This window comes from Syngnathus leptorhynchus, chromosome 9 (assembly GCF_054491065.1).
Source record: "Syngnathus leptorhynchus isolate UIUO chromosome 9, UIUO_Slep, whole genome shotgun sequence".
Classification (NCBI taxonomy): domain Eukaryota; kingdom Metazoa; phylum Chordata; class Actinopteri; order Syngnathiformes; family Syngnathidae; genus Syngnathus; species Syngnathus leptorhynchus.
The window spans coordinates 1,516,882-1,661,060 of record NC_141203.1 but is presented as its reverse complement, the minus strand read 5'-3'; the positions used below and the strand labels follow the sequence as shown (position 1 = coordinate 1,661,060).

At 44.0% G+C, this 144,179-nt stretch overlaps 2 protein-coding genes across 3 annotated transcripts; both read right to left on the bottom strand.

Annotated features, from left to right (window-relative positions):
• Positions 1–78,862: 78,862 nt before the first annotated feature.
• Positions 78,863–120,053, bottom strand: efnb2a (ephrin-B2a). The gene is made up of 5 exons (XM_085920046.1): positions 119,294–120,053; positions 102,003–102,286; positions 84,525–84,617; positions 83,534–83,644; positions 78,863–82,329 (listed from the first exon to the last, which is right to left on the bottom strand). The coding sequence occupies exons 1-5, from the start codon at positions 119,404–119,406 to the stop codon at positions 81,923–81,925; spliced, it is 1,008 nt and encodes a 335-aa protein (XP_085776172.1). The 5' UTR covers positions 119,407–120,053; the 3' UTR covers positions 78,863–81,922.
• A 4,337-nt stretch (positions 120,054–124,390) lies between these two features.
• Positions 124,391–130,967, bottom strand: LOC147050580 (arginine and glutamate-rich protein 1-B-like). 2 transcript variants are annotated; one of them, XM_085920719.1, is made up of 5 exons: positions 130,378–130,967; positions 129,015–129,240; positions 126,936–127,027; positions 126,416–126,499; positions 124,391–125,782 (listed from the first exon to the last, which is right to left on the bottom strand). In XM_085920719.1, the coding sequence occupies exons 1-5, from the start codon at positions 130,701–130,703 to the stop codon at positions 125,725–125,727; spliced, it is 786 nt and encodes a 261-aa protein (XP_085776845.1). In that variant the 5' UTR covers positions 130,704–130,967; the 3' UTR covers positions 124,391–125,724. The 2 variants fall into 2 exon arrangements, with proteins under 2 accessions (XP_085776845.1, XP_085776844.1); XM_085920718.1 differs by lacking the exon at positions 126,936–127,027 and having other exon boundaries at positions 130,378–130,958.
• Positions 130,968–144,179: the final 13,212 nt, after the last annotated feature.

Here is a 144,179-nt window from a genome sequence, read left to right as displayed (position 1 = left end):
ATCAAATTCCTCGTCCTTTGTCAGCAACGCTGTGCGAGCGCCCTGACGTTAGCCTCATCGTTATTCCACAGATCTAGTATATAACTATAAAAACGTGGGTTTGGTAAACGGCTCTTTATTTAACAAAACAAGAGTTCAACGAGGCAACAACTACTGAACTGTAACGATAAAAACACGAAATAAAATATATCAAATAACTATAACAAATAGTTCACCGCCACACGGCCCCAAGCACCGGTGTCGACTTCCAGGTGTGCGGCGGCGTGGACTTCCATCCCCGGAGGTGGCATTTCCAGCCACGGAGGTGGACGAGAGCTCCATAGAATAGGACTGGACGTGCGTAAAAGCCATGTCCGAGCCCCATCCACCATCCCCAGACAGCCACCCAGTCGAGCGCCGGCCCCCAACTTCCATCCACTGAGGTGAAAGAGAGCTCCATAGAGTAGGACCTGGCGTGCGTAAAAGCCATGTCCGAGCCCCATCCGCCGTCCCCGGACAGCCACCCGGCCGAGCGCCAGCCTCCGACTTCCATCCACGGAGGTGAAAGGGAGCTCTATAGAGTAGGACCGCGTGTGCATAAAAGCCATGTCCGAACCCCATCCACCGTCCCCGAACAGCCACCCAGCTGAGTGCCGGCCCCCGACTTCCATCCACAGAGGCGAAAGAGAGCTTCGTCGAGTAGGACCGGGCGTGCGTAAAAGCCATAATAGTTATTCAAACCTTCTGTGTCACTCCAAATTATTAAATCCTTCAAACTCTTCGTCCTCCGTGTCACAAACAAAACCGCTAATGATGCCGGTAGTACGTGGGGCCTTTCGTCATCTTCGTCATCCCGTGATCGAATCTTTGTCTTTATGTAAACAACCGCCGCGTCGCTTCACGTCACTTTAACTTCAAATTACAGCAATCCCTTGCAACATCGCGGTTCGTTTATTGCGGTTTCCCTTTTTTTTTTTTTTTTTGGGGAAATTTTTGAAAAGAAATTCACATATAAGTCGCTCCTCAGTGTAAGTTGCCCCCCCCCAAACTAAGAAGAAAAAAAACGCGACTTACAGTCAAAAAATTACAGTAGTTCATATCTCGCTATATGGGCCTGTGGAATAATTTGAACTGCAACTGACGATGAGTCCGACGTCAGCAGCGCGACGCACACGTGGGGTTGTTTACACAAAGGACGAACAATTTGATGGCTTTAATAATTTGGAGTGACACAGATGGTTTGATAAACATGTTCTTTATATTATAGTTATTTGAATCACTGTTAATGTTACGTCAGGCCCATTCTCAGCTCGTTAGGGTTTATGTCCTGTTAGCATACTGTACTATATAAACACAAAGCGTAATTACCCATGGCCACAGTCCAGAAATAATGTCCCAAAGAACGATATGAATGAAAGGATGGCAACTATTTATAAATAGCTCTCTTTTACACGGTGTTTATCGTGTAAACTCTTCAGCGTGAGCAACTGTCGTGAACGACAAAAAAGTCGTGTAGTCTGAGAAGGTAACGCTGATACAAAACAAGTCATGTGATTTGAGTCCCCAATCTCTGCTTGCATTCCTTCTGTAATGTGTTTCTGGGAGCAGACGCCTTGCTATTGTAGCTACCCTTCATTTGGGTATATGTAAACCGTTTTTTCCTGTCTCATTTAGTTCTGAAACTGCGCGCACACACACACACACACACAAACACACACTATTATTTGGGTCTAGCAAAAGGCCGAACTAGGTAAGGCCATGTGTTTGTACTGCATGTAAATGTAAGAGACAAATATGACCCATCAGCACAAAACATTACACTTGGGTCAAAAAAAGCCCTTCATAACCTTGTTTCTGTTGAGGAATTAATGATGGCTTTATGATTATTTTTGAAATGTAAATCCCATTTTCTTTACACTTTGTAAATCTCATTTTCTTTACACTTCGGTTGCAGATGCTGACTCCAATTTCCTCCCATTGTATGTTATGTTTTCAAGACACATTGGTTTTCTGTCTTGACACTTTGATGTCTTTCATGGTCTACCATCATGCTTCCTTTTCATAACTTTCCCATGGTACAGATTTTAGACACAGCTGACTATGAAGAACCAACATCTTGGAGCATTGAGTGAATTAACTTTTTGAATTTGCTAATCCTCTCATTTTTTTTCAATTGACATCTCTCATGTTGGAGCCATGATTAATGTGAGACCATTTGTGGCAATGTCTTTCCAAGGTGTGATCACTCCCATTGAATTGCAGACTAATGAGCAGATCTAATCGAATGGAGTCATTAATTTGGGAAGTCAAAATTTACATTTTGATATTTGTTTGCCGTCAGAATTGAGTGATTCCACAATTTCCCCCCCCGATTGGTCTAAATAAGTAACATTACGACCACATTTTTTTTCTTCATTTCTTTGAGTCTTTTAGGCCAGAAAGTTTTCATTTGGAATGACTGGTTTTGCAATCTGCTTCTTTCCTACAAAATCATCCATCCATCCATCCATCCATCCATCCATCCATCTTCTTCCGCTTATCCAGGGTCGGGTCGCGGGGGCAGCATCTTTGGGAGGGACTCCCAGACCTCCCTCTCCCCAGCCACTTTATCCAGCTCATCCCGGGGGATCCCAAGGCGTTCCCAGGCCAGCCGAGAGACAGTCTCTCCAGCGCGTCCTGGGTCGTCCCCGGGGTCTCCTACCGGTGGGACATGCCCGGAACACCTCCCCAGGGAGGCGTCCAGGAGGCATCCTGATGAGATGCCCGAGCCACCTCATCTGGCTCCTCTCAACGTGGATGAGCAGCGGCTCTACTCCGAGTCTCTCCCGGATGACCGAGCTTCTCACCCTATCTCTAAGGGAGAGCCCGGACACCCTGCGGAGGGAACTCATTTCGGCCGCTTGTATCCTGGATCTCGTTCTTTCGGTCACGACCCATAGCTCGTGACCATAGGTGAGGGCAGGAGCGTAGATCGACCGGTAAATTGAGAGCTTTGCCTTTTGGCTCAGCTCTTTCTTCACCAGGACGGACCGGTACATTACTGCCGACGCTGCACCGATCCGCCTGTCGATCTCGCGCTCCATCCTACCCTCACTCGTGAACAAGACCCCAAGATACTTGAACTCCTCCGCTTGGGGCAGGATCTCATCCCCGATCCGGAGAGGGCATTCCACCCTTTTCCTCTAAGCCGTCCGTAAGTCATTCTCCATGGCTTTGCCAAACTCCTCCCACACCCGGGTTTTTGCCTCAGCAACCGCCGTGTTCCGGTAGACCATCTGGTACCTGTCGACTGCCTCCGTAGTCCCACAGGCCAGAACAGCCCGATAGGACTCCTTCAGCTGGACGGCATCCCTTACCGCCGGTGTCCACCAGCGGGTTTTGGGATTGCCACCACGATGGGCACCGACCACCTTACGGCCACAGCTCCTGTCAGTTGCCTCAACAATGGAGGCATGGAACATGGTCCACTCGGACTCAATGTCTCCCGCCTCCTCTGGTATGTGGGAAAAGCTCTGCCGGAGGTGGGAGTTGGAGCTCTTCCTGACAGGGGATTCTGCCAGACGTTCCCAGCAGATCCTCACAGTACGTTTGGGCCTGCCAGGTCAAACCGGCATCTTCCCCCACCATCGGAGTCAACCCACCACCAGGTGGTGATCAGTTGACAGCTCCGCCCCGTTCTTCACCCGAGTGTCCAAAACATCCCTCTCGAGAGGGATCTTACTGGAACCCAAACTGTGTGTGGAGGCAAGTCCGACTATGTCTAGTTGGAACTTTTCTGCCCGAGCTGTCGGGCTCCTTTCCAGCCAGAGAGGTGACATTCCATGTCCCAAGAGCCAGCTTCTGCAGCCAGGGATCGGACCGCCAAGGTCCCTGCATTTGGCTGCCGCCCAGTTTACATTGTACCCGATCCCTTTAGCCCCTCCCACAGGTGGTGAACCCATGGGAAGGGTTTCCTTTTCGGGCTGTGCCCGGCCGGGCCCCATGGATGAAGGCCCGGCCACCAGATGCTTGCCTTTGAGCCCCACCTCCAGGCCTGGCTCCAGAGGGGGCCCCGGTGACCCTCGTCCGGGCGAGGGAAATCTGAGTCCATATATATTTTTCATCATAAGGGTTTTTTTGAGCCGTGTTTAGTCTGGCCCCTTACCTAGGATCCTTTTGCCATGGGCTACCAGGGGCATGAAGCCCCAGACAACATGGCTCCTAGGATCTCCTAGGGGGACACGCAAACCCCTCAACCACGGTAAGGTGACGACTTACGGACTCACCATAACATGAAAACAAAAAACACCAACTGAGAAGCCTTACATAGTACGTGTGTTACAATCATCGGTTAGCTTTTAGACACACCATGTTGCTTGAAACTGCGAAAAAGTGAAATTGAACGCTTTAGCCACAGGGTAAGGGTATGTGTTCTTGTATTTGGCATACTAATCAAGAACTTGAACTATTGTGTGAGAGAACTCCCAAGCCACATTCATTATTTAGAACAGTATGCTTACCAGATCACTTTTTGTTTGACGCTGAAGCAAGAGGAGAAGACCAACCCTACATCACTTCAAAATACAACTCTATGTAAAAGTTGTGCTGCATAATTTACAGTTGGCTGTGAGATTACATAAAACTGTAAATGAAAATCAGCGGATAGATGTGATTTGGATGCTGTTTCCAGTGAAGCTTTTTTGAAAAAGAAACTTACTATTCTTTAGTTGTTCAGTCAGTTGTCTGATCTCAGGACAAAGAAACAATTCCTCCAGCCTGAATCCAAATCATTCTGATGATTTTACTGTAAAATATTTCAGGATTTACAACAGTTCCTGTCCTGTAGTGTGCAGTTTAACTTTTTTTTGGTCATCATGGTGGTAAATCTATTGACTGTTTATGTAAATACCACACCTCAGATCACATGATTTAGCCATTGTAATTGTTTATTCAAATAACCTTTGCAACTGGGTGGGTATAAGGAGTGCAAGTAGTGAGAGTAGCAATAAGGAAAAAATTGCCAAAACATAGACCCCAGAGCAGACACGATGAAAATAAATCAGCAATCAAACAAAACTAAATTAACCAAAAGTCGCGTACACAAGGGAACGCATGCTAACAAAGGAAACACGGTAGTACTCACAGTAAATTCAACAAAAACACATCAATAGCTCATGGCACAAGATACATTATCAAACTGCAACAAATAGAGAAGCTCTAACTCGGCACTAGGGTGACCAAACGTCCTCTTTTGCCCGGAGATGTCTACTTTTTTACACGCTGTCCAGCTGCCTGGGGAATTTTTATATATTCATGAAAATTTCCAGCTTTAATTGTTTTTCACTGGGCCAATTAGCATGTGTTTAATTTGTTCAACAAATGAGAGGCGGAGTGCAATATGTTGCGACCGACGTGTGGGACATAAACACTTGCAGGGAAAAACCCAGAAGAGAACTTAAGTAGCTAGTGTTTAGTGCCAAAATGGTATGGGATGTAGTCTGAGTTCAATAAGCAAGCAATATGACATCCTGTTAATTTCTCAGGTTCACTGCTGTGGTTGAAGATGTCGCCATTTACCAGTTAAACAAACCAAATACAACTGCAGTCAGTTTGCCTCTGTCTACGTTCCAGAGCTGAGAACAATAACGCGCACGAAAAAGTTATGTGCGTAAAATTTACATGCATATTTCGGTGTCTAATAATAAAGGTGCCGGTCAAAGATTTCAAAGCTCATGTGGACACATTAAAACACCAAAAGGTTGTATGAGAACAAAGTTCTAATGCAAAATTGACAGGGTTCTTTAATTGTTTGAACAGTAAACAGAGGGTGGAGAAGAAAACGATTACGGAGAAGAAAACTAAAGGCTGATATGACTGTTTTATTTCTCTGTTATTTTAATACCCTTGTGAAACTGCCGTTGTATTATGTACATTATTACATTGAAAAGATAGAAAGATGTTTTCTAAAAATAAATTTCCTACAAAAGAGTTCATATTTAGATGTGTCATGTTTATTTATCCAAGAAATGTATTATGTTTTGTAGTTCTATTTTCTACCCCTACAGAGGAGGCATACTTTACACCAGGGCTCCATAATATTTTGAAAAATATATATTCATTGTGATAATGACACATGAAATGCAGTAAATGTGCAATAATTTCATATGGGTTTGTATGCTTTATTAATCCAATTTTGACCAATCATATACAATCTTAAATGCGCATCTCTGTTTAGTAGAAGAGTATCCAGGGTTATTAATAACACTAAATAACTTAATCAGATAGGAATACATGAAGCCTTCTTATTTTCCAGCATGAAAAATATTCTTTTGTTTTGTTTCTTTTGTTTCAAATTTCTTTTGTTGGAAGATAAAGATGTCATTTCTTATGCAACATCAACATAGTTTTGGCATGTTTTCTCCCGAATATACAGTACTTTAGATGTTCTAGAGTTCAGAAAACTTCAAGTCTCATTTCATATCTCGAGGCCAAGCCAAGTGTCATCTTTTTGGGAAATCCAAATATGATCACCCCACTGTAACTCATTGATGATTACCAAATCACTACATGGAAACCAGTGCCTTCCTGTGACGCAAGCTGATCTTAAATAAATACACAGCTCTACTAATGGAGAACAGGTGTGGGGCCAGAGACTCCACCCACTAATGAACACCATGGAGACTGGGAAAAGACAAAACAGCCGTAAATGAAGATTCAGTACAAATCCAGCAAGAGAATATTTCAAAGTTGTTATGTTAGGGAACATTTGATTTTGAATTGTCAGTCTAAATTAGTGTCAGATGTTACATTTGAGTACCTATGTCCATTATTATTTGTTTTATTTATTTAGTAGATTTTTTCAAATCATTTTTTATTCCTGATTCATTTTCTATAGAAAAATGCCATTATGATCCAGTTCCATTATTGTCTCAGTAACTTAAATAGTGAAAATAAAATAAAATATGGTATCTGCACCTGGATACACTTCTTTAACATGTCTCCACCATGGAAACTGGGAAAAGACAAAACAGTTGTAAATGAAGATTCAGTTCAAATCCAGAAAGAGAATATTTCAAAGTTGTTATGTCAGGGAACATTTGATTTTGAATTGTCAGTCTAAATTAGTGTCAGATGTTACATTTGAGTACCTATGTCCATTATTATTTGTTTTATTTATTTAGTAGATTTTTTCAAATCAATTTTTATTCCTGATTCATTTTCTATAGAAAAAGGACATTATGATCCAGTTCCATTATTGTCTCAGTAACTTAAATCGTGAAAATAAAATAAAATATGGTATCTGCACCTGCATACACTTCTTTAACATGTCCTCCTGACTGTGCACTGACATTCACTCTGTCAAATGTTTGCTGTGAAAAATGTAAATAGATTTTTTTTATTTGTTTGCCTAACAACACATTTTACACAGCACTGTATATTCAATTGAAATTAAATTTAATTCAATTAAAAATGGTCACGAACAACAGAGCTATGACAGAACAGTCAGCTTTTACAAGTTAAAGACCCAGTAAAAAAGAATTCAGAGATTTTTATCTACGTTAACAGCTGAAAACGTGCAAAGACTGAGAACTAAGTGGTGGGTTATTCAGTGGATTGAGGAGGTATGGGTGGTACTGGATTTCACTGCTTACAATATTGCAGACATACTGCAGAGGTAAAATCAGCAACTTCACTGTGATTTACGCTGTCGTTTGTTTGTGAATGTATGTTGAGTGGTGAAAACTCTTCAGTACAAGAAACCCATTCAGTTAAGAGTATTCTTCTGGTTCAAAAACAGTTGTTACCAATAAACTGGCAGAATGTCAGTTTAACACAATACTGTTAAATCGAGTCCCATGCTGTCATTAATTGCTGATACGTCACCATTAAAATAATGATGGTCGTTACACCATTGTTTTCACAAAGTAGCACTCACTATATACTACTGTAACCTATGGACAATCAGTCTACCATTAATGATTTTGGAATCTGGGAGAAAACTGAGGAACCCGGAGAAAACCCACGCAGGCATGGGGATAAACTCCAAACTCCACACAGGAGGGATGGAACCAAACCCTGCAGCTCTGGACTGTGAGACGGACATACTAACCAGTTCTCCATTGTGCCATCAATTTTTTTTAGACATCCTAGTCTGGCAGAGTTGTACTTAAGAACAAGCTATTCTCTATAATTTTATGACATCTCTATTCACTTTACAGAGACTTAAAGTAACCCAAAAATGCAGCTGCAGCTGAATGAACTGATAGGAGCATTATTTTCTAACCTAGCGCAGACATGCAGTAGTTTGGCTAAAGACTGAATTGAAGCCCGTCTGTTTGATTAGGCCTTCACATTTAGTAATTAACATATAACATATAATGTATGATAATATAATATATAACATATACCGTATTGTTGTTTACAATTATATGGGCCTGTGGAATATTTTTACTGCAACTGACGACGATTGTCGTTCGACGTCAGCGGCGCGCCGCACACGTGGCGTTGTTTACATAAAGGACGAGAAATTCGATCACTGGATTTAATGATTTGGAGTGACACAGATGGTTTGATAATATTGTTGTTTATATGATAGTTATATGATATATACTTTATATATCGTTATATGGGCCTGTGTAATTATTTGAACTGCAACTGACAACAAGGCCAACGTCAGCGGCGCACCACACACGCGGTGTTGTTTACAGAAAGGACGACGAATTCGATCAATGGATTTAATGATTTGGAGTGACACAGATGGTTTGATAAATGTGTTATGTTATAGATATTTGGATAACTGTTTATCATTCCTCAGGCCCGTTCTCAGCTTTTTGTTTATGTCACGTTAGCATACCGTATCATTTAACCTGTTGTTGCTCGTTCATGTCTGTTCTTGGTGTTGGATTTTGTCGAATAAATTTCCCCCAAAATGCGACGTATACTCCGGAGCGACTTATATGTTTTATTTTTCACTTTATTGTACATTTTATGGCTGATGCGACGTATATTCCGGAGAGACTTTTAGTCCGAAAAATACGGCAGTACTCTACATCTTGGTGAATAATTTAATGTTTCATTTCAATTACATTTGTATATTCTTTCTTGTTATGTATAAACTTATGTATAAACATAATAAACATTTGACCTGAATTTGAACCTCATATGAGACGACGTGCTCTATTTGTGCCCCTGGCATTTCATACAGTTTTATGTATTGACATCATTTAGTCCATTTATTTGGTCCATGGCCGTATTCTGTCAAAACAAACTACTTCCATTAACCTTTGTACTCAGTCACAAAAATGTGCTAATAATCATGGTAACTACTTCATGCAAGGATTTTTCAATTTAGGGCATTTAGTCAAGAGCACACACGCACACATACACACGAGGCAGAGAGGTCAGTTGTACAAGGGGAGCAAAAGAATGAGGAAGTTGTGAGAAACTTGCTTTACCATCTGTTTTTGTGCTGTCAAAAGAAAACAAGGGAAGCAACTGAAGCATTATTTGTGGCTATTTAAGGGATGTTTTTACAGGCTTAGTTTGTTTATTTCTTTTTTCAGGTGTATTTGACAGGAAATCTTGAGAGTTGTCAACACAGTTTATTCATTGAACATAAAAAAAAAACAGCCTCACCATTGCCACTGCTGCAATTATCTTAGCAATGCGTACAACAATAAAACCTATTAACGTCTGAAAAACATCAAACCTAAAAGGTGCAAATCAGTATGAATTCTTGCCAAATGTACCCTTTTTTGTCATTGTAGTCTGTAGCATGGTGGTGAATCTGGCAAAGCTCTCGTCATCCTGCTCCAGGAAACCCATTGCACAACTGCAGACCCGCACTTCACTCTCGCGATTCTAAGCAAGAAGCACGGCCTTGCTACATTTGTCCATGAAAAGCTAAATTGGACCCTTGTCGATTAATCTTGCATTGACTCGTCAACTGAGTGGCTTTGTGTTGACATTAATGGTGTCAAAATTGTCAACATTTACAAGCCACCGCTGTCGCGACTAATATCAGCAGCCAGCCAGTGTTCCCCCATCCCTGTTTCTTCTCTGGCAACTTCAACTGCCAGCACATGGATTGGGATTACCAGCCCAGATGGAGAATGCTTGGTTGACTGGGCAACTAAGAGCAACCTTGTGTTGCTGCATAACCCTAAGGATGCTCCTAGCTTCCTCTCAGGTTGCTGGAACACCGGAACCAACCCTGACTTGGCTCTTGCGAGCAATGGTCCTAACATCTGGTAACTGGATAGACGTGTTTTAGAAAAGTTCCTCAGGTCCCAAAATCGACCCTCACTTATCATGGCCTTAAGAACCGTGGTCCCAACACCAAGTGAGCCTACAAGCGCTGGAACTTCTGCAAGTATACAACTACGTATACAAACTCGACAAAAACAGGTTTGCCCAGAACCTTCCACCTCCTGAAACTAGCCATGTTGATGAAGCATACAAGGACTTTTGTGATGTCACCTACGCAGCAGCTAAAGAAGCATTTTCACGCGATTGTTGAAACAACTACAGGCTGTGCTGAGATGCAGAGTGCGAAGACTTCTACCAGGCTTTTCTACGGACGCCACAGTGCATCAGACACAGCTATCTTTTCTCTACATGCTCGACTGGAACAAAAGCGGAAAGAATGCTGGTCCGAGGCGGTTAATTCCATCGACTTTACGCACTCTAGCCGACGGGCATAGCACACCATCAACAACCTCACGGGCAAATCCAGGAAATCACAGCGTATTTGCCATCTTTGCCTACTCCATTGCCTCGCAACTGGTAAAGAATGGGGTATACAAAACAGAAGATTGCGATGCAGACTACCTCATGAACAAAGAAGTGGCTGAACTCTGGAAAATCTCGATGCCCCCTGGTCAAACAATCTCTGGGGACTTCACATCAGAGGAATTTGCCAATGCTGTCCGTCAACTAAAACCTGGAAAAGCCCCGGGGCCTAATTCCATCTGTCTGGAGCTGATTACACATGCTGGAGTTGTTCTGAAGTCTTGGTCAAACAAGTTCCTATCTTCCTGCCTGCATACACTCAAGCTTCCAGAAATCTGGAGGAAAGTGTCTGTGGTTGCTATCCCAAAGCCATTGAAGCCATTAGGATCCTAAGAGCTACAGACCTATCTCTCTTTTGTGTATCCCCTTTAAGATCCTGGAGAGACATATCTACAACCACAATGAACCTAACATCGATCCATTGCTTCCCCATGAGCAAGCTGAATTTCGATGTGGGAGTGCCACCGCAGATAAAGTCACTCTGTTGAGTCAAGTAATTGAGGACAGCCATTCGGCAAAAGAAAAAGCAGCCGCTATGTTTGTGGCACTTACCGCAGCCTAAGACACAATCTGGCATTGCGGCCTTACCTCCAAGCTTTTGTGCCTACTGCCCAACAGGCACATGGTCTCTATGATCATGGAACTAGTTCGGAACCACAGCTTTACCCTTACCACTGGAAATGGCACAAAGAGCAGACTTCGACGAGTCCGAAATGGCGTACCACGGAAATCAGTCCTGGCCCCTGTACTTTTCAATATCTACACTTACGACCTACCAGTAACAACTGCCAACAAATTTGCATATGTTGATGACTTGGCACTCATGCACGCCGCAGAAAACTGGGGTTAGAGGGAACTCTCACACAGGACATGTCGACTATATCAGATTATCTCCAGAAATGGAAGCTAAAGCTCAGTACCACAAGGAGGCAAAACGTGAGCTTAACGTACACATCAATGGATGTTCTCTACCTTCCTCTGCCGAGCCTACATACCTTGGCATTCAACTCGACAGAGCACTCACGTACTGCTGTCACCTAGAGTCACTGCGTAAAAAGCTCACAACACATGTCAGGCTCCTGCCTTGGCTGGTTCAAACTGGGGAGCTGATGGTAAGACAGCCACTCTGGCCGTGGTCCATTCTTCCCCTGAGTATTGCACACCTGCTTGGTGTTGTAGTGCTCACACCCGTCTAATAGACAAGCCAATAAACGTGCTTGTCATGCAACGTAAACACTGTGCTTAGTGACAGGTTGCCTTTGCCCCACACCAACAGACGGACTGTACATACTTGCAGACATCCAACTGTCTGGGCTCCGCCGTAAGAGAGCCACACTGTCTCTGGCCCGCCGGGCACAGGAGCCCGGTCACCTTCTGCACCATCGTCTTCTCTCTCCAACACCTAGAGGACACCGACAACTCAAGTCGAGACACCCATTCGTCCCTGATGCACTGGAGCTGCTGAATGAAGCTGACCAATCAGACAGCAATGGAACAACTTGGGCAGACAGCAAATGGAACACGGAATGGAAAGAAAGCACTTCCCGACTTTGTGGATTGGTTGCAGAGGCCAGCACAACACCACCAGGAATATGATTCCCCAGACCAGCTTGGGTAAGGCTGAACCGCCTTCGAACTGGTGTTGATCTCTTCCACTCAACCATGCACAAATGGGGTTTGGCGCATACTGCGGCATGCGAGTGTGACACAGAGGAACGGGATACTTGAGTTAATAGGAATAGGAATGTCAAAGTCAAAAAGTCAAAGTCAAAGTCAGCTTTATTGTCAATTTCTTCACGTTAAGACACACAAAGAGATCGGAATTACGTTTCCCACCGTCCCACGGTGACTAGACACAACACATACAAGCAAATAGCACAAAAGAGTAAAAACGAATAGACAAGAGCGATGAATGTAATGTAATGTAATGTAAGTAATAAGCAAATAAGCCAAATAAATAAACAATAAATAAATAAATAAATAAATAAATAAATAAATAAATAAATAGATAAATAAATAGATAAATAAATAGATAAATAAGAGGAGCTAAATGGAGCAAGCGTGCATACAGCAGACAGCCAGAATAAAGCGCAAAAGAACAGGACGTCATGCAGCCGAGGGTGGAAGGGGGAGAGAATTCAGGGTCCTGACAGCTTGGAGTACGAAGCTGTTGGCGAGTCTGGTAGTGCGGGAGCGCAGGCATCTGTACCTCTTTGTGTTTGTGTTCTGTCTATACTTTTGCTAAAGAAATCATTTTGTATATAGATAACCTGCTGGTGTAATATATGTTTATGTTAAATATAACAGAAAATATTGGGAGTAGCGCTCTATACGTTTTTTTCATACTTCTCCCAATCCCTTTGAACCTCTAAACAGCTTTGATTTGATAGCTGATTTTCTTTTCTTTCTTTCAAAATTTTGACCTTTTTTGTCACAGACACGTCTCAAAGGGCTTTGCATGCCCACATTTGACAAATATTAACGACGTCCCCTGACCATAAACCCCATAAACCAGAGGAAAATCTAAAAAAAAACCTAACTTGGGAAAAATGCGAAACCTTCAGAAGAGGCAGCAGATGGGAGGATCACCCTTTCAGGATGACCAGGCTGCAATGGATGGTGAGTAGGCAGCATTTAACGCACAATATTGACAAAACAATATGAAATTATGTAGTGTAGACGTCCATCTAATCAGATAAAGCGTAAGAGAAAGTCAAGTCATCATGGCAATTGAAGAAAACCAATGCTGAAGCTTAACAAAGTAAACAAATTCAGTGAGAAATTGACTCAGATAGTGATATTTCAAACATTTTCATTGCCTCCAAATACTTTTGTGGTGTGTTTAGAGTTTTATCATTGTGAGACAGAGTCACTAAAAAAGAAAGACTGCAGCTGCTGCAAGCACCTTTAATTGCTCTTCATTTGCACTCGCAGTTTGCTCCCTCTTAACGTCCTACTCACAAAGGATTTTGCACTAATGACATACCAGCGCAAACGCGCCCACAGAAAAAGCTGAGTGCCGTTTGCGCCTGTTTTTATCCAGATTGCACACAAGGCAAAGTATGAATGCAGGCTTGCAGTTAGGAGGAGACTCTTTCACTCATTTCAAATCACCACTCGAAAAACATACTTTTAAAGTCCCAAAGTCAAGTTAAAGTCCCAATGATCATCGTCACACACACATCTGGGTGTGGTGAAATTTGTCCTTTGCATTTAACCCATCCCCATGTGATTTTGATCCAACCCCTGGGGGAGAGGGGAGCAGTGAGCAGCAGCGGATCTAACCCCCCAATTCCAACCCTTACTGCTGAGTGCCAAGCAGGGAGGAATGGGTTCCTTTTTTTTTTTATAGTCTTTGGTATGACCCGGCCGGGGTTTGAACCCACAACCTTCCAGTCTCAGGGCGGACACTCTTCTACTAGGCCACTTTTGTAAAGCTGGCTACCTAACCTATCACTTAGATCTCTCGCTCTCTCTCTCTCTCTCTCTAATTATTGTTTTGTTTGTGGTTGTACGATTTTTTTATTATTACTATTATTATTATTGGTCAAACTGCCTTCTTTAATGGCATGAAATTATCAGGTCGACAGTTTGGGGGAGGGGGGCACGTAATTTCAGACAACATGCTTTGTCCTCGCGTGGATAACACGGATGATTGATGGATGGATGTCTTGCATATCGGACTCGATGCGTTCCCTTACATTGCTTTGGTAACGAGAAGGGGCTTCCACTGACTAGCAGCACTTTTACACCTTCTTCCCATAGGGGTTATTTGCGCACCCAAAACTGTGTGTTATTAGAGCTGGTGTGGGTGAATTAGAGGTTTGTCAATGAGGCTCATTTGCATCGAGGTGCGCAATTTCTCAGACAATTACCACATTTAAACACGCTGAAATACCACCGGCTCACTGAGACGCATTCTGCCTGGCATTGTAGTTCGTGACGCATTTCATCATCTGCGCGTGCTTTGTGAATTAGATGCTGTGTTTTTGCTCCATTTTCCTGTTTGCGCCATGCAAACGTGACGCAATCTTTTAATAAATCTGCCTTTGTGTGTTTTCTTGTGCAGGACGTCCTATCTGCTTATATCTATGCATAAGTATCTTTGCATCGCTGCTCCTGGTTGGGGGGAATAAGGGCAGAAAAGGTTTCTCTAGACTCCCAAAAATCATTTAAAAGCAGTGATTTGACGCCGACCCAAAATAAAAGCCATCGATTTCCGAGAGCTAAACTGTTGCTATAGTTTTGAGCCACAAATGTGCCAATCTCTTGCTAACTTTAAAAAGTGATGATAATCACACCTACCTTTTTTAAACCCTTTATCATAAGCAAAACTTGAGAAAACAGATACAGTGGAGCCTCGGTTTTCGAACGTCCCGGTTCTCGAACAATTCGGTATTTGAACAAAATATTCGATATTTTTTTGCTTCGGATGTCGGACGAAATTCGGTTGTCGAACCTCGCGAGATGAGCCGAGAGGACCCAACTGACTTTGTTCGTTATTACATTCTCGCTACTCTGAGGATTGCATCAACTCTAATCATGCCTCCAAATGAAGCAAGTGGGAGCAGTAAAACCATCCTAAAACACAAAGACGCTCCTCAAGCAATGCGACAGTGAGCCCCCGGCGCGCTGCGGGCGGTTGCGCGATCGGACCAAATTAAGCTTCCTGCGCACTGAGGTCCAATAAAAATTTGGAAAGTCCATGAGGATTTTAAAAATATTTTCTAAATTTTAGCGACCGCTCTGTCACAATAATGCGACCAGCGCGGTGCAGTTGCGCGCTCGGCTGCGCGCTACGGTTGCGCGTTCGCCGGTGCGCTGCAGTTGCGCGATCGGACATAATTAAGCTCCCTGCGCACTGAGGTCCACTTAAATTATGAAAAGTACATCAGGACTTTATAAATATTTTCTAAATTTCAGCGACGGCTCTGTCACAATAATGCGACCAGCGCGGTGCAGTTGCGCCGTCGGTGACGCACTACGGTTGCGCGTTTGGCGGTGCGCTGCAGTTGCGCGATCGGACAAAATTAAACTTCCTGCGCAAATGAAAAAAAATGACCTTTTTTTTTTTTTTTTTTGCTTGGAACGGATTTTTAAAAAGTCCATTATTTGTTATGGGAAAACATATTTCGGAATTCAAACGATTCACTTCTCGAACAGCCTTCTGGAACGGATTGTGTTTGAAAACCGAGGCTCCACTGTATTTGAGAAATATAAAAAAACAAAACAAAAAAACACTTGTCGACACTATTTTCCGATACGTTGTGAGGACAAAAAGAGTCTGTTTATGTGCCCTATTATCTTTTGGCCATTCCAACAACTGTTGGCCGACGTGAGCAATGCATCGTCACACAGCACCAAGGCATTTCGCCGAAAATTTTTTCAACAATAGCAAAGAGCCGTGAACAATCAACAATGCTGTACAATGACTGACTGGACACGATTTGAAATGATGTAATCCCCGGGGAATACCAGAGATTGTTGAACATGTGCATTTATGCATTTTTTAAGCGCATTGCTATGGGTCTAATTAAGAACCTGGGTCATTTACGTCAATTAAAATAAAAGTATACTTAAAATAGTTTTAGCCGTTAAAATATAGTTGGTCAAATTTACTTCATTGAGCTTTAATCTCTCGTCAAACATGGTACAATGACCATTGATTGAAGAACAGGTTTGGCTACCACAAATTTTTTGACGTCTGCTAATTCATAATAAAAGATGCAACAAACTATGTACATAAAGTAAAAGAATAGATACAGAGAATGTTAGGAAAGGTTCCTTCTGGGCTAACAACAAAACAATGCATGACACCTTTTTCCCTGCCATTTTATACTGTTTCGTTAACCTGCCACCACCTTCCTCCACCCCTCCAATAACTCACCCCCATGAGCTTTTTATGGTAAATGACTGGGTGAACCTTAAAATGATCAGCCTGCTGTGTTCCCACCGTCCACCTAGATGATTATTAGGGTCAAAAGTCAAAGCTAAATGTTCTCAGACTATGCGGGCAGTCTTGCAGTTGTAGTAGTTAAAGGTAGTTGAAATAGTTCAGGGTGCTGTGGCAACTATTCCTGAAGTACAACTCACTATGCAGGACAGAAAACACAGACACAGAGTTTGACTTTCATTTAATCAAGTTCAGACTTCTTCAAGTGTAATCATTTGACTGTAACATGGCTATAATTTTGCTTGCGGTTAATACAAAACTGTGTAGATCATTGCATGACAGCACAATTGTTGCTTTTTTAACAAGGTTAAATCAACTTCGAACAAAACTCAAAAATTCTAGACGTTGTACAGCCAATAATCGTTCCATGTGTCCCTCATTGATTTTGCCTGTTGGCATTAAAGAGGGAAAAAAAATCTGAGCTCTCAGGCACTCCAGGTCTATCCCAAAAGCTGTTACAAGTCAACAACTCTGACTGCATTTTTAACTGATTCTCCTAAAGAGCAGTGTGTGTGTGTGTGTGTGTGTGTGCGTGCGTGCGTGCGTGTGTGTGTGTGTGTGTGCGTGCGTGCGCGTGTGTCAATTGAATTTGCCCCTGTGGTGAGCATTCCTTACTCTCTGTTAGCATTCAGCTCACATAGGTCACAACAGGCTTTTGTGCTTAAGTAGGCCTAGTGTTACTGCAGTACAGTAATGTGTGTGTGTGTGTGTGTGTGTGTGTGTGTGTGTGTGTGTGTGTGTGTGTGTGTGTGTGTGTGTGTGTGTGTGTGTGTGTGTGTGTGTGTGTATGTGTGTGTTGTGTGTGTATCCACGGCCCACCCATCTGTGATGTCAACTGGAACCATGCAAAGGGTCCCTGTCTCCAAGTCCACTTCAATGTCAATTATTAAATATTAATTAGCTCAGTGGACAAGTAGTTAGCACATCAACATCACCATTGTGAAGTTGGGGATTTGAATCCAGGCTCCAGTCTTCCTTAGTGGAGCTCAGTGTCTGATAGATCCCCAGGGACGCTGAGCCTCCGATGGGTGGGATAAAGCCCAGCATTTATTTAATGACGGTCCAGTTCCCCGCAGTGGGATAATCCCCTTTACGCATCCTCACCAAGGCAGTAGACATATTTTATTAGACATTTTATATTAGACATATATTAGATATTTATTTAGATAGATTTATTTAGATATTAGTGCAGAATTTTGAATCCCGACTGTGACTCTGGCATTGAAGTAAGACTCTACCTCTGCCCAAGTCCAGCCCTCAAGAGCTCCCATCCAGCCTGTTATAGACTGCATCACACTTGATTAAAATCATCAGGACTGTTATCAGGCTTTTGCAAACCTTGTTGAGAGGATGTGTTGGAGAAGGGTTACACCTAAAACACGTTGAATAAGGGCTCCAATGGATAAACTGTGATCGCCCCCTCAAGTAACTCCCACCACGATATGAATTGAGGCCATATTCCTCATTAGTTATTTAATTATTTCTCCAAAATGAATGGATAGCATAGAAAATAACTATAAATGCAGAACCTGGCTTTTGTGTTCTTGTAGACAGACACACGGATAGACACACAGACAGACGGACACACAGACAGACGGACACACAGATAGACACAGACTGAAACGCACACACAGACGAACACAGACAGACATACACGCGGGCAGGCGGGTGGGCAGACAGACAGACAGACCGACAGATAGATACTTTATTGATCCCTGGGGGGGGGGGGGGATCCAGTCGCCAGGAGTTAAATACAAATTGGATTCGGTTGAAGTTGGGAAATTGTGTAAAATTTAAATAAAAACAAAACACAATGATTTGCAAATCTTTTTCAACCTATATTCAATTGAATACACTACAAAGACAACATATTTTATGCTCAAACTCATAAACTTTATTTTATTTTTCAAATAATAATTAACTTAGAATATCATGGCTGCAACATGTGCAGTAGAAGTTGGGAAAGGGCATGTTTATCACTTTGTTACATCACCTTTCCTTTTAATAACACTCAATAAACGTTTTGGAAGAGAGGAAAGTAATTCTCTTAGCTTCTCATATGGAATTCTTTCCCATTCTTGCTTGATGAACCGCTTCAGTTGTTCAACAGTTCGGGGTCTTCCCTGTCGTATTTGACGCTTCATAATGCGCCACACATTTTCAATGGGAGATAGGTCTGGACTCCAAGAGGGCCAGGGGAGGACCTGGACTCTTTTACTTCAGAGCCACGCTGTTGTAACACGTGCAGAATATGGCTTGGCATTATCTTGCTGAAATAAGCAGTGGCGTCCATGGAAAAGACGTCGCTTGGATGGCCTCATATGTTGCTCCAAAATCTATGTACTTTTCAGCATTTATGTTGCCTTCATAGAAATGTAAGTCACCCATGCCATGGGAACTAATGCACCACCATACCATCACAGATGCTGGCTTTTGAACTTTACGTTTATAACAGCCCGGATGGTCCGTTTCCTCTTTGGTCCGGAGGACACGACGTCCAGTGTTTCCAAAAACTATTTGAAAAGTGGACTCATCAGACCACAAAACACTTTTCCATTGTGCATCAGTCCATTTTACATGAGCTTTACTGACAGTGGTTTTCTGACGTTTTCCTGAGCCCATTTGGTGATATCCTTTTGCACACTTATGTCGGGTTTTGAGGCAGTGCCGTCTGAGGGATCGAAGGTCACGGTCATTCAGTCTTGTTTTCCGGCCGTGGCGCTTACATGCAGTGATGTCACCTGATTCTCTGAAATTTTTGATGATATTATGGACCGTAGATGTTGAAATCCCTAAATTCCTTGCAATTTTGCTTTGAGAAATGTTGTTCTTAAACTGTTCAACTATTTTCTCACACAGTTGTGGACAAAGTGGTGAACCTCGCCCCATCCTTGCTTGTGAATGACTGAGCATGTTTGGGGGGCTCCTTTTATACCCAATGATGGTACCCACCTGTTCCCAATTTGCCTGATCACATGTGGGATGTTCCAATTAGGTGTTTGGTGAGCTTTTCTCAGCTTTCTCAGTATTTTTTGCCACCTTTCCCGACTTCTACTGGACGTGTTGCAGCCATGAAACTATAAGTTACCGTATTTTTCGGACTAAAAGTCGCTCCGGAGTATAAGTCGCACCAGTCATAAAATACACAATAAAGTGATAAAAAATTATATAAGTCGCACTGGAATATAGGTCGCACTTTTGGGGGAAATTTATTCGACAAAATCCAACACCAAGAACAAACATGAACGAGACATTAAATCCATCGATCGTCCTTTATGTAAACAATGCCGCGTACGCGCCGCGTATACGAGCCACGTATACGCCGCTGACGTCGGACTCGTCGTGAGTTGCAGTTCTAATTATTCCACAGACCCATATAACGATGTATAAAGTATATATCAAATAACTATCATATAACAACAATATTATCAAACCATCTGTGTCACTCCAAATCATTAAATCCATCGATCAAATTCCTCGTCCTTCATGTCAACAACGCAGCGCGTGCGTCGCACAGACCTAGTATATAACTATATTGCAGCGTTAACAAAGTACCAGGAAAGATGTGGGTTTGGTAAACGGCTCTTTATTTAACAAAACAAGAGTTCAACGAGCCAACAACTACTGAACTTTAATGATAAAACATATACAAGTTGCTACACGAAATAAAATATATCAAATAACTATAACATAAATAACAAGTTTTTCAAACCTTGTGTCACTCCAAATCATTAAATCCTTCAAACGTGGGGCCCTTCGTCATCTTCGTCATCCCGTGATCGAATCCTTTGTCCTTTATGTAAACAACCACCACGCCGCGCCGCCGCTGATGTCACTTGCAGTTCAAATTACAGCAATCTCTTGCTACATCACGGTTCGTGTATCGCTGTTTCACTACATTACAGAATTTGGAATTTTGAAAATTTGTGTAAAAATTACATATAAGTCGCTCCTGAGTATAAGTCCCCCCCCAGCCAACCTATGAAAAAAACTGCGACTTATAGTCCGAAAAATACGGTAAGAAATGCGTTTCTTCCGCAGGGTGTGCGGGCTTTCCCTTAGAGATAAGGTGAGAAGCTTGGTCATCCGGGAGAGACTCGGAGTATGGCTGCTGCTCCCCCACGTAGAGAGGAGGCAGATGAGGTGGCTCGGGCATCTCAGCAGGACGCCTCCCTGGGGAGGTGTTCCGGGCATGTCCTACTGTGGACGACCCAGGACCCGCTGGAGAAACTATGTCTCTCAGCTGTCCTGGGAACGCCTTGGGATCCCCCGGGATGAGCTGGAAGAGGTGGCTGGGGAGAGGGAAGTCTGGGAGTCCCCGGATAAGCGGAAGAAGATGGATGGATGGATGGATGGATGGATGGATGGATGGATGGATATTATCAAACCATCTGTGTCACTCCAAATCATTAAATCATTCGATCAAATTGCTCATTCTTTATGTCAACAACGCCGTGCGTGCGCTCCAGAGATCTAGTATATAACTATATTGTAGCGTTAACAAAGTACCAGGAAAGATGTGGGTTTATATAACAACAATATTATCAAACCATCTGTGTCACTCCAAATCATTAAATCCATCGATCAAATTCCCAGTTCTTTATGTCAACAACGCTGCATGTGCGCTGCAGAGATCTAGTATATAACTATATTGTAGCGTTAACAAAGTACCAGGAAAGACGTAGGTTTATATAACAATATTATCAAACCATCTGTGTCACTCCAAATCATTAAATCCATCAATCAAATCCCTCGTTCTTTATGTCAACAACACCGCGCGTGTGCTGCAGAGATCTAGTATATAACGATATTGTAGTGTTAACAAAGTACCAGGAAAGACGTGGGTTTGGTAAACAGCTCTTTATTTAACAAAACAAGAGTTCAACAAGCCAACAACTACTGAACTTTCAGCCACTGAGCTGGAAGAGAGCTCCATAAATAGGAGCGGGCGTGCATAAAAGTGATGTCCGAGCCCCATCTACCGTCCCCGGACAGCCACCCGGCCGAGCGCCAGCCCCCGACTTCCATCCACGGAGGTGAAAGAGAGCTCCCGTCCAGAAGGACCGGGCGTGTGGAAAAGCCATAATAGTTTTTCAAAAATTCTGTGTCACTGCAAATCATTAAATCCTTCAAACTCTTCGTCCTCTGTGTCACTTACAAACAAAACCGCAAATTATGCCGGTAGTACGTGGGGCCCTTAGTCATCTTCGTCATCCCGTGATCGAATCCTTTGCCTTTTATGTAAACAACTGCCGCGCAGCACGGGTGACGTCCCTTGCAGTTCAAATGACAGTAATCCCTTGCGGTTAGTTTATCGCGGTTTCACTACATCGCGGATTTTTGAATTTTGAAAATTGGGAAAAAAATCACATACAAGTCGCTCCTGAGTATAAGTCGCCCCCCACCCAAACTATGACAAAAACCGTGACTTATAGTCTGAAAATTACGGTATGTATGTATGTATGTAATGTACGTGTATGTACGTATGTATGGATGAATGTATTTATTTGTAAATTATTTTTAAACAAGCCAGATATGTGTGTAAATTTGGAACAATACAGATTTTGGTTCAAAGGCGATATTTAAACAAGAATCACTATTTGTACAAAGCAATATGCTGCCTTGCAGTGATACTGTCATGTTCTAAGTTTGTTTGGTTCAGTCATTTGTCCTTTGCCATGTGCAGTATGTTTTATGCCATCAATGTCACGCCTTGTCTACTCGTAAAGTCTGTTTATGCTAGTGTTTATTTTCATAAGTTTGTGTTTATTTATGCCAGTACCCTGTTTCGTCTCTTGTTCCAGTTATTAAATTACTCTTATCCTGCAATCCTGCCCCTCAACCCTGCCTCACAGTCTGACATATACAGTGAACAAGTATATCGATCAATGAAATTTTATTTCTATTGCCCTCCTTATACATGATTTGCAACCCAAAGTACTTTCTATGTATTAATTATAAGCTCTGTCACACACAAACAGGTTAAAAAATGGTCCTGTAATGACCTCAGATACATACTTATACACATACTAAAAACAATATCATAAAGACCTCAGAAACCTGATATGTGGACCTCTTTAACTTCTATCACTCAATATGAACAAACTGTTGTCATTACCATCCTTTCTTTCAAAGTGAGCGGGTATACTTTCCAGCTCGGAAACATTTTAGCTGGTCAGAGACAAGACCACTGTAACAGCCAGTTGCTTGCATAATTATTCTGTCATAATTTAAGCAACTCACACTTTTTTTTCCTACCTTGGAATAGGCGATCTCCACTTACTGGGGGACTGACCAGGAAGCTAACATGCATCGGCTCAAGAGGCAGTAGCGTGTACCACTGTCACACACACTCCACATAGCACCATTACGTCTGAATTTCAGGTCACGAGTAAAAGCTACAACAGCCCAAAAGAAAGCCGCCAGATGATGAATCCCTACGATGACAGAAGGCTAATATTCCGTGAATCTTTCATCAAGGTCTATTCCAGAGAGGATTAGCATGCCACAGGATTTGTAATGTGGAGCCTGAGTCATTATCTTCCGACTACACTACTTCACCCTTGACCACTATGGAGGAGCAGGGAAACACAGGTAAAAGCATGTAATTACCATTATGGGGAACAACAATAGAGCCAAAAAGAAAAAAAAGAAAGCAACGTGAGAGGATAATGTCAGGTGTATGTTAGTATTAATTGAAAAAGGAAAAAAAATATTAGACCACAAAGAACACAGTAGTCATTCTTCCTTGTATGTCTGTGTTCTGGTTTGATTTTAATTTATCTAACATTGCTATTGTAAATTGAAGAAACTCTTCTCCCTGCACCCATTGCTCTTCCTCTTCCTCGTCCAGACATTACAGTGTTTGTCTTTTTCTGTATGTTTCCCAAAAAAATAAAATAAAAAATCACTCCTCAAAGTCCTCCTTTTACATAATCCCTGCCACTGAGTCTCAGCCACACTGGAATCAGCCGTGACTGGCCCAATTTAATTTATCAGCTGTGTCAATTACACAATTACACGCGTTCAATTATTAGATTATTATCACCTTAGATATATCGCTTTTGAACTAATATAGTATTAGCAGAAGCAGAGTTTTTTTTTATACTGTAGCTATGGTTTGGAATATAGTTTTGCAATTGTGGGATGTTGTGTGTTAACATTCGCAAATAATACAAAAACAATCCATAGTTTTTTGGGGCATATAACATGTCTGTTAAGGAAATGTTTGACTGCATAGTGTGTCGAAATGACATGAAATGTGTGAATGGTATGGCCACAAAATATCGATGCATTGCTTAATGTGTTTAGAGTTTTGAAAATGTGACAGCTGTTTGGACAAATGCTTGTTCACGACTGAAAAAAACCTCTTAGTCAAAACAATTCAAGGTAAACTCACTTAATGATGTATGCAAATGAGGCAACACTTTCCAAGGTGGCCTTATAACAATCACACTTTTCATCGGGAGCTATGCAGAGGGTAAAGAGAGAAGTCAAAGAAAAAAAAATAACCCAAAATGTGAAGCACAAAGTTAATGATGTTACACTGATTCAAGTGCACAATTGAACGTTCAAGCAATATTTGTGGGAACATTTTGTTCATAAACCGATTTATGCAATAAGAACTATTGGTGCTCTGGGTCAAACGGTACCTTAAATGTGCCATTTTTCTGACTTCACTGGTTTGGTGGTATATCTGTAGTTGCCCATATATATATGTATATATATATATATATATATATATATATATATATATATATATATATATATATATATATATATATATATATATATATACTGCTCAAAAAAATTAAAGGAACACTTTGAAAACACATCAGATTTCAATGGTGACAAAAAAAGTTGGGTATCTATACTGATATGGACAGTTTTATGTCTCAGGAACAAAAGGATGCCACATCTTTTGATGGAAATAAAAGTTCTCAGCCTACAGAGGGCTCAGTATATATACACCCCAAAAATCAAAGTGAAAAAATTATGTGGCAGGCTCATCGATTTTGCCTAAATTCAATTTCTGCAATTCAAAACTCTTTTCAATATCTTGTGTAGCCCGCACATGCTTGTATGCATGCTTGACAACGTCGCGGGATGCTCCTAATGAGACGACGAATGGTGTCTTGTGGGATGTCCTCCCACATCTGTCTAAGGGCATCAGTGAGCTCCAGCAAAATCTAACGAGCAACCTGGCGGCGTCTGATGGACCGAAACATTATGTCCCAAAGGTGTTCTATCCGGTTTAGATCAGGTGATAGTGAGGGTCATTCAATTGTGTCAATTCCTTCATCCTCCAGATACTGTCTGCATACTCTTGCCACATGAGGCCGGGAATGTCGTGGATCAGGAGGAACCCAGGACCTACTGCACCAGCGTAGGGTCTCACCATGGGTGCAAGGATTTCAACCCGATACCTAATGGCAGTCAGACTGCCGTTCTCTAGCCTCTAGAGGTCTGTTCGTCCCTCCATAGAAATGCCTCCCCAGACCATCACTGACCCACCACCGAACCGGTCATGCTGAATGATGTTGCAGGCAGCATAGCGCTCTCCTTGGCTTCTCCAGCGCATCCTGGGTCGTCCCCGGGGTCTCCTACCGGTGGGACATGCCCGGAATACTTCCCCAGGGAGGCGTGCAGGAGGCATCCTGATGAGATGCCCGAGTCACGTTATCTGGTTCCTCTCAACGTGGAGGAGCAGGGGCTCTACTCTGAGTCTCTCCCGGATGACTGAGATCCTCACCCTATCTCTAAGGGAGAGTCCGAACACCCTGCGGAGGAAACGCATTTCGGCTGCTTGTATCCTGGATCTCGTTCTTTGGGTTACGACCCATAGCTCGTGACCATAGGTGAGGGTAGGACTGCCGACGCTGCACCAATCCACCTGTCGATCTCGCGCTCCATCCTGCTCTCACTCGTGAACAAGACCCCAAGATACTTGAACTCCTCCACTTGGGACAGGATCTCATCACCGATCCGGAGAGGGCTTTCCAACCTTTTCCGACCGAGGACGATGGACTCGGATTTGGAGGTGCTGACCCTCATCCCGACCGCTTCACACTCGGCTGCGAACTGCTCCAGTGAGAGCTGGAGATCACGGCCTGAAGAAGCCAACAGCATCACGTCATATGCAAAAAGCAGAGACGCGATGAACTTTAATTTTGTCCGATCGCGCAACTGCAGCGCACCGCCGAACGCGGAACCGTTGCGTGTCACCGTCCGCTCAACTGCACCGCGCTGGTCGCATTATTGTGACAGAGCCGTCGCTGAAATTTAGAAAATATTTTTAAAGTCCTGATGTACTTTAAAATATAAGTAGACCTCAGTGTGCAGGGAGCTTAATTTTGTCCGATTGCGCAACTGCAGCGCACCGCCGAACGCGCAACCGTAGCGCGCCACCGATCGCGCAACCGTAGCGCGCCACCGATCGCGCAACTGCACCGCAGTGGTCGCATTATTGTGACAGAGCGGTCGCTAAAATTTAGAAAGTATTTTAAAAGTCCTAATGGACTTTCCAAAATTTAAATGGACCTCAGTGCGCAGGGAGCTTAATTGGGTCCGATCGCGCAACCGCAGCGCGCCGGCCGGGCGCTCACTGTCGCAAGGCTTGAGGAGCGTCTTTGTGTTTTACGATGGCTTTACTGCTCCCACTTGCTTCATTTGGAGGCATGATTAGAGTTGATACAATCCTCAGAGTGACAAGAATGTAATAACGAATGGAGTCAGTTGGCATGCGGGTCCTCTCGGCTCATCTCGCAAGGTTCGACAACCGAATTTCGTCTGACATCCGAAGCAAAAACTCTGGAATTGTTTGTTCGTTGTTTGTTGATCTATCTATCTGTATATATACATAGATATATAGATATAGATATATATAGGTCATAGGTGACTCCATTACCTGAAATATCACGCTTAAAAATCCAGCCACGGTAACGTGTATTCCTGGGGGCAGACCACCCAACATAGAAGCTAATCTCGCAATAGGCCTGGTCAAGAACGTAGTTCCAACAACACTAGCTACTCGGACATCGTGATACACGTCGGCACTGATGATGTTAAGATGATGCAATCAGATGTCACAAAGAAAAACATAGCGAAGACTTGTGATCTTGCAAGAAAGATGAGTCGGCATCTCTCTGGCCCCCTGCCTGGGAGAGGCACTGATGAGAGGTTTAGTGGATTAGTCTCCCTTAATTGAGAGATGGCTGGGTTCTGTAAAAAGCAGGGACTGTATTTTATAGATAACTGGTCCTCCTTCTGGGGCCGCCCCGACCTGCTGAGGTAAGACGGCCTTCATCCTAACCGTGAAGGTGCTTTCACTCTTTCTAGGAATATAGATTACTGTTTGAGCCATTCATGACAGGTCACTTTAGAGCTGGCCGAGGCACAGGTGACTAGACCACCTGTTATGATGGGTTTGGTTTTTGTTAAGTTAAAGTTAACTAGCGCTAGGCTAGACTTCCAGCATGCACATAGCTTCTTGTGTAGACTAGAGCGTCACAGTTTGAATAGTGCTACAATACACGTGAACACATTTTCTGCTGAGGTAGTAGACAAATCACTCCACCCCGGTATCGCTGATGAAACGGTGCCTGTTTCAGATAATATTACATGTATCAAATTCCTACGGTTATATCGTCCCACCGCGCTAATAAATATTTGAGAGGTGATGTCAGGCCTAGAGAACACAATCTTACAAAGTCAGTCCACTTTATTGTCAATTTCTTCACGTTAAGACACACAAAGAGATCTAAATTACATTCCCCACCGTCCCACGGTGACTAGACACAGTACACAACACTTACAACCAAATAGCACAGAGTAAAAACGAACAGACAAGAGCAACGAATAAGTAATGAGCAAATAACCCAAATAAATAAACAATAAATAAATAAATAGACAGATAAGAGCAGCAAAATGGAGCAAGCGTGCTAATAGCAGACAGCCAGATCATAGCGCAAAAGAACAGGACGTTATGCAGCAGAGGGTGGAGGGGGGAGGGAATTCAGGATCCGGACAGCTTGGAGCACAAAGCTGTCCCTGAGTCTGGTGGTGCGGGAGCGCAGGCATCTGTATCTCTTCCTAGAGGGCAGCAGTACAAACAAAGAGTGAGCGGGGTGACTCTCATCACACACAATCGCAGCCGCTTTGCGGGTGAGACGGGAGGCGTAAACTTCCTTCAGGGAGGGGAGTGGAGCCCCGATGATTTTACTCGCAGTGGGCACTATGCGCTGCAGGGCCTTCATGTTGTACTCAGAGCAGCCACCACCCCACACAGCGATGCAGCTGGAGAGGACGCTCTCAATGGTGCCACGGTAGAATGTGGTCATAACGGCGGGAGGAGCATTTGCCCGCCTGAGTTTCCGCAGAAAGTACAGGCGGCGCTGGGCCTTCTTCGCCAGCGACGCAGTGTTGGTGGTCCAGGAGAGGTCCTCACTGATGTGCACCCCCAGGAATCTGGTGCTACTCACTCTCTCCACCACAGCTCCGTCGACGGTCAGCGGCAGGTGGTGGGTGTGACCCTTCCGGAAGTCAATGATAATCTCCTTGGTCTTGTTGACGTTCAGGAGAAGGTTGTTGTCCCTGCACCAAGCGGCCAAAAGGTCGACCTCCGATCTGTAGTGAGTCTCGTCGCCACCGGTGATCAGACCCACCACAGTCGTGTCGTCGGCATATTTCAGCACGCGGTTGCCGCCGTAGGTCGCAGCGCAGTCATGCGTCAGCAGGGTGAAGAGCAGCGGACTGAGCACGCAGCCTTGAGGGGCCCCCGTGCTCAGCGTGATGTTGCCGGAGACACTGTCGCCCACACGCACTACTTGAGGCCTCTGACAGAGGAAGTCCAGTAGCCAGTTGCAAAGGGAGGTACTGAGGCCCATCTTGACAAGTTTGCAAATTAGACGCTGTGGAACAATGGTGTTGAATGCAGAACTGAAGTCCACAAACAGCAATCTCACATACGAGTCCCTGTTCTCCAGGTGGGTGAGGGCAGAGTGGAGGGCAGAGCAGATGGCATCCTCAGATGATCGATTGGGTCGGAAGGCAAACTGGAAGGGGTCCACGATGGGGGGAAGAACAGATCTGACGTGCGCCAAGACAAGCCTCTCAAAGCACTTCATGACGATGGGGGTCAGTGCCACAGGGCGGTAGTCATTGAAGCAGGAGGGAGCAGGATTTTTTGGCACAGGTATGATGGTGGCAGCCTTGAAACAAGACGGGACGACGGCCTGCCACAGGGAAATGTTAAAGATGTCCGTGAAGACATCCATCAGCTCCTCAGCGCAGTCCTTCAGCGCCCGTCCCGGGATGTTGTCCGGGCCCGCCGCCTTACGGGTGTTGATAGCAGCAAGCGTCTTCCTCACGCTAACGGCAGAGAGGCACAGAGGCTGCTCGTCCGGATGGGGAGGGGTCTTCAGCGGGCAAGTGTCGTTCTGAGCGTCAAAGCGAGCAAAGAAGCGGTTCAGTTCGTTGAGCAGAGGAACGTCGCCCTCACAGCTCTGCGGCGCGGGCTTGTAGTCCGTGATTGTCTGTATGCCTCGCCACAGGCTCCGAGCATCCCTGCTGTCTTCGAAGTGAGCAGTAATCTTGGAAGAGAACGCCTTTTTCGCATCCTTGATGCCCCGGGACAGTTTCGCCCTTGCTGATCGCACGCTCGCTGTATCCCCAGCCCTGTAGGCTTTGTCTCTGGCCCTCAGGAGCCCAAGGACAGCCCCTGCCATGGCTTCCAGTTAGCCCGAGTGACGACATACTTTGTGAGGGTCACATCATCAATGCACTTAGCGATGTAAGAGGTCACAGAGTCAGCATACTCCTCAATGTCCGTCCGATTGTCGCAAGTGGCTGCCTGCTTAAACATTTCCCAGTCTGTAGTGCCAAAGCAGTCCCGAAGAGCATCAGAGGCCCCCCCTCAGGCCACACCCTAACACGTTTGCGAACCGGCCTAGAAGTTCTCACTCTCCAGCTTCCTCCCCAGCTCTGTAGGCTTTGTCTCCGGCCCTCAGCAGCCTGAGGACAGCCCCTGTCAGCCAAGGCTTCCAGTTAGCCCGAGTGACGATGTACTGTATTTTGTGTGGGTCACATCATCAATGCACTTTGTGATATAAGAGGTAACAGAGTCAGTATACTCCTCTATGTCCGTCTGATTGTTGCAAGTGGCTGCCTGCTTAAACATTTCCCAGTTTGTTGTGTCAAAGCAGTCTCGAAGAGCATTAGAGCCTCCCTCAGGCCACACTCTTACCCGCTTGCGAACCGCCCTGGATGCTTTCACTCTTTGTCTGTACGCGGGGGTAAGCAGAACGGTGACGTGGTCAGAAAGTCCGATGTTGGGGAGGGGGGTGGCCTTGAAAGCTCCTTTATGTGCAGTGTAGACCAAGTCCAGGAAGCTGCCACCACGCGTTGGAAAAGTAACATGCTGGTGAAGCTTTGGAAAGACAGACTTCAGGTCAGCATGATTAAAATCACCAGCGAAGATGATGAGACCGTCAGGGTGCGCCGTCTGCTGATCACTGACAGCCCGATACAGTTCATTAAGGGCCGGGATCCTGTCACTTCCAACGTTGGAAGGCGGGATGTAGACTGCGACAGGCAGAATCGCAGCAAACTCCCTTGGTAGGTAAAAAGGACGGCACTTAACGATCACAAACTCCGCCAGTGGCGAGCAGTGCCTGCATACCACTACAGATTCCCGGCACCATTCGTCGCGGATGTAGACACAGATACCTCTTCCACGCGATTTCCCTCCTTCTTCAATTGCCCGGTCCGCTCGAAAGCACGCCAGCCGCTCCAGTTGCACAGCAGAGTCCGGAATGTTGACATTCAGCCAAGTTTCAGTGAACACGCAGCAGTTGCTCACTGCCCGGTTCGTGGATCTCAGCAGACGAATGTAATCCATCTTGTTGTCCAGCGACCGGACATTCGCCAGAAGAATGGAAGGCACGGCCGGGCGAGTTGGGTTAGCCTGGCCCGGACTCCTCCGCGCTTTCCCCTCTTCTGCCTCCTCGCACACCGCTTCCGACGCTGCTTGTCCGGGGAAGGAGTAGCAGATGAGTCTGGCGATGATTCAGGCCGGAGCAGTCCCAGTGACTTTAATGTCCCCGTATCAAAGTCCGAAACGCCGCAAAACTCGCTTTCGCCGATGTCGAGCAGAACCTGCCTGCTGTACTTGTAGCGTAACATGGTACGATCAGACAAACACATAAAACTGTCTGACAAACACTCATTTGATGAACAAAACACCGATCGGTTGGGACGGAGAGAGGCCGCTGCGTGTGCACGCGCCGCCATCTTGAAAAGTTCGATCGTTGATCGACTTTGTAGTCGTGTCATTTGCGGATTTGCGGCCGCATGTTTTGGACACTCGGGTGAAGAGAGGGGCGGAGCTGTGAACTGATCACCACCTGGTTGTGAGTAGGCTCCGTTGGTGGGGGAAGATTTGCTCACTGCTCTGTGAGGGTCTGCTGGGAACGTATGGCAGAATCCCCTGTCAGGAAGAGCTTCAACCTCCGGCAGAGCTCCCACGTCCATGTTCCGCGCCTCCATTGTTGAGGCAGCCGACCGGAGCTGTGGCCGCAAGGTTGTTGGTGCCTGTCGTGGTGGCAATCCCCGAACCCGCTGGTGGACACCGGCGGTAACGGATGCCGTCAAGCTGAAGAATGAGTCCTTTAGGGCCGTTTTGGCCTGCGGGACTCCGGAGGCAGCTGACAGGTACCGTATGGCCAAGCGGAACGCGGCTTCGGCGGTTGCTGAGGCACAAACCCGGGCGTGTGAGGAGTTTGGCGAGGCCATGGAGAATGAGTTCTGGACGGCTTCGAGGAAATTCTGGTCCAACATCTGGCGTCTCAGGAGGGGGAAGCAGTGCACAGTCAACACTGTTTACAGTGGAGATGGCGTGCTGCTGACCTTGACTCGGGACGTCGTGAGTCGGTGGGGAAAATACTTCGAAGACCTCCTCAATTCCACCTACACGCCTTCCATTGTGGAAGCAGGGCCTGGAGACTCTGAGGCGGACTCTCCAATCTCTGGGGTCGAAGTCACTGAGGTAGTTAAAAAACTCCTCTGTGGCAAGGCCCCGGGGTGGATGAGATCAGCCCGGAGTTCTTAAAGGCTCTGGATGTTGTGGGGCTGTCATGGCTGACACGCCTCTACAGCATTGCGTGGACATCGGGGACGGTGCCTCTGGATTGGCAGACTGGTGAGGTGGTTACCCTCTTTAAGTAGGGGGACCGGAGGGTGTGTTCAAATTACAGGGGAATCACACTCCTCAGCCTCCCTGGTAAGGTGTATTCAGGGGTGCTGGGGAGGAGGATCCGTCGGGAGGTCGAGCCTCGGATTCAGGAGGAGCCGTGTGGCTTTCGTCCTGGCCATGGAACAGTGGACCAGCTCTACACCCTCGGCAGGATCCTCGAGGGTGCATGGGAGTTCGCCCAACATGTGTTCTGTGGACTTGGAGAAGGCGTTCGACCGTGTCCCTCGGGAGGTTCTGTGGAGGGTCCTTTGGGAGTACGGGGTGCCGAGCCAACCGATAAGGGCAGTTCGGTCCCTGTATCACAGATGCCAGAGTTTGGTCCGCATTTCTGGCAGTAAGTCGGATTAGTTCCCAGTGAGGGTTGGACTCCACCAAGGCTGCCCTTTGTCACAGATTCTGTTCATAATTTTTATGGACAGAATTTTTAGGCGCAGCTGCCTGAGGCGTTGAGGGGGTCCAGTTTGGGGACCACAACATCTCGTCACTGCTTTTTGCGCTTATCTTAGCAAAAACTCGTTATTTTTCGCAAGTCTTTAATCTCAATAAAAACAATCCTAAATACCTATTTGATACAGTGACAAAGCTAACACTACGCCAGCCGACCCCTGATAGCTCCTTTCACTCAGCTGACGAGTTCATGAAATTTTTCGCTCGAAAGATTGAATCCATTAGGGATGAGATCAAGATGACCATTCCGATCGCTCAGTCGAGACCGTCGATTACCGGCGCTGACGATCATGCAATAACCCTCTCAAATTTTAAAAGCGTGTCCCTTGAAAGGCTTACACAATTGGTTAATGCGGCTAAACAAACAACATGTTTACTCGACCCGCTTCCAGCCAGACTATTTAAAGAATTATTTCAAATTTTAGGACCGTCCGTCTTAAATATAATTAATCTGTCTGTCTCCTCTGGGATAGTGCCAACAGCCTTTAAAACCGCTATCATTAAACCGCTACTTAAGCAACCAAATCTTGACCCGGACTGTCTCAGTAATTATAGGCCAGTTTCAAATCTCCCATTCATAGCAAAACTTCTTGAAAAAGTAGTAGCGCAGCAGCTTATTGATTACATGGTCGCCAATAATCGATATGACTCGTATGTGAGATTGCTGTTTGTGGACTTCAGTTCTGCATTCAACACCATTGTACCACAGCATCTCATCTGCAAACTAGACAAACTGGGTCTCAGTACCTTCCTCTGCAACTGGCTTCTGGACTTCCTCTGTCAGAGGCCTCAGGTTGTTCATGTTGGCGACACTATCTCCGGCAGCATCACGCTGAGCACGGGGGCCCCCAAGGCCGGGTGCTCAGTCCACTGCTCTTCACCCTGCTAACGCATGACTGCACTGCAACCTACAGCGGCAGCCGCATGCTGAAGTTTGCTGACGACACGACTCTGGTGGGTCTCATCACCAAGGGCGACGAGACTCATTACAGGTCGGAGGTCGACCTTCTGGCCACGTGGTCCAGGGACAACAACCTCCTGTTGCACATCAGCAAGACCAAAGAGATTGTTGTTGACTTCCGGAAGGGTCACGCCCAACACCTGCCACTGACCATCCATGGTGGAGAGAGTGAGCAGCACCAGATTCCTGGCGGTTATTAGGATACGGATTTTAGCTATTGATCTGACTCCAAATTGCGATCAACACTTAACACGAGTTGCTATGTCCCAATCCACACACTGCGCACCTAACAATTTTGCGAGTTTGTTCTGTCAAAGAGAAGACCAGTCGATCAATCAGACCAAATTTACCAATTGTTTATTCCTGAAAAAGCGAACTAAAACAGGTCTGGGTCCCGGGTCCCTCACACTAAAACTTGTGCGTTTTTGTGACCACCAAAAACCGACACATTCTTCCGGGTTGCCCAGTTTTAAAGAAACACAATATGAATATTAAAACATGCAGAACGTTGTGTGATGATTGGTCAATGGCCATCTCCTCCCCGTCTAGGTGTTATTGCTGTAGTCAAGCGGTTGGGTTTTTCCCCGCGAAGCCCGACCACCTGGACGTGTTGTTGTTCTTTGTTTTCGTTTCTCACCAACCTTGAGGTGTTATCGTCCGGTACTCCCTTCATCCGGTACTCCCTGTAGGGGCCTGTTCCACAACACTTCAAAGAAAACAAGTTCATGCAGTTTGCCTGCACATTCTTCGCCACCCACCAATCCACACGAGCACTCCAATACTAGATATGATTATAAGTTTAACACAACCTTAAAAAATATGTTTGCAAACTGCTGAAAGCACATTTCCCTTTAGGGTACACATCAGTGACCTCTCCTGGACTACCAACACTGCATCACTGGCGAAGAAAGCTCAGCGCCGCCTGTACTTCCTGCGGAAACTCAGGCGAGCAGGTGCTCCACCAGCCATCATGACCACATTCTACCGTGGCACCATTGAGAGCGTCCTCTCCAGTTGTATCACCGTGTGGGGTGGTAGCTGCACCGAATATAACATGAAGGCCCTGCAGCGCATAGTGAAGACAGCTGGTAGGATTATTGGTGCTTTACTTCCCTCCCTGAAGGACATTTACACCTCCCGTCTCACCCGCAAGGCTACCACGATTGTGTGTGATGTGAGTCACCCCGCTCATAATTTGTTTGATCTGCTGCCCTCTGGGAAGAGGTACAGGAGCCTGCGCTCCCGCACCACCAGACTCACCAACAGCTTCATACTCCAGGCTGTTACGATCCTGAAGTCTCTCCCCCCTCCGCCCTCGGCTGCATAACGTCCTGACCTTTTGGGCCACGTTGGCTGCCTTGCACTACTCTCGCGCTATATTCTGTCTGCTGTATGCACACTTGCTCCAATTTTGCTCCTCTTATTTATTTATATTTATTCGTCGCTCTTGTTTATTCATTGTATGTGCCTTCTTGATTTTACTTTTTGTGTTGTTGTTTTGGATGTTTTGTTATTTGTCTTGTCACCGTGGGATAGTGGGTAACGCAATTTTGATCTCTTTGTGTGTCTTGGCATGTGAAGTAATTGACAATAAAGCTGACTTTGACTTTGAGGTCTAACTTTGGATTCTTAACTACTTTGTTAAGACAGGACAAGTTTGTTTAATTATTACAGGTTACATTCCAACATAATCATAGGATCAAACTAATCTATCAACCCTCACAAAAAGGTTCAGAGAATCTGGTGAAATAACTGCACGTAAGCGCCACGGCCAGAAACCAAGACTGAATGACCGTGACCTTCAATGCCTTAAAAACCGACATGAGTGTGGAAAGGATATTACCAAATGGGCTCAGGAAAACGTCAGAAAACCACTGTCAGTAAATACAGTTCGTCACTACATCAGTAAGTGCGGGTTAAAACTCTACCATGCAAAGCAATAGCCTTTTATGAACAACATCCAGAAACGCCGCCGGGTTCTCTGGGCCCGAGCTCATGTAAAATGGACTGATGCACAATGGAAAAGTGTTTTGTGGTCTGATGAGTCCACTTTTCAAATTGTTTATGGAAACACTGGACGTCGTGTCCTCTGGACCAAAGAGGAAGCAGACCATCCGGACTGTTATCAACGCAAAGTTCAAAAGCCAGCATCTGTGATGGTATGGGGGTGCATTAGTTCCCATGGCATGGGTGACTTACATTTCTGTGAAGGCAACATAAATTCTGAAAAGTACATACAGATTTTGGAGCAACATACGCTGCCATCCAAGCGACATCTTTTTCATGGTCGCCGCTGCTTATTTCAGCAAGATAATGCCAACCCACATTCTGCACCTGTTACAACAGTGTGGCTTGAAGTAAAAAAGTTCAGATTCTCCCCTGGCCCCCTTGCAGTCTAGACCTGTCTCCCATTGAAAATGTGTGGCGCATTATGAAGCGTCAAATACGACAGGGAAGACCCCGGACTGTTGAACAACTGAAGCGGTTCATCAAGCAAGAATGAGAAAGAATTCCACATGAGAAGCTAAGAGAATTAGTCTCCTCTCTTCCAAAATGTTTATTGAGTGTTATCAAAAGGAAAGGTGGTGTAACGAAGTGGTAAACATGCCCTTTCCCAACTTCTACTGCACGTGTTGCAGCCATGAAAGTCTAAGTTAATTATTATTTGAAATTAAAATAAAGTTTGTGTTTGAGCATTAAATGTGTTCTCTTTGTAGTGTATTCAATTGAATATAGGTTGATAAGGATTTTCAAATCAATGTATTTCGTTTTTATTTATATTTTACACAATTTCCCAACTTCAACCGAATCCAGTTTGTACATTTTTTAAGCTTCTTCCTTCGGCTGCTTCCGTTAGGGGTTGCCACCGTAGAACTCACTCTGTCCTCTGTATCTTCCTTTGTCACACCAACCACCTCTTTAAACTTCTTTTTTGGCCTCCCTCTTTGACCTCCCTCTTGAAGAAGAGAAGAAGAAGAGAAGATCCTCTTGCCTGTTGGCTCCATCTTCAGCATCCTTCTCCCTATATCACCTGGGACCCTCCTCAGCACACATCCAAACCAACTCAATCTCGCCTCTCTGATTTTGTCTCCAAATGTTGTCCCACCTGAGCTGTCACTCTAAAGTGCATTTTTTAATATTTGTTTGTTATGATGTTTTAGTTTTTATGATGTATCAGCTTTAACGTTGCCAGAGGCACAGGCATCATTTCTATAATAGTCATGTTCTCATCATGTATTGCACGGACCAATACATTTAATTCATGAAGTTACAAGGAACTTAATCCTTTTGATACCTTTATTTAACCATCTCAAGAAAAAGTATTCTGCGCACAAGTTAAGCATATTTGCAAAATCACCGGCGGATTCAGGACATGTGCGTACCATCCGATTATTAGAAGATTTGTATCGTTGGAAAGTTTGCTAAGAAATAGAACTTCAACATCTGATGATCCATTTTTTATTACTTTTTAAATATGAAAATAAAAACATAGAAAAATAAATTATGAAGCGATCAATAAACAAACATCTCAATATACTCAGATTCAGTACAGAAGCACATCTTAAGACTTGGACGGAACCAGGGTGAACGTAAAAAGGGTCACTTTTAGTCAATTTTTTTTTTTACTTTAGTGAAGGTTCTGTTAAAATTATGTTAAAATTATTAAATCATTATTAAATTATTACAATTTTGTTAAAACTATTAGAATTATGATTATTTATCGTTTAAACAAGCCTCAGTCCAGCAGATGAGATGTTTCTTTGGGCCTTCTTAATACTCCACCCCTCTCCCAAACATATGCAGATCAAGATGGCAACTTTCCCTGTTAGAACATCCAGAAATAGCTCACCCTTTGGGCTGTTAGTTCCAGTCCAATGACTGATAGTAGCTGGGGACTTTTTTCCCATTCTTTGAACTTCTCAACATCAGTAGTATGGCATCATATGACCTAGATTGCAAAAGTTATTCTTGAACGTCACCAAGTCAAGTTTCTCTTGCTTATAAATATATTTTCTTCAAATTATCCTCTTCCAGCATTTTATTTAGAACTATTGGAATAGTGACATTTAGATTGATGAAAAAGCATCCAAAGCAATGCAATCAAATGGAAATAGTCTATAAATAACATTAGCTCCATATCAAAACCTAAAGTCATACTCTAAAAAACCAATGCAATCATGATTTTTTGGGGGGGTATTGTTTTTTGTTCTTTGCTGGCTGTATAATTGGGCAATGAATTCTAAATAATATTTTATTACTTTTATGATATTGCCTGGCTATCAATCTATTACAAATGTTTCTGAACTGCCCTAAGAGCTCACTTGTTTTATGCCTCCCTCTCCAACTTTGCACAAATGACACCCTTTTCTGTTGAGCAAAATGCATTTAATATTCTACTATTAATAAGTAAATGCATTAAATCTTCGACCTTAGAATTTTCAAAACTTCTCCATTCTTTCTTTAATACCATAACCCCTTTCCAACAACATTAGGCTTTATATGAGACATTCATTGTTGCATGTGCATTATCTTGGATTAATTGTTTACATTGATGGACATTCTGTACATAAATTGAAAACAGTGATTGTAGTGAGGGACATAATGTGAAAAATTAGTCATCCATGAGTCATAAAGTATATCTATCTGCCTTCCTATAATCATTCCTTAGCTACCTCTACAATGAGAACTGCATACAAACAGTGGAATTATTTTCTAGTTGTTAGAATTGATCAATTCCTCCTCTTACACTTCACCTGTATTTGTCTTATAGTATAGCCCGACATTTGGAAAAACATTCAAAAGACTGATCAAGTTGATTATCACTAAATCAAAGCATGAATTAGTCAAGTCAAGTTTATTTGTATAGCCCTAAATCACAAGCAGCCTCAAAGGGCTTCACATAAACAAACAATTGACAATTATTCTCAAAGCAAGGGCAAGGAAAAAAAAAAACCCTACCAGGGGAAAAATGAGAAACCTTGAGAAGGGACCACAGATGGAAGGATCCCCCTTACAGGATCACCAGGCTACAATGGATGCAAAGAGGGCACATAAAACACATCATATGGAAATCAAAAAGTGGATGTCCAGGCCAAAGCGAAGAGCTGTCGGAGGAGCCCTCGATCGTCCTGGCAGTGTCTTCGAAGAGGGTAATCTGCTGCAGTTCCCTCATCCTGAATTCGTCCACGAGAATCTAGATAGCCGCTGTCAGCTTGGGTGTCACCTAACCACCTCCCCAGCCGATAGGGGTGGGGGAAGTGGGGTTGGGGAGAGGGAGCAAAAACAAACTCTAGCCGAATCGGACACTACAGGTTAATTAAAGGCCAGCTCATAGAAATATGTCTTTAAACGTGTCCTAAATGTTTCTACGGAGGTAGCAGTTCTAATATCCATTGGTAGGGGATTCCAGAGCTCTGGAGCCCGAATAGAAAATGCTCTAGCCCCTGCAGACATTTTCTTGGCCCTCGGTGTCACTAAAAGACTAGCGTTTTGTGAACGAATGTTACGAGACGGAACATAAGGAGCAACTAGGTCGACGAGATATGAAGGCGCTAAGCCATGCAATGATTTATAGGTTAATAGAAGAACCTTGAGGTCACATCTTAAATGGACCGGGAGCCAGTGTAAGTTGGCTAATATTGGGGTATTGTGATAAAATTTTCTTCTCCGTGAGAGCAGCCTAGCAGCAGCATGTTGCACTCATTGTAGACTTTTGATGCTGGATTGGAAAGACCAGAGAATAATGCATTACAGTAGTCCAGGCGCGACGTGATAAACGCATGTATCATAACTTCTGCATCACCGGTCGAGAGGATTGGGCGAATCTTAGCAATATTACGAAGGTGAAAAAACGCAATTCTGGTTATATTCTTAATGTGCTTTTGAAAGGAGAGCGTTTGTTCAAATATTACCCCGAGATTAGTTACAGTATCACTCTGAGTGATAGTACGGTTATCTATAGTTATAGTGGTTTCCTTAAATAAATGTTGATAACGAGCTGAACCAATTATCAACATCTCAGTTTTATCTGGGTTCAGACGAAGGAAGTTGAGAGACATCCATTGCTTGATCTCTGCGAGGCACGCCTCAATATTACAACAGTCCCGCGGATCTGTCATTGATAACGGCATATATAATTGGGTGTCATCCGCGTAACATTGAAAACTAATATTATATTTACGTATTATGTCCCCAAGCGGAATCATATAAATATTAAATAGAATTGGTCCTGGTACTGATCCCTGTGGGACACCACACATAACCTTATAGAGCTTAGAGGACGTATTGCCATGGACCACTCGGTGTGTCCTGTCTGATAGATATGAGTGAAACCAGCATAGTGCCGACCCTGAAATACCAACACAACCTTTAAGACGCTCTAATAAAATATTGAAGTCTACAGTGTCGAAGGCAGCACTAAGATCGAGTAGTAACAATACCAATAAAGTGTTTGAATCCATAGCTATGAGATCATTAGTCACTTCAGCAAGTGCTGTTTCAGTGGAATGATTGGCTCTAAAACCAGACTGAAAAGATTCAAAATCGATTATTAGCGACCATGTCATCAATAAGCTGCTGCGCTACTACTTTTTCAAGAAGTTTTGCTATGAATGGGAGATTTGAAACTGGCCTATAATTACTGAGACAGTCCAGGTCAAGATTTGGTCGCTAACATAAGTAGCGGTTTAATGATAGCAGTTTTAAAGGCTGTTGGCACTATCCCAGAGGAGACAGACAGATTAATTATATTTAAAACGGACGGCCCTAAAATTTGAAGTAATTCTTTATATAGTTTGGCTGGAAGCGGGTCGAGTAAACATGTTGTTTGTTTCGCCGCACTAATTGTGTAAGCCTTTCAAGGGACACGCTTTTAACATTTGAAAGGGTTATTGCATGATCGTCGGCGGTCTCGACTGAGCGATCGGAATGGTCATCTTGATCTCATCCTTAATGGATTCAATATTTTGAGCGAAGAATTTCATAAACTCGTCAGCTGAGTGAAAGGAGCTATCGGGGGTCGGCTGGCGTAGTGTTAGTTTTGCCACTGTATCAAATAGGTATTCAGGATTGTTTTTATTGAGATTAATGACTTGCGAAAAATAACGAGTTTTTGCTAAGATAAGCGCATCTTTATATTTCAGGAGGCTGTCGCGCCAAGCCTGATGGAAAACCTCAAGTTTGGTTAAACGCCATTTGCGTTCATGCTTTCTACATAATTGCTAAAGCGTACGTGTTTTATCCGTGAACCACGGAGTAGGCAATCTACGGGCGAGTTTTCAGACATAGCGTCGCCACAGAGTCGATGGCATTTAACAATGCAGCATTGAATTCATTTGTAAGATTATCAATAAGAGCTGGTAAATGGGGGGAATACGGCAGTTGCTGGTAGCAGTTGCTCAGATCGCGCAGTCGCAGTCATGGAGTTAATGTTACGACTGCTATAATTCTGATTGCTCTCTTGTCTTTGACTAAGCACTAAAATTTCAAATTTTATGAAGTAATGATCAGACAAAACAGTAGTGTATGGCAGTACTGTTATATTTGAGGTTGCCAGTCCTCGGGATAATACCAGATCTAAGGTATTTCCATTTTTATGTGTTGCTGCCTGTACGGCTTGCGTAAAACCAAACGTATCAGTTAGAGTCTGAAATACCGAAGTAAGTGACTCTGACGGTAAATTCATGTGGATATTAAAACCGCCCATGATTATTATATTATCCGCATTTGTCACTAGATCAGCCATGAATTCTGAAAATTCATTCAGGAATCCAGAGTAACGTGGGCGGTAAATAACAGCAAGATAAAATAGTAGTTGTATGCAAACATTGCTCGCCACTGGCGGAGTTTGTCATCATTAAGTGCCGTCCTTTTTACATGCCAAGGAAAATTACTGCGATTCTGCTAGTCGCAGTATACATCCCGCCTTCCAACATTGACAGCGACAGGATCACGGCTCTTAGTGAACTGTACCAGGCTGTCAGTAAACAACAGACGGCGCACCTTGACGGTTTCACAATCTTCGGTGGGGATTTTAATCATGCAGACCTAAAGTCTGTTTTTCCAAAGCTTCACCAGTATGTTAATTTTCCAACATGTAGTGGCAGCTTCCTGGACCTGGTCTACACTACACATAAAGGATTTTTCAAAGCCAACCCCCTCCCCCACATTAGACTTTCTGACCATATCACTCTTATGCTTATGCTCGCATACAGACAAAGAGTGAAAGCATCCAGGCCGGTTCGCAAGCGGGTAAGAGTGTGGCCTGAGGGAGGCTCTAATGCTCTTCGAGACTGCTTTGACACAACAGACTGGGAAATGTTTAAGCAGGCAGCCACTTGCAACAATCAGACGGACATAGAGGAGTATACTGACTCTGTTACCTCTTATATCACAAAGTGCATTGATGATGTGACCCACACAAAATACAGTACATCGTCACTCGGGCTAACTGGAAGCCTTGGCTGACAGGGGCTGTCCTCAGGCTGCTGAGGGCCGGAGACAAAGCCTACAGAGCTGGGGGGGAAGGTGGCTTGAGAACAGCGAGAGCCAAGCTGTCCCAGAGCATCAAGGAAGCGAAAAAGGCATTCTCTTGCAGGATTACCGCCCACTTCAAAGACAGCAGGAACGCACGAAGCCTATGGCAAGGCATTCAGACCATCACGGACTACAAGCCCGTGCCGCAGAGCTGTGAGGGCAGCATCCCTCTTCTTTGCTCGCTTCGACGCTCAGAACAGCACTTGCCTGCTGAAGAGCCCTCTCCCTCCACACGAGCAACCCCTGTGCCTCTCTCCCGATAGCGTGAGGAGGACGCTTGCTGCTATGAGCATCCCAGGCCGAGCGCTGAAGGACTGCACTGAGGAGCTTATGGGTGTCTTCATGAACATCTTAAACATTTCCCTGCAGCAGGCCATCGTCCCATCATGTTTCAAGGATGCCACTATCATACCTGTGCCGAAGAAACCTGCTCCGTCCTGCTTGACTACCGCCTCGTGGCACTAACTCCCATCATCATGAAGTGCTTTGAGCGGCTTGTCATGACACATATCAGGTCCGTTCTCCCCCGCACCCTTGACCCCTTCCAGGTTGCATACCGAGCCAAACGGTCCTCTGTGGATGCAATCTGCTCTGCCCTCCACTCACTCTCACCCACTTGGCAAAAAGAGACTTGTATGTGAGATTGCTGTTTGTGGACAGCAAATTGTTTGTTGTTCAGTTCTGCATTCAACACCATTGTACCACAGCGACTCATCTGCAAACTCGACAAACTGGGTCTCAGTACCTTCCTCTGCAACTGGCTACTGGACTTCCTCTGTCAGAGGCCTCAGGTTGTACGTGTTGGCAACAATATCTCAAGCAGTATCACGCTGAGCACAGGGGACCCCCAAGGCTGCGTGCTCAGTCCGCTGCTCTTCACCCTGCTGACGCATGACTGCACCGCAACCTACAGCAACAACCGTGTAGTGAAATTTGCTGATGACACGACTCTGGTGGGTCTCATCACCAAGGGCGACGAGACTCAATACAGGTCGGAGGTCGACCTTCTGGCCACATGGTGCAGGGACAACCTCCTGCTGAATGTCAGCAAGCCAAAGGAGAATGTTGTTGAGTTCCGGAAGGGGCACACCAAACATCTGCCACTGACCATTGACGGTGCTGTAAGGAGAGAGTGAGCAGCACCAGATTCCTGGGCGTGCACATCAGTGAAGACCTTTCCTGGACCACCAACACTGCATCACTGGCGAAGAAAGCTCAGCGCCACTTATACTTCCAGCGGTAACTCAGGCGAGCAGGTGCTCCACCAGCCATCATGACCACATTCTACCGTGGCACCATTGAGAGCATCCTCTCCAGTTGTATCGCTGTGAGGGGTGGAAGCTGCACTGAATACAACATGAAGGCCCTGCAGCACATAGTGAACACAGCCGGTAGGATTGTTGGTGCTTCCCTCCCCTCCGTGAAGGACATTTACACCTCCCATCTCACCCGCAAAGTGACCACGATTGTGTGTGATGTGAGTCACCCCGCTCACACTTTGTTTGATATGCTGCCCTCTGGGAAGAGGTACAGAAGCCTGCGCTCCCGCACCACCAAACTCACCAACAGCTTCATACTTCAGCCTGTTAGGATCCTGAACTCTCTCCTTCCTCCACCCTCGGCTGCATAACGTCCTGACCTTTTGGGCCACGTTGGCTGCCTTGCACTACTCTCGCGCTATATTCTGTCTGCTGTATGCACACTTGCTCCAATTTTGCTCCTCTATTTATTTATTTATTTATTTATTTATTTATTTATTTATTCATCGCTCTTGTTTGTTCATTGTATGTGCCTTTTTTTTTTACTTTCCGTGTTGTTTTCTTGGATGTTTTGTACTGTAATTTTCGGACAATAAGTCGTGTTTTTTTTCTTCATAGTTTGGCTGGGGGGGCGACTTATCCTGATCCTTCGGTCTGCAGTAAGATCTCCAGCGGGGACTTGGTCAGAGGATTCGACGTGGCCACAAGCCAGTTTTCTCCTTGTGGCCACAGCCACGTTGAATCATCTGACCAAGTGTTGTGTATTTCGCTCGCAGATTCCCTCCACGCATCACTGCCAAGATCCACCCCGTCAGGCTGAAATCCCGCTCTTTGTCCTGGCTCAGACCCTCCCGCTGTACCTCCACCGCATCTCCTCCAATAAACACTCCTCACTCATTTTGGACTTCTGAGTTGGTTTTCTGCTTGTGGGTCGAACCAATCGGTAAAACGATGACAGAACACTCAGGCCAATCAGACCCAGCAGAGCCACTAAGACGGACCATCACAGAACAGCAACGTCAACTCCAGTCCCACGAGTCCGCTCTCCAAGCCCTCGTTGAGCAGCAGCAATGAACCAGTCGTCACCTGGAAGAAGTGGCAAGACTGCTGCAAAGCACCCGGGTCAGAGAAAACCCCCTCACCGCTGGCTGCGCCGCCAGCTGGCGCCACGAGCACCTCAGTCTCACAGCAGAGTCTGCGCCTCGGCGAGGTTAGTTCCCCTCATCCGGAGAAGTTCTCCGGAGAGGATGGTAGCTGCGGGGGTTTCCTCCTGCAATGTGCACTAGTTTTTAACCGGTCTCCCCAGTCTTTTTTCCACGACGGAGCTAAGATTTTCTGACTGCAGGCATTTTGGCTGTTCTTACGAAGACTTCTTGAAAGAATTTAAGCAGACCTTTTCGATCGATCTTTCACAATTGCCCAGAGAATACCATGACCTAAGACAAGTTTTCAACAAGAGCAAGGCTTCATACTTACCGCCACATCGGCCCTATGGTTTCGCCATAGAGCTTCTTCCCGGAGCCCCACTACCATCCAGTAGACTCTGCAATATCTCACGCACCAAAAGACAAGCTATGGAGACATACATCAATGAATCACTAGCCGCTGGCATCATTCGTCCTCCCTCCTCACCCATGGGGGCAGGTTTCTTCTTTGTGGGCAAAAAGGATAAGCCTCTCCGCCCTTGCATCAACTACCGTGGCCTCAACCTCATCACCGTCAAGAACAGGTATCCTCCCCTCATTTCATCAGCATTCAAACCTGTCCAGGAGTCCACCGTCTTCACCAAGCTTGATCTCAGAAATGCATATCACCTGGTCAGGATATGCCAGGGTGATGAGTGGAAGACCGCTTTCAAGACCCTGCTTCAAGTACCTCGTCATGCCCTTTGGACTTTGCAACGCCCCCACAGTGTTTCAAGCACTAGTCAACGACGTACTCCGGGACTTTCCCAACATATTCATCTTTGTTTACCTTGATGACATCCTCATCTATTCACGGAACCTCTCCGAACATCGCCGTCATGTCCGCCTGGTGCTGCAGCGTCTCCTGGAGAATCGCCTATTTGTCAAGGCTGAGAAGTGCTAGTTCCACAAACAGTCCATGACGTTCTTGGGATTCATTCTCGAGGGAGGTCAAGTTCGCCCTGACCCTGACAAGATCAAGGCCGTCCTGGACTGGCGTGTTCCAGAGAACCACAACCAGGTCCAACGCTTCCTCGGGTTTGCCAACTTTTACCGGCGATTCAGCCGCAATTAGTCAGACAGCCGCTCTCCTAGCAGGCTTGACCTCAACCAAGACAACTTTCACCTGGACTCGGGAAGCCAACGCCGCGTTCATCGCTCTAAAGGAGAAGTTCTCACAGGCACCAATCCTCATCTATCCGGATCCCTGCAACCAGTTTACACTGGAGGTTGACGCTTCCAACACAAGAGTAGGGGCTATCTTGTCGCAACGCTCGGACACTGACGGAAGGCTTCACCCCTGTGCATTCTTCTCCCGACATTTAACTCCAGCAGAGAGGAACTATGACGTAGGGGCCTGAGAGCTTCTGGTCATCAAGCTTGCGCTTGAGGAGTGGCGCCATTAGTTAGAGGGCACAGAACAATCCGTATTACGTAGTTTGGACAGACCATAAGAATTTGTCGTATCTGCAGTCCGCCAAACGCCTGAATTCTCGACAGTCCCGTTGGTCCTTGTTCTACTCTCGTTTTAATTTGTCCATCTCTTATCGCCCAGGCTCCCAGAACACCAAAGCAGACGCCTTGTCCGGACAATTCGCTCCCGGCGAGTCAGTGGTGGAACCGGCTCCCATCCTTCCCCCCAGTTGCACCATAGGCTCCCTCTCCTGGGATGTCGAGGGGCTCGTTTGTTTTATTCTTCGACAGCTACGGTATACAACTATCACATGCCAGAGAAAAGTAAGAAAAAAGTTATTTGAAGGGATTAAACAAATTGTCATCTCTGCACTAATTAATTTATGGATGTCATTTCTGTTTCTGTGTATCTCAGAGATTCAGAAAATAGTTGTGGAGACTTTGGCTTCAATCCTTGAGGAACTAAAAAAAAGAACTGATTGCAAAAGATGACTGTGGAACACCGAATGGGCAATTCGCCATTCGCTCAATGGAAATCTTCACTATCAAGGACAGAGAATTAAAACAAAGGCACATACAATGGTGATTGGTAAATAAGAATGATAAAGCTTCGAAGCAGTGTTTGTGAAAATTTTTGATGTTATGGTCTCTCTTTTACTCATGACATGTTACAAAAAAAATTGTAGGGGGTGGGTCTTTTTGCTTTCAATTGTGATGTAATCCTCTTTTAATTCATATCTTAATATCAGTTCAAAATTCGTAATATACAGATTGGAAAGCTGTGTCGGGTTGGAGGCAAGGATCTGCGGACCTGCACTAACAAAATCATCATGGACAGGTTTGAATACACATTCAAGATTAAGATATATACCATATGTCAGAATCGACAACAGTGGACAGTTACAATGTGGCGGTGCATTTTTTTTTTTCTGTTGCAGACTCTTCGCGATTGAACTAATGGCTTTAATATGCATGGTGGTGGCCCTCGTGGCAAAAAGGCCTTCAGAAAGACAGCCTTCTACGATATCGTTACATGTAAATTAAAAAAATTAACTGTTCACTTGTTATTTGAGGATCATTCCATGTTAGTGCGACTGACCAGTGACGTGCGGGAGGCACTGACGTCACCCCCCCCAACCCCCCCGGCAAAATTTGTCTGACACCTAAAAAAGGTTGGGGAATGCTGCTCTAAAGTAGCTTAATCATTAATTAATTTGAACTATTATAATTGAAATCCCATATCACCAGTCTTCACACATAAAGACTCAATAAAGCACATGGAATCAAAAACTTGTTTTCGATCGTGCGTGCAACTTCATTTGAAAAGACATGCTCTGAAGTCCCGTTGTCCGAATCAAACCTTTTAACTCCGGGGTTGGTCTTCCTTTACTGATGACCTCCTGCTTCGACCAAAAATCCATAGTTGAAAATCGTTTGGAAATGTAATCCTCCATTGTAAAACAAAATGTAAAAACAAAAACAAACCGAATGTAAAACGAAATAAATGGACGACTGCTCCTCAGTTGTTCACTGTAAATTTGAACTGGAGATCACTTATTCTACAGGTGGGCGAATGAAGCATCCCGGGATCACTAGCACCCCTGCCATAAGGCTCGTGAAGCTTTTTTTCGTTGCATCCGTAAGGTCTCTTTTCAAAGCTGTTTTGTTCATCTAAAGAAACACAACGCTACAGACAGATGATTAAAAACACAAGATATTATATACATCAGCTTAACTACAGAAATTAGTGAATATAGCCACAGTGTTTGAACACTTAAACAGTGACATAGAGACAGACGGCAGTTAAGTCTAACGGCATAGCCTGTCGGCACAGGCAGCCTGTGATTACGCAATCCTCAGAGGCAAGGCAGGAAATTGGCTCCTCCGAGCAAATCATCTTTGGTTTTAAAATAACTATAAAAATTCAGCGATTTTGATTCAAAATGATACAAAACTACTGAAATTGAAATGAAAATGACTTTAAAATAAAAACAATTGAATTTTTTCTTCTTCCCTTTTTCATGATGGTAGGGGAGGCATGGCCTCCCTTGCCTCCTCTGACCGCATGTCACTGTGACTGTCATGGTATGCTTTTATGCATTTGTCAGGACTGAAGTGGGTAATCAATATCTGTCATACTGACAGTTACATAATTAATATGGCCTTTCGTCATTTATAAATACCACCGTTGTAGTCAGACTTTATTTCTTCGTAATTATTTACAGCGTAGACTCTACGCCGTAGAGTATGCTGGGTGGTGCTCGATGGCCATTGAGCTGAGTCCCATAAAACCATGTTAACTTTAAGATTACCTTGAAATGTTATGCATAGTCACAAAATACCTTAAATTTCAAATTTTTAATAAAACTATTCATGAACCTTTTCGGCGGCCCAGCAAATTTCATCCATCTTCATCTAAAACAGTAATATTGTAAATTTACAATTTATTCTCATTCTACTGCTATGTTTGACTCCTATGTATAGACATCTAATAGACAAGTTTTAGTCCGGAAAATTCTTAGTGGGACCTGAATGAGTAAAATGTAAAATACAAGAGATGACTTGTCGACACTAGCTATTTTCTACCATTTTTACCAGCTAACTGCTCTGTGTGTAAGGCATCTTTGTGCATGGAGTTCCAAGTTGTATATTTGTGTTCACCACCAGTAAGATGAAATTACTAGTTATCATAGTTACACTGAACTCATTGCATATCTATTTATTTGACTGCACATTGGCTGTGTGAACACACAATGAATATGGCAATTTCCCACTTCACCTTTCTGTCCAACAGGGACATGCAAATAAAACCTGGCTGGACTGTATATTGCTTCTGATGCTCTGATTTATCAAGAATGCAGTGTTCACAGCCAGTGTAAAGATCATCGTCTTCAGGATCAACCCACACAAGACAGCTGGACCAAATGAATACTCAGGGAAGTGCAAGATCTCAGCACATAGCTACATGTCTGCTCATCAGTGAGTATGTTATTTAACTGATGGGAGGGATGGGACGAGATACAACTCCGAGAGACGAGATGTCTCACAAGAACGAGACGACCAGAAGCAAATTTTGCAAAATTTCTAATATAAAGTAATGCTTTCTTTTTACTACACAATGTACAGTATAAGTTGTATTTTAAAAATCTTACATTGTGAAATTTTAATTTGTTAAGTGGGATACACCCTTAACTGCTCGCCAGCCAATCACAGGGTATACATAGACCAGGCTTATCCAAAGTCCGGCCCGAAGCATTGTGTCAAAAAATCAATAATAAGTGGCCCCCTGGCACTGTCGCGGGGACCTGCACGCCCCAGAGCGAGCCACAGAAATGAAACTCGTCCTAACAGGAATGCGCACATGGGCACTCATGATCGGTTGCGAGCGTGTTTCCTCCGTCCCTTCCTAGTTCACGCACAGAAAAGTGTCCGTTTGCAAGATAATCAGTGACACAGACACTTCCTCATTCAAATGGCCACACACCAAATACTAAGGTGACGCTAAAATCAGAGACGCTGCAAGGGACGCTGCACAAGGAAAGGCAAAAAAACAAAACAAAAAAAACACGTACTCCTGGAGAGAGTTGTCTACTTCATAGTAACTACACACTGCTAGGCGTCCGCGCCACCCACTCACAGTGATCGCAAACAACAAAAAGACGATGGATTATTATTTTGTGATTATGAAGTAATTTGTTGTGTATGAAGTTGAAATAAAAAAGATAAAATGGAGAATGTTATTCCGTAATTTTTGGACTATAAGCAGCACCGGACTATAAAGCGTACCAGCTAAAATTCAGGGATATTTTAGTTCGTTTTTTTTTTTTAATATTAAGCCCCACCGGACTATAAGCCGCACGTGCGCACGAGTTATTTACAAAGAAAGACAGTACACAGAAAGCCTTTTTAAAGTTTCAATAACGTACAACATGTATATTTAAACGCTGCCTGTGACACAGCAGTAGTACCGCAGCAAAACGGAAGTGTGCACGCGAGTTATTTACAAAGAAAGACGGTACACAGTAAGCCTTTTTAAAGTTTTAATAACATACCTTAACATTTTTTTCCAAACACTGCCTGTGACGCGGCAGTAATACCGCAGCAACACAGAAGTAACACAGCACTAATAAGGCTGGATCTAAAAAAACATACCGGTAAAAGTCACTGAAACGCAGCGGTAACACAGCAGCAACATGGTAGCACAGCACTAACAGTCTTCCTTCTGTGTCCGATTGGAATAGCGTTAGATATTCTTCGCCACACACTTTCTCAGTCTCTCTTTCGTCGTCGCTTTTATGCATTTCTTCGAGCATTTTCCATGATGAGGGTCTGTTCATGCTAATTTTATTCATGCACGAAGCGCTAAGTTACATTAAACCCGTGAGCTACACGTATAGCTCCAGAGTAGACGTGACTGGGAAATAAAGAAAGAAAAGGGTGACACAACACGATGTCATCAACAATGGGCCAAATCGACTGCCTTTGACTTAAGATACAAGATGCATTTCTTTTGTCCCCCATAATGACGGTTTGTGTATATTAGTTTCCTTTCAGTAATGTCCGGCTTGATATCGTTCTGTCTCTTCTTTGTGTGAATCATACGGCACTATTTGCCTGGCGAATGGACATACTATCAACACACCACTTTTCTCCCCAGTGACCGTGTCACATATCCCTCCGCTCACCAAAGCAGTGCCGCACAACAGCCTTTTTACGAGTGTATAAAAGTGATCAAGTCATCACAAAAATCAAAAAGTGTGCCCACCCCTGCTTGGAGTCTCTTACTGTGGGCAACTCCAGAGTGGAAGAGAGTCCAACCCCTCTCGAGAGGACTTGTACCAGAGCCCAAGATGTGTGTGTAGGCAAAACCAACTATGCCTAGTCAGAACCGGTCTGTCTCACACATGCGCTCAGGCTCCTTCCCTGCCAGAGAGGTGACATTCCATGTCCCTAGAGCTAGCTTTTGTAGCTGGGGATCGGACCACTATGGTCACCACCGCCTTTGGCAAACGCCCCGCTCACAAAGCACCCAACCCCAATGACTGTTCCCACCGGTGTTGAGCCCATGAAAAGAGGACCCACGATGCCTTTTCGGGCTGTGCCAGGGGTGCAGGCCCGCCATCAAGCCCCACCTCCAGGCCTGGCTCCAGAGGGAGGCCCTGGTGCCAAGGCAATGCCAAGCCCATTTATTTTTCTCATCATGGGTCATTTGAGGGGGGCTCTGGTGACCTGCGTCCGGGCAAGGGAAAATTGTTCATTTATGTTGGCAGAGCTGGCCGGAAAACCTGATGAGGAACTGCAGACATCAACCAGAGGATCACCTGCATCCAACACAGGCAGCAGCGCTGGCCAGAAAGCCTGGTGGGTTGTAGAAGGTTGAGATGCGGGCAGTGGGTCCAAGGTGGTGCTTAGTGTATGAGCAGGACGGCTGGTTTGTGTTAGTCCGGACCAAGGTGTGCAGCTATCCTGACGGCTCAGGCCAGGCTCAGGAAGCACACACTGAGGTGCAGGCAGTAGGGCCCAGGTGGCACAGAGTTGAAGGGATGGATGACTGGCTTGGGACGGTCCTGACCGTAGCGCGCAGTCCTGGCAGGCTGAAGGTTACGGGCGGTGCTGAGGGGATGAGCAGGAACGCATGTGGCGTTTTGAGCCTGACTCACCGTCATCCTGTGAGTGGACGATCGTGGTGGAGTAGGCGGCCGTGGAGGGAGAGCATCCAGTGGGGAAACTGCGCAGCTGGTCCTTGCAAAGGTGCGTTGCAGCCATCCTTGGTGAATGGCAGCGTTTCAGCGTTTCACCAATGTGGCACCAATGTAAAGAATACGTCTTTATTCCATGGCTATCATCAAAACGACAAAGACAGCATAATGACACATAGGACAAGCATATCACTTCACCCCTAACTGCAGGCCTGTTGGGTGTGAAGCCTGGTCCTGTGGTACGCCACAATATTAGAATATAATATACAAGTGTTCCTTTACATTTTCTGAGAGTGCCAACATGCTTGACTGTTTTAACAAAGTAAACCTCTAGTAATTTAATTGTTCAATCCAACAAATAACACTCCACCAATTTGGCGATAGGAATAGCCTTCATGAGGGCAAATTTCTAGTTTCTTCACACAAAGCTCACAGCCTTCATTTTCAAACTGCTGGTACATTGAATTCAAGCTGGCAGCAGACATCAGTGCGCCACCCCTGACATGCATTTTTTATTTTCCCATATGTGGGAAAATCTGCTTTAGTTCTCCCTCTGTTTAAAGGAGATCTTATTAATTATATAATTAATAATTATACGCCTATTCTTCTGGGCAAAATAATGGAATGTTCCATCAACTAACGATTGAAAGATTAATATAATTTTTTGTAACTGAATTTCTGTCTGTTTGTTAAGGGGGCAGCAGGGGGCAGGCATTTCATCATTTATATTACTAGTGAAGAGAGAGTAACGCCATATTTTTATTAGTTTATACAAACTTACATACTTTTATACTGTTATACTTATCATGTCAATCAATGTGTACGTATTCCTTTTAATTTCTATCTTTTATCATGTCAATCAATGTGTAAATAGTCTTAATAATTTATACACACAGTTATTCAATCAGAACACTGACAGCACACAAAGTTTGGTAACTTTTCCATTATACATAAGGCACATTAGCTCATTAACTTCATGACAGATACAAAACGTTCAGTTGAAAACAAGACATTCAGGTGATAACAGAACAAATGTATGCCTTATAGGCTATGTTTTTCCTTCTTTTCCCCTCCCTTTTCTTCTCTTCCTTATTCCTGCTTGTGGACACTATATAGCCTTCTCACCGGAACCTTGAGGTTGTTTCATCTGCTGAAGTGCATTGTGTACTGACTGCCGTAAAACAACCCAAGATCTTCCAAATAAAGAACCAACTATTAGTCCACATCTTTGTTTTCCTTGCTCAACGACGGACATCTTGAACAAAACGCAACACTAGGTTTAATCACAATATGGTAAATCCCAGTTTTCACTTCTACCTTGATGGCACAGTCGTGTACTACTATGCATCTGGGTTCAGATTAAACATGTATCCCATCACTGACTACCAACAAGTTAGTGATGAACAAAGAGAATATTATGCAACAAAGAACTTACGTATGACCTGGTCCCAATTTTTGCCACACAGCCCCTCCCCTCCTCCTGAATACCCAGAGGGACACGCATAACAAAAAACCTCAAAGGGTCCAGTATTGAGCATAGTAGAGTCAGTATTGTCAGTGGTTGTTGATGTACGTCTGCACCACGGGGCAGTACCTAACAGGTATGCCATGGCTTAGCCAGGTGGTTACCTGTGTCTGTCACAGGGAGCATGGCTGGTGAGGAGGTGGGTGGCAGAGGTCGGCCACATTCGGAGTATGATGAGGACAAGAGTGCGTATCTCTCACAGGGAACACAGCCGGTGAGGAGGAGAGGTGAGGCACACCCGCCGGTGGTCATTCAAAAATCTAATTGTTTTGGCCCCAGGCAAATTATTCATTCTAAATGACATCCTATTAGGTTGGTGATGCAGTTCACATTTTGGATTTATATTTCTGGTTAAAATATGTTAGGTCAAAAGAGCAAAGTGTCCCTCTTTTTACTCAGATGATCATATGTAAGGAGAGAAGTAATATACTTTTGGTAAACACAAACAGGTGCTGGACATCTGCTGGTGGTGACTCAGCTGAGTCCTGTTAAAGCAATTTGGGTGGCAAACTTATTGTTTCGTTGCAAAATGTTTACAAGAAAAAGGGAAACTGAGGGGCCTGTGGTGAAAAAGAAGAAACCATGACTGATGTTAATAGAAAACAAAGGTGGAATACGACAGTTGTACAGAAGAATACTATCTTCTAATGTTAGAATCTGCATCATTCAAGCATTCGTCTTTTAACACAAAAAATCAATTTGTGCACATGGCAGCAAGGCGTGCAGTGACCGAGGACATACAGGTGTGGCTGGGTAAAATCTAATTAATCACAACAACGTCTCGGGGTTGCCAGTAGCTGAGAGGTTCCTGTGTGGAGTTTGCAGGTTGTCCCCATGGCTTTCCTCAAGGTACTCTCGTTTTATCCTACATTTCCATGGTAGGTCGATTCACCACTCCAAATTGCCAGTAGGTGTGACTGTGAATGTTCGTCTTTGTGTGCCCTGCGATTGGTTGGCGACCAGCTCAGGGTGTCTCCCCCCCCCAAGACAGATGCGATAGGCTCCAGCATGCTTGCGACCCCAATGAGGATAAGAAATTCAGAAACTGGATGGATGAAAGTCTTCCCGTGCCCTTAGTGGATAATATTAAATAAAAGTGAAAAGACATCTCTTGATTTTAACCCCAGGAGGGCAAGGAAAAACTAAAAAACATTGGTGGGGGCCACAAGATCATCATTTTGAGGATATAACAGAGCTGAGGTGAGCCAGTACACTGGGCAATGGGGCAATGCTTTTCTTCACATTCCAAGGAATTAAACATCACATGCATGAGTAATGCATACAGGGTATAATTATTCAATATTTCACAGTGGATTGATGACATGCGAAGATCTTTCTCTTTATCTCTCACGCGCTCACTTGCTCTCTCAATAACTCTCTCACACGCTCTCTCGCACTCTCCCAGTTTGCTGTTATGTACAATATTAATTTATGAAATAAAACTTGTTGATTAAAAGAAAAGCAATTGTTCATTGAAAATGTTTTTTTTTATGAATCCCTGGGATCTGCAAAAATCTGCTTCTCAAAATTTGAGTGTTGCTCCTTGAAATAAATAATTGATTAGCAAAGCTGCTCTGCAAAGGAGGAGGGGGGGTACTTTTGAACCTTACATTAATACACATGCAATGAACCAAAGTGCACTGCAATAAATGCAAACAGAGCAAGATTCCTGTTTCAACTTTCATTCTTTTATACAAAGGGCTCTGAAGAAAGGGCATACACATTTTTACGCGCAGGTCTTCTTTCCCTTTATTTACAGTAAGAGTGGGAAGTTTTTTGGATTGCTACAAGACACACCCATACATTGTATGCGTATTGAATGTTAGGGAAATTTTCCTTTGCACTTTCTGCTGTTCTTTTTTCACCCCAAGGAGTCTGGGAGTTGTAGATGTTTGTTTGGGAAAGTACCCGATGAGGGTGTTCTGAAAGTAATATGCTCTATGTGTGCTAATAAGATGTGTATTTACTGTTAGATTAAGTCAATGGTAATCCGTTAACCTTATCTGAGGTGTTAAAGTAATGAGCCTGACTCTCTTATTGGCATGTGAATCATTGTCTCATAAATACATACATAGTCCCTGCTGTGATAATATAATTGAGGCATGTTAGCCCACGGGAGATTGTTTTTCCCCACCCTCACAAGCACGAGTGATCAGAAAGTGAACACACAAGCACACAGACTGCACTCCACAAAATAAAAATCTCATTATGCTCATGAACCTGAAGGTATGAGAGCAGTCTCTCATCTCAACCCGTGGTCTGGAATATTAAATGGCTTTCTGCTTCTCTGCAACTCCCTGGCTCCCCTCTGTCTCTTCTCCTCTGCATACATATGCCTGCAACCCTCCTTCTCCCCACTCACTTGCCTTTGGGATCAAACACACTTCGCACCCCAGAGGCCCAGGCTGGAAATGAATTGAGATTACAGCACTCGTTTTCCCAGGCATACATTATTATTCCTTTGGTGTCTTTTTTTTCGAGGGGGGGGGGTTAGTCTCTCTATTGCTGCCTCGCGGTTTCTGCAATAGCCACGTAGATGGTAGACTGCAGTTGACCTACTCAATGTACCCATTAAAAGATAAACAAATGGACAACAGAGAGAAATACTTGAAAGGGATGCGATGCTATAGATTGTAAATTAACATGACAGTATCCTTTTGATTGAGTAGTCTTTTTATTCCAATAAATGACTCGTTTGTTTTATTATGTGCAAATATTCTTTCTGTTTCATTCCTTCACATCTTTATAGACAGAAAACTTTTTACTAATTACCCCTCTTTTACCCCTCTTTTTCCAATTCAAAGCTACAGACTGTTTAGGCAGCTTTTTTGTTCTTTGCTCCATGGTGCTTAAGGAGCGCAAATGACATGTTTTTCACTGATAAACTGTCATTTAGCGAACAAATAAATAATAAATTTGATGTTATTCATTAAAATTTGCACCAGTGAACATCAATGAGGTTGGAGTATTGATCTCAAATTATAACAGCCGTGTCTCTGATCTCAGTTGAACCCATTGCGTATTACCACAATCTGCAGCCATGAACAGTCCCCATGGCAACCAGTGTATTGTATGCGTGTCATGCTGTGTGTATAGTATTGGGATGGGGTACAGTGCTTTGCGATAGTATTCGTCCCCCTTGAACCCTTCAACATTTCGCCACATTTCAGGCATCAAACATAAAGATATAAAATTTTAATTTTTTGTCAAGAATCAACAAGTGGGACACAATTGTGAAGTGGAACGAAATTTATTGGATAATTGAAACTTTTTAAATAAATAAACTGAAAAGTGGGGCGTGCAATATTGTTGTTGATGGAATTAACAACAGGTACACTAGAGGGGCAACAACGAGATGGTCCCCAAAACAGGACGGGTTTTGCAGGTGGAGGACATTTCAAGATCCTCCCTTTTGATCTTTTTTAACTGTTTTTCCACAAGTGTTGGCTTTATCCATCCATCCATCCATCCATCCATCCATCCATCCATCCATCCATCCATCCATCCATCCATCTTCTTCCGCTTATCCGGGGTCAGGTCGCGGGGGCAGCAGCTTTAGGAGGGACTCCCAGACCTCCCTCTCCCCAGCCACTTCATCCAGCTCATCCCGGGGGATCCCAAGGCCTTCCCAGCCCAGCTGAGAGACATAGTCTCTCCAGCGCGTCCTGGGTCGTCCCCGGGGTCTCCTACAGGTGGGACATACCCAGAACACCTCCCCAGGGAGGCGTCCAGGAGGCACCCTGATGAGATGCCGAGCCACCTCATCTGGCTCCTCTCAACGTGGAGAAGCGGCTCTACTCCGAGTCTCTCCTGGATGACAGAGCGTGTCACCCTATTTCTAAGGGAGAGCCCGGACACCCTGCGGAGGAAATTCATTTTATCCTTTTATCCTGGATTTCGTTCTTTCGGTCACGACCCATAGCTCGTGACCATAGGTTAGGGTAGGAGCGTAGATCGACCGGTAAATTGAGAGCTTTGCCATTTGGCTCAGCTCTCTCTTCACCACGATGGACCGGTACAGAGTCCGCATGACTGCCGACGCTGCACCGATCCACCTGTCGATCTCGCGCTCCATCCTCCCCTCACTCGTGAACAAGACCCCAAGATACTTGAACTCCACTTGGGGCAGGATCTTATCCCCGATCCGGAGAGGGCATTCCACCCTTTTACGACCGAGGACCATGGACTCGGATTTGGAGGTGCTGACCCTAATCCAGACCGCTTCACACTCGGCTGCGAACCGCTCCAGTGAGAGCTGGAGATCACGGCCTGAAGAAGCCAGCAGCACCTCGTCATCTGCAAAAAGCAGTGACGCGATGCTGAGGTCCCCAAACCAGACCCCTCAACGCCTCGGCTGCGCCTAGAAATTCTGTCCATAAAAATTGACAGAACAGAATCTGTGACAAAGGGCAGCCTTGGCGAAGTCCAACCCTCACTGGGAACGAATCCGACTTACTGCCGGAAATGCGGACCAAACTCTGGCATCGGTGATACAGGGACCGAACCGCCCTTATCAGTTGGCCCGGCACCCCGTACTCCCGAAGCACCCTCCACAGAACCTCCCGAGGGACACGGTCGAACGCCTTCTCCAAGTCCACAAAACACATTTGGACTGGTTGGGCGAACTCCCATGCACCCTCGAGGATCCTGCCGAGGGTGTAGAGCTGGTCCACTGTTCCATGGCCAGGACGAAAGCCACACGGCTCCTCCTGAATCCGAGGCTCGACCTCCCGACGGATCCTCCTCCCCAGCACCCCTGAATAGACCTTACCAGGGAGGCTGAGGAGTGTGATTCCCCTGTAATTGGAACACATCCTCCGGTCCCCCTTCTTAAAGAGGGGAACCACCACCCCAGCCTGCCAATCCAGAGGCACTGTCCCCGATGTCCACGCAATGCTGTAGAGGCGTGTCAGCCATGACAGCCCCAAAACATCCAGAGCCTTTAAGAACTTCGGGCGGATCTCATCCACCCCTGGGGCCCTGCCACAGAGGAGTTTTTTAACTACATCAGTGACTTCGACCTCCGAGATTGGAGAGTCCGCCTCAGAGTCTTCAGGCCCTGCTTCCACAATGGAAGGCGTGTTGGTGGAATTGAGGAGGTCTTCGAAGTATTCCCCCCACCTACTCACGACGTCCCGAGTCGAGGTCAGCAGCACACCATCTCCACTGTAAACAGTGTTGACCGTGCACTGCTTCCCCCTCCTGAGACGCCGGATGGTGGACCAGAATTTCCTCACGTCCACAAACAGCAATCTCACATACGAGTCTCTGTTCTCCAGGTGGGTGAGGGCAGAGTGGAGGGCAGAGCAGACGGCATCCTCAGAGGACCGATTGGCTCTGTACGCAAAAAGGAAGGGGTCTATGGTGGGGGGAAGAACAGATCTGACGTGCGCCATGACAAGCCGCTCAAAGCACTTCATGACGATGGGGGTCAGTGCCAATGGGCGGTAGTCATTAAAGCAGGAAGGAGCAGGATTTTTCGGCACAGGTATGATGGTGGCAGCCTTGAAACATGACGGGACGATGGCCTGCTGCAGGGAAATGTTAAAGATGTCCGTGAAGACATCCATCAGTTCCTCAGCGTAGTCCTTCAGTGCGCGACCCGGGATGTTGTCCGGGCTCGCCGCCTTACGGGTGTTGATAGCAGTAAGCGTCCTCCTCACGCTAACGGCAGAGGCACAGGGGCTGCTCGTTTGGAGGGGGAGGGGTCTTCAGCGGGCAAGTGCTGTTCTGAGCGTCGAAGCGAGCAAAGAAGCGGTTCAGTTCGTTGAGCAGAGGGACGTCGGCCTCACAGCTCTGCGGCGCGGGCTTGTAATCTGGTCTGAATGCCTTGCCACAGGCTCCGAGCATCCCTGCTGTCTTTGAAGTGGGCGGTAATCTTGGAAGAGAATACCCTTTTCGCTTCCTTGATGTCTCGACTGGAAGCATGAGGCGATTTCCTAACCCTCCTGAAGTTGCGCAGATTGTCCAACTCCTCCAGCATGACACATCCATGCACGCTGTTGCAAGAAGATTTGATGTGTCTCCCATTACAATCTCCAGAGCATGGAGGAGATTCCAGGAGACAGGCAGTTACTCTAGGAGAGCTGCACAGGGCCGTAGACGGTCCTCATCCCATCAGCAGGACCGATCTGCTACTTTGTGCAAGGAGGAACAGGTTGAGCACTGCCCGAGCCCTACAGAATGACCTTCAGCAGACTACTGGTGTGAATGTTTTTGCCCAAACAGTCAGAAACAGACTTCACGAGGTTGGCCTCAGGGCACGACGTCCCGTAGTGTTCCCTATGCTCACTACTCAGCACCGTGGAGCTCGATTGGCATTTGCCATAGAACACCAGAATTGGCAAGTCCCCCACTGGCGCACTGTGCTTTTCACAGATGAGAGCAGGTTTACCCTGAGCACCTGTGATAGACGTGAAAGGGTCTGGAGAAGCTAAGGAGAGCGCTATGCTGCCTGCAACATCATTCAGCATGACCGGTTCGGTGGTGGGTCAGTGATGGTCTGGGGAGGCATTTCCATGGAGGGACGAACAGACCTCTACAGGCTAGAGAATGGCAGTCTGACTGCCATTAGGTATCGGGATGAAATCCTTGCACCCATGGTTAGACCCTACGCTGGTGCAGTAGGTCCTGGGTTCCTCCTGATCCACAACATTCCCGGCCTCATGTGGCAAGAGTATGCAGACAGTATCTGGAGGATGAAGGAATTGACACAATTGAATGGCCCTCACGATCACCAGATCTAAACCTGATAAAAACACCTTTGGGACAGAATGTTTCGGTCCATCAGACGCCGCCAGGTTGCTCATTAGACTTTGCAGGAGCTCAGTGGTGCCCTCTGGAATGCCCTACTAATGGATATTAGAACTGGTACCTCAGAAGAAACATGTAAGACACGTTTAAAGACATATTTCTATAAAATGGCCTTTAATTAACCTGTAGTGGCCGATTCGGCTGGAGTTTGTTTTTTCTCCCTTTCCCCGACCCTACTTCCCCCACCCCTCCCTGGCTGGGAGACAAAGTTGACATTAGGTGACACCCAAGCTGACAGCTGCTATCTAGATTCTCGTGGACCAAATTCAGGATGAGGGAACTGCAGCGGATTACCCTCCTCTTAGACACTGCCAGTACGATTGAGGGCTCCTCCGACAGCTCTTCACTTTGGCCTGGACATCCACTATTTGATTTCCATATTATGTATTTTATGTGCCCTTTTTGCATCCATTGCAGCCTGGTGACCCTGAAAGGGGGATCCTTCTATCTGTGGTCCCTTCTCAAGGTTTCTCATTTTTCCCCCAGTAGGTTTTATTTTTTTTATTTTTTTTCCTTGCCCTTTTGGGAGCTCAAGATCAGGGGATGCTTTGAGAATAATTGTCAATTGTTTGTCTATGTGAAGCCCTTTGAGACTGCTTGTGATTTAGGGCTATACAAATAAACTTGACTTGACAGTGTACCGGCACCATTTGTCACGGAAGTAGACACAGATTCCACCTCCTCGTGATTTTCCACCCTGTACAATGGCCCGGTCCGCTCGATAGCATGCTAGATGCCCCAGTTGAACACCAGAGTCCGGAATGTTGACATTTAACCAAGTCTCAGTGAACACGAGCACACAGCAGTTACTCACTGTCCGGTTTGTAGATCTCAGCAGTCGAATGTAATCCATTTTGTTGTCCAGCGAACGAACATTCGCCAGAAGAATGGAATGTATGGCCGGGCGAGTTGGGTTGGCCGCAAGCCTTGCCCGGACGCCTCCGCGCTTGCCCCTCTTCTGCCTCCTCGCACATCGCTTCCGACGCTTTCTATCCGGGGGAGGAGTAGCAGGCGAGTCCGGCGTTTTTTCAGGCCGGAGCAGGCCGAGTTCATTTAATGTCTCTGTTTCAAAGTTCAGAATGCTGCAAAACTCGCTTTTGCCGATGTCGAGTATAACCTCCCTGCTGTACTTGTAGCACGACGTAGTAAGACGAGATGAACACGTAAAACTGTCGGACAAACACTTCTTAAATGAACAAAACACCGTTCGTTTGGGACAGAGAGAGGTCGCTGCGTGTGCACGCGTCGCCATCTTGGTAATCTTGGTTTGACTAATTTAGCGCCCCTTGCCACTTGAGAAGGTCTATAGCTTTCCTGCAATCCTTAACACAATGAAGGCAGAGGGATGAAAAATAATCCCCTGAATATTTACAATTAAAAATAGTGTATGGGTTACAAGTTATTTTCTTTTTAAACATGTGTTGCATTCACTACAAACTGTACACAATTGTAATTGCAAGGATGGTGCTCAGGGGGCTGGGAATGCAGATTATCCTTGGCCAGGTTAGGGGATTACAGGCAGAAAAACTCAGCCCAGTGGTGTTTCTCATTTAGTCAGTATTGGATAATATGGAAGGTCAGTTTATCCATCCTGGTTGGATTCACAGCAATTCCCTTCGAAAAGATGGAATCCCATGAGTTAAACTCTCTGCACGTGTGTGTGTGTGTGTGTGTGTGTGTGTGTGTGTGTGTGTGTGTGTGTGTGTGTGTGTGTGTGTGTGTGTGTGTGTGTGTGTGCGTGTGTGTGTGTCAAAGTCAAAGTCCGGTTTATTGTCAATTTCTTCACGTCAAGACACACAAAGAGATCGAAATTACGTTTCCCACCGTCCCACGGTGACTAGACACAGTACACAACACTTACAATCAAATAGCACAAAGAGTAAAAACGAACAGACAAGAGAAATGAATAAGTAATAAGCAAATAACCCAAATAAATAAACAATAAATCAATAAATAGACAAATAAGAGCAGCACAAATGTGTGTGCGTGTGTGCGTGCGTGTGTTGGAGCCACTATCTTTAAAGGGAGTTTAATCAGTGTACATCACTTATTCTCGCTTATTTTGTCTGTGGAATAAAAGGTAAAAGTGGAGGAGCTGCGGCTTTTTTTATTTTTAACTTTATTCTTTGGAATCTCAGATTCAAATCCCAAAGTTTGTTTTAAGTTGTTTTGTGTATTCAAACCAAGGGTGTCACGGTGCAGGTCTGGTTAGCACTTCCTCACAGTTCAAAAATGCGGGGTTCGATTCCGACCTGTATATAGTAATTACATCTACCAACATTAATTTATTTACACATTTAATTAATAAATTAATCATTTAATTAATAAAATACATGTTTAATTATTTCATGGTGCATTTATTTATTTGTTTAATTATTTTAATTAATTAATTTAATTAATAAAACATTTTATTAATTTATGACATTTTGAATTAATCATTTCATGATGGCATTGTCAGTCTTCCATAGTTGAATGGGTTCCTCATAAAATTTAAACAGTCCATATTTAAAGCATATTTAAAGGAGCAAGTGCTGAACTGGATGGATGCGTTTTTTTGTTGCCTGAAATTGATGTCTGAACAGACGGAAAAATCTGTCTGCTCCTAGCTGTTAAGGAGACATTTTTAATTAAGGCCTCTTTTTTTTTCTTCCACATGACATTATTGTGGCAATAGTTGAATCATTAAAGATCTTCACATTTTTTTTCTACCGTCTGTTGATGAGCTGTGGCTGTGTTTCACTCCCTTTTACATGTTGCCACTGCAATCCTGTCTTCTTCTGGAGAACCTTTTATGGTAAAAAAGTTGTAATGGCTGGCTCTTTTTGCTCGTTTGATACCACAAGTTGTTGCATAGTTTTCCAAACCATTTTTTTTTTTCAAAACGTGTCATAAAAATGCTCTTCCTGGGTTGGCTATATCCATTCAAATTGTGAAAATTTCGCCCAGCGAGGATTGAAACGAGTATATATTTTTCATTTTTCATGGTGGCTGTCAGAATTTGCCCCTTCTCCCTCCTCATCAGTTGTCTTTACTCCTATTTCAAATAAAGTTGCCAAATGTTGGTGAATTGAAGACAAACTCTGTAGCTCTTCCGTCAAATTTCCCTCCGTGCTCGCCTTGTGTGAGCCGCTTTCAGCGCTAGGTTGCGTGCATGGGACATACGCATAGACGAGAAGCAAAACAGACCATTTTGAATAACCGCAGAAGTACAGGGGACTTGTCTAGACCAGTGGTTCTCTAACTTTTTTCAGTGATGTACCCCCTTTGAAATATTTTTACAGCCAAGTACCCCCTGACCAGCGCAAAACATTTCTGGTCGAAAAGAGGTACAGGATTGTGCCATCAGTGTTTGATTTATTAAAGTTAAACAACTTGTAGCAAGGGCGGCTCGGTGGCGCACTGGCTAGCACGTGCACCTCATAGTTAGGAGGGTGCGGGTTCGATTCCACCTCCGGCCCTCTCCCTGTGTGGAGTTTGCATGTTCTCCCCGTGTCCGCGTGGGTTTTCTCCAGGCACTCCGTTTTCCTCCCACATCCCCAAAAAACATGCTTGGTAGGCCGATTGAGCACTCCAAATTGTCCGTAGGTGTGAGTGGAGATGGTTGTTTGTCTCTGTGTGCCCTGCAATTGGCTGGCAACCGGTTCAAGGTGTTCCCCCGCCTACTGCCCGTTGACAGCTGGGATAGGCTCCAGCACGCCCGTGACCCCCGTGGGGATAAAGCGGTACAGAAAATGGATGGATGGAACTTGTAGCAATGTACCTGACAGACACATTTATGTTTCAAACATTGCATATAGAAACAAAAAAGCTTAACAATAAACAGTGACCACCAAGAAGGCATAAACCCTTTCAAAACTCAAATACTGTATGCAGAACACTGCTAATTTATATTAATCTTTTTTGTAATAATCTCAAGTCAAGTCAAGTTTTTATATAGCCCTAAATCACAAGCAGTCTCAAAGGGCTCTGTCCTCTGCATTTAACCCATCCCCATGTGATTTTGATCCATCCCCTGGGGGAGAGGGGAGCAGTGAGCAGCAGCGGCGCCGCGCTCGGGAATCATTTTTGGTGATCTAACCCCCCAATTCCAACCCTTAATGCTGAGTGCCAAGCAGGGAGGCAATGGGTTCCATTTTTATAGTCTTTGGTATGACCCGGCCGGGGTTTGAACCCACAACCTTCCAGTCTCAGGGCGGACACTCTACTACTAGGCCACTGAGCTGGATCTCTTGCAAGGAAATAAAAATATACATTAACACAAAAATAAATTAACTAAACTAATTATAAATAAATAATATCTTGTTGACAAAATAAATTGATAACTTAATAATAAATAAAGATTTGCTCATAAAAAAAAAATCAACTTTATCTCTTTTGGGATAAAAAAAATGAAACTTTTTTTCTCTTAAATTTGAATTGTTGCATTGAACATTTGATTTTGATTTGACAAGCATTGAACAGTCTTGAAACTTGAATGAGTTTTTTGCACTCATACTACATTTTAGTGAGAAACATGGGCTTATACCTCACTGAGGATCTTTGTCATCCTTGGTGGCAGGGAGGCAACTGCTGTGATCAAGTTGGATTGCTGGATTGGGTGAGAAAACCCATTTCTCTTGTCTGAAGCAAAGATAAGCAAGCTTCCTGTCACTCATCAGGAAAAAAGGTGAGGAGAGCAGGATGTTATTGCACAGCAATGACTCTCGAGACTCTAAGAGTGGTGTGAATTCATCAGAGCAACAGCCTGGGGGAAGAAGCTGTCTCCGTGTCTGCTGGTTTTGGCGTACAGAGCTCTATAACGCCGTCCGGAGGGGAGTAGTTCAAACAGACTGTAACCTAGGTGAGAAGGGTCTGTAGAAATGTCGCTTGCACGTTTCCTGGTCCTGGACAGGTACAAGTCTTGGATAGATGGGAGGTTGACTCCAATGATCTTTTCTGCAGTCCTGATTGTCCGTTGCAGTCTGTGCTTGTCTTGTTTGGAGGCCGATCCAAACCAGACAGTGATGGAGGTGCAGAGGACAGACTGGATGATGGCAGTGTAGAAGGTCTTCAGCAGCTCCCGCGGCAGGTTGAACTTCTTGAGCAGTCTCAGGAAGTACAGCCTCTGCTGGGCCTTGTTCCGGACAGAGTCTATGTGGCCGGTCCATTTCAGGTCCCGTGAGATTGTGGTACCCAGGAACTTGAAGGTGTCTGATATACTAGCAGAACAGTAAGTCAGTCAAAGGTGTCTGAGAAGAGTATAGTATTACTGCGGATAGTGAGGGGTGAAAGTGGAGAAGGGTCTCGCCTGAAGTCCACTGTCATCTCCACGGTCTTGAGCGGGTTCAGCTCCAGGTGGTGTTGGCTGCACCAGTGGACCAGCCGCTTCACCTCCTGTCTGTACGCAGTCTCATCACCGTCCAGGATCAGTCCGAAGAGAGTGGTGTCGTCTGCAGACTTAAGGAGCTTCACAGGAGAGTCACTTGAGGAGAAATCGTTGGTGTAGAGAGAGAAGAGCAGTGGGGAGAGGACGCACCCCTGAGGGGCGCCAGTACTGGTGGTCCTGGTACCAGATGTGATGCTCCCCAGCCTCACACGCTGTCTCCTGTTGGTCAGGAATCTGGTGATCCACTGACAGGTGGAGGCAGGCACCGCGAGCTGGATGAGCTTCTGTTGGAGGATGTCAGGAGCGATGGTGTTGAACGCCGAGCTGAAATCCACAAACAGGATCCTGGTGTACGTTCCTGGGGTGTCCAGGTGGTGCAGGATGTAGTTCAGTCCCATGTTGACCGCATCATCCACCGACCTGTTTGCCCGGTAGGCAAACTGGAGGGGGTCAAGCAGGGGGCCCGTGACATGCTTCAGGTGGTTCAGCACCAACCTCTCGAACGAAAATGACCACAGATGTCAGAGCGACAGGTCTGTAGTCATTCAATCCTGTGATGGCGGGCTTCTTGGCCACTGGAACGATGGTGGAGCTTTTGAAGCACGAGGGCACCTCACACAGCTCCAAGGAGCGGTTGAAGATCCGTGCAAAGGTGGGTGCCAGCTGCTCAGCACAGACTTTCAAGCAGGAGGGTGACACGCCGTCTGGGCCCGGTGCCTTCCTGATCTTTTGTCTCCGGAACACCTGGCGCACTTCCTCCTCACGGATCTGGAGTGCGGGCACGGCCACTCCAAGAGAGAGATTAGGTGACAGCGGTGATGGAGGTGTGGATAGAGCGGTTGTGAGGGGAGAGGAGTATGTTGATTGTGCTGCAGGAGGTCCTGTTGTGTGGGAGGACCGATCAAACCTGCAGTAGAACCTGTTCAGCTGGTTAGCAAGCCTTGGGCTCTCCACAGGACGGGGGTTCGTTTCTTGAAGCCCGTGATGCTCTGCAGACCTTTCCACACTGTTGATGGATCAGGATTGGCAGAGAGGTGTCTCTCCAGGCTCTCCCAGTAACACCTCCTGGCTTTCCTGACCTCTCGGTTCAGTGTGTTTCTGGTCTGCTTGAACAGGTCCCGGTCGCCGCTCCTGTAGGCCTCCTCCTTGGCTTTGCGCAGCCTCCTGAGTTTCGGTGTAAACCAAGGTTTGTCGTTGTTGTACGTGCAGAAGGTCTTAGTCTGCACACACAGGTCCTCACAAAAACAGATGTAAGATGTGACAGTGTCAGTGAGTTTATGCAGGTCTGAAGTTGCAGCTTTGAAAACTCCCCAATCTGTACAGGCAAAGCAGGCTTGGAGGTCCTGCCTTGACTCCACTGTCCACTGCCTTACAGTCCTCACTACAGGCTTAGAAGTTTTTAGTTTCTGCCTGTAGGCCGGGACCAGATGAACTAGACAGTGGTCCGAGAGTCCTAAAGCTGCACGAGCCACAGAGTGGTATGCATCCTTAATTACGGTGTAGCAGTGGTCCAGTGTCTGTGCCCCTCTGGTGGGACACATAATGTGCTGTCTGGGGAGTTCGTGTGCGAGGTTCTCCCTGATGAGATCACCCAAAATATCTGCCAGATAGCAAAGCTTTGCAAGCTAGTCCGTGTTCTCGAACAAGGTGGCATGGGGAGATCCGTGCTCTGTCAGAAAGGTGTGCACTTCAGCTCGTAACTCCAACAGCCTGTTGAGTATCTTCCTTTGAGAGAGCCAGTGCAATTCTGTATGCAGGAGGAGTTGCATGTGTTCAGCTCCCATGTTTTCACAGAGGTGGCGGAACAAACATGCAATAAGTGGCCTTGACTTGATGAAGTTGATCACTTTGCTGCTGTCTTTCAAAACATCATGCAACAGGCTCATTTTCTTGGACGCTAACGCTTCCCTGTGAATCACACAGTGAGTCTACTTAATGTTGGGATTTTCCTTTTTAATCCACGCAATGAGCCGATTTGCACTGCCCGTCATTGATGCACCCGCATCTGTGCAGACGCTGCTGCAGGATTTCCAACTGATGCCATTTTCAGAGAAAAATGTGTTAACAACATTAAAAATGTCCTCTCCGGTTGTTCTCCCCTCCAGACCTTTGCAGGAAAATATGTGTTCACAAATGTCGTCAGTCTCAATGTATCTCACAAAAGCAACAAGCTGTGCATTTCCACTGACATCTGTGGATTCATCCAGCTGGAGTGAAAAAGAGTCCCCAAGTTTTCCTATAACTTGTTCGACAATGTCTGCACCCATTTTGTCTATTCTGCAGCAAACGGTGTCATTAGACAAAGGCACAGTTTTTAATGTATGCAGATTTTTTGTCTAGCCTAGTTTCAGCCAATACAACAGCGGCGGGGAGCAGCAGCTTTTTAGCTATGGTGAACATTTTTTTGGGCTTTAGCTACGAGCAATGAAACTGCATAGGAAGCCTCTAAGGCTTTGGCTGATTGTGTCTTGGGATGACTTGAAGTCAGAAAGTTTCCTCCTGAAGAACTCCGGTGGCTTACTAACATGGCATCCGTGTTTTGTGATGAGATGGAGCTGGAGATGCTTCATGCTAGCATTGGCTAATTTCTCCCCGCAAAAAAAGCACAGCGCTTTGGGTGGGTTACAACTTGTTGACGTAAATCCCATCAAACAGTTTTCGGTACTTCGCTGGCTCTGGTTTTGCCTTCTTTTTTACTTTCTCCGTGTTTTCAACAGCAGCATCACTCCTACGCTTTAGACACATCTCCACGTTACAGTGCGTCGTCAAGGCAACCGCATGTGACTGCTATTGGTCTGTGGAGAGTCCATTTTTTAAGGATTAAAATTGAATACTGAATAGAAAACATTCATTTGTATTTCATCAAACTTTTTATAACTAATTCTCAAGACAATCAGCCTTACTGTTTTTTTTTTGTTTTGTTTTTTTAAATACAGGTGTTGGAATAATTTAGGTGAAGCCTTGGCCTGTCAGACCTGGGAGCCTCATCTTTTACGAGTTGAAGTCCTTTCCGTTTAACTAAGTTCTTCTTATTTAGTTCCAGGGATGTCCTTTGACCCCCGTCAGTTTTGTGTATCCTTCCTGTCCTTATCTTTGTGTTTTGTTTCTGTAAGAGGTCTTCACTAGCAATGAGCAGAGCTTCTTTGCACAGGCGAAATGTTCTTTGTTTAGTTCAAAGGAACTTCATTCTTTTTAGTTAACTGTAGCTTTGATTCATAGATTGTTGTTGATTGGAACTGTTTTTCTGTTATATACAGTTTGAAGTAGTTGCATAGAAGTTATCCCAAATTTACTCAATGTTTGTTTAAGGAACTGCATACCAGTTACCTCACATTTACTTAATGTGTGTTGAAGTGTTTAGGGCTAGTTACTCATTATTATTGTGTTTACCAAGAAGATGCAAAATGTTTAGTTGCATTGTTCCACAGAAAAGCGGCATTCAACGTGCTTCAAGTTATCTGATCACAGTCGAGGACAAGTCAGCCAACCATGGAGAAGACAGCCGGTTGAGGAAACAGGACAGACTCTGCAATTCCAGTGCTGGGGTCACGGGCCGACAATTAAATGCTGAATCACACCTCACTACATTCCTTAGATAGGCAGCGTTGCTACAGTTCCAAACCCCCTCCCTTTAGTGTAGCAACGCCTCTGTAACCAGGGCAACCAAAACATTAAAAAGAGGAGTATGCAGAGTAAGGACTCAGAATTGATGGAGATTGTAACTGAGTTTCATTTCTCTATCGTATCTATCGTCTCCTCTTTGTTCCAGCGTGTGATTTAATGTCTGATCGTACTTAGACCTGCCAGTACGCGTACCCTCATTTAATAACCAGTGGTCTAGACTCACTCACTCAGAATGAAGGAAATCAAATTGGGTTTTTGCACCAACCCCCAAACAAACAAGACAATTTGTGAATCTGGAGGGATTCTCTTTTCACAGCTTGTGTGTGTGTGTGTGTGTGTGTGTGTGTGTGTGTGTGTGTGTGTGTGTGTGTGTGTGTGTGTGTGTGTGTGTGTGTGTGTGTGGAAGTCGCGGTTTTTGTCATAGTTTGGGTGGGGGGGGCTACTTATCCTCAGGAGCAACTTATGTGATTTTTTTTCACAAATTTTCTAAATCAAAAAATCTGCGATGTAGGGAATCCGCGATAAACGAACAGCGATGTAGCAAGAGATTACCGTCATTTGAACTGTAAGTGACGTCACCCGTGCCGCGCAGCGGTTGTTTACATAAAGGGCAAAGGATTCGATCACGGGATGACGAAGATGACGAAGGGCCCCACGTACCACTGGCATCATTAGCGGCTTTGTTTGTAAGTGACACGGAGGACGAAGAGTGAAGGATATAATGATTTGGAGTGACACAAAAGGTTTGAAAAACTATTATGGCTTTTGCGCACGCCCGGTCCTCGACGGGAGCTCTCTTTCACCTCCGTGGATGGAAGTCGGGGGCCGGGGCTCGGCCGGGTGGCTGTCCGGGGACGGTGGATGGGGCTCGGACGGCTTTTACGCACGCCCAGTCCTATTCTATGGAGCTCTCTTCCACCTCCGTGGCTGGAAGTTTAGTAGTTGTTGGCTCGTTGAACTCTTGTTTTGTCAAATAAAGAGCCGTTTACCAAACCCACGTCTTTCTTGGTACTTTGTTAACGCTACAATATAGTTGTATACTAGATCTCTGCAGCGCACGTACGGCGTTGTTGACATAAAGAACGTGGAATTTGATCGATGGATTTGATGATTTGGAGTGAAACAGATGGTTTGATAATATTGTTGTAATATGATAGTTATTTGAAATATACTTTATATATCGTTATATGGGTCTGTGGAATAATTAGAAATACAACTTACAACGGGTCCGACGTCAGCATATGCGGCGCATACGCGGCAATGTTTACATAAAGCACGATCGATGGATTTAATGAATTGGAGTGACACAGATGGTTTGCTAAACGTGTTATTTATGTAATACTTACTTGAATAACTCTGAATGTTACGTCAGGCCCGTTCTTAGCTCCTCGTTTGTGTATATGTCACGTTAGCATACCGTATTGTTTAGACTGTTGTTGCTGGTTCATGTCTGTTTTTGGTGTTGGATTTTGACAAATAAATTTGCCCCAAAAGTGCGACATACTCCGGTGCGACATATCTGTTTTTTTCACTTAATTTTGCATTTTATGGCTGGTATATATATATATATATATATATATATATATATATATATATATATATACATAGTCATAGTTTTGGCGATTTGTTTGACCCACATGCAGAAACCAACTCACGAGTCCCAGAGGTGATGTGGAGTCTTTATTGAAGGGAGTGAGGTAGCGATAGGTGCTGGAGGGTCCGAGCCAGGGGTACGGAGTTGAAGCTGTGATGGTGGAGCGTGCGCGGCTCGGTCAGAACAGAGTGGATTTGGTCGGAGGTCCGTGGAGGGGAATTCGAGCGCTGGAAGGCAAAAACAAAAGAGTCAGAGAGTTCGGTGGAAATAAGGCAAAGATCGAACGAGCAGACTGGAGACTCAGGAGACGGAGCGTAGACGAGTAGGGTTGACTCAAATAATTGCTAGAGGCACAGCTGTAGAGATCACATAGGCAGACACTCAGGCAACGAGCTGCTGCCTGCACGCTCCTTAAAAGCCTTCCTCTAACGAGCCTGATCAGCCACACCTGTGGGGATCAGCCACACCTGTGGGTCCTTCGCTACTTTGCTCACGACTGCCCCCTGTGGATAAGAGAAAAAAAACCTCCCGGGCCCTGACATCCCCGCCCCCCCCCCCCTCAACGGCCGCCACCTGGCGGCCCAGAAGAGGGAGACGGGAGCAATGACCAGTAATCTGAGATAAGCGAAGGATCAGAGATGTAGAAACGGAGCACCCAAGACCGGTCCCCGGGGCCATAAACCTCCCAATCAACGAGGTACTGCTGACGGGACTCCACGATCCGGTGGACCAGGAAGACGGGCCCCCCTCAAAGTCATGGGCAGGAGGGGGGGCTCGGCCAGAGGAAGAAACTTGCTGGACTTGACAGGTTTTATCTGGGAGACATGGAAAGTGGGATGAACCCGGAGGCTCGAAGGAAGACGGAGACGAACTGCCAAAGGACTGATCACTGACAGGATCTCGTACGGGCCAATGAAGCAAGGAGCAAGTTTCCGAGATATGGACTTGAGGGGGATGTCATAAGATGAAAGCCAGACCTTTTGACCTGGGGAGTATTGAGGGGCAGGCACGCGTCGTCGGTCGGCATATTTACAGTTTTGCTCGACGGTGCGGTGAAGGGTCTCGATGATGTTGGACCAGATGTTCCTGCAGCGACGTATGTGGTGACTGAAATCTCCCTTTCATCGGCTGGGAATAGAGGCGGATGATAACCGAGTGATATCTCGAAAGGGGATGAGCCGCATTCTCCACTCATGGAAGTATTCCACTTGGACGGGTTATCGGAGGTAAGACATCGGACCGCGGCCTCAAGTTCCTGATTCATGCGTTCGGTTTGTCCATTTGACAAGGGATGGAAGGCCAGACGTTAATGAGACCATTGCGCCGAGGGCCGAACAGAACTGTTTCCAAACTTGGGAGATGAATTGATGGCCTCGATCGGAAAGGATCTCCTACGGGATGCCATGGAGACGGTAAATGTGCTTGACGAGGAGTTGAGCTGTCTGGAACGCGGAGGGAAGCTTTCTGAGAGGGACTAGGTGACATGACTTTGATGATGGTAAGGATGGTGGTCATTCCCTGTGATATGGGTAAGCCTGTCACAAAATCCAACACGATATAGGACCAGGGACGTTTGGGTACGACGAGAGGCTGTAGAAGTGTGGGTCGCTTTGTTGCGTGCGCAGATGGGACAGGCGAGAACATAATCCCTGACGTCCTTGTGGACGGATGGCCACCAAAAGCGTCTGGCGATCAGCTCAGTGGTGCGACTGGCTCCGGGATGAGCTGAGAACTTGGCAGAGTGAAACCAGTGAATGAGGCGAGAGGGACATAGGTCTTGCCATGCGGGCCCGTGTCTGGATCGGGTTCCCGAAGCTGAGCCTGAGCAACAAGGCTCTCAACATCCCAGGAAAGGGAACCCACGATGCAACTGGGGGGAAGAATGGGTGCTGGCTCCTCCACTGACTCATCGGGTGCGAATTGTCGGGACAAAGCGTCCGTTTTTTTGTTCTGGGAGCCAGGGTGATAGGAGATGGACAAATTTAATTGGGAAAAAAACAAGGACCAGCAAGATTGTCGGGAATTCAGACGTTTAGCGGACTGTAGAAAGGACAGGTTCTTGTGGTCGGTCCAAACCAGCACGGGTTGTTCAGTACCCTCTAGCCAGTGGCACCACTCCTTGAGTCCCAGCTTAATTGCCAAAAACTCTCGGTTGCCGACATCATAGTTTCTCTCTGCGGGTGACAGACTTTGGGAGAAAAATGTGCAAGGGTGAAGCTTCTCTTCAGAGCCAATGAGTTGTGATAGTATCGCACCTACTCCCGGGTTGGATGCATGGACTTCCAGGGGGAACTGTTTGCAGGGGTCTGGGTGAATGAGTATTGGTGCCTGTGAGAACCTCTTCTTTAACGCTGTGAACGCGACATTGTCTTCTTGAGTCCAGGTGAATGTTGTCTTGGTTGAGGTCAGGGCTGCTCGTGGAGCGGCTGTTTGACTGTGATTGCGGATGAAACGGCGGTAGAAGTTGGCAAACCCAAGAAAGCGTTGGACCTAGTTACGGGTTTCCGGGACAGGCCAGTCCAGGACGGCTTTGATCTTGTCAGGGTCCGGTCTAACCTGTCCACCCTCAAGAATGAATCCCAAGAAGGTGACGGATTGTTTGTGGAACTTGCATTTCTCGGCCTTGATGTATAATCGGTTCTCCAGGATGCACTGTAGCACCAGGCGGACATGACGGCGGTGTTCGGAGGGGTTTCACGAGTAAATGAGAATGTCATCCAGAGAGAAAAAAACAAAGATATTGAGAAAGCCCCGGAGGACATGGTTGACTAAGGCTTGAAAAATTGTGGAGGCATTGCAAAGTCCAAAGGGCATGACGAGGTACTCGAAGTGGCCTAGCGGGGTCTTGATAGCGGTCTTCCACTCATCTCCCTGGTGAATCCTGACCAGATGATATGCGTTTCGGAGGTTGAGCTTGGTGAAGATGGTGGCTTCCTTGACTTGTTCAAACGCTGATGAGAAGATAAGACTCTCCGCCCTTGCATCGGTAATCGATGCAAGGGCAGAGAGTCTTATCTTTCTTGCCCACAAAAAAGAATCCTGCCTCCAGAGGTGAGGAGAAAGAACGAATTATGCCAGCGGCCAGTGACTCATTGATACATGTCTCCATGGCTTGTCTTTCTGAGCGGGAAATGTAGAGCCTACTGGACGGTAGTGGGGCGCCGGGGTTCTATGGCACAATCATATGGGCGATGAGGTGGTAACGACAAGGCCTTGCTCTTGTTGAAAACTTGCTTAAGGTCATGGTATTCTTCTGGAACCTGCGTGAGATCGATGGGACCCGTTTCATCAGGCGTCACCAGGGGCGAGTAAGAGGGCACGGCAGACTGAAGACAGGAGGACAGGCAATTCGTGACGATCTGACCAGTTGATATGTGGATTGTGTTTCTGGAGCCAGGGGAAACCAAGTACAAGGGCTGTCATTCTTACGGGGAAGACATAGAAGGAAATGAGTTCTCGATGGTTGCCAGAGATGATCAGTTCCATGGGTCGGGTGCGTTGGGTGATTCTGGATCGGCCCCTCCCATCCAGGGCGGAGACAGAGAGGGGAGTGGAGAGAGGTACCGTCTCGACCTGGGCTTGGGAGATGAATTCGATTAAGTTTCTTTCGCAGCCTGAGTTGATGAGCGCGGATAGCTTGTGACTGTGGTTGCAGACCGAAATGATGGCGGGCAGGGAGAAGCGAGGAGACTAGATACTTGGAGGATGGTCCGGCGGTCCTCCCCTCACGACCGTTGGACCCTCTTTTTTGGCCGAATCGGACAGCAGGTGACGAAATGATCCGGGGAGCCGCAGTACAAGCATTGATGAGAAGCTCTGCGCTGCTGCAGTTCCTACGAAGTGAGTCGAGTCCGACCAATCTGCATGGCCTAGGGCTCTGAGGGGGACTGGCAAGGCAACCGCCGGGGCGGGCTGGACTTGGCTAAAATAGGCTGTGATCTTCCCGCCGATCTCTCCCATCTGGAGCTTCTCCTTCTCTCCCTTATTCGATTGTCTAACCCCGGGGTCGGGAACCCAAAATGTTCAAAGAGCCATATTGGCCCAAATAAAATAAAAACCATACCTGTCTGGAGCCGCAAAAATCTAAAAGCATTTTATAAGGCAACATAGACTGTCAATACATAAGCTGTATGTCTACTAATAAAATAATTTTAAGAAATAATAACAGTGGAATCAATTCGATCATTTCTTCTTGCGGCCCACTAGAGTTCATGTACCTGCATAGCAGAGCTGTCTGTTCGATATCAGAATTGTTGTCCCTGATCTGGTGATCGGTGATATTGTTTGTGCAGAGAGGCATGTCTTTAGTTTTCTGGATGATTTCGGTTTTGTTTTTGAAGTCCAAAAATAGGCACTCTGATATTTTATTAACGAATCCTTCATGTACTCACCTTTTCCGCGCTTTATTATCTCCCGGGCTGCAACAAAACTTGCAGCAGTAGTAGAGTTTGGAGATGCAATCTACTTCTTGGAAATGTTTTTTCGGTCCTTAACGTTCTCCACCAGCACTGAAAATGTCGCTCCAAATTCCTGTTCTTGTTATTTGACTTATTGCAAATCAAACTCGGAGGCAATGCTTCAGCATTGGCAATGAAAACAAATAGTTCAGTCCATTCTTTCTTAAAGCCTCTGTTCTCATCAGCAATCTTTCTCTTTTTGCCTTTTGAATCCATGGCCCATCACACACAAACCTGTTTGTTTACAACTCGCCTGTGCTGTGTCGTCGTCCATGACGCAATTTTGCTATTTGACGCCATTCTTAAATTCGGTATGGGGAGAGGGAGCAAAAACAAACTCCAGCCGACTCGGCCACTACAGCTTAATTAAAGGCCATATCATAGAAATGTGTCTTTAAACGTGTCTTAAATGTTTGTACTGAGGTAGCAGTTCTAATATCCATTGGTCGGGCATTCCAAAGCTCTGGAGCCCAAATAGAAAATGCTCGAGACCCTGTAGACATTTTCTTGACCCTCGGTGTCACTAAAAGACTAGCGTATTGCGGACAAAAGTTACGAGACAGAACATAAGGAACAACTAGATCGATGAGATATGAAGTCGCTAAGCCATGCAATGATTTATAGGTTAATAGAAGAACCTTGAAGTCACATCTTAAATGTGTAAATTGGCTAATATTGGCTAATATTGGGGTAATGTGATCAAATTTTCTTGTCCGTGAGAGCAGCCTTGCAGCAGCATTTTGTACTAACTGTAGACTTTTGATGCTGGACTTAGGAAGACCAGAGATTAATGCATTACAGTAGTCCAGGTGCGACGTGATAAACGCATGTATAATAGTTTCCTCATCACCGGTCGAGAGGATCGGACGAATCTTATCAATATTACGAAGGTGAAATACACCCAATTCTGGTTATATTCTTAATGTGCTTTTGAAAGGAGAGCGTTTGGTCAAATATTACCGCGAGATTAGTTACAGTATCGCTCTGAGTGATAGTACAGTTATCTATAGTAATAGTGGTTTCCTTAAATAAGTGTTGATAGCGAGCCAGACTAATTATCAACATCTCAGTTTTATCTCTATGAATGGGAGGTTTGAAACTGGCCTATAATTACTGAGACAGTACAGGTCAAGATTTGGTCGCGTTAGTAGCGGCCAAATTTTGACCCGGGGAAGATGATGTTGATGTACTGACGTGAGACATCGTCAATGACTGCTGTACATGTGAACGTGAAACAGGAAGTGGTATGGCCTGAAAATGGCCTTCAAAATAAAGCACTCTACCTCACATCAAAGCATGACTGAATAACAACCTGGAGAATTCTTAACACATACTGTAAATATGTTTTTAGAACAGCTTTTATTATTATATGTTTTAACAAGCTACAAGTGTACATACTGTAAATATGTTTTTAGAAGTAAGGTAAAACACTGTAAATATGTTTTTAGACCTCATTATTATAAGTTTTTTTTATAAAAAGTTACAAGTGTACCCACTGCAATTGTGTGGGCACTCTCTGCCTTCTGCTGGCGTGTGGGAACCTTTTGTGCCATAGTTCCTCAAATTAGAAGTTTTTTTTATTTTATTTTTTATTTTTTGGAAAAAAAATCCACCATGTAGTGAAACTGCAATAAACAAACCACGATGTAGCGAGGGATTCTTGTACTTCACTTGCAAAATGTACAGTCTGAATAGGAACTGCACCAAACGAAAAAAAAAATGTCCTCTTTTGGTCCGGACCAAACAAGCGTACTAAAGGACTTCTGGTCTGAATACACCCTAAAGTCGTCCAGCGCCCCCCAAAATTTGACTGACTAAAATTAAGTTTAATGTGAAGAAAATAATAATTACGCAGTTCCTCCATCTCCTACTCGGTAACAGCATATACAAAAGTGTACAAATACGACAACAAATACAACTTTATTCATTGGGAGACAGACAGATTGCTCCTCATTGCAGCTTCCAATCACGCAGTCTGTCAGTCTCCCAATCACGTACACACGCGCACACACACACACACACACACACACACACACACACGCGCACACACACACACACGCACGCACACACACACACGCACGCACGCACGCACACACACACACACACACAAACGCACACAAACACACGCACGCACGCACACACACACACCGCACCCCTTCCTCTCTATCACACTCCCTCCTCCATTGTTTCGTTTGCACTGAGGTTTCATTGGCTAAACGAATGGCTATTCAGCTGGTGGTTCACAACTACTACAACTTTCGGAACAACAGCAAAACGTTGACAACAAAACACTCTTTCCTCTCTCACAGTCTCCCCTGTTGATTCAATTGCACAGACTTAAGTTGCACAGGCTAAACGAAAACGAAACCCTAGTCAGCTGGTGGTTGTCAACAACAACCTTTCAAAACAACAGTAAAATGTTAACTATATATAAACCCTAGTTTACAATGCATTTGCGTACAGACTGTAAAAAAGACCTGGTCACGTTTTAACTCTGCATTGTGCAAGATTTTCTCTCATGTTCCATACGAAATTAACCACAGAAAAAAAGGGCAATAGGTAGCCTAACCATGATAATAGAGGGGTTATGTTGCCGTGCTTACCTGGCTGCTGTTGTCTTTACTCGTTGTCATAAAGACGCCTCTTTCTTATTTCATTCCCCGAGTCTTCAACACACGTGACAGAATCAAGAATGACGTCACGCGCGTTGCTAGAGGCTTAACGCCAAAAGCGCCAGTGTTTTTACACGTCTTCCAAAACACATTAGTCAGCAACACAACACAGGAATAGGCAAAAATGGAGAGTCAGGGTCAGAGTTAGCAAACCGATGAAAAGTTACCATTTTCAAAGTGGCGATATAAACATTATTTCAAATTCATTGAGGGAATTAATTAAAAAAATAAATAAGAATTGCATATTCACTGATTTTTTTTCAGTTATAGGCTACAATTTAGAATTTGGTTTTAACTCGACAAACATCATAACCGATTATATGATCGTGCTATGCAACAAGACTGTTACAAGTTCAGTTATTAGGCCTACTTATTTCCCTTGGGTTAACGGTGAATGGAATGTTCATATCTGTAGCTAGTTTAATAGACGAACATTAGCCATTTGCTAGTGCAACTATATTTTGTGTCATCACTGAATGTGTGCCAAATATAGAATTCGGGGCAGTTACCAAGGAGCTAATCATTCCTCCTTCCTTGAAAGACAGAATAATGTCATTTATGACATTTATTACATATTTATTATTATTTATTAAATTATTCCTTACATCATTATGTTTACATCAATGACATTTATCATGTAAAGACATGTGTAAGGCGGTGCACTGGTTAGCACGTCCGCCTCACAGTTAGGAGGGTGCCGGTTTGATTCCACCTCCGACCCTCCCTGTGTGGAGTTAGCATGTTCTCCCTGAGCCCGCATGGGTTTCCACCGGGCACTCTGTCCGGTTTCCTCCCACATCCCAAAACATGCTTGGTAGGCTGATTGAGCACTCCAAATTGCCCCTAAGTGTGAGTGTGAGTGCGAGTGCGGATAATTTCGTCCAGGAATTAATTTAATGCAGAACCGCCACTGTCAGTGGGAGTTGTCAGTCTTTTGTTCACAAACTAGATATTAATTTAGATTACATAACATACATACAAATGAGTCAGATCAGAAAACTAAATCCCCATTAGTCTGTAAAAAAAATTACAACCAGCGAGCTTGTCCACAGGAAAAACTTTTTTTTATTTATTTTTTATTGAAAACTGCATTTTGTAACAGACTGGTGGAATGTGTGCTATATATGCTCACTTTGATTTTTTTCTCCAGATTTTCATCATTAAAACCAGTTTTTCACAACTTCTTTAACTCATTCCTGACAAGAAAAGAGAAAAGGGGTACAGCCACCCAGTAATCATGACAGGACAACAAAAAACCAAGGTTGAAAGAACGAAAAAGCAATTCAAATATAATACTGTGTTATTGACAAACTGGAGTGAAATATATATTTTTTTTTATAAATGCCCCCCCCCCCCCCCAAAACAAAACAAACAAAACCGAACTCAATAAATATTTATGGGACACACTTATGGCACAAATATGCAGCAGTAAGTTTGGCAAATATTTGCTAATTTTTTTCCCCAAACCAAATTACTATGGAAACAGTGCAAAAGGGATGGGCGTGGGGAGGACACTTTCCATTGAGCGCTAGCTAAAATACATAGCAAAAAATTCAAATTTTATACAAAAACTTTTAAGAGTTTATAAAAAAAACGTCTTCTTATGTTCTCATCAATATTTCCATAAGCTATTTACCAAAAAGTAGTATGCTCTGTTTTACTGAAGTTTATTCCATTTTTTATTGAAGGTTTTTGTATTTAATTTCCTAAAAAGGTGAATAAGGCTATTGTAACCACCCAGGATCCATATACAATACAAACAATAATGTATTTACAGTTTCTTACCTACAGAAGAGTGGTGCAAAATTTCTCAGTCAAGTGACCAAGGGGTGATCAAACGAGCAAGGCATTTTACAGGAACATAACGTGCTTTTCCTCTCCGACTTAATAAGACTCTCTGACAGCCCATCTATGACATTTAATCACATTCATACCAAATCTGGTCAATGTTCAGAGAGTGTTATTCAAGTGAAGGCCAAGAAAAGGACGCCAGATTAAAAAAAATAATAATAATAAGATTGTCATATTCTGCTGCAGGTGCACAGAAACTAAAGAGTTTTTGTTATGTGTCTTTTTTCATCTTTTACAAAGTATCTGTTCAAATGTCATACAATTTTAATTGTTCTTTTTTTTCACAGCTAAACCGTTGCACAACAGTAAAACAAAAAAAAGAGTTGAAATAATATGCAGGGAATAAAACTAACAGCAGGCTTGTTGACACTGTTGTTTTACTGTATGCCATTTGAAACATCTTTCAGTGGTTAAGAACACTTCCCATAGGTGTTTTCATGTGTGTGTGCGTGTGTGTGTGTATATATATATGTGTGTATATATATAATTATATATAATTTTATATAATTTTATATATATATATATATATATATATATATATCAGAATTGATTACAAAAATAAATAACAATTGTTGCATATTTGCTGATTTTGTAGCCTCTTAGAGGCACAAACCTCATTATACTAGGCTTGGCTTTTCGGTGAAATTTGATGTGATTCATGAGGAAGATGGGGCGCTATACACTTCAAAATCAGATATGATTGTGAGCTGAAGATTTGTGGAATCACTGAAAAATGAAGAATTGAATAGTCACACACATACACATGCAAAGATGAGATGAAGGATGTGTGTGCGGATATTAGGGCCACTGGGTGTTCATGACATACAGTATATGCTACGCTCCGCGAGTAAGAGAGACAGCTACTCTGCTCTATAAGAGCCAAGGGTCTCAATTCCCTCACATGGCCCTGCTTCCCCTGGAGAAGGACTTGAAGCATATCAAATAATAAAATATCTAGGTTGCATAATGTGCACGTATACCTTAATACAGTATATTATTACCTCTTGCCATGCCAACATCAGTCTGTGCTCTATGTGTCTATAATAAATAAAATCTCATCTATATTTTTTATGATGTATACTTTGTAAAACTTAATTTTAAAGCCCTAAGACATGGAAATTACGATGACGAAAGAACAGTGACAATGGATGAGGATGTCCCTGCTTTAAAAAAAAAAAACGAGCACTGGCCATACTTAATTGGGCTCGAGATGCCCTGTCATCAGATGTTTAGAGTAAACGTTACAGTACCTAGAGCTGTTTTACGCAGCTAAGCTAACCTCTGCTGTATCTTGACCTTTCTTCACCTGATGTAAAATAAAAATAATAATAAAACGACACTAAGGCAAATTGGATTTCTTATTGCCCTTAACAATTTCCCATTTAAAGCTCAGGTTTCGGGAGCTGAGGTGAGTAGTTACTATTAACACTGCCAGGATACAGCTTATCTCCAATCTCTCTTTTTCATTGTCCATCTCTGGACTGCTATGAAGAGTGCAGGTACCAAAACAGGGTTAAAAGTGCTGCTTTTTTTTTTTTTGCAAAGTCCTCCACTCTTCAGGCATGTCTTTTAATAGACTTGTCACACAATCATCCTCAATATCATCCTATCATCTTGAACACACACTTGCTACTCCATTTGTCTTTGAATGTTACATAGAAAAAAATGATGAGCTGAGAAAGGATGAATTAAACCCCTGTGTGCACAAAGCTACACCAGGATATCAAAGCCACACATAATCAAATCAAATGTACAACCTTCAAGTAACATGAAAGAAGAATTTGGTGAGAACACATCTATGAATTGGAACAAATGGTGTATCCACACAAAAAAAATGTTGAAATTGACAGATGTGCGTAGTAGTGGGTGGGCTGACAGGGTGTTTGGGTGATATCTGCAAGTCAGTCAGCAAAGTCCCAGAGAGGATGGTTACAAAATATTTCTCCCTTTCCTTGTTCGCCTGGGGAATCAAATTGTCATTTAAGTCAGCAAACATCAAGGGTGGGCAGCCACTTTGTAAGTTCATTGTCAGCCTACGTCTTCTCTGTTACCTTTCTTCCAGGCTCAAATCTATGCCTCTTTCCAGCACATTTTATTTTTCCAACTGACAGTCTCTATGATGAATCGTTCACAACCATGTAGTCGTCTCTCCTTTCTATGACAGCAAAATAAAAATTACACTTGCATCTCTCAAACCTCTTGGACCTCACATATCAAGCTCCCGAACATGCCACTTGTGCACAAACCAGAAAAGGGAGAAAGTTTAGACAAAGATACACTCCATTTTTCCTTTTCCTCTTGCCCAAAGCCAGGAAGTAGCAGCAGCAGCAATTTCTCAGGCCTCTGCCAATCCCACTCAATTTCACTGTGAACATATCAGAGGAAGTAGGTATAATCTAAAGTTGACAATGAAAATATTACTGAGAAAGTATCATAGGAGAGGACTTGGCAGAATGAAAGAAGAAGGGTGAGGGAGTTTGTTTGCAGGCATGGGGGCTGTGCTAGCTGAAACCATGAACGCGCCAATCTCTACAGTGATCCAGTAAGTCTTGTGTTTTTCAGCGTTCCTCTTCAAACTTTATAATATATGTTGGCGGGGCTCTGCGGTGGCATCTCTTGAACGATGTAGACCGGGTGGCCGTAATCGCCACTGACCTTCTCGTAGTGGGGGCAAAAGACACTGTCAGCAGTCCTGAGTGGGATGATGATGTCGCTGGGCTCGGAGCCATTATTGTTTCCACCACTGCCACTTCGCTTAGGTGTGGCCAGTGTGCTCAGAGACAACGTAGCTGCATGCTGCGGAGAGTGCTTGCGGTGACGCCGCCGGTACTTGAGAAGCAGCAGCACCAACATGATGATGATGATGATAAAGATGACACTGCCTGAGGCAATGCTGACAAAGATGGCCACCCCAGAACCGATGATATTGGATGACTTCCCGCCTGTGTTGTTTGCATCACTTTCTCTGGATGCTGCACCTGCAAAACATTAAAAAAAGTCATGAGAGTCTAAATGACAAAAAAAAATATTCATCCATTCAAAATATGTGTCAATTATATGTTACTTATGCGGCTATTTTTAGAACCTTTGTGTTTTAATGTGAAATGCAAATGTGCCATTGCAAAGGACAAAGATGAAAACTGTTGAAACTGAGATGAACAATAAGAACAATAAAAACACTGCATTCGTGTACCAACATTAATAGAATTGTGAATAGTGTTGCTTGGTTGTGTTTGCAATTCCCAAAATTTCGACGTGGTGAATGCTTTCACTGAAAAAAAACAGGGAGAGGAGCCCTCATTTTCAACATTCTTTTCATAATATATCATCCAAAGAGATAAATGATAACACAATGACTAGAGTACAAGAGAAGGAGTAAATAATAAGACTTATATTGAAGGCTTTTCTATGGCACTAAGATGGCACTAAGATCTGCACAGCATAATTTTAAACTAACAGCCCAGGGGGTCAAAAATAAAAAAAAAGTTCCCTTTCTTGTTTTTTATGAACTTCTAAATGGAAATGGTTTATATCCATTACTGAAGTCTTGATGTTCTCAGGTGCTACCTGGTTATCTATGCATTCTGCTGATCTTTTGAGGGCTTAAAGTAATCATCAGCGGTCGTACTGAGTTAAGAGCTGATACAAGATGGCAGGCAGCCCAAAGCAAGGACCATTCTGCTGTTGTACAAGGAGATTATACTACCTCATACACTCTGCTCTAATGCCCATATGCTCATTGTAGCACCTGACACGAAAGGGGATTTTTTATGATACCACAGAATATATTATGCAGGGGAATAAACTAGCATTCCTAGCAAAGCATTCCTCTAGGATTTTTAAATGAAATTCAAAAGAAATTTCTGATATGTTCAGCTTGCTTTTGTTCAAAAAAATCTTTTAGGAGAATGGAGCTGGGTTAAAAAGATGGCACGCGATCATTTTCCTGAAAATGTCACTTCAATGATGGATTAAATGGAGTGGACCAGCATAATGATGACTTTCAAGTCCTTGAGAGTGGAGAGGCCAGAGATGCCACATTAATGGCTAACATTCAATTACAGACTGATTAATTGGTGTCCTTTCTTTCCAGGCCTTCCTCTGTAATGCCAAATTGTTTCAATAAATCCTCCACTCAGGTACCACTTTCGCAGCATTTAAAATGACAGCATATGATCTTACCTGGCTTCTGTAGCACTTCATTAGTTTTGTGGGTGTCCTTGCTGTCTGGGTGCTTAGGAGAGTATGGAACCCTGGTGGGTTTGTCTTTGGATGAAACTGGGTCAGTAGGATCTGGGAAAACACAAGATAAAAATTTTTAATTGTAACGACACAGTTTTCAAGTTAAATATAAGTATTTCTATCTAAGTCAAAATTACAACAACAAAAAATTAGGATAAAAAATTTCATATTACAATAGTACTGTAGATCACAATAACAAGGGGTGAAAACAACCACCGTGGTTTTAAGGATCTACGTAGCACAGCAATGTAATTCAGAGTTCCGCTCACAAACACACGCTGTAAATGATTCATAGGTGTGAATTATTGTTTGGCAAAATGTACATTACGATTGGCTAGCGGCACAGACAATTGCTGATTCTTTAGCATAGGTTCGTCATAGAGGCTAATTGAGTGTTGTAGGAATGGAACCATAAGTTCAGCATAAAACCACATAAAACCTTAAGCTATTTACAACACGGAACCTTGAGCTAATTTCAACACGGAACCTGAAGAAACTATCAGCCTCAGGAAATTCCAACACTAGAAGTCACCTAAGCAACTGATTCATTAAGAATAGAATGATCAATACTGTATTGATTAAGAATAGAAGTTATTTTTATAGTAGTGCTATATCTTGTGTGGTGCTTGTGAAAACAATTTATGTGCATCTATCTATTATGTCTAGTATCTATCTATTAGTTACATCTTCTCAAAAGTGCAGATGTCTTCACTGGATGTAAGCTTGCTCATTTGTTTGAATGTGTGTAAAACCTTGTCTTCATTATATCCCTTCCTCTCAACCCAGATGTCACAAAGACAATGACCCTCCACTGTTTCTTGTGACCTTATCAAGACATTACATTTGTTGGATGTTGCACAAATTTTCACATTGCATGAGCACTGTGTTGACTGCTCATTCCTTACTCTTGCTCTAATTTACTTATACTCACTTTGTCCCACTCTCATGATCATCTTCATGGACTTGGTCTTGCATACTCCCCCCTCCTGGTTGTCGATGCCTTCCATCGTGCCATTTGATGTAGCTACAGCACAAAGAGAGATAGAGGAAAAAGTGACAATTGTCACTGCAATCATCTGGTTGGGAAATAATTATTCTGGTGGCCTGTAGACATTCTAGTCTATGCCTTGGTCTTACTTTTGGGGGGAAACAATCAGGTACAAAATTATTCAATTAACTTCAGTAATTGTGCCTTGTCATAGTCAAGTATAGTTTTGCTTATCTTACACCCTTCCCAAAATCACACAGACGCACGCACGCATACACACACACACACACACACACACACACACACACACACACACACACACACACACACACACACACACAAGCGCCTCCCCCAACAAATACACACATACACGCATATACATACAATACAAAACTTATAAGAATATTGACAACAGGCTGGGTTCAGAGAGGAAACGTCACTATAGGAGCCATGTGCATCGAGACCAGCACATCACCCACGGACCCCAGGACGCTGCCAAGGTGCCCAGAGAAGGTGTGGGGCAAAAATCCAACCCACACCGGCTCACACAGGGCAACGCCTAGGCAGCCACTGGCAACCACTGCTTCCGGGGCAGCAGACTCCCTCAGAGGAACAATGGAAGAAGAAAGCTTGATAAAAGTGGATAAATAAATAATACTAGTTGTACAATACTAAACTACTACAATACTAAATAAATATTTGCTAAGAATAAAATTTGTGGGTGGATGGATAGATTGTCACGTGCCTGCGTCACCCAGCCGCCCATTTCCATTGACGTCAACCGGTCACAACCACGCTCACACACTCAAGTCAATCACCTGCACCTGTCTTCGGTTGTTTAGGAACACTACTTAAACCCTGAGCCCTCCACACTCAGTGTCAGTCTGTCCTGTGATGCCACTCGTTTGCTCACTGCGCTTTACCCGTCTGACTCCTTGCCCGTTTACTGGTCCATCTGCTGCCCGCCCTGACCACTTCCCATTTATGATGTTCTGATCGCCACCTGTCCCGACTACATGCTTGGCCCTCACCACGGTTATCAACTGTGCTCTGCACTGCTGCGCATTTGCTCTGCTGTTACCCCTGCTAGGTTGGTTCCAGCTATCGGCCAGCTGGTCACGCCGTGGAGAGCTCTGCCGCCCTTGCCCACCAGTCACATTCTAACAACGTTGTCGCACCAGCCCAGCCAGACCTCCAGCACTTCCCTTTCCCACATAACAAAGTCTGCATCGTACTGCATTTGGCTGTCCTGTCTGATCAGTCGGATGGATGGATAAAAATATTAGTATCTACTATAAGCTAAACTAAAAAGATAGATGTTGAGCCTGCTCTTCAAAACATGAACGTTGTCGTTCGGCAAACTGTTCCAGAGGTGGGGGACACAGAGATGGAAAAACACCTCGCCAACACCAGTCCATGACTAGGAACACTCTGCAGGAGGATCGCAGGGACAGCGAGAGTTCATAAGGTACAAGCAATTCTGAAGGATAAGAAGGTCCAAGACCCTCAAGACACAAACAATTCAAAGAACTCTACACACATAAAATTGCTGGGTTAAAAATTGCAGTTGGGAAGTTGATTTGCAATAAAACAACCCAACAAGCTGGGTCAATTTTGGACCGATTAAATTTATTGAGATTGATGCCCATTTGCAATATTTGACAGAATATAATTTGGTTATTTAATTAATCAGCTGATTAAAATATATATAATTAATCAAAACTTTCCTTTTGGTCCATTTATGCTACAAAGAAAAATTAGCCATTCATTTTTTTTTATAATTTTTTTTCTGGCGGCATGAGGGGGTTTGAATGGCTCTCTCTGTCTTATGTTGTAATGTGTCAATATGTAATGTGTAAACGACCAGCGGAACAATTGCTTTGGCCTTAATCACTATGATGGTTTCAAGACCCTTAAGTTCATGGTCTGTTTACTTTTATCTAGTATGCTGGTTCTCGCAGCTGCTAAGTAGGACTGCAGTTGCTTCGTGTTTTGAGTGAAATGGGGTAGAAGGAGGAAGGGGAAAACAGTGGGTGGGGAGTAGGGCTCATGGTCTATCAGATCAGTAACATAGAGGCTAACGAGCTGCCAGGGCTTAGTGTCTTGGCTTCCTGCCAGAGCACAGTGGCCCGAATTCACTACATCTGCCTCCACCAGACTAGGGAACTCGCACCCCTCCCACCCCCACGCCTTCAAATGCAAGATGACATTTTCTTTACCCTCCTGTGAACACCTTAACTACTGCCTTACGAAGCCGTCAGCCCACCCCTCCCTATCACCCCACAAATTGTCCTCCCATTTCTATCATTTTCCTACAAGAGCATATCATGACAGATTCTTAAGAAAGACTCAGTTTTCTGTCTCCATTTGCCTTTGTTTTTCTTCTCACAGCTACTATTTTGATCTGACTGTGATGGGAGGAGACAGAAAGAGGATGTTAACAAAGACTCCCTCACTCCTTCCACTCTTCCTCCTCTTACCCCATGCCTTTCTCACGAGCTGAACTCCGGCTTTCCTGTAGTGGCCATAAAGCACATTACAGACAAAGCTCCGTCATCGCTCGTGATTGCGTGTGTGTGTGTTTGTGTGTGTGTATGTGTGTGTGTATGTGTGTGCGCGTGTGTGTGTGTACATGTGTGTGTGCATGTGTGTGGTGCGTGTGCGCGTGCGTGTGTGCGCGTGTTTGTGTGTGTGCGACTGTGTATTATGTATTATAAAAGCAACACTGCTGACTTGTGAGTGACTAACACCATGAGGGCATGTTTTTACAGTTGTGTTTATAGCATGGTAAATTGGTGCAGTCAGGTGTGTGCCAATAACTGAGAAAAGAACGACTATTTATGGTTAAACCAGGGTTCACCAACCTTTCTTAAACTGAGAGCTACTTCCTGGGTACTGATTTAGGCAAAGGGCTACCAGTTTGACACACACTTCTGAAATAGCCAATTCGCTCAATTTAGCTTTCACTGTGTTATTATTGTCATTTCCAGTTCACATGTGTGATTTTGACAAGAATAGCAAAAATGCAGTCAAACCTCGGTTTTCGACCACAATCCGTTCGAGAAGCGAATTCCGAATCTATTTTTCTCATTACAAAGAATGGAAAAAAAAAATGTCCGTCCCAAGACAAAAGAAACCGCCTTTTTTTAAAAGCATTTTTTCATTTGCCCATTTTTGACCAATTGCGCAACTGCAGCGCAACCGTAGCGCGTCGCCCACCACGCAACTGCACCGCGCTGGTCGCATTATTGTGACAGAGCCGTCGCTGAAATTTAGAAAATATTTTTTAAGTCCTGATGTACTTTCCAGAATTTAAGTGGACCTAAGTGCGCAGGGAGCTTAATTTTGTCCGATCGCGCAACCGTAGCGCGTCGCCGACCGCGCAACTGCACAGTGCTCGTCGCATTATTGTGACAGAGCCGTGGCTGATATTTAGAAAATATTTCTAAAGTCCTGATGTACTTTCCAAAATTTAGTGGACCTCAGTGCGCAGGGAGCTTAATTTGGTCCGATCGCGCAACCGCAGCGCACCGGGCGCTCACTGTCGCATTGCTTTAAGAGCGTCTTTGTGTTTTAGGATGGCTTTACTGCTCCCATTTGCTTTGACTAATAATAATATTAATAATAATAATAATAATAATAATAATAATCATTATTATTATTTATTATTATTAATATTATCATTATTGTCATTATTATTAACAATTTTACATGATTTTCGAGATGATGGGGTGTGTTATTTGTGGCAAACTGTTTTCAGAGATGGGGAATCTGTCGCAGAGACAGAACAGTCTGTACTAATGCCCATTCAGTGGCCGAAGAACGAGAAAGTCAAAAAAAGGACAGACTGATGATGAACGGAAGTGGTTTTTCATCTGTCCGTCGAATTGTCTCGATCCACGTCAAGTACCAACTAGCCTCTTAAATTAGTTAACCCATAAAAATGTTTTTCAAATGTTTTAATCTGAAGTCATTTTGTTAATTGTTTGACCAGGAAGAATTTGGTCCGAAATTGGCTTGTTGACCAACACTTTTTTGGTTCTTTTATCACAAACAATTTATTTTAGGTTGCATTACCTGACATGTTTTGGCGTGTACTTCCACCTTCATCAGAGTGTCACTGGTGTGGTTGTGACGCGTCTTTATCAGCTGATGGATGAAGGCGTGATTTACCTGTCAGATTTGACAGATGAGTCACACTCTCTGCTGTTCGTTCACCTCTCTAAAATGCTGCTCCAGGAGGTGGAGAGCATGTAGGCTCCCTCTTGATGGTCCTCGGATCTCAATGGCTTCCCTGATCCAACGCTGATATTTATTTTCTTCAGTGCGGATAACTCTGGCCTTTTCCCAGTCCATGATGTGGTTTTCTCTTTTGCAATGGTCGGTAATGGCTGACTTGTAGTGTTCATGTTCTGCTTGTTGTTTTGTTGCTCTTGTTTGTCTTGTTGCTGTCTCCTCACACTCCTTCCTGTGTTCCATTTTCCTGGTGCTGAAGTTCCTCCCTGTCTCCCCGATATATGATTTATTGCATGATTTGCATGGTATCTCGTATATGGAGTTGCATTTATTTTCCGGGTTGATTCTGTCTTTTGGGTGAACCAGTATCTGGTGGAGTGTTGTGTGTGGTTTGATAGGTGTGTTCATGTTGTATTTTTTCATGGCCCTTTTGATGCGTTCCGTAATTCCTTTCACATACGGCAACGTCATCATCCCACTGGGTTCTTGTTTCTGTGGGGTTTTTTTCTTTCCCCCTGTGTTGTGTATTTTTTGTTCTTTACCTGTTCTGCACCTTTTGTTATTGCCCATTGTGGATACTGACATTTTTTGAGTGCGTGTTGTATCTGCTTTTCTTCCTGTGTTCTGTCCTCCGGGTCCGTGATTATTGCTGTTCGTTCGTATAGTGTTCTGACTACTGACAGTTTATGTATAGTGGGATGTTCTGATGTCCAGAGGAGGTATTGGTCAGTGTGTGTGGGTTTTCTGTGTACTTTTATTTTTATGTCTCCGTTGTCTATGTGGTGTATGTTGATGTCTAGAAAGGCTATGGATCGATCTGTTTCTTCTTCATGAGTGAATTATATCTTGCCAGTGGTGTCTATGTTGTTGAGGTGGTCTGTAAGGTTTTGTGTATGCCCTGTTGTTTTTTCTAGAATGTCATCTACGTAGCATCTCCATAGTGTGGGTTTGTATGTACCCGGGGCTGTTGAGAGTGCTTTTTGTTCTAAATCCTCCATGAAAAAAATAAGTACACGCCGAAACATGTCAGGTAATGCAACCTAAAATAAATTCTTTGTGATAAAAGAACCCAAAAAATTAATTGACAAGTGAAACAAAATGAACTTAGTACAACTATTGTTGACCAACAATTCAACCAACCGACCAGCAGACGTCCGCCCTAATATATTAAAACTTTCAATTTGGTTGGAAATTTAGAGGTTGGACAGTATTTACATGCTTTTGCATGCACACGCAATGGTAAAAAAAGCTGGTGCTAGAAAAAGATGGCATCAGGAATTTTACCTCAGCAACTCTGAACAGATAATGTTAAGTGACTTAAGTGCTCTCTTGGTATGTTATGCGGCCATAACACCACCAACAGCAACATGCAATACAACGATATACACTTATTTTTGCTTGCACATTAACACGTCTACCAAATTTAATGTAATTACTATTCTCTCTTTCATGCTGTTAGTGGTGTGATTGTTCCTTGTGACTGATTGGTTGGTGAACAGTCCTGACTATGGTCTGCCTTTCACCCAAGTTCAGTTGAGATGGCTCCAACTCATCTCTGACTCTGAAGAAAATATTTGATAATTTGTTGGATGGTTGAATGGCTGGATCTAATTGGCCCTGGAGATCATACAAAACTTCATCATCAAAACTTCAACTCCTTTCTCATTTGACCTGCCCAGACAATTTTCTTTGGCTCACACAAGTCTCCCCATATCAATGGTCTAAAAAAAAAAAAAGGTGTATTTTCTCCTCCTGTAAAACTAACGAGAGCATTCAATGAACATGAGTGTGGTGTGGCTCAGTGGTAGAGTGGGCGTCTCCCAACCAAGACGGGGATTTGTTCCCCAGCTACTTGAGCAAGACACTGAACTGCCAGTTACTCCAGATGGTATGTCATCAGTATGTGAATGAGTAAGCAGTGTGAAGCACTATGAGTACCAAAGGTAGAAAAGTGCAATACAGCCCATTTAAAACCCTCCACATCTTAAATGCACTCGTTCCATTTGTCCTTCTGAATTTTATCAATTTTTTGCATTAGTTATATTGAGGGCAGCTCGGTGGGGCACTGATTAGCACGTCCACCTCACAGTTAGGAATGTACGGGTTCGATTCCACCTCCTTTGTATGTTCTCCCCGTGCCCGCGTGGGTTCTCTCCGGGCACTCCAGTTTCCCCCACATCCCCAAAACATGCTTGGTAGGCCGATTGAACACTCCAAATCGTCTCGTGGTGTGAGTGCAAATGGTTGTTCGTCTCTGTGTGCCCTGCGATTGGCTGGCAACCAGTTCAGGGTGTCTCCCGCCACACAACCACCACTGTAAATTCTACCTTGTTCTACAAATAGTTGAATCCTGTGGGTTACAGCAAAGTACAGAATTTTACCCTTTAAAGGGAGAGGGTCACTTACATCAGATAAGTGCACGATTGACACAGGCAAGTCTTTTTCTGAACACTGGAATTTATACTTTGCGTCCATTGTTGAATTTTGTGGGTTTTATTAATATACAGTGTTGTGTGACAATGTAAGACAATGAATGTAGTGCTATGAGACTAAAGCGATAAAAAAAAAAACCAGATAAGCAGAAAGACAATTACTGATGTACACAGAGAGAGACTAAGCACTAGACAAAAATATGATGATGTGTTACAGGGAGACAAAACCAAGCACGACAAATAAAGCAATGATCTAAATATTAAGCATAATTGCTATGCATAGGGTCTCTATGGAGCGTGAGGCCATCATCTCAGTGCTGGAGTTGTAGCCAGGTTAATGCCGTCACAGCTATTTACCAAATCACTTGGGACAGGGGGCGTCTTAGCACTCAGGGATCCCAATGACCCTTAGAGAAAGGCCAGACCAAAGATGGGTCACCCCAAATATCAAAGCTGTCTAATGACAACCACTACCAATCACCTCAAAAGGTATTTAAAGGTCTACATTTGTCAGTTGCAGTATATGCTAATAATCACATAATAACGGTCTCAAATTCAATCATTTGAGATTTTTTCCACAGATCACCACCAAATAAAATTTTGTTTAGATTGTTTAAGCCTGTATGTAGTTTGATAGTTTGATTTCTTTTCACTGCTATGCAGATGACAGATCTATGTCCCGCAGAGCAAAAATGGATGTCACTGAATTTCCTAAATGTCGATAAAGTTAAAACACCAATTAAGTAAGTATTATAAGTATTATAAAAAATATAGCCCTAAATCACAAGCAGTCTCAAAGGGCTCTGTCCTCTGCATTTAACCCATCCCCATGTGATTTTGATCCATCCCCTGGGGGAGAGGGGAGCAGTGAGCAGCAGCGGCGCCGCGCTCGGGAATCATTTGGTGATCTAACCCCCCAATTCCAAACCTTAATGCTGAGTGCCAAGCAGGGAGGCAATGGGTTCCATTTTTATAGTCTTTGGTATGACCCGGCCGGGGTTTGAACCCACAACCTTCCAGTCTCAGGGCGGACACTCTACTACTAGGCCACTGAGCTGGTTGAATTATGGTTTTCGGTCCAAGTGGCCCATGTACATCCCACCCTGTTGACCTGGGTGGCCTGGAGTCTTAAGCCATTAGTCTCGAACTTTGGTTTTAAATTGGACAATAATTTAAATTGGAATGCCAAATCACTGCTGTTGTCAAATCCATCTTATTTCATGTTAGGCGGTTGGCTAAGCCTCCTTCTTTCTCAACAGCACTTAGAAAATGTGATCCATCCATTCGTTACATCTCGACTAGACTGCACTCTAATGCACTTGACTTCGGAGTCAGCCAGGCATCCCTCAAGCGTCTCCAGTTTGTCCAAAATGCTGCCACTCGCCTGATAACTGGAGCTCGTAGGAGGAAGCACATAAACCAAATTCTGGCCTCCCTCACTGGCTCCTGATACATTTTAGAGTGCATGTTAAGATACTGCCATTTGGTTTCAAATCGTTGAATAGCTTTGCCCCAGCTTACCTCTCTAAGCTCCTCCACCCCTACCACCAGCCCGGTAACTAAGAGCTGCACACCAGATGCTCCTGCAAGTGCTGAGGACTAAGCAGAGCCTCAGAGGGGATTGAGCCTTTTCTGGTGCCGGTCCTTCCCTCCAGAATGACCTCCACTTGAAAGTTAGACAAGCCCCCTCACTGTTCAACTTGTTTGAAGAGCCATTTTTATTAGGATTTTGACTGACTTACTGTTCTGCTAGACACCTTCAAGTTCCTGGGTACCACAATCTCACGGGACCTGAAATGGACCAGCCACATAGACTCTGTCCGGAAGAAGGCCCAGCAGAGGCTGTACTTCCTGAGACTGCTCAAGACTCAACCTGCCGCGGGAGCTGCTGAAGACCTTCTACACTGCCATCATCCAGTCTGTCCTCTGCACCTCCATCACTGTCTGGTTTGGATCGGCCTCCAAACAAGACAAGCACAGACTGCAACGGACAATCAGGACTGCAGAAAAGATCATTGGAATCAACCTCCCATCTATCCAAGACTTGTACCTGTCAAGGACCAGGAAATGTCCAAGCAACATCTCTACAGACCCTTTTCACCCAGGTTACAGTCTGTTTGAACTACTCCCCTCCGGACGGCGTTATAGAGCTCTGTACGCCAAAACCAGCAGACACAGAGACAGCCAGGCTGTTGCTCTGATGAACTCACTCCACTCTTAGAGTCTCAGAGTCATTGCTGTGCAATAACATCCTGCTCTCCACACCTTATTGGATTGTCTACACTGTTTGTACTATGTGTCTTCTCTGCATCCATTGCAGCCTGGTCATCCTAGAAGAGGGACCCTCCCATCTGTGGTCTCAAGGTTCTTCTCAAGGTTTCTCACTTCCCCTAGTCGGAGATTTGAGTTTTTCCTTGCCCTCATGGGAGTTTAAGATCAGGGGATGGCTGAGAATATTGTCATTTGTCATTTTCACATGTCCTGAGTGTTGTTAGTCACCTAAATGTTGAACAGAGACTGTGATGTAACAAAGTCAAATTCCTTGTTTGGCACGCTCAAACGAATAAATTCCTCTTGAATCTTGAATATACCGTATTTAACATGCACAATAAACAGAAAAAAACCATATATGAGTCGCACCGGAGTATAAGTCGCACTTTGGGGGGAAATTTATTTGACAAAATCCAACACCAAGAACAGATATGAACCAGCAAAACAGGCTAAACGATACGGTATACTAACGTGACTTAAACACAAACGAGGAGCTGAGAACGGGCCTGACGTAATGTTAACAGTGATTCAAATAACTATAACATAAAGAACACATTTATCAAACCGTCTGTGTCATTCCAAATCATTAAATCCATCAAATTCTTCGTCCTTTGTGTAAACAACGTCGGACTCGTCGTCGTCAGTTGCAGTTCAAATTATTCATCCATCCATCTTCTTCCGCTTATCCGGGGTCGGGTCGCGGGGGCAGCAGCTTTAGGAGGGACTCCCAGACCTCCCTCTCCCCAGCCACTTTATCCAGCTCATCCCGGGCCCCAAGGCGTTCCCAGGCCAGCTGAGAGACATAGTCTCTCCAGCGCGCCCTGGGTTGTCCCCGGGGTCTCCTACCGGTGGGACATGCCCAGAATACCTCCCCAGGGAGGCGTCCAGGAGGCATCCTGATGAGATGCCCGAGCCACCTCATCTGGCTCATCTCAACGTGGAGAAGCAGCGGCTCTACTCCGAGTCTCTCCCGGATGACCGAGCTTCTCACCTTATCTCTAAGGGAGAGCCCGGACACCCTGCGGAGGAAACTCATTTCGGCCACTTGTAGCCTGGAGCTCGTCACCATAGGTGAGGGCAGGAGCATTGATCAACCAGTAAATCGAGAGCTTTGCCTTTTGGCTCAGCTCTCTCTTCACCACGATGGACCAGTACAGAGTCCGCATTATTGCTGACGCTGCACCGATCCGCCTGTCGATCTCGCGATCTATCCTGCCCTCACTCGTGAACAAGACCCCAAGATACTTGAACTCCTCCACGGGGCAGGATCTCATCCCTGATCCGGAGAGGGCATTCCACCCTTTTCGGACCGAGGACGGTGGACTCGGATTTGGAGGTGCTGACCCTCATCCCGACTGCTTCACACTCGACTGTGAACCGCTCCAGTGAGAGCTGGCGATCACGGCTTGAAGAAGCCAACAGCACCACGTCATTTGCAAATAGCAAAAACGCGATACTGAGGTCCCCAAACTGGACCCCCTCAACGCGGGGCCTAGAAATTCTGTCCATAAAAATTATGAACAGAATCGGTGACAAAGGGCAGCCTTGGCGGAGTCCAACCCTCACTGGGAACGAATCCGACTTATTGCCGGAAATGCAGACCAAACTCTGACACAGGGACTGAACCGCCCTTATCAGTTGGCTCGGCACTCCGTACTCCGGAAGCACCCTCCACAGAACCTCCTGAGGGACACGGTCGAACGCCTTCTCCAAGTCCACAAAACACATGTGGACTGGTTGGGCGAACTCCCATGCACCCTCGAGGATCCTGCCGAGGGTGTAAAGCTGGTTCATTGTTCCACGGCCAGGACGAAAGCTCCTCCTGAATCCGAGGATTGACCTCCCGACGGATCCTCCTCTCCAGCACCCCTGAATAGACCTTTCCAGGGAAGCTGAGGAGTGTGATTCCCCTGTAAATGGAACACACCAGGGACTCCAAGAAGGATGGGTACTCTGAACTGCCGTTTGGTGCATAGACACAAACAACAGTCAGGACCCGTCCCCCCATCTGAAGGCGGAGGGAGGCTACCCTCTCGTTCACTGGGGTGAACCCCAATGTGCAGGCGCCCAGCCGGGGTGCAATAAGTATGACTATACCTGCTCGACGCCTCTCACCGTGGGCAACTCCAGAGTGGAAGAGAGTCCAGCCCCTCTCGAGAGGGCTTGTACAAGAGCCCAAACTATGTGTGGAGGCAAGTCTGACTATGTCTAGTCGGAACTTTTCTGCCTCACACACTAGCTCAGGCTCCTTTCCAGCCAGAGAGGTGACATTCCATGCCCCAAGAGCCAGATTCTGCAGCAGGGGATCGGACCGCCAAGGTCCCCGCCTTTGGCCGCCGCCCAGCTCACTTTGCACCCGACTCCTTTGGCCCCTCCTACAGGTGGTGAGCCCATGGGAAGGGGGACCCACGTTTTCTTTTCGGGCTGTGCCTGTTCGGGCCCCATGGGCGAAGGCCTGGCTCCAGAGGGGGGCCCCGGTGACCTGCGTCCGGGCGAGGGAAAACTAGATCCATTTATTTTACTCATCATAAGGGGTCTTCTGAGTCAAATTATTCCACAGGCCCATATAACAATATATAAACTCTATATCAAATAACAATAATATGAACAACAATTTTATCGAACCATCTGTGTCACTCCAAATCATTCAATCCATCGGAATCTTCATCTTTTGTGTCACTTAAAAAAAAGAAAACCACACAGCTGCTGACTCCGAAACTACGTGCGTCACGTCACGTTCCTGAGTCACTTGACTTCCAGCCAAGCCCCAATCAAGGAACTGCCAGCACCTGCTACAGATCATTAGCTCCCCTACTTAACCTCTTTGTATTTTGCCAGTGGTTGTCAGTTCGACTGCTTACCCTGCCCGTGACATCACTGCCTTTTTGTCCCCTGAACAATCTCTGTTGCCAACTGCTTCCGTAAACTGACCAACCATGCCTTGATCGCCGCCTTCCCCTACTACTTGCTCGTCCTTTGACCACGCTTCTGATCGCCGCCTGCCTTGACCACCTACCTGCCTTCCGACTACGACTACGCGCTGTGCTCTGCTGCTCAGCCACGCCAGCCAGACCGCAAGTCCAGCGTTCCACTTCCCCTTTCCCCCTTTTCCATAAAGGATCGTGCTGCACTTGGTCGCCCTGTCTCTGTTCCGTGACACCGCTGACATCAGACTAGATACATCAAATAAATGTAATCTAAACAAATTTTTATTGAACCATCCGTGTCACTCCAAATCATTAAATCCATTGGAATCTTCATCCTCTGTCACTTAAAAAAAAACAAAAAAAAAACTGTTGACTCCGGGAACTACGTGGGCCGCTGACGTCAGACATGTCGTCAGTTGTGGCTTCAATTATTCCACAGATCTACGTATATAACTGTCAGGGAAGAATCCCCAATGCAAAAGAGTGACCCTCACAATGACAAGTAAATTTAGAGATGAAAGACACAGATACCCAAGTGTAAGCTTTCCGGCCGGGAGAGACGACAACCACAATGAGTCTGTCAGAACTCTGGTTTTTCCCATGAAAAAACGGCTTTTTATTTACTAGTTAATCAATACATCAAACATCACATAACATCAAAACAAGTCATGAGCAGAGGACTTCGATCATGGTCCAAGACCTAAATCAATATGACATGACATTGTAGAGAGTTTTTAATCATAACATGTTTACTTGTTCTTAGCCTTTGGTGCATTTAAGTCAGGCTGTGATGTACCAAAGTCAAATTCCTTGTTTGGCACGCTCAAACATGGAGAATAAAAACTCTTGAATCTTGAGGTGTCCAGGTCGTCCCGACCTTTTCACTTCATCCTGGGATTGTCATGACCAGGCCACCTCATCTAAACTAAGATGAGATTCATGAAACAATAACACATGGGTAAGCAGGATGTAATAAAACATACTAATTTTAAACACTTGTTTATATGATTGGAGATATATTCTTAATGTGTGTATGTTGTCGTGGTTATATTTGGTTAAAAGAAATACATGATACATTACATTTGGTAACATAGTTATATAGAACTTCTTTCTCAATAACTATATTGTAGCATTACCAAAGTACCAGGCAAGACGTGGGTTTGGTAACCGGCTCTTTATTTAACAAAACGAGCTCAATGAACCAACAATGACAATCGCGCCCCGCCTTCACGGCCTCCCTAGACAATGTGAAACTACTAATAAGTAACATAAATAACAAGTTTGTCAAACCTGTGTCACACCAAATCATCAAATCCGTCAAACTCTTCGTCCTCCGTGTCACTTACAAACAAACCCGCTACTGATGACGATAGTACGTGTGGCCCTTCGTCGAGACTCATTAGTTTCAGTTACAATTATTCCAGCTTTTCTGAATCCTGACAGAATGGTTTCGGGTTTTACTGAAGCCCATGGTTTGTCGATCCATCTAATGACATCCAAGAATGTTGCACAGCGCATTCTCCCGGTTGCCGTGAAGCTGTCCTCTCCGTCCATCATCCACTGCTCCCAGGTTATGCAAGACTGCCTTAAACCTCCTATTCACGGAGATATCAAGTGGCTGGAGTATTTTAGTTAAGCCTCCAGGGATGATGGCAGGTATGGAGTTGAGATTTTTTAATTCATGTTTTAACTGTGGTGTGATGTGCGCTTGCATGCTGTCCATCACAAGCTGAGCTTTGCGTGCTCTAAAGAAGCCATCTGGATGCCTTGTGCTGCACTCATCTCGTTTAGTCTGAAAATAACATGTGAAGTGAATCTGCTTCACAATGACGATAATGATGGTGTGGATGTGTGTGAGTGACAAAATAAATAAATGAGTTATATAGTGTTAAAAATTTCACATATAAGTCGCTCCTGAGTATAAGTCGCACCCCCACCCAAACTATGAAAAAAGGTGCGACTTCTACTCCGAAAAATACGGTATTCATTTGTTTAATTGACTGTTTTCACTGTCTTTGTGATTGTCCCATTGCTATATGTGAACTGTTTTGTTACAGCCTCAGCTGTAGTAAAATGTGCAGTACAAAAAAAGTTGCATTGTATTGATGATGAAACATTTAATTAGTGGAAATTCACCCGCGTGTGTTTCAATCAAACAATTATTTTTACTAGAATATGTTAACAGTTTATTTCTGTCTGAAAAATACTGGATTTGCTGTCTATTGTTTTGCTTTTTTGTTGTTTTTAACTTCTGTCAATCGACTTCAATGTCCATTTGTCTTCACTGTCGATGTCTTTCACAGACCTATATCATTTGCATTTTTTGCTCATCTAGCGTCATCTTGCAAACAAGGCTCTGATCTTCAGGCGATGCTGCCACAAACTATCACATCAAATTCATTTGCTCCTAACTGGAGCAGCAAGCACAGCCACTTAAAGACACATTCACGGACACAGCCATGCATGAAAGCACATCGTGCACACTTGTCAGCACAGTGACAGAAATATCTGCAGACATAATGCTGCCTGTTGGACAGATGCAACACTACATGTGTCAAGCAGAGGGCTCACACACACGCACACACGCACGCCACCCTCGCACGCACGCACACGCACACACAAACACACACAAGCACAAACACAAAAGACTCGATTTATTTTTAGCACAGGAAAGAGACTTGAATGTCTGTCAAAGACACATAGAAAAAAACAGTGTGGATATACTTGAATCAATTTGCTTGAATTGATTGTGTATCTTATCCATGTATTATAATTCTAGCCTTTGCACAGTTTATCAACAAAAAGCAGCACTAATCCAATTGGTTGAGATCCAGATCTTTTGATTTGATGTGAGTTCCTTGGCAATTGACAGAGTACATGGAAGATTAAACGCTGCTTAATTAACTATGTATCAAGTCTCTCCTAAAGTCTAATCAAATCCTTGAAGTAAATCTTGAGCTTGAGCTACAGAGAATGTACACTCATACGTGTATGTAGACCCATTTTGTTCCAGCTCACTGTATAGACTTTTAAAATCAAACACACACCACACATAAAGCACACTGTTGTCTCACAAGCAATTACATGAAGAAGCCAAGATTGGCGGTTCCACTATGCATCTTTCATTCCTCTCTCATCTTTTTTTATTGCTATTTGTACTTTCCTGCCAAGCCTGGAGCTTCTCCGAATCAAAAAAGGATCCTCGCTAAGTTCACAGTAAAAAGCCATAATTAAAATGCAGTCTGCTCCAACAGCTGCAGAGCTGAAGCGAGAGGTAGACAAAAGCGGCAATTAACAGAAAAATGTGACTTACTCTAAAAAGAGAAACTTGTCCTTCGCTATCTTTAAAGTGTACCCCCCAGCGATCCCACATTGCAGTCTTGATGGGAAAAAAGAGCAATATTGTAAAGTTTGATAAATATCTGTTGTTCCCATTTTAGTGTCTAATTTTGTATTTGCCAAAGTAATCTCCCCAGTTTCTGTTTAATGCACGCCGCCATGTTGGGAACTGATAACGTCATGTCATTGATAGAGCTCTCCCTTGCAACCACTACCGGGTGGAATTTTTATTTTTTTTATACGCACAATGGCTTATGAAGGGAGTCGGTGATAGTGTCGCGCACACACGCCTGACTTGTGTACAGGCAACGTGGGATCGATTCCTGCTTTATAGCGGTGCGCATGTGGATGTTACTGGTTGTTCATCTCTATATATGCCCTGGAACTTGTTGGCAACTAGTCCAGTGTCCTTTCGCCCGAAGTCAGCTGGGATCGGCTTCAGCACTCCCATGACCCTGAACAAGATAAGCAGTGTTGAATGGATGGATGGATGGATGGATGGATGGATGGATGGATGGATGGATGGATGGATGGATGGATGGATGGATGGATGGATGGATGGATGGATGGATGGATGGATGGATGGATGGATGGCAGGTAAAGGTCACCTAGTGATTAAAAAAAACATTTTCTTCGATAGGCAAACGATCTGGTGTATGACTGTGAAAAGGTTTGAAGGGACAGCCCTGTCAATAACAAGACATCACCAGTTCCCATCATGGTGCCGTACACTAAACGGAAACCAGACAGAATATTTTGGCAAATACAAGACTAAGCACAAAAATGGGACCAGCTAGCTATTCATCCATCACACTTTACAATATTGTTCCCTTTCCCCATTAAGACCTCAATGTTGGATCTCCAGAGGTACACCTCAAGCTACTCTTTGCATATTGAGCAATGACTGTTGAATGGGAGAAGTTTGCATGGATTATAAAACCAGTTATTGAAAACCCTTTGTTTCACATTCAAACTGACCGATGCAGTTGGCAGATGTATTTTGTGTGACGCTAGTGGAAATTGAAATTTATTCTTTGTTCATGCTGTGATAAATCTGAGAAATATTATATATGGCGAGGTAGAGCCAAGAGGATGTTTGTTGTTTCCATACTAAGCATACATCTGAACAGTGTGCACAGAGAAGCTGCTCCAAGCTGCACCCTAAGCATTGGGATGATATTCACCATCGCCTCACATCTATTACGCTTTTACGTGTACATGTGACACATCTTTATCACTTACTCATTCAAATTAACCTTTATCTAAATTTATACCAGCTATGTCATCTCTAATCCTAAACTGATAGAATTTTGTGGCAGAAATCCAGGCAGATTATTCTCGTAGAAGCATCAGACCTAAACGCCAATATTGACGCATCAATATTTAACCTCAACGTTTGGGTGAAGCAAGCTTGGGAGGAGGTACGAAATGGGTAATTGAGCTTGTGGTCCTCTTAAATCTTTGAGCACACACACGCGCGCACACACTCACACACACACCATTTTAGTTCATCATCAGACATTATTGAATTGAGTGTGTGTCTATGAAAAAGCTGTCCGACAATGTCTCTAACCCTCACATGCAAAACCATAAAAGCTTAAGGCTAGATTTCATGACGTTTGATGTATGTGACAATACAAATAGCAGAACAGGGGACACTTATTTGTTTTAAAGAAGCTTGCCAAAATTTGTACCTGAAGGAAATAGGCGCAAGCGTTAGCCAGTTACTGCATGAGGTTTCTAAACTCACTTCTAGTTTAAATTGCACATTATAATTGGACAATGTTTGGATTATGTAATATTTCCAGCAATTGTTTCCCTTTCTGAACACAACATTTCTGATTCCCCTTCTTTCTGGAGAGTAAGAAATATTGCCTTCCTCAACAGTGACAGTACACAGATGGCGGTGGCACAGCTTCACAGATGGTCTTATCTTCAATACACCCCCATTTGCACCACACAGATGTTTCAGTCCACCTCCCATATTACAACCAAGGAGGCATTCACTAAACTCTGTCAAAATTTCCCTGAGGATGTTAGTACATCGCAGGTAATCAGCAACGTGGACTGGCCCTAAATATAATGTGGAACTATCAAGTAAATTACACACCGAAACAAACTGGATGAGACTGTCGCTTAAACTTAAGGCATCGTTGACATGAACAAATATTTAAAGGGACAGCAGAAATCACAGTGCATATATTACTGATACTTACAGATGATGTAATAGTCTTTTCCCCTAAAGAACTCCAAACCCCAAAGATTGGGACTGAACTCCTGAAACTTGAGGGTGAACTTTACGTCCTGGTCAGGTTTGACACAGTTGAGCAGCGGTGTGTCAGCCTTGGTGATGGTGCAACTCTCTAGCTGCTCCCTGGGCACCATATATACCTTGTAATACTCCACTCCCTCACCCACCCCACCATCCACTCGAGGGCACACAATGTCCAATTTATCCCCAATCTGAGGGTAGAGTACCACACCTTGTCCTGGCACAAATCTGAAAGAATAAAGAAAGGACATAACCTCAGTATTTCACATCACCAGACATACATTGTGTATAGTATTTTGTGGTGTTTTTTAGACTAAAATTGTAAAAAATCATCAGCGTCAAATACCATTATTGTAATTCGTAACTATGTCCTGAATTTTCAATGACAAAGTATTATGGCAAAAGTTCTGGTAGGATTGGGCAAATGTGCAAGTGCAAATAAATGAGGGTGACCTTATTCACTCCTCATAAATGTAAGCAAATATGCATTTTATCCAACATTGTGGAAATGTACGTGGACTAAACTAACAGATACCAACAAAACAATGAAAAAAAAAAGCCTTGGTATGTGAGGCAACCTTTCAACAACAGCAACAGTTGCAGGAACTCATCAGCAGGAAGCCTGGAGGGCTTTGTCTGAGAGTGTAATTGAATTTCCCTAAATATTTCCCAAAAGTAAAATAATAGCGCCATTTAGTCCGGAGTATGGAGAAGCCCTACAGCATTCCAACAATACACATATTTTCATCCACGTTATAAAATTCTGCTTGAATTGACAGTCTTTATTTGCTGTGTCCTCAGGTTAAATCAATCTAATCGTGAATGTTACGCACAGATGCTGTTCTAAACAACTAAATGCACACATGCAAAAAATACATTTAAGTAAATGATTGTCCTGAAAACATATTTATGGCCTCAAACACATTTTCAGCCATGTGTGAGAAAAGATGTACCATAATTTTCGGACTATAAGTCACGTTTTTTGTCATAGTTTGGGTGGGGGGGCTACTTATACTCAGGAGCGACTTATATGTGATTTTTTTCACAAATTTTCAAAATTCAAAAATCCGCGATGTAGTGAAACCGAGAAAAACAAACCGCAATGTAGCAAGGGATTACTGTCATTTGAACTGCAAGTGACGTCACCCGTGCCGCGCGGCGGTTGTTTACATGAAGACCAAAGGATTCGATCACGGGACGACGAAGATGACGAAGGGCCCCACGTACTACCGGCATCATTAGAGGCTTTGTTTGTAAGTGACGGATTTAATGATTTGGAGTGACACAGAAGGTTTGATAAACTATTATGGCTTTTACGCACGCCCGGTCCTTCTCGACGGGAGCTCTCTTTCATCTCTGTGGATGGAAGTCAGGGTCCGGCGCTCGGCCGGGTGGCTGTCCGGGGACGGTGGATGGGGCTCGGACATGGCTTTTACGCACGCCCGGTCCTATTTATGGAGCTCTCTTCCACCGCCGTAGCTGGAAGTTCAGTAGTTGTTGCCTCGTTGAACTCGTTTTGTTAAATAAAGAGCCATTTACCAAACCCACGTCTTTCCTGGTACTTTGTTAACGCTACAATACAGTTATATACTAGATCTCTGCAGCGCACGCGCAGCGTTGTTGACATAAAGAACGAGGAATTTGATCGATGGATTTAATGATTTGGAGTGACACAGATGGTTTAATATTGTTGTAATATGATAGTTATTTGAAATATACTTTATATATCGTTATATGGGTCTGTGGAAGAATTAGAAATGCAACTTACAATGCGTTCGACGTGAGCATATGCGGCGCATACGCAATATTGTTTACATAAAGCACAATCGATGGATTTAATGAATTGGAGTGACACAGATGGTTTGATAAACGTGTTATTTATGTAATACTTTAATAACTCTGAATGTTACGTCAGGCCCGTTCTCAGCTCCTCGTTTGTGTATATGTTACGTTAGCATACCGTATCGTTTAGCCTGTTGTTGCTGGTTCATGTCTGTTTTTGGTGTTGGATTTTGACAAATAAATTTGCCCCAAAAGTGCGACTTATACTCCGGTGCGACTTATAGTCCGAAAATTACGGTATATGCGTCAGTTATTTTGCATAATTAAATCAGCACACATAAGGAGATAATGACATTAGACCAGTGTTGGAGGTACCAAACCCTGCCAGTTTCATATCCACATTCACCAAACCCCTCTTTAGTGAAAAGAAAAAAAAAAAAAAAATTTCGAATTCAAGACATAGATGTTTTTTACAGATGCACAAAATGAACATCACCTTGTCCAAAGAACAAAGCCAACACAATCCATGAACTCACAACAAAGACTTCAGCTGTTGCCTTTGCGAGATCAGTTCAGATATGCGTCATCACAAATTTACACAATAAATCAGGTGTGTTCGGACCTCCGCAGTGGAGGCTATGCCGAACCCCTGATACTGATTCACCGAACCCCAAGGGTACGATCGAACCCAAGTTAAGAACCACTGCATTAGACTGCTCTAGGGCTGCTCAGTTAATCAAATATAAATCATAAACGCAATTTTGGCTCCAGAAGATCTCATTCATCATTAACTCAATTCATATAATCGAGAACAAACGCCTCTACAACATTGCGTGGACATCGGGGAAGGTGCCTCTGGATTGGCAGACTGTGGTGGTGGTTCCCCTCTTTAAGAAACTGGATCAGAGGGTGTGTTCCAATTACAGGGGAATCACACTCCTCAGCCTCCCTGGTAAGGTCTATTCAGGAGGGCTGGAGAGGAGGGTTTGTCAGGATTACCTCAGATTCAGGAGGAGCCGTTTGGCTTTCGTCCTGGCCGTGGAACAGTGGACCAGCACTACACCCTCGGCAGGATCCTCGAGGGGGCATGGGAGTTTTCCCAACCAGTCCACATGTGTTTTGTGAACTTGGAGAAGGCATTCGACCGTGTCCCTCGGGAGGTTCTGTGGAGGGTGCTTCGTGAGTACAGGGTGCCGAGCCAACTAATAAGGGTGGTTCGGTCCCTGTATCACCGATGCCAGAGTTTGGTCCGCATTTCCGGCAGCAAGTCGGATTCCCAGTGAGGGTTGGACTCCGCCAAGAATTTGTCACCGATTCTGTTCATAATTTTTATGGACAGAATTTCTAGGCGCAGCCAAGGCGTTGAGGGTGTCCGGTTTGGGGACTGCTTTTTGCAGACGGCGTGGTGCTGTTGGCTTCTTCAAGCCGTGATCTCCAGCTTTCACTAGAGCGGTTCGCAGCCGAGAATGAAGCGGTCGGGATGAGGGTCAGCACCTCCAAATCCGAGTTCATGGTCCTCGGTCGGAAAAGGGTGGAATGACCTCTCCGGATCGGGGATGACATCCTGCCCCAAATGGAGGAGTTCAATTATCTTGGAGTCTTGTTCATGAGTGAGGGCAGGTTGGAGCGTGAGATCGACAGGTGGATTGGTGCAGCGTTGGCAGTAATGCGGCGGACTCTGTACCAGTCTGTCGTGGTGAAGAGAGAGCTGAGCCAAAAAGCAAAGCTCTCGATTTACCGGTCGATCTACGCTCCTACCCTCACCTATGGTCACGAGCTATGGGTCGTGACCGAAAGAACGAGATCCGGGATACAAGCGGCCGAAATGAGTTTCCTCCACAGGGTGTCCGAGCTCTCCCTTAGAGATAAGGTGAGAAGCACGGTCATCCGGGAGAGACTCGGAGTAGAGCCGCTTCTCCTCCACGTTGAGAGGAGCCAGATGAGGTGGCTCGGGCATCTCATCAGGATGCCTCCTGGACGCCTCCCTGGGGAGGTGTTCCAGGCATGTCCCGCCGGTAGGAGACCCCAGGGACGACCCAGGACGCGCTGGAGAGACTATGTCTCTCAACTGGCCTGGGAACGCCTTGGGACCCCCCCGGGATGAGCTGGATGAAGTGGCTGGGGAGAGGGAAGTCTGGGAGTCCCTCCTAAAGCTGCTGCCCCCGCGACCCGACCCCCGATAAGCGGAAGATAATGAATGGATGGAGAACAAATGACTATTTGGTGTTCCGTTCTGAGACGTGCATGAACAACTCAACCAGTGTCCCGTGTGTGTGGAGAGTGGAGATCCAGGCCATATTTAACAGGAGGTGTTGTCTCTTAACGCGTTCAATTAACTGAGGTTCATGAACTTGATTATATTTTTGGATGAACGTCAACTCAACGTAGTGCATTTTTGCTCCGTGGACGTTTATGTGAACGCCCTCCTTTTGGGGCAATTGAATGGTTTTGAAAGGGAATTTACAGTTCAAGTATGCCAGGTTTTCGCTTCTTAGACTTCAAAATAAAACCCAGCTAAACACACTGTAAATGAGGCTAAAATAGACGGGGGGAAAAGCTTTGGCTACCCTGATCACAACACCGGTCGCGATGACAGACGTGCCGCCATTTGTCTTAGCTCGTGAGTGAATGATTCATTCAAAAGAACGAATCTTTTCAGTGAACGAACATGAACGAATCACTTCCTAAAATGATTCGTTCTTTTTTCAGTTCATAAAAACTTCAACCAGTAGGTGTCGGTAATGCCCATTGAAGCTGGTACCACCTCGCCGTAAAACAAAGAAAGAAAATGACGTAACTTCCTGTTCACGAACGAGTAGTGAATTGCATTTCCCATTCACCAAGGAACGAATCTGTGAGTGAACGAATCAGTGAGTGAGTGATTCGTATTTCCAGTTCGTGAGAACAGATCAATGAGGGAACGAATCCTGACTTTCCCATTCGCGAAAGAGTCAATGGGTGCATCAACGGATCAGTCAGTGAACGTGTTGCGTCTCCTAGCGTGAACTATGTAAGCAAGAATAGAGATTTACGATTTACTTATAGTAGGTTTTACATAACGTGTATGCATATGCCTAAATATTGTTATCCAATATAGCGACTGCAGTTTCACATTAGATTGCTGGTTTGAGATGTACTTTTATTAATTAATATTAATATTTTTATTATTATTATCTTAATAAACATTTATGTTATAACTTATCTGGTGTTTTATTCCTTGTTTTTGTATTCGCCAATTAAAACATAAAAATCAGATATTTGGTGAACTGCTTTACATGACAATATGTATACGTGTTTTACATTGTTATATGAGTTGGTGTCCCCAAGATGAACAAATGTCTTCATAACGTTTTTTTTTTTCAACCTTTTATTCAAACACAAACACATTCGATATAATAACACCATTAACTGCAAGAAAAACAAATACATAATTAAAACATCAATGTCGCTCGGAGGCTCGGTTTTCCAACGTTCCGGTTCTCGAACAATTCCGTATTCGAACAAAATATTCTAGATTTTTTTGCTTTGGATGTTGGACAAAATTGATTTGTCGAACCTTGCGAGATGAGCCAAGAGGACCTGCATGCCAACTGACTCCGTTCGTCATTACATTCTCGTTACTCAAAGGATTGCATCAACTCTAATCATGTCTCCAAAGGAAGCAAATCGGAGCAGTAAAGCCATCCTAAAATACAAAGACACTCCTAAAGCAATGCGACAGTGAGCACCCGGCGCGCTGCAGTTGCGCGATCGGAACAAATTAAGCTCCCTGCGCACTGAGGTCCACTTAAATTTTGGAAAGTGCATCAGGACTTTAAAAATATTTTCAAAATTTTAGCGACCACTCTGTCACAATAATGCAACCAGCGCAGTGCAGTTGCGCGGCCGGCGACGCGCTACGGTTGCGCATTCGGCGGTGCGCTGCAGTTGCGCAATCGGACAAAAATGCGCAAATGAAAAAATGCTTAAAAAAGGCGTTTTTTTTGTTGTTGTTGTTTTTTTGCTTGGAACAGATTAAATTTATTTCCATTATTTGTAACGGGAAAACATGATTCGGAATTCGAACGATTTACTTCTCGAACAGCCTTCTGGAACGGATTGTGGTCGAAAACCGAGGCTCCACTGTAGTCGGGTTTAAATAAGGTGTATGCATATATATGCCTAAATATTATCCAATATATCGACTGCAGTTTCTCATTAGATTGCTGGTCAGATGTACTTTTATTAATATTATCCGTATTATTATTATTTGAATAAACACTTATGTTATAACTTGTCTTGTGTTTTATTCCTTGTTTTTATATTCGCCAAACACAACATAAAATCACTGTTTTATATGACAATATGTATGTGTTTTACGTTGTTATATTAGTTGGTGTCCCCATTTTTTTTCAACTTTTTATTCAAGCACATTCAATATAACACCATCAACTACAATCCAACAAATACAAAATTAAAACATCAATGTCAGCATAACGTGTGTAGGCTGGCAATGGCATAGCGGCAATGCTGTCTGTCACTCATTTGTGAATCTTTGCGAACGACCCATCATCAGTGAGTGATAGATGGAGGAGGGACTTCGAGTCAGTGACGCAACTTCCCGTTCACGACCGGGTGAGAGACTGTTGCCAACGGATCAGTGTTTAAGTGTTGTATTATAGAAAGAAATGTGTTAATTATCCGAGCCAATTATTATTATATATTATAATGGGGGGGGGGGGGGGGGGGGAGTTGTATTGTTTGATGTGTATGGGTTGTTTCCACAGGATGTTGTAAAAAAAAAAAAAAACGGATCAGTGGGGGGGGGGACGATTCGTTGAACGATTTGTTTGAACTAATTTTTTAAGTGAACTGATTCTAAAGATTCAGTTAACCTAAAACAGGGGTGCTCAGCATGCGAGCTACTTATAAAACAACCAAGTCAAAATGATCTACCTACACACCACAAAAATGCAAAACATATAACTATTTTCAAATTTATTAAGGATTCTTTGTATGTACAATGTATGTTGATGTACCTTGCATAACTGAATAGGCCAGTATTGCACAACACACATAATAAATATTAAAAAATGTTGTAATTATGTGATGATAGGCTTTTTTTTTTTTAACGTCACGCTGCGATCATCCAGTATTGCCTCCGCAATCGACCAGTCGATCACGATCGACGTAATGAGCACCCCTGACCTAAAAGAACTAGAATTCACATCACTCGCCACCATTTGATGAAAACGCGTTGCGCAACGAACATTTTTGTAAAATATGGAATTCACCAAAATGTGTCTATGTTTCGGCCTGATGCCAGCAAGATAGGTTTCAAACACAAAAATATTACCGCCGAAAACATTACTGCATGTGTTTTCATGTTTTTTTAAATTATGAGTGACCAATATATTATTATTCGCCTTAAAGTTGGAATGGAATCAATATTTCTGAAGCTTAGACTGTAACCACAAATATAGAATGGATCATTTGATGCACTCAAACAAGTATTTAATATAATAGTATAAATTGTAAATTGTAGTCATTGTTGTCTTAAATGTTGTTGTGGCGGCTGTGGCTCAGGCAGTAGAGTGGGTTGTCTACTAAACGGAGGGTTGGCGGTTTGATCCCAGCTCTGTCACAGTCACGTGTCGTTGTGTCCTTCACACACCTTGCCTCCAGGTCGCCATTGTAAATGAGAAAATTTTCTCATTTGTCTAACCTGGTAAAAGTTAAAGTCAAAAGTCCCAATGATCATCGTCACACACACATCTGGGTGTGGTGAAATTTGTCCTCTGCATTTAACCCATCCCCATGTGATTTTGATCCATCTCCTGGGGGAGAGGGGAGCAGTGAGCAGCAGCGGTGCCGCGCTCGGGAATCATTTGGTGATCTAACCCCCCAATTCCAACCCTTAATGCTGAGTGCCAAGCAGGGAGGCAATGGGTTCCATTTTTATAGTCTTTGGTATGACCCGGCCGGTCATACATTCAAACATTGAATTAAAAAAATAATCTATGTGTCTATATGTTTTTTAATATTAATTAAAATTTAAAAAGCTGGGATGACCTTGTATATATCTTTGAACTTTGAATTAACTTCCTGAAAGAAAGACATTTCCTCAACTCCCAGACTGAACAGCAAAGCATTTCCTTTTTTTTTCTACTACAAAAGCAGCCCCCGCAATGCAGCAGTCATCACGCATGGGACATGTGGCAAGGCACAGACAATTCATCCATCCATTTTCTGAACCGCTTTGTCCCCACGGGGGTCGCGGGCGTGCTGGAGCCTATCCCAGCCGTCATCGGGCAGCAGGCGGGGAACACCCTGAACTGGTTGCCAGCCAATCGCAGGGCACACAAAGACGAACAACCATCCGCACTCGCACTCACACCTAGGGGCAATTTGGAGTGCTCAATCGGTCTACCAAGCATGTTTTGGGGATGTGGGAGGAAACCGGAGTGCCCGGAGAAAACCCACGCGGGCTCGGGGAGAACATGCAAACTCCACACAGGGAGGGCCGGAGGCGGAATCGAATCCGCACCCTCCTAACTGTGAGGCGGACGTGCTACCCAGCGCGCCACCGAGCCGCCATTTCAGACGATTCATAATTAAAAACAAACACATACCGTAATTTTCGGACTATATGTCGCGGTTTTTGTCATAGTTTGGGCGGGGGGGGCGACTTATACTCAGGAGCGACTTATATGTGATTTTTTTCGCAAATTTTCAAAATTCAAAAATAGGCGATGTAGTGAAACCGCGATAAACGGACCGCGATGTAGCAAGGGATCACTGTCATTTGAACTACAATTGACATCACGCGTGCTGCGCGGCGGTTGTTTACATAAAAGGCAAAGGATTCGATCACGGGATGACGAAGATGACGAAGGGCCCCGCGTACTACCGGCATCATTAGGGGCTTTGTTTGTAAGTGACACAGAGGATCAAAAGTTTGAAAGATTTAAGGATTTGGAGTGACACAGAAGGTTTGAAAAACTATTATGGCTTTTACGCACGCCCGGTCCTTCTCGACGGGAGCTCTCTTTCACCTCCGTGGAGGGAAGTTGGGGGCTGGCGCTCGGCCGGGTGGCTGTCCGGGGACGGTGGATGGGGCTCGGATATGACTTTTACGCACTCCCGGTCCTATTTATGGAGCTCTCTTCCACCTCCGTGGCTGGAAGTTCAGTAGTTGTTGGCTCGTTGAACTCTTGTTTTGTTAAATAAAGAGCCGTTTATCAAACCCACGTCTTTCCTGGTACTTTGTTAACGCTACAATATCGTTATATACTAGATCTCTGCAGCGCACGCGCGGCGTTGTAGACATAAAGAACGAGGAATTTGATCGATGGATTTAATGATTTGAAGTGACAGAGATGGTTTGATAATATTGTTGTTATATAAACCCACGTCTTTCCTGGTACTTTGTTAACGCTACAATATGGTTATATACTAGATCTCTGCAGCGCACGCACGGCGTTGTTGACATAAAGAACGAGGAATTTGATCGATGGATTTAATGATTTGGAGTGACACAGATGGTTTGATAATATTGTTGTTATATAAACCCACGTCTTTCCTGGTACTTTGTTAACGCTACAACATAGTTATATACTAGATCTCTGCAGCGCACGTGCGGCGTTGTTGACATAAAGAACGAGGAATTTGATCGATGGATTTAATGATTTGGAGTGACACAGATGGTTTGATAATATTGTTGTTATATAAACCCACGTCTTTCCTGGTACTTTGTTAACGCTACAACATAGTTATATACTAGATCTCTGCAGCGCACCCGCGGCGTTGTTGACATAAAGAACGAGGAATTTGATCGATGGATTTAATGATTTGGAGTGACACAGATGGTTTGATAATATTGTTGTAACGTGATAGTTATTTGAAATATACTTATATATATCGTTATATGGGTCTGTGGAATAATTAGAAATGCAATTTACAACGGGTCCGACATCAGCATATGCGGCGCATACGCGGCATTGTTTACATAAAGCACGATCGATGGATTTAATGAATTGGAGTGACACAGATGGTTTGATGAACGTGTTATTTATGTAATACTAACTTGAATAACTCTGAATGTTACGTCAGGCCCGTTCTCAGCTTGTGTATATGTCACGTTAGCATACCGTATCGTTTAGCCTGTTGTTGCTGGCTCGTGTCTGTTTTTGGTGTTGGATTTTGACAAATGAATTTGCACCAAAAGTGTGACTTATACTCAGGTGCGACATATATGTTTTTTTCCACTTTATTGTGCATTTTATGACTGGTGCGATTTATACTCCGGAGCGACTTATAGTCCGAAAATTACGGTATATGCGTCAGTCATTTTGCAGAATTAAATCAGCACACAAAAGGAGATAATGACATTAGAGCAGTGGTTCTTAACCTTGTTGGAGGTACCAAACCCTGCCAGTTTCATATCCACATTGTATGTTTTTTTTTTAACTTTATTGTGTATTTTATGGCTGGTGCGACTTATACTCAGGAGCGACTTATAGTCCGAAAATTACGGTAATTAAACTGAAGGGGGGGGGTGAATCAATGCAGAATACAGTAATCCCTCCTACTTCGCGGCTTCAACTATCGCGGCTTCGCTATATCGCGGGTTTTCAAAAATGCGGAAATGAATTATTTTATCGCAGAAATTTCATCATTTCACGAGGTTTCGCGGCCACTTGAGTTTCTTCATTTTCCTTTAATAATGATAGCTTACGTTTAAAAGTGAAATGAATAAATTAAAGAGTCAGTACAGTATACTTTATCGTCACATGTGACTTCAGGGCGTTCTCGCTGTTGTATATTTTGGACTAACTCATGTTCCGTAGTGGGAAAACCCCGGATGTGGGAGGGGGAGCTTCGGGGACGTTCAGTGTCGCGATGTACGGCCAGTGAACTGACTGTGATGAAAGGAATAAAGCAGTACCCATCACGTCGTTGTCCGAACCATGCTTGCTACATCAGAACCTGGAAAATAGTAAAGATATAACACTCTCCACCGGCGGTGGCCTTCATCTGGACATAGCAATACACTGTTAGTCTCGTCGCTAAGGCATGAATGCGGAGCGCACAGTCCATTGATATGAAAGTCCCCTAGCAGCGAGCTGGTTGATGTCAGCGATAAAAATAGAATATCTTCCAAGAATAGCTCAAAAAAATCTAGTTTCTATTTCGCGGAAATTCCCATTTCGCGGTTGGGTCTGGAACGTAACCCCCGCGAAGTAGGTGGGATCACTGTAATAACAAATTGTGATTCTTGCAATAACACTTGTTTTCCACACCTCTTCAGCACTGACATATTATCTGTCACTTGCAATAGAACAGATGCACAACTTGCATTATTTTCGCCTTCCCTCTCTAAAGAGTATATATCATCTTTTTCTGGCTTTTGGCAATCGCATGGACACGAGTACACATATGCTTGCATGCTACATACACATGAAGAACGAAAACAGTCAAGCACAACAGCGAAGTAGGCCGTGTGGATATTTTTCCTACCCCTGAGGACACACTCAGTGGCAAAGTAGTGATGGACACGAGGACAAAGAGAGGCAGAATATTGTAAAAAAAAAAAAATCCTACATATTAGATCTATCTTTGAGTTGCTTGACTTGTGAAGGCTTTAACAAACATTTTTGAAAATCACAACCTTCTCACATTACAGACCTGGATATCAATCAACATCCTTTGAACATGCACAAAGGGAAAAGGTCTTTGCTGATAAGACATTTCATTGCAAACTTTCCGACAATCATTGGCGCTGTCAGACTCCTGCCCAGTTAGCACGAATGCTATCTTGGCAGGAAATGGGCAACTTGCAAGAGATCAAACATTTCCAATGATAACGGAGAGAAGCTTAACACGCACACAGCAGACAAAAAAGAGCCAAAGAAAACTTCATTGTCTCATGCACCCGTCTCTTTTTTTATCCTGTTTTTGTCATAGTCAAACAGGCTATTTCCTGTGTTATCTGAACAGCCCAAATATAAAAAAACCATTTCATAAACTTACAGAAAGATATAATGTGAAGCATTATACAAATTTTCACAACGAAATAGTTAATAAGATTGTTCAGGGGGGCAAAGAAGTCAATATATAACAACAATAAACAATGTAATTGTGAGAATGTGAGGTGTCACCAGTGATTCATTTGTTATGCACCTCCCTTATTGTGCAGCTGCTCCACCCTTGCCTGTTTTCTAAAACATACCATTACTTCTCCCATTATCTCATTTTTAACTCTTCTATACATTCACTTTGTTTTATTTATAGGATTATTTCTGACTGTAGTAAGATATACATACCCTCCAAGTCAAAATAAGCTGGTTTTCAGGCTTGCAGAGGAACTATTTCAAACTTAAATTGGTTGATGACAATTAACAACTGTTAGAAATTGAAGACCACAGGTATAAAATAATAATACTTCAACAACCACTTAGAGGTCGAAGTAATAGATTATATTATGATTGAAACAGGTCATGTAAGACACTTGCTTTTGCTTGCCATGCAGGCAGTGTTCTTTTCCATAGGTCTTCTCACTAGCACTGGTTGCCAGCCAATTGAGAGAGAGCGATAGAGCGATAGAGCGAGCGAGAGAGAGAGAGAGATACCTTGGTAGACACTTGCATCCAGCATGCCAAAACTAATTTGAGTATCGGTAGAGCTACACAGTGAGTCCGTTTTTGACACTTTAATTTCTGCCAAGGAGATTTAGGGGGAGTTGGGGCATGTTGGAGTCTTAATCTTTTGAGGTAAATTGTTGTTTTCAATAAATTGGATGCTCACACTTTTTAGTCTCTTGTTTCCATTTTTTCTGGATGCATTCTGAACCTTTACTTAGAATCTTTTTAGGATCCAAAAGTGCAAAATGCAAATTCACACAATTTTTAACTGGTCTTGAAATTTTAATCAGGAGTGTACAGTCAGGCAGCCGCCAATATTAGCATCAATGCATTGTCATTTTACTGCCATGGTTCATTGTTAAAGCCCCAGTTATAAAATGACACATGTGGCTTGTATCATAGCAAAGCAATCTGCCTTAAAATCACACAAAAAAATTCAATAGGTTTTAATGAATGAAGGCAAACAAACACTAGCGGTTGTATACCTATGGACGTGGCAAGCGATTCCCACCCCAAGCAACATGTAGATCAAAATTTTGAAGTTGGTGAAGATGATGTAGAGCACAGTACAACATACTCTTGTGTCTTTAATCCCCCCATCTTTCAAAAGTCAACAGAGGAGCCATACTGCTCTTGTTTCTGTACACAGGCATCAACAAGGAAAATTGAAAACATCTATAGGTGTCTCCAAGTAATTTCCTTTATCAGGAAAAAGAAGGTTGAATAATGCTGAGAAGGTTGAGAAAATCACTTGCAAATCTTAAAATCTTACAGCATTTGGCACAATTTGTTTTAAGCCATTCTGTTGCTTAAATTACATCTGCATAATGGTCGCAATCACTGCTAGTTTAGGGTAACATTTGAGTGACGCTGGAGACATGAAAGAGCATTTGGTTAGGGGTCCTCTGTTTGTTTTAGCACCTTTTCACCCCCAGGTTTGATGTGTATGTGTTAAAATGTTTTTGGGAGGTGGTGGGAAGTGAAGTATCTTATCAAGCAATCAATTTAAAACAATGGATTGTTGTGTTACAAAAAACAACACCCACCCTTATGTAATCCCTTTTTGAAATCTTCCCTCCATTCGCTTCATACGGCCTCAAAGAGAAGATGGTGACTATTTACCGCTGCTCAAGAGCAACTGTTTGACTCTGAATCGCAGCTGCAATGCAAGGTTTCATTCAGGCAATGGACAAAGAGGGCAAGCCAAGGTATAGTGAAGGTTAATCCACCCTCAATTATTTGCAGCGCTGCAGCTTTCGCCCTCTGTTGGCCAAAGGGACAGAGGTCTTTATGCACCCTATCCCCATCTTGTCCTCTCTGGCTCTGTCTGCACTCACTGCACCTTTCATCCAGTAATCCAGGCCTACGGGATCAGAGCAGCCCTATACATAATTACCCTCCTCTTCCCAAGGGGCCCCAGTGCTTTCTTGTTTTGCTCTGTTTCATTTCACTTTGGTTTTTCTAGTTCTAATATATGATCCTGGTGATTATGTCTAACTGACATCATTAAACACCCACGTATATTGCATTTGCAATCCTTACACTCTGTCAAACACTACGTTTGAATTAACTGACCTTTTACTTTCCCCCATAGCAAATATTTACCATTACTGCTGGCCAATGTGGCTAAATAAAAATAGCAGATCCTTCTCCCTATCAGTTGCTGGGAGAAAGGGAAACTAAAAAGAATACATTTTGGAGTTAAGGATTTTTTGGAAGGAGAGGTCAATGAAGGAAGGGGTTATCATTACAACTTTCAGAACCAAGGCCCTTGACACTCATTTGTGACAGACCTGCATCTCTAAGCAGAACTCCAACCCCCCAAAACAACAAAGGAAACCACAGAGATGCCCCCTTCACTGCCTGGTCACAAAGGGCCTTAGTCGTAATCTCTTAATGAACTGCAAAGGAAAAGAGGGAGCTCTCTTTTTACTTAAACCATGTAAAAGAGGCCTCGCTTTTGTTTCACCCTCCCAACTACAAAGTGGATTAGGAGGTGGGTGCATGCGTGCGTGCGTGCGTGTGACGAAGACTTGTGAAGAATGTGGAAGTTGGATGTTTTCTGTTTTTCTTTGGAGGTTCATGCATAAGGGTTTAACAATAGGGTTTAATCGACATAGCCGTGGACCTTGTGGATGGACTTTATTCCATAGATGCACACATGTAAGCATGCATGCAGAAAGCTATAGGGCCAGCCTTGAGTTTCCTTTATCCACTACTCCACCTACACACAAAATCATTAGACTGGCTGAGAGACTTCACATTTCAAACGTTCATCCTTCTTGAAGAGTCAAAGAGGCAGACCAAGACAAACTGAATGAGAGACAAAGTGAAAGCCACAAAGGTCTGTGGAGCATAATGCTGAGGTGCTAAATAGAGATATCCAAGAGGCATGAGGTCTTTCCATAATCTTCAGAATTAAGTGTGTGTGTGTGTGTGTGTGTGTGTGTGTGTGTGTGTGTGTGTGTGTGTGTGTGTGTGTGTGTGTGTGTGTGTGTGTGTGTGTGTGTGTGTGTGTGTGTGTGTGTGTGTGTGTGTGTGTGTGTGTGTGTGTGCGTGCATGAGGGGGAGTAATCTTGTAATCTTACTCAATAAATTATCTTAAACCAAGTTAAAGTTTTTAGCCTCTGGCTATTGTTAGTGTTTATTTCAACCTATGAATTTAAAATTCAAGGCAGTACTCTCATTCTGTCTCTATTACTTATAATGAAAGAAAAAGAAAAAAATACATATATATATATATATAATTTAAAAAAAATATATATATATATATATATATATATATATATATATTATTATATATAGTACCCCAAAATGTAATTCAATTAATGATATCACAGTCTGACCTTTTACCCCTTTTACAGACAGACAAAAAGAATGTGCACGTGCACACGCTAATTCAGCGGAATGTTTGTTGGTTAGTGGCAGTCGGGGAGCTAAAATTCCAAGGTCAGACAAGCATCACATTTTCAAAACAAAAGCTGCAAGCCACAAAATTATTATTATAAAAAGTACTGGAAATAGATTCACATTGATTTCTGTTCATTTATTGCTTATTGTCTGCGGTTTCAAAAGGAAGCTAGTAGATCATATACCAAACAATTACATGCTTCTAAACACTATATATTAGCAAATAACGTGTGAATAGCAACAAATACAAATTAAAATGGCTATGATGTATCAACATAAAATGAATGAACGGTGCTTGAATCAATAACTGACAAGCCTCAGTTGTCATAGAGGTGTTGGGACACAGTTGGCTGTGGCAGTCGAGAAAGAGGCCGGAGGTAGCTGCGTGCAGAGCGCAAAGCTCTGCCCATTCCTTACACCAAGAAAATACTTTCTATGCACCCTACCCAAATCATCAAACAATGTGTCTCTACATTTTACAATTTGCTGCAAAATTATTCTCATCTATAGTCACTGGAAATATAGAAGCATTTTCCTTTGAATATCTGAATGGCAAAGGAAAGAACTGTTATCTGTTGTGGTTTCATCTGGAGTTATAAGTGATCAATAAAATAAGCAAGCACAACAATCAATAACAAAAACTTGTTTGTTGTGGATAAAACTCATTTCGATTTGCTTGAATTATCTTAATATGAAATGTTCAGGGCAGGCAGACATTTTTTACTGGTAATTTATGAATCACAACGAATTGTAGGACACAATGTTTACCAAAAAAAGTGCATACAAACTCTCTGGGTGAATAAATCAATAAATACATCGAAAGGTACACACAGCACGTAGAAAACCCAACATACAGCTTACTGTTAAAGGTTTTGGCAGGAGGCTAATTAGATTTTTTAATTCTCAATGAAAATGCTTTTTCATACATACATACATACATACATACATACATACATACATACATACATACATACATACATACATACATACATACATACATACATACATACATACATACATACGTGTGTGTGTGTGTGTGTGTGTGTGTGTGTGTGCGTGCGTGCGTGCGTGCGTGCGTGCGTGCGTGCGTGCGTGCGTGCGTGCGTGTGTGTGTGTGTGTGTGTGTTATAAATGTAATGGTCCTGAACGATATTATGGTGGCTCTCGTGGATCACGGGCGAAAGCATCTGAGAAAAGCGACGCAAACTTTATACCTGCCTGCAATGTTTTCTATCGCCCTAGATTTAGCTCATCCGTTACCCCAAAAAGTTTGATTCTAGCCAAATATAAATAAGTTGAAAGCTATCAACAAATGAAGTCACTTTCAAGTCAGCAATGCGAGCATCGATGCAGTTGGAAGAATTGTATGGAGTGACGTTTTCTACCTCATCCAGGGTCAGCCAAAAAATTATAATAGGTAATTAAACACAACTACAACTTGCCATGCATACTGCAGTTTATGTTGCTTTGTCTGCTGCATGGTACAAACTAAAGCACGGCACTTCGTGCCAAAGTCGTCGACTGCTGCAAATGGCTTAAATATCAACCACTAGGAGAAAACATGAGATAATGCGATGGGCGCTATCATGTCCCTGAAATTTTGTTTTACGTTACGTCACTTATGCACAATATAATGCGCACACCTATATTGGGAAGTCGTTTACGTTGAGGCAAGTGATAAACCGGATAGAAATGAAATAGTATTTATGTACTCCGAAATCAAATACGTCATTTTTGCACCGGGTATTTTATTTGTTAATCTATCTATCCATCTATCTATATTTACTTATTTACGTTAGCTGCATGAGCAACATTGCATGATAATCTTTATAAGGAAGCCTGCCGGACCGTCTCTACTAAGACGGAGCGCAGTACTGGCGACTGTTCGGCGTGCGCGCGCGCACTGCGTGTGCGTACTTACTTGGTATTTGTTGTGTTCCAATAAATGGACTCCAAGATGAGCGCCCGACACAAGTGTACTTTGAAGACAAGAAAGAGAACTCCAAAATAATATCTCCACATCGAGTCCCCCATGTTTTGACTGCTTGGTGTGCCTCCGGGTAGAAGCACGCTTTTTGTCAAAATAAATACACTTGTCCCAAAAAAATATTCGAACGACAAGCTCTCCCGAACGAAAAAAGTCGTTTCTTCGTTTTGTATCCCAATCCAATGAGGATGTACGCAGACCACAGACCCCGACGCGGTCTAGAGCATCGTCAGGAAGAGACCTGCACCACAAAGCCAAGGCGCATAGTTTATTCACAGGCTTTGCTCAGGGTGCGCGCTCAAAGCAGTCGCGATACATTCCTCAGAGTAAACAAGTGTTGATTGTAGAAAGAAAATAATAAATCCCCTTTGTCTGAGTCCAGATATTTGCATCAAATCCAAAGCAGCAGCAGAGTAAGCGGGAGCGATGACTAGCGGTGGAATGGAATGATTTTCCTTTTCGGGTGACGCTGGTGGTGATAAGCAATAAATTGAGGCTAACAGCAGTAGAAAAAAATGAAAAGGACAAAAATAATTATCGTCGTAAATAAAGGAAATGGTCAAACATGAGAATGAAATAAATCAAAAGAGCTGATGGGAAAGTTCTCATAATAGAGGTCCACTAAAAAGCTGCAGCGTCCAAATGTTGCAGATCTGTTCCAAACGACTGCGGACGACGGGGAGATCACGATTCTGCTCAGCTCCGAAACCTGGATAGAAAGTAAGTAGGAGAGACGGCGACTGGATGGATATATTAGGTGGAGTCGGGTTAACCACGACCCCGCCCATAGACGCTGCTGATTGGTGCCTGGGCGGGGAAGTCAACCCAAATCTCCTGTCAGTCAAGGAGAGCACTGGGGAGACGAGGACGGACGATTTTACTCAACACACATGTAAAGTAAATTATTTTGATGGTTAATTTATGTACAAGATGTATCAGGGACAAAGACACACACTTATAGTCCAAATAAATCAACGTGACGTCACGTCAAGTTTTCACAGCGAAAAAATATTTACGTGGCTTTTGATCACATAATCAGCATTATGGGTAAATATTTACTCACGAGTCGGGACAAGTGAACACAAGGATGCAAAGTGCCTCCCATGAGCGCAACTGAGAGAAAGGGAGTGGGGGGTGGGGAAGAAAAACAGTGCTGATGAAGGCAGATCGAGTTTTTCCAAAAGGCAAGAGCACCCACTAGCGGAATTGCCACACTGAATAAAAGCATAGAGTGTAGTACAATAATCCCTCGCGAGGTCGCGGTTCGTTTATCGCGGCTTCAGTACATCGCGGATATTTTTCCAAATTAAAAAAAATAATAAAAAATTCACAAATTCAAAATAAACCTTGTAATTTGAGCAATTATGGTACAAATGTTGCCCACACGCAACCAGAAGGCAGGGATTGTCCACACAATTTTAGTACGTACACTTTTGTACACAGTTGTAATAATAATAAGAGTTAAGTCAAGTCATGTTTATTTATATAGCCCTAAATCACAAACAGTCTCAATTATTTTCAAAGCATCCCCTGATCTTAAGATCCCAAAAGGGCAAGGAAAAACTCAAAAAACTCCTACCAGGGGAAAAATGAGAAACCTTGAGAAGGGACCACGGATGGGAGGATCCCCCTTTCAGGATCACCAGGCTGCAATGGATGCAGAGAGGGCACATTAAATACGTAATATAAAAATAAAAAAATCAATAAAAAAGTGGATCTCCAAGTCAAAGCGAAGAGCTGCCGGAGGGGCCCTCGATTGTTCTGGCAGTGTCTTTGAGGATTGTAATCTGCTGCAGTTCCCTCATCTTGATTGGTCCACGAGAATCTAGACAGCCGCTGTCAGCTTGGGTGTCACCTAGGGAGAGAGCGAAAACACAAACTCCAAACGAATCGCCCAGTACAGGTTAATGAGAGGCCATATCATAGAAATATGTCTTTCAACGTGTCTTGAATGTTTCTACTGAGGTAGCAGTTCTAATATCCTTGGTAGGGCATTCCAAAGCTCTGGAGCCTGAATAGAAAATGCTCTGGACGCTGCAGTAATTTTTTTGGGGCCCTCAGGGTCACTAAAAGACTAGCGTTTTGCGTACGAAGGTTACGAGACGGAATGTAAGGAACAACTAGGTCGACGAGATATGAGGGCGCAAAGCCATGCAATGATTTATAGGCTAATAGAAGAACCTTGAAGTCACATCTTAAATGGACCGGGAGCCAATGTAAATTGGCTAATATTGGCGTAATCTGATCAAATTTCCTTGTCTGTGAGAGCAGCCTTGCAGCAGCATTTTGTACTAACTGTAGACTTTTGATGCTGGATTTAGGAAGATCAGAGAATAATGCGTTACAGTAGTCCAGGCGCGACATAATAAACGCATGTATAAGAGTTCTAAAAACACAATTACAGTATTGTACCTTGTTATAATTTGTTTTTATGATAAGAGTTCTAAAAAAAACATATTTACAGTATGTACACTTGTACCTTGTTATAAAAAGTTGATATCATAATAAAAGAGTTCTAAAAACATACAGTATGTATACTTTAGCTACATATACATATCACACACACACGTTTATATTATTCATACATTATTTTCTGTCATTTATACTACGTATTAATATAGTATTTACATGTTTGAAACTATTATTTAATGTGCTAATGATAACAATGCACTTATATGGTTTAATAAACACTTATTGATAAAAATGTATGTATGTTAAAAAGGAGAGGGTAACACTACTTCGCGGATTTTCACATCTCGCGGGTGGTCTTGGAACCGATTATCCCTGATAAACGAGGGATTACTGTATATATAGTATACATTTTTAGTTTGCCAACGTGTATGGAGCTTTATGAAATTGAACTAAAAATTATGTACAGTATTTTGGCTAAAAATTAACAGTTGATTGGACAAGACCACTAGTTACACACAACAAGTCCTTTAAAGACTAAAGATTCAACCAGGCCATGTCCACACCAAATCTTACTTAGTCTATCCCTGTTGATTGTCATCCATTAAATAGCAGCTCATTAATCCCAACGTGTGAAGATCTGGCACTTTTTAACAACTTAATTTGATCAGGGCCATTAAAGGGCAGCCGCTGTGGATTGCATTTGTTTCCTCAGGCACTCATCATGTCGATGTAACACCAGGGAGATAATTTAGGAGTCAGACACCACGTGTACTGGCTTGGAATAAACACAAACTCAGCCACGGGCCTAATTATTTTACTTAATTATTTAATTAAACAATTAAAACTTTTGTTTATTGCATACACTTGCTTGACCTACCAGTGAATTAAAGTATCAACTAATAAAGTCAATGTCACAAACTGCATGTTGAACAAATTAACCGACATTTGTGGCAAATACTTTGTCCCGGGTACAGAGACTCTGAAGGACATGCAAAAATTGCAGTATTATTATCAATAATACAGTGATCCCTCGCCACTTCGTGCTTCACCTTTTGTGAATGCGCTACTTTGCGGGTTTATAAGAGATGGGAGCACGGCATTTAAATACACATTGATAGCGCGTAGTGTGCCTCTGAGCAATGTACGTCACTGCGGACAAGCGCGGGAGGCACATGAACGAGGCAGTGCGACATGGACTGTTTATTTGGGGAATGCAAAGAGGAAAAGGGGTAAAGTGAGGCTGAAACACCAGCAGAACTCAACATTTTCGGTTTTCGACGCAAAATGATGGGGGATCTCTCGGTTCTTGGACAAAGCTTCGGAAACCGATCCGACCAACACTTCTATTGTTAAAAATAAATAAATTGTTTGTTCCACTTTGCATTGGTTGGCGCGTTGTAGACCACTGTAAGTACTGCACTGTACCAGAGAAAAAAATGGGTCCCAAGTAAGACGCAGGAGAAAAACAGAAGAGGAAAATGGCGATCATAGACAAGTATGAAAGAGGTTTTTGTGATGGGCTTGGCATCAGAATTTAAAGTGCAGCGATTGACCACAAGTTCATTTTTGAGGAATAGAGAGGTGATAAACGTGTTGCTAGGGGGTTACCAGCCAGGTCCCAGTGGAAAACAATAAAGAAAGGAAAATAGTGACAAAATGCAGCAATCAATTTTTCTCATGGAAGGGGATTCCTCTTCATGGAAGGGGATCACCCCCACCGCCTCTCCATCTCGGTGTTCATAGATTCAGCGCCAAATCAATGTCAAGGTGTGTAAATTTTAAATATAGATTTAATGATGTTTATTTAATTTATATTGCCTATTCAACTCTGCGCATTTCCACTTTGCAATTGTGGTATAAAAAAATACATTAGGGTAAAATCTTGCTGGCCGAGAACAAATTCTACTCTGAACGTTCCTCCTTAGCGTCAAGAACCGAGATTCTACTGTACTATAAAAAGTTGACTGAGTGACGGGACGATATGTACCGATCCCTATGCCCTCACTCACTGGATGGACAATTTAACAAGACTGCACACTGTGGAATAACTGGATACTTAGACCTACCTTACAGAGGGGGCAACTTCTCCAGTTGAATGTTCAAGAGCATGTGGCCTAATGAACTGGGTGAAAAAATGTGTGAATTTAGGTTTCATTGGTGAAAAAAAAAAAAAGTTCATCAGCACAAGTTGCACTGGGATGGTTTCTGTTTGTCCAACCACGAAGCAGTGAATGTGGCTTTCAACACGGTTCCAGACACTGTATGGCCTGGCCTTACTTCAAATAACTTAAGTCGCACCCTTACTGTAATTTATAACCATACAGTATACCGACCGTTTCTATAAAAGCTAAAATGCAGTGCACACCTGATTTCTAACGGGTGTCTAAAATCCCATCTTTCAAGGTTTTATTTGAGGGGGAAAAAAACTTTCAAAACTTCTCTTGCACCGAACTGACATCATCCAACCAGCACTGTTTGTTATGGAAAAGGAAACAAACAATTGTAAAATTTAGACATTTAGAGTTGAATGGACTGACGACATCCTAGGCAGTGATGTTATTGAAACCACACATATTGGCTCATATACAATGCAATTAGTGAATATTGCAATAACAAAAATTCTTATGTCTCAATGGATTTATTAAGTCTTGTGACAACTGAAAAAGCTACAGGAGGAAACTCACATAAATCAATATACCAACATGAGGTCAGCTCGTCACGCACGCACACAAACACACAAGCTCGCGCACACACACGCACACAAACACAAGCATACACAGCACTCACTGACCTCAATCCATATCTTACCTGGATTTGGCCATCCTCTACCTTTCCCGACTTACCAAGGGATGCATCTTGTCACATTAATTTACAATTAGAGGGGGAAAGAACATATGATACAGTTTGAAATTTCTGAACAAGGCCCCACCCTTAAAAAAAAAAAACACATTTGCAGTTATTACTGGGATCTGTTCGATGATTGCGGATTGTTATAAAACCTGAAAGGTTCAGTTGAAGTCAGTACATCACAGCAAGGATTTACAATGTGACATCATACAGAACACTCCATTCTCCACTGATCATAGTCCTTACATGAGACAGCAAAGAGATAAAATCCGCCATTGGTTCTAAGGGTTGGTCACGGACAGCTCAAGAAAAAGGCTTCATTTTACCTGTACCGAATGAAATCCAATGAGGTTGCTCTCAACCAACATCCATGCATGTACTACAACAAACAAGTCCAGTGTGAACTTGACACGGACAAACCAAATGTATACAGAAAATAGTGAAGGCAGGAAACAAAATAACTATGTTTTTCAAGGCTATGCTGTGATTTGTTGCCAAAGTACATTTTTAAGGTTAAAACAAAAATAGAAAACCCAAGTCCAGCTCCCAAGCTGCACGTGACATTTTTTGTAATCTGAATTTGACGTCACAATTCTTCTTCTTCATCGGGGACTCACTCGCATTGTAGTCCATTCACTGCCAATGTAGATGTGAGGAGCACTGGTTCTCATTACACTGTGTTAAGACTTATTTTACAGCAAGGGTTAAAGGATTCTACGTCAAAAGTTGATATTCCCTAAAAGACTGAAATAAAAGTAACAAAAACACAAACTTTAGTTTGAAGTGTATCAAGAAAGAAAAGAATGGAGTGAGACAGGATAGTCAGGTCCATCAAGGTCTAATTTTCCCCAGACCTTCATTAGGTTTGCCAGTTTAAACACTGGGTTGCGCCACTTTTTCTTATCCTTTGTTCAGCACTTCCAAAATGAAGCGAGCAGCCGACAAAGGAGTGGAGTTGATGAGGAGCCGAGCAGGATGGGGATGAACGGGAGCATTCCTTCATTCAGTGGCCTTGAGGGTAAAGGACAGCTTCGGTCTGGACTTGCCCTTGCCAAGGATGATTTTCTGCTCCTCCTTCTGCTGCCTCTGTCGGTCCTGCTCCAGTTTCATGCGTTCTTCATGAATTTTCCTTTGCTCTTCCACGATGCGCAACTGATCTTCAGCCTGACAGAAAAATGTAGTCACTATTTAGGAATCCCACAACCACAGAACACAAAAATACTGCATATACAGTTGAAATCGCAAGTTTATATAGACTATATAAAATGTGTACTTTTTACCTGCCTGACATGAAATCGCACTAAGATGTTATTGGCTATTGGAGAGCAATTAGGAATACAAAAATTATTATTATTAATTATTTCAGTGCTGTCTGCTTGATTATTATTGTATCAATTATTCCCTAGGCAGGGTATATAAAAAATTCTTAAGTGGAATTTAATACCGTCACAATATTTTTTTAATACCAACACGACTTTGAGCCGCAACTATGATAACCTTTCAAAATTCAGTGCTTGGGGTAACTAGTAAAGGTATGGATTACAGTCATTTTCTCACACAACTTTCTGAGTGGGTAAGTGCAATGAAAGAACAAAATGTTTTTCAATTGTGATGTGTAGAAAGAGCACACACCACTTTTGCAGCGCTACACTCGCTTTCACAATCATTCTATCTTTTTAAGGATTCAACCATAGCCTCCAACTACGGCATTACATTTTACTTGAGTACATCAGTTAGAGATGGTGGAGAGCTGTGGAGGTTTCAAAAGCTGAAGACTTTTTAAAAATTATATCTTACCAGTTTTGCCTGGGCCTCTGCAATCTTACGGTTATTCTCCTCCAAAATCTTTTCAAGCTCCTCCCGCTTAGATTTTTCTTCCTCCTAGACAGGTGACACAATGTCATGTTAGTGCACAAGCAGGCTATAGCTGCACCTTGCACATACTCATATGTCACATTCATGCACAATCATTTGAACTATTACACCACAGAGAAGTTGATTATTTTTTTTAAGTCTCTTGCACATGACCACAGTGTGGTACTGTTTGCAGCCACCCCAAATTATTCTAAATTTGGAGTGGGGTCTCAAAGAGATCCCATTCTCCTTCCACTCGAACTGTTTTCTAGAAAATTTGCCACATCAGAAGCATTCTGTAGTATTTTGAAATAATTTACATTAAAAAAAAACTTCATCACACTCAAAGAACATGTATCAATGACAAGACAATCTAGAAGAATATTCAGTAAATGTCCTAAGCAAGAAAAATACACAAATAATATAGGGAATAGTTTTGGCTCACCAATGCATGAATACCTACGTATTTTCCTTGCCTGTGTACCTACACAACTGGTGAAAGCATTCCGCATAAAACAGTTGTATATTTACTGTCTCGTCCGGACTGTGTGGCCCCTGCAGAGAGAGAAATGCTCCTGGGGTGGGTGTGTAGATAGGTAGGTAGGTAGGTAGGTAGGTAGGTAGGTAGGTAGGTAGGTAGGTAGGTAGGTAGGTAGGTAGGTAGGTAGGTAGGTAGGTAGGTAGGTAGGTAGGTAGGTAGGTAGGTAGGTAGGTAGGTAGGTAGGTAGGTAGGTAGGTAGGTAGGTAGGTAGGTAGGTAGGTAGGTATGGGTAACTCTGCCAGACCGCACCCGCGGTACTCCTCTTTATAACTGATTCCTGCACTGCTGAGCCTGCAGCCACTGCTTGTAATTCATGTACCGTTTTCCATTTCTGTGCAGTGGCACAGCCCCAGATGATAGCAGAGTGAAGTAGAGTACAGCACATCAGAGGTGTTTGTATGTGTTCAAGAAGAACCGGGCCACGGCAACACTTACAGTACAGGACAAGTCACAGCTGAGCTGAAAGGCTGCAGGCCAGCTCAGGTCAAGTGCTAGTTAGGAAGGTGGTTATACAAATAACAATATCAATCTTTACAATCAATCTTTGAAACAACCCTACTATAGAGGAAGCAAGTTCATGAGTAAGACAGTACATTTGTTCTTAAAATTAAATACTCATATGTGTTATTAACAAGTTAACGTAAATCTAAATGTTAACTGTATACAGAAAACAATTAATTGGTATCAAATAGAATACAAGTTTTAAGAAGGACTTGGAATTAAATCAAGCTTGTCAAGAAGACCTGGATAGAACAAGTGTTCTGTTAAAAGATAAACGGAAGAAAACAATAATAACAAAATAATACATGTGTCAGTACGGTGATGGGAAATCTGGACACTCGGACTGGCCTTATTTTAGTTCGATAGGTTACGTGTGCATTTGTATTTAAGGTATGTTATTAAGTCCAAGTAGGGAAGCTGGTGCTTAGACTACAGCTCTCATCCGAGATGTAGCCAATCACTCTGCTCCCTGTGCAAGATGGGCTCATTTAGACTCATCTGAATTTTTAAAAATCCGCACTCCGTAATAATGTGGTGGTTGGACAGAGTAGAAATATAACTCTGCTATGACTTTTAAAAAAAAAATTAGATCTATATCATTATATTGATTTTATGACTTTCTACACAGTATTGTTATCCCTATGGAAACCTGACACATTTTATGACATGTATTACATTTCAAAAGGGTTGAAATCATTTAGGGGGAAAAGATTACATTCATGCTGTTGAAGACAACAGACCTGATGAGCTGTTGCATCAAGTATAAATAAACTGATATTTGATACTTAAAAGGTTTAGTTATTCAGGTATTTAAACTGCTAGATTTATCTGGAAATCGTCTCATATCATATATAACATTTTGCTATGAAGTTGAAGGCAAGGTATTGAGATTTGAAAGTTAATGGTGTCTCACTGTAGGATGCCACTTCAATGGAGTTGTGTCATGTTTCCAAAAAGCAGCTAAGCCTGCCAGTGTGGTACACAAAAGAAACCCTGATTAGACTTACAATCAACTCTGCCGTTTGTTGATGGTTGGTCATAGCTGTGATATATAAATAGCGTTATTACTAGCAGTGTGACATAGTGTAACCCACCAGTTACGCAAAGAATAATCAATACAAGAGAAAATGATTTTCCTAGCAGTCTCTTACTCCCAATTTGGATGGTTGGTTGATATTCACCATTAAAAATATAACGCCTGCATTTGTACCCAAGAAGCAGGGTGCCATAAAATTCACCAGTAGACAGCCTTCACAAGTTTTGACATCAGAAGACAATGGAAGTACAAGTTATCAAACTGATCCACAACGTGCAGCTTGTTGGAAACGGCTCAAAAAATCCCATTGGCCGTGACTGTCTTAACATGTAGATCAGTTATATGCTGAACTGGACACCAGACATTCTCCACCAAGTCTTAGCTAAAGAGGGTGACTGAAGGTTAAATGGTTTGGGTAGTACAGAGAGAACGGACGATCTGCGTTCCAAACGACCGAGCGTTACCTCTCTGGCCTTTTGTGCTGCCAACTCAGCATGTCGCTGTCTTTCCAGCTCCTCCAGCAGCTGTCGTTCCATGATGCGCTTTGCCTCCTCGACGCGACGCAACACCTCCCGCTCGATCTCATCCTTACGCTTCTCCAGTTCCTCTTCCACCCGCTTGGCCACCAGCTCTTCTACGCGCCGAGCTGTTTCTTCTTCTATAAGTTTTTCTTCAATCTCCTGCTGGCGACTAGTAGACAGAGAAGCACTGGTGAACATTATCAATGACTAGCTAAAATGAAACTATTTTTCTCAGAGGAAATCACATTAATAGAAATGAATAGGGGTGTAACGGTTCACCATACCCATGGTTCGGTTCAAATTTTGTTTTTTAAGTGACGGTTTTGGTGGGTGGGTGGTAGGGAGGGAGAAAATAAGAACCTACCTACCTACCTTGAGAGAGAGAGAGAGAGAGAGAGAGAGAGAGAGAGAGAGAGAGAGAGAGAAGAGAGAAGAGAGAAAAGAGATAGATAGATAGATAGATAGATAGATAGATAGATAGATAGATAGATAGATAGATAGATAGATAGATAGATAGATAGATAGATAGATAGATAGATAGATAGATAGATAGAGAGGGAGGGAGGAAAATAGACACCGTAATTTAATAATTTAATAATTTTCGGACTCAGTCGCTTCGGAGTAGCTCCTTCTTTCTCAACAGCACCTAGAAAATGAATGCATTTGTTACATATCGACTAGACTGCACTCTAATGCACTTCGGAGTCAGCCAGGCATCCCTCAAGCGTCTCCAGTTTGTCCAAAATGCTGCCACTCGCCTGATAACTGGAGCTCGTAGGAGGGAGCACATAACCCCAAATGTTTTTAACAGGGCCGACGTTTGTTCATAGTTTGATTCATTTTTATTTGGGTTTGGTTCTTCAGAGATATGAGTCTTTATGGAGTAATATAATATCAATATTAATAAAAGTAATAAGGCTGTAATAAAAGTGGATAACATCAACAACTTCAGCACTGATCGTAGTGAACCAGTCTGAGATCTAACGTGTGTGGCAGTTTCTAACGATACACATTCCTTGAGTCATTAAACCATTCACGTCAGTACAAATAATTCACAGCCGGGAAGACGGGTAAGATTCTACTGATACGAAGAATTTAACATCGAAAAATGACTGAAATATGTTTTAATCTTCACAGCGACGTGTAGATGACGCCATGCATTAGAGGCCTTGTCTAGTCAAGTCCTATGCTAAAGGCTAGCTAGCGTTGTCAAAAGCAAAAAAAGCTAAGTTAGCATGTCATCTTAGCATGTGGCAGAGAACGTAAGTGACGTCTTAATATTTAGTTTCTTGTACAATATACTCACATTTTTCTTTGCCGTTCCATTTCAGCTTTTCTTTCCTCCTCCTCCTTCCTCTGCTTTTCGTCTAGGGCATTCCTCTTGCTCAATGTCCTTCCAAATATGTCGATACGCTCCGGCGGGGATGCCGCTCTCTCCCTGCGAGATGAGGTTGTGGCAGAACGGGAACGAGAACGAGAATCCCTGCGCCTGTTCCTCTTAGATTCTCTTGACTTGGAGCGCTTCTTTGGCCTCTCTCTGTCTCTGGACCGTGACCGACTCCTTTTCTTACTGTGTTTGCTGCTTTTAGAGTGTTTGGAGCGGGATGAACTTCGGCTTCGAGAACGGCCCATGTTAACAACTCCACTCGTCGAGCTCTAACCAGCTAGTAACAATTATGCGTGGGCAGTATTGGAATTGTGCACCGAACGCCCTTTCTTGAGTTATTGTTAATAAAAGTAACAATTGTAGCAACTTATATGGTTGTGATTTTATCGTAATTATCACTCGAAAGCTGTTGTTTGCTGTTTGCTAGCTTGTATCACGCTATGATGGCGAACTGACGAATATTTCCCATCATGCAAATCGGCGTTGTTCTGGATTTGGCTTTCCTCGGGATTCTTAACCAATGAACTGCCAGTGGTTCCGAACCCGGGATGTAAAGTTTGGTGGCACTTAATTTGCAACCGCGTCAGCTTCTTTCATTTTTGCAGACATTGGCCAATGAACCTGCTACCGTTAGCTTGAAATATGTTTTAATACTCATTCCTGGCAAACAATTGACAGACCGTCGATGGAAGAAATGTTTCATTATTGCAGAATATATTATATATCTTTTTGATTTATTCTTACATTAATTAGTTATCAGACATATTTTCATGATGAACACGGAGTACTGTGAAGCTATGCCACCATATCCCTGCATGAAGTGACTTGGTCAAATGTATGACATGCTTGTATTCCATTATTCATAAAAATAAAGAAAATTATGAAGTATTGTTTGCTGGAGGTCAGATGTGTTTTGATGAACCCAAATGAAAAACAAACTATCAGAATCAGTCATCTTTGTAGTTTACATTCCCCTCAAGCACTTACAGGTCACAACTGCGGGATAAATCCGACTTATCACTTTTCTGGAATTCTGGGTTATTGGCCTAACCAGCTACTGGAAGTGGTGCTCTTTGTATCTTATAAGAAGGTGTTTCCTCACTTTTTGCAGGAGATACATTCCAAGCGGTAGCAATCACCACCGCCCTCCGCAATAGGTGAATTTTCACAAAGTGGAGTTTGACTTTTTTTTCTCATTCATCTCTTATTCTATTCTATTCTAGTCTATAATGGCCTAAATTAAAGGGAGAGAAAACCAAGGATGGTTCATTTTTCACTAACTAGCCCAGTTAATGTATTTTTATCAGGAAAATAAAAAAAAGTTTGCATTTTCTAATTTACCCATTTTTTATGGATAAATAATGACACAATAAAGCCTTTAAAAACGACCACTTTTAATGAGGAATAGGGCCACACATGTCTGTCATGCGCCGGTGTCATCCAGCCACTCCCCCCAACCACCAGGATCACTGTCACCTGTCGCATGCTCATTAGTTATGCTATATTAGTGCGGCCAGAGCGAAAATTCTTGTCAGCTTGTCTTATGATGTCTCTGTGCACCCCGGTGCTCGGAAAGATTGACTCCCCGTTTCTGTATGATTCTGTTCTGTTCCTGTCTGTCCAGTGCTACCTTGTCAGTTCGCAGTTGCTCTCCCGTCCGCCACGCCCAGTCCTCGCCAGTGCGAAGTCCAGCCGCCAGCTCCTTCCCCTGGCATGCCATCCGGCTATCCAGACCCGGCGAGTGCAGCCTCGCCCATGCGCCGCTTCAGCACTCCACTGATCACCTTTACCTTCACAATAAAGTCTCCTTCACCTTGCATTTGGCTGTACTGTCCGATCTCTCACAGTACAAGATGACCAACACTATGCAGCCAGCAAGTGATCAGACGGCATTGTGTCGACTGGAGCGGACCGAGACAGCGGTCAGTAGCCTATCGGCGGACATACGAACTCTGATCGAAGTGGGCCAGCAGCAGGAGCGCCAGCTGCAGCTACAACAGCAACAGCAACAGCTCGAACAGCAGCAGCAGGAGAGGGCTCAGGTACTCGGCACTCTCCGTACCATGTCCAGAAGCCATCCGCCCAGCCACATCCCACCGGCTGTTGTAGCCCCCTCCCCCACATCCAGCTCGCGTTCCATTGCCGAGACTCAGAGAGCCGTGGATGTTCCAGAGCCCCGTCTTGGCAACACAGAAAAGTTCAATGGAGTTCCCAAACATGTTTGTGACCAACTGCCACATCATGTTCAGTCTCCAACCCGTCGCATTCTCGACCGAGCCAGCCAAAGTAGGGTTTGTCCTGTCCCACCTCACGGACGATCCACGGCTGTGGGGAAAGGCTGAGTATGAGCGAGGGGCCCCTGCTTGTGACTCATTCGACGATTTCGCGAGCTAACTCCTACGGCTATTCGACCTGGGCTCGGCCACAGTGGATGCCGCCGAGGAGCTGGAGGTAGTCGATCGGTGGCAGAGTATGCTCTCAAGTTCCAGACATTGGCTGGCAGCAGCCAGTGGAACACACCGGCCCTGGTGTGCACCTTCCTCCACGGGCTCGCCGAGTACATGAAGGATGGGTTGGTGTTCTACGAGCGTCCTCGAACCCTGGGGGTGCGATGGACTTGGCGGCCCGTGTGGACCGGCGGATCCGGTCCCGGCGACGCGAGCGGGAGCGAAGAGCGCCGCAAAGTCCACGCAGCCACCCTCGTTTGCCCGCTCAGCCTTCATCGACCGCCCCGTCCGCCAAGCCGATGTCCGTTAATGTGCCAAAGCTCGCGTGGCATCGGGGGATCCATGTGAGCTCGATTAACACCTCTCCCGGTTCCCGTTCAAGTTCCAGCTCCTTCACGCTACAAGCACGCATCCAGCTTGCGGCAGTCGACCGCAACGTGCCGGCCTTGGTGGATTCCGGAGCGGAAGCTAACATCATGGACATCAGTTTGGCCCGTCAGTGGGAGATCAAGTTCCTGCCCCTGAGCCCATCAATCCCCACTCATGCCATTGACGGTCGGCTGATTGGCGAGATGACTTCCTTCACGGAGCCAGTCAGGTTATTTCTCTCAGGCAATCATCATGAGACGATTCAATTTTTCTTCTGTCTCTCCCAGAGCAGCAGCTCATCTTGGGGCTTCCCTGGCTGCGGCTGCACAACCCGGTGCTGGTCTGGAAGGTGGGAGGCGTTCGGAAGTGGAGCGAACGATGCCATCGCTTATCCCTAAGAGTAGCTGCCAACCCGCTCGAAAGGCCCATTCCCGGCCCTAACCCAGACATTTCCAACGTTCCAGCTCAGTACCATGAACTCAAGGACGTTTTCAGCAAAGCCAAGGCAACTTCTCTTCCCCCACACCAGTCGTACCTGCTACCTGGCACCTCACCGCCCAAGGGTCGTGTGTACTCCCTGTCTGCCCCTGAGCGTAAGGCCATGGAGTACATCCAGGACTCTCTGGCTGCCGGTATCATTCGGCCAGCCTCATCACCCGCAGGAGCAGGATTTTTCTTAATGGGGAAGAAGGATGGGACGCTCCACCCGTGCATTGATTACCGGGGACTCAACGAGATCACCTTGAAGAACCGCTATTCCCTTCCTCTCCTCCGCTTTTGAAAGCCTGCAAGGCGCCACCATATTCACGAAGCTGGACCTTTGCAACGCTTATCACCTGGTACGCATCCAGGAGGGAGACGAATAAAAGACACTTCTAGTGAGCACTATGAATACCTGGTGGTTCCATTTGGGCTCACAAATGCCCCAGCAGTCTTCCAAGCCTTGATCAACAATGTTCTGCGAGACATGTTAAATAAGTTTGTGTTCTGAATGACATTCTCATCTTCTCCTCTTCCCTCTCTGAACACATCAAACATGTCCGGGTGGTGCTGCGACGTCTCCTTGAGAATTCCCTGTACATAAAGGCGGAGAAGTGCGAGTTCCACACGTCTTCTGTCAAGTTTCTTGGCTACATGGTGCGAGGGGGATCTGGTGAGATGGAGCCCGATAAGGTGAGGGCAGTCACGTTTTGGCCAGGTCCCGAAACATGCAAGCGGCTACAACAATTCTTTGGATTTGTGAACTAATACCGCTGCTTCTTCCGGACCTACAGCACCGTGGCAGCACCCCTCACAAATGGACAGACCAGGCAGGACGCGGCTTTGCGGAATTAAAGAGGTTTACGTCCGCTCCCATCCTCCGAGTGCTTGATCCCGAGAGGCAGTTCGTGGTCAAGGTGGACACCTCCAACGTGGGAGTCGGGGCAGTATTGTGTCAGCGTAGCCACGAGGATGATTGCCTCCACCCATGTGCTTTCTTTTCTCGCCGCCTGTCATCCACAGAACAAAATTATGACATTGGGAATCGGGAACTCCTGGGGGTTAAGATGGCTCTGGAGGAGTGGAGGCACTGGAAAGTGCCACCACGCCGTTCATCGTCTGGACGGACCACCGGAACCTGGAATACTTAATCGGCCAAGACTGAACTCCAGGCAAGGTCGGTGAGCCCTTTTTTTTGACCGCTTTGAATTCTCGCTCTCTTACAAACCGGTCTCCTGCAACCTGCGCGATAAGGCGTCCGCTTTCGCCTTATCGCGCAGGTTCCTTGGAGGGAAGGAGGTGGCGGGTCCAATTCTCACTATCCTTCCATGCATGGTGGCTGCGGCACGCAATCAACCTGGTCCCAGCAACTGCTCAGATGGTCGCCTGTTTGTCCCCGAGGACCTGCGGTCATCCGTCCTTCAATGGACACACGACTCCCGCCTCGCCTGCCATCCTGGGACTGCCCGCACAAGTTTTATGGTGGCTCAGCGGTTCTGGTGGCCCGCCTGGAGGGAGGACGCGCACGATTATGTCCGGACCTGCCCTACCAGTAACCACTGTTAGTCATCTAATCAGCCCCCGGCCGGGTTACTACGGCCTCTGGCCGTTCCCCACCGACCCTGATCTGACCTGTCGGTCGACTTTGTCACCGGGCTTCCGTCCTCGGAGGGGAACACTGCGGTCCTCACAGTCGCGGACCGGTTCAGCAAAATGGCCCATTTTATTACCCTGCTCAATCTCCTGTCGGCCTAGCAAACAGCGTCCATTCTGCTGCAGGAGGTTGTTCGGCACCATGGCATCCCTCAGGACATTGTGTCGGACTGCGGGCCGCAATTCTCTTCTGCCTTTTGGGCGGAGTTCTGCCGACTCCTCGGCCAGCCTCTCTTCGGGGTTCCATCCACAGTCAAATGGGCAAGCCAAACGTCTGAACCAGGAGCTGGGCAAGGCTCTCCGATGCAAAGCCGCTGGAGATCAGCGTGGGTGGGCCAAACAGCTTACCTGGGTGGAGTATGCCTTTCCCAGCTACAGGTCTGTCACCCTTTCATTGTGTGTTTGGTTATGAACCGCCCTTATTCACCCACCAGGAGAGAGCGCGGCGTGCAGTAGCATTAGCTTACTGGTTAACTTGACTGCATAGCTCGTTTACAAGACATGTTCATAAATATTGTGAGGGGATTTATGATTTTTTTGGGGGGGGGGGGTGATACAGTATCTCACAAAAGTGAGTATACCCCTCTCATTTCTGCAATGTTTAAATTATATCATGGGACAACACTGAAGAAATTACACTTTGATACAATGTTAAGTAGTCACTGTAGAGCTTGGACAGCAAAGTCAATTTATTGTTACTTCAAAATAACTTAAAATACAACAATTAATGTGTAAAATTCCGGCAACACCAGTGAGTACACTCCAACTGAAAATCTCAAAATGAAGCCAAAATTGTGAACAATTAGGCATTTTTCCTCCCTGCGTAATGCAACTAGTTAGTGTAATGAGGTGTCAGGTGTGATTGGGGAGCAGGTGTATTAAATTAGGTATTTTCACTCATACTGGTCACAGGAAGTTCAACATGGCACCTCATGGCAAAGAACTCTTTGAGGATCTAAAAAAAAAGAATTATTGCTCTACATAACCCCCCTAGGCCAGGGGTCCCCAAACCTTTTCCTGAGGGCCACATAACTTTTCCCTTCTTTGATGGGGGCTGGGTCAGTTTGTAACAGAAAAAGTGTGACAGGAGTGCCTGAACGTAAAAATGTATTGTTTTCCAGAAAGCACAATCAAATAACCCTTTCTGGATTCTTCACAGAACAAAAGTGAGGAAATAAATAACAACACTACTCATGAAATAAATAATAACCAAATAACCCTCTCTGGGTTCTTCACAGAAAAAATCCAGGAAACAAACACTACTCATGAAATAAATAATAACCAAATAACCCTCTCTGGGTTCTTCACAGAAAAAATCCAGGAAACAAACACTATTTATGAACTAAATAATAACCAAATAACCCTCTCTTGGTTCTTCAAAGAAAAAATGTCCATGGAACATATACTTTCTGTTGTGCTGTGCACAATCTTAACTGGTCCAAGTTCAGCTTAGTCGTCAGAACAGAATCTCTTACTTAAATGAGAAGGCTCTCCAAGTTCTTGTGTTCCTTCCTTATAATCCTTTTCCAGTAGGCTTGTCAACATCGCTATTTGCATCTCTCTCTCTCTCATCAACTTTCTTGTGAAAACCACAAAGCAAGCAAGCAGGCTGAGAAACTAACTAAGAGATAGAGCAGCACCTACCAGTATGGTTGTGGAGATGGATTTTATCCCAGTAGATTTTATTATGATGATATTTTTTATACTCAGAATGACTCATTCAAATCAGCCTTTGTACGTTCATCAGTGTGAACTGTGGGCTTGCATTTGCCAGATGACTGGTTCAGCTGAGCTTGACGCACAAATGTAGGTAGTCTTCTGCTGTCCACTTTTGAGCTTTGAGAGTTTGTCTGCTTGCATTTGGCCTTGCATGCTATTATACTTGTCTTTGCGACGGGATTCATAGTGTCGCCGCAGATTGTATTTGAATACCGTCACCGCATCTTGGCAGATGAGACAGACAGCCTTTTCTTTGCATTGAACAAAAAAATAATCGTTTGTCCCTGCATTCTGAATACATTTTTTTCTTACCTAGGTAATCTTTTCGCAATTATTCCATTCTCTCTTTGAGAAGGGCGGGTTTAAGATTTCTTTCTGTGGGTTGCCAGATTGGGGCACACACCGCAGAAGGATGGAACAGAATGTCACGGTATATGCGTGTATAAAATAGTTACTAACTAATGGTTAATAATGAAAAAAGTTAATAACTTTTAACATTTTATTGCAATAGTCCAACTTTATCATTCAATATAACCATACCATAATTTTCGGACTATAAATCGCTCCGGAGTATAAGTCGCACCAGCCATAAAATGCACAATAAAGTGAAAAAAACCATAAATAAGCCGCACCGGAGTATAAGCGGCACTTTTGGGGCAGATTTATTTTTCAAAATCCAACACCAAAAACAGACATGAACCAGCAACAACAGGCTAAACGATATGGTATGGTAACGTGACATATACACAAACGAGGAGCTGAGAACGGGCCTGATGTAACATTCAGAGTTATTCAAGTAAGTATTACATAAATAACACGTTTATCAAACCATCTGTGTCACTCCAATTCATTAAATCCATCGATCGTGCTTTATGTAAACAATGCCGCGTATGCGCCGCATATGCTGACGTCGGACCCTTTGTAAGTTGCATTTCTAATTATACCACAGACCCATAATGATATATAAAGTACATTTCAAATAACTATCATATTACAACAGCCATGTCCAAAGTCCGGCCCGCGGGCCAATTGCGGCCCATGGTCAAATTTCATCAGGCCCGCAGCCTCTGTGATAAAATCTTTAGTATGTGGCCCACCGCCATTGTTGACCAGCGCTTTAATACACACGTACCAAAGCTATTTTATATTTATGCCGCAGAAATGTAATCTCGCGCGACCCGGGGTGATTTCACAGCGAGAACATGACTCCAGCTGTCCTGCTATGCGGAGCATGCGCAAGTCAAATGCGGAAATAAAAAATCCGGGCCCCTTCACTTTATCAAATCTGGCCCTCCTTGCAAAAAGTTTGGACACCCCTGTATTACAACAATATTATCAAACCATCTCTGTCACGCCAAATCATTAAATCCATAGATCAAATCCCTTGTTCTTTATGTCAACAACGCCGCGTGCGCTGCAGAGATCTAGTATATAACTATATTGTAGCATTAACAAAGTACCAGGAAAGATGTGGGTTTGGTAAACGGCTCTTTATTTAACATAACAAGAGTTCACCGAGCCAAAAACTACTGAACTTCCAGCCACGGAGGTGGAAGAGAGCTACATAGAATAGGACCGGGCGTGCGTAAAAGCCATGTCCGAGCCCCATCCAACGTCCCCAGACAGCCACCCGGCCGAGCGCCGGCCCCCGACTTCCATCCATGGAGGTGAAAGAAAGCTCCGTAGAGTATGACCGGGCGTGCGTAAAAGCCATGTCTGAGCCCCATCCACCGTCCCCGATTGGTTAATATATAATGTTAGACGTAATCTAATCTAATTAAGCGGACCAATGATTTTCTTTCTGTCCCTTTTTATAGTGTAAATCAGTGCTTTTCAGGTGTCCAGCCAATGATAGGATATGATTCACTTACGCTACATAGCCATTCATAGCATTGACAGTGCCTGAAAATGTGTCTTGCCCATCCGTGCCGTGCAGGTTAGCTAGCTAACAACACTGCGGCAGCGTTAAGAGATCCAAATGCTAAGTTAGCTAACCCCTTATAATGGTGAAACGAACGAGCAGCAACACATCCACTCGCCAAGCCAAAGTAAATAAGAGATGTGGCGGTTCTTTTAAGATGGAATGGTTGTCGGAGTGTATGCAAATACACTGCTCAAAAGAATTAAAGGAACAGCTTTTTATCAGGGTATGGCATGAATTCAATTACACTTTTCTGATAAGGTTTTGGTCAGGCACATGGCAGAGGTGGTTGTGAATCACTTTCAGCTGCATTGGTGTTGATGGAATTAAAAAGAGGTACACTAGCAACGAGATGGTCCCCAAAACAAGACTGGTTTTGCAGGTGGAGGCCATTTCAAGCTCCTCCCTCTTGATCTTTTTAAACTGTTTTTCCACAAGTGTTGGCTTTAGCAAGAGTCATTATCACGACTGGAAGCATGAGGCGATTTCTCAACCCTCCTGAAGTTGCGCAGATTGTCCAACTCCTCCAGGATGACACATCCATGCGTGCTGTTGCAAGAAGATTTGATGTGTCTCCTAGTACAATATCCAGAGCATGGAGGAGATTCCAGGAGACAGGCAGTTACTCTAGGAGAGCTGCACAGGGCCGTAGACGGTCCTCATCCCATCAGCAGGACCGATATCCGCTGCTTTGTGCAAGGAGGAACAGGTTGAGCACTGCCCGAGCCCTACAGAATGACCTTCAGCAGACTACTGGTGTGAATGTTTTTGTCCAAACAGTCAGAAACAGACTTCACGAGGGTGGCCTCAGGGCACAACGTCCTGTAGTGTGCCCTATGCTCACTACTCAGCACCGTAGAGCTCGATTGGCATTTGCCATAGACCACCAGAATTGGCAAGTCCGCTACTGGTGCCCTGTGCTTTTCACAGATGAGAGCAGGTTTACCCTGAGCACCTGTGATAGACGTGAAAGGGTCTGGAGAAGCCAAGGAGAGCGCTATGCTGCCTGCAACATCATTCAGCATGACCGGTTCGGTGGTGGGTCAGTGATGGTCTTGGGAGGCATTTCCATTGAGGGACAAAGAGACCTCTACAGGCTAGAGAACGGCAGTCTGACTGCCATTAGGTATCGGGATGAAATCCTTTCACCCATGGTCAGAGCCTACGCTGGTGCAGTAGGTCCTGGGTTCCTCCTGATCCACGACATTTCCGGCCTCATGTGGCAAGAGTATGCAGACAGTATCTGGAGGATGAAGGAATTGACACAATTGAATGGCCCTCACGATCACCTGATCTAAACCCGATAGAACACCTTTGGGACATAATGTCTCGGTCCATCAGACGCCTCCAGGTTGCTCGTTAGACTTTGCAGGAGCTCACTGATGCCCTTAGACAGATCTGGGAGGACATCCCACAAGACACCATCCGTCGTCTCATTAGGAGCATGCCGCGACGTTGTCAAGAATGCATACAAGCATGTGGGGGCTACACAAGATATTGAAAAGAGTTTTGAATTGCAGAAATTGAATTTAGGCAAAATGGACGAGCCTGCCACATCGTTTTTTTCACTTTGATTTTTGGGGTGTCTATATACTGAGCCCTCTGTAGGCTGAAAACTTTTATTTCCATCAAAAGATGTGGCATCCTGAGACATTAAACTGTCCATATCAGTATAGATATCCAACTTTTTTTTTCACCACTGAAATCTGATGTGTTTTCAAAGTGTTCTTTTAATTTTCTTGAGCAGTGTATATAATATGTAATGTGTCTTGTCACTGTGGGATAGTTGGACACGAAATTTCGATGTCTTTGTGTGTCTTGACTTGAAGATATTGACAATAAAGCAGACATTGACATTCAAATTTGACATTCAAATACGTATATGAAATCTTCTGTCATTTTATGCTTTTTGGGATTTAATAAATCAATGTTAAAATCCCCAAAGACAAACACAGTCTTCTGCAATGATCTAGAAAAATGTTTTCAAATATATCAATACTTGATGCTGGAGTTCACACAGCTCCTAATTATATATTTTGTTCTTTCCATACAAATTTCCACTGTGACACATTCCGCCAGATTATCAACAGTTGATGTCATACTCTCCACCATCTTATACTTCAGTCCTTTGTCCACTATATTGCCACACCTCCTCCACTCTTATTATCTCTATTATCTATTATCTCTATATGATTTAGTTCATAACCCTCCATCTCAAAGTTCACACTTCTGTCAGTGCTGATCCGTGTCTCTGAGATTGCTATGATGTTGAATGGGTTCTTGAACTGTTTCAGATATTCTTTAATGTTGTGGAAGTTGGCATATAAACCTCTACTGTTGAAGTCGATGATTGATATGTTATGCATGGAAAGTTGCATTGTAGTGCTCATTTGCATAACAACTGCAGCTGTTTCCTATACTAGATCAATATCATATTCTGTGTCCTGTGTTTTATGTTCTGTATATACAAAGGTTTCTAGTCCTAAAGTGTTTTTGTTATCAAGAGTTGTCATGAATGTAGCTGTGAATGTGTTTACCTTAGTGTTGTGCGTAACATTACAATGCATCAAGTAAGGATGACACCATACTGGGCTCCAGACAGCCGAGTGATGGATAAGATGGATCAATCACTTTCTCTGAGTTTAATAAGGTCATTAGTCACCAAAACAGATGCAAATGATTGGTAAATTGAATAGGGGGTTGGATGGAAGAAGGCAAGCCTAGCGTTTGAAGCTTTGTATTACCACCTTTCACCAATAATGAAAATGTTTATTACAACACAGCCCCGTTAACAATTTTGATCAGTTTTTTCATTTGGCAGGGTGATTACATTATAGTTCTATTTCCATCCACCCAGTAATAATAGTCCTTCCCTCATGTGTATTCACTCACTTGCATCAATCGAAGGGCATATGAGGTGGTGTACATGTATGACAAAATCTTTAGTTTTTTTTCCCTTTTTTCTACAAAACAACCTCTTGCTTTGTGACGATCACATAAAATTGAGATAGTTGGACAAAAAGAAAGCGGGATGGCCTACACAAAACTTCTGACCACTGCACAGAGGACTAAATTACCCTGTCAAGTAAACCTGGCCTATTCAAGAATTCAAGCATTCAAATATTTTTATTCGCCATGTTTGAGCATGCCAAACAAGGAATTTGACTTCGGTACATCACAATCTCTGTTCAACATTTAGGTGACTAACAACACCCGGGACATGTGAAAATGATAAATATTTTCAGCCATCCCCTGATCTTTAACTCCCATGAGGGCAAGGGAAAAACTCAAAACTCCGACAAAGGGAAATGAGAAACCTTGAGAAAAGACCACAGATAGGAGGGTCCCTCCTCCAGGATGACCAGGCTGCAATGGATGCAGAGAAGAAACAGTACAAACAGTGTAGATAATTCAAAAAGGTGTGGAGAGCAGGATGTTATTGGACAGCAATGACTCTGAGACTCTAAGAGTGGTGTGGGTTCATCAGAGCAACAGCCTGGGGGAAGAAGCTGCCTCTGTGTCTGCTGGTTTTGGCGTACAGAGCTCTATGACGCTGTCCGGAGGGGAGTAGTTCAAACAGACTGTAACCTGGGTGAGAAGGGTCTGTAGAGGTGTTGCTTGCACGTTTCCTGGTCCTGGACAGGTACAAGTCTAGGATAGATGGGAGGTTGATTCCAATGATCTTTTCTGCAGTCCTGATTGTCCGTTGCAGTCTGTACTTGTCTTGTTTGGAGGCCGATCCAAACCAGACAGTGATGGAGGTGCAGAGGACAGACTGGATGATGGCATCCATGGTATGGTCATCCATGATAGTCACGGTACAGCTAGCATGCAAGCATCAGCAATACATTAACAAGGTGCTGTATAATTGTGCCACATTCAAGTCACCTTCTTGCAAAATTGAACTGACAAATAGTCCTTTTTGCAATGACAGGAAATAATGCAGGAAGTCATGTATGAATATAAATCAATTGTAACCGCTTTCAGAAAACTCCCTTGAGTGATTTTTGAGTGTTGACAACCTGGCTCCTTCCTATTCACTAGTTTGAGCTTACACAGAAGTGGCTCATTGCTCACAACGTCACTGTGAACCCAGTCATCAGGAAGCATCCATTGTTGGAGCGCAGAACAGGGGCAAACAAGTGATGTTGATTGTGAACTGTGTGCGTGTGTTTGGCTGCAGCAGAAGGGGTGTGTTTGCCTGTGATAGATATGTTTCTCTTCCTGTTTGTAGGTTCTCAGGAGTGTTCTTTTTTTCCCCATGCTGTGAATTTCACACCACATTACCATGCTTTCCTGTGAGTGTACTTTAGAAGATGAGATGAAAATGTAGAAAAAAAACTGAAAGTGCTTAAAAAATTTCCAGTAGATTTGGTCAAAACAAAAGACACAACTAGAAAGCTTTTTAGGATAAAAGGTTCCAAAATCACCATGATCATTTTATGGTCATTCTACTTTCTCTCCTGCCCCCTCCTCCTTGGGAGGAGCTTGGTCACGACCAAACTGAAAGTTGCTGTCTGGATTCTACAGCGACTGACCGGGATAAGATCTGAGTTGGACCACGTCTTTGTAGGTGCTGCCATGATGACTGAGGGCATCTTTCTTGCCCTCCTTGGGGTTATGATCCTGATCAGATGTCATTAATATTTGTCAACTGTGGGCATGGCAAGCCCTTTGAGATGTTTCTGTAATAAAGTGCTATAATATAGTATACTGTAAATAAACTTCACTTGTTTGTTCAAGTTTTCATTTAGTTTCTGCTGCTCAAACAAAGTCACACTGACGCCCGTGCACTAACCTTTGAGTAGGCATATTCGGAGATACGCTCAGCTCCCCTTAATTTCTGAACACACACCGGTATTGTGTTTCCGTCTTATTCCGGACACACTGGCACACTGTATCCCCCAGTTGGAGTGTACACTTGCGCTCCACTTTTTAAATTTCTCTTTGAATTTACGAACGGCAAAATCGAGCGATGCACTGAATTTTAGAACGGTCACACTAGAATGAGTGCAGGCTCGCAGTGAATTTTCCAATGTGTCCAATATATTTCCTATCAGTAAAAGTAAATAAACAAACAAAAAACAAACAAATAAATTAATAATCAGGGTGGCACAGTGACAGACTGGTTA

What these genes read in the sequence shown, in the direction of transcription:
- efnb2a (XM_085920046.1), bottom strand. Translation starts at nt 119,406, where the DNA reads ATGGGGGACTCGATGTGGAGATATTATTTTGGAGTTCTCTTTCTTGTC. An exon ending in TGGAACACAACAAATACCAA is followed by an intron (nt 102,287 to 119,293) that starts GTAAGTACGCAC and finishes TTATTCTTTCAG; the next exon opens with ATTTGTGCCAGGACAAGGTG. An exon ending in GATCATGAGAGTGGGACAAA is followed by an intron (nt 83,645 to 84,524) that starts GTGAGTATAAGT and finishes GTGTTTTCCCAG; the next exon opens with ATCCTACTGACCCAGTTTCA.
- LOC147050580 (XM_085920718.1), bottom strand. Translation starts at nt 130,703, where the DNA reads ATGGGCCGTTCTCGAAGCCGAAGTTCATCCCGCTCCAAACACTCTAAA. An exon ending in ATGGAACGGCAAAGAAAAAT is followed by an intron (nt 129,241 to 130,377) that starts GTGAGTATATTG and finishes TCTGTCTACTAG; the next exon opens with TCGCCAGCAGGAGATTGAAG. An exon ending in CAGAGGCCCAGGCAAAACTG is followed by an intron (nt 125,783 to 126,415) that starts GTAAGATATAAT and finishes TTTTTCTGTCAG; the next exon opens with GCTGAAGATCAGTTGCGCAT.